General features: G+C 33.5%; 3 protein-coding genes and 3 long non-coding RNA genes across 6 annotated transcripts; 2 read left to right on the top strand and 4 right to left on the bottom strand.

Annotated features, from left to right (window-relative positions):
- Positions 1–1,002: 1,002 nt before the first annotated feature.
- On the bottom strand, positions 1,003–38,859 carry LOC143229449 (heparan-alpha-glucosaminide N-acetyltransferase-like). The gene is given in 17 exon segments (XM_076461785.1): positions 1,003–4,423; positions 6,033–6,110; positions 6,113–6,215; positions 12,833–12,907; positions 13,876–13,962; positions 14,958–15,084; positions 15,596–15,717; positions 17,495–17,607; positions 18,005–18,153; positions 21,108–21,215; positions 23,034–23,119; positions 28,601–28,643; positions 29,760–29,829; positions 30,871–30,986; positions 32,175–32,293; positions 34,800–34,957; positions 38,664–38,859. Coding segments are annotated over 16 exon segments (1,695 nt in total). The 5' UTR covers positions 34,923–34,957; positions 38,664–38,859; the 3' UTR covers positions 1,003–4,247.
- Positions 38,860–43,914: 5,055 nt separating this feature from the next.
- LOC143229451 (uncharacterized) lies at positions 43,915–60,231 on the bottom strand. Its single transcript, XR_013015877.1, has 3 exons — positions 58,907–60,231; positions 46,786–46,943; positions 43,915–44,329 (listed from the first exon to the last, which is right to left on the bottom strand). It is a non-coding gene; the product is annotated as an uncharacterized LOC143229451 (long non-coding RNA).
- A 3,760-nt stretch (positions 60,232–63,991) lies between these two features.
- Positions 63,992–106,895, top strand: LOC143229453 (uncharacterized). The gene is made up of 3 exons (XR_013015878.1): positions 63,992–64,410; positions 104,617–104,747; positions 105,302–106,895. It is a non-coding gene; the product is annotated as an uncharacterized LOC143229453 (long non-coding RNA).
- LOC143228364 (E3 SUMO-protein ligase ZBED1-like) lies at positions 72,511–73,530 on the bottom strand. Its single transcript, XM_076459632.1, has one exon. The coding sequence runs from the start codon at positions 73,528–73,530 to the stop codon at positions 72,511–72,513; it is 1,020 nt and encodes a 339-aa protein (XP_076315747.1).
- Positions 82,644–84,592, bottom strand: LOC143228179 (uncharacterized). Its single transcript, XR_013015243.1, has 3 exons — positions 84,539–84,592; positions 83,364–83,439; positions 82,644–82,729 (listed from the first exon to the last, which is right to left on the bottom strand). It is a non-coding gene; the product is annotated as an uncharacterized LOC143228179 (long non-coding RNA).
- On the top strand, positions 104,770–105,307 carry LOC143229452 (gonadotropin-releasing hormone receptor-like). The gene has a single exon (XM_076461786.1). The coding sequence runs from the start codon at positions 104,772–104,774 to the stop codon at positions 105,198–105,200; it is 429 nt and encodes a 142-aa protein (XP_076317901.1). The 5' UTR covers positions 104,770–104,771; the 3' UTR covers positions 105,201–105,307.
- Positions 106,896–108,701: the final 1,806 nt, after the last annotated feature.

Raw genomic sequence — 108,701 nt, 5'->3', positions numbered from 1 at the left:
ACATACATAGTGCTAAGGGAAGCCTGTATCTGTATACCTGGTGTTTAACCCAATCAGCCATCTGGCCCCATAAATTCATCAACATATTCTTCCAACAAGCCATTGTGTTATACAATCATCAACTAGTTATTTTAAATATGTGGTAACTGTGTATTAACTTTTGAATGCAGCTTAACAGGTGTAACCCAAGCATTACCACTAGCATTGGTTTCTTCCACTTCACTTACTCTCTCAATGACTATCCCAGTAATGGGAGGACCATATGTCTAAAATTGCATAAAAGCATATCTAATGCATGGGCAATGACACTCTAAACTTTATCCATAAAGAATTGTAGAGTGATTATTATGTATGTGAAGGTACTGTATCTTTCTCTCTCTCAAACACTTGAATAACTACCCCAGAATGCAAGTTCAACAGGTGAATCTGACAATATTAAGCTTGATAGTACATCCATCTCAAGGATACCAAGGCTAACAATGACTATTTTCACTCTGTAAGTGTATTCTTTTACCTATAGTCAAAGTATGATTTCTACATTCATGTCTAATTTATTTCCATTTACTAGAATGAAGTGTGTGTGTCAACTGGTTTTTGCTTGGAGCACCTGATACACTGCAAGATCTACCAGTGTTTTGGCTGCTCCTGTATGAACATGGCACTCTATCTCTCACCCTTATATTCTAATAGGCATATATCAAGACCAACCAAATTCAAAGACAGCTGAACTAACCATTACACCTTCTGGTATGAGATATTTGTTGCATTCATCTGCATAAGGAAAAATATGTCAAGTTATTAGTTTAGGAAGGATAACATCATTATATTCATTGTCAACACACTTATCAACTGTAACTATTATAAAACAATTTAACTTTAGTTTCTATCACTATGCTTATTACATTATAAAATATGTCAAGACACAATGATATTGTTTCACATTCTTAAATTAATTTACAAGTTGTTTTATAATTGAAAATGACCCTGTACAAATAAACAGGCTTTAGCAATAAAATCTGTTTTATTGGATAAAGAAAAACTCATTCAGGTTAAATATATATATATATATTAAGATGCAAAATGTAAGGATAGCTATAAATATTCCAAAGAAATGTTTTAAAGCTACAATGTTCTTGCAATATATAATTTTGAAGATATACTTCTCATAAGTGAAATATTCCAGTCAACTCTAATTGCATTATAAAGCCTGCCTGTTAATATCTGTTGCCTATATAGTATGATACAGTAATACATCAAGTGTCATGAACTAGCCTGAGAGAGATTTCCAATTTCAAGAAATACTTCAGGTTCTATAAGGAGGTGGAGGGTATTTTGTTCCTCCTCCCAAACTTTTTATATTGCTTAATTTGGACATCACCCAATCAACCAGTATTCCCTTGTACAAGTCTCAATCTCTATTAACAAATAAGTGTCAAGTGTACTTTTTATATATTTTTTTACATAAAATACAAGTAATAATATACATAATTATGATACTTTTCGTTTAAGAGATATGCACAAAACCAAGATTTAGCTAAGCCAATTTCTAGTTTAAAATCATTTAAAGCCAGGAAATGTTTGGTGAAAATTGACAAAGTGGCATCAAAGAGCTCAAACTAAAGTAACAATATTTAGTCCTGTGTATTTCATTGGGTCAATTTGGTTGTGCACTGTCCAGTATTGTAAATTACAGCTTTCAAATCACAAGTACTGTTTTACTGACATACTGTTCTGATCAATATGTAACAATTTTTAAGTAAATTGTGATTATCAGATGTTTCACAGACAAGTAATTGTGATTGTGGAAAATAAGTTAATTTTCAAACGATTCATAAAATGATTGTCATGTTAGTTCTGGCTAAATGCATCAAAGCAATTTTCTGTTTTCTTTTTTGTTTGTTTACTTTTGTTATTTTCATAAGAAAGTGATATTTTGAGTTCTTTAAACAACAGAGGGCATAACCTAGCAGAAAACATTCCTGGATGTTGGTCAGGGATTGTAACATTTGTTGATCACAACAGGCTTCTGTAATACACTCAGCACTTTAATCAGGTATGGTACGGTTATAAGAAGTGATGTACTCTTAAGTATTATAGTATGGACTTATATGAAATATGCTCTGCTTGGTTATCTTTTCATTGGTCAGCAGTTCTATATTAACAAAGATATTGCATAGAAACCTTGGAAAAGATGCCATTCTGTTTGAATATCAAAATATGAAGGCAGCAAGAGAAATACAGTTTTTATTATAAAATTTTAATTTAAAAAAAATATGGATATGGAGGACATTAAAGTTATGACCTACTTGCCATATAGAATGTCTACAAAGATTAGTAATGCAACATTTAACCTAATATCTTATGAAAATTACAACATATAAACCCAAGTGCCATGAAGTAAGCAATACCTATTAATGGTCAAAGAACAATGTTAACAAAAAAATAAGAATAAATATCAACTATAAATAAAGTTAGAAATAGTACTGAGTCTGCATATTATAAATATAATTTTTAGTTAACTTATTGGACTTTATAAAGTAAATTATGTAAATTAGTGATAAGCATTGAGACACTTGATTTGGTATTGTCTTATATTTTTATTCTTTATCATTTCAGCCTAAAAAATTTATTTCCATTTTATACCTTATTTTTTAAAGTACTCTACAACTCCTTCACACAATTTCCTTAACATATTCTAATTAATAAATTTGTGAATATTATTGCTTGCTAACTGATAAATGAACCAGTATCTATAACACAAAATGCCATTAAACTTGTCTGACTAAGTAAATGTTTCAAATTACTTATATACAAAAAAGTAAAAAATATATATTACTGTGTTTAAGTTTATGTAATTCATTATTTCATATACAAAATACAGCAATGTAATAATAGTGATCTTTTGTCCAATCAAAAGCAAATGAGCAGTAAGTGACTTTTCATGACAGAGAAGAATAATTAATGTTTTTAGTTTACAAAACTACCTGCAATTGATAATGGTTATTATTAATAACTGTGAAAACGTAAAAAATTAACCATATTTACTTTCTGTTGATTGAAGCAATGTATGGAAAATTAAATTAAATTTAGTATTCACATTTTTTCTTTACCCTCAAGAATATTAATCTTATTTGATCTTCTTGTCAATACTATGCTGTTGTTTTGTTGTAACTGATCTAAAAATACACGTTCTAGATGTTGTTTCTCAGATCCAGTAATAATTATCTATATAATAAGATTCAGTGTCTGTGCATCATATAACTCCTTCTTAACTGGTGGTTGCACCAACTTTTAAGTGGTACCAAATGAACTGTCTTTGTCCTGAGGTCCATATAAAAGTAAACTTTTCACTCTACCCCTTGGGGAACTTGGGAATTTCCCTAAAACCACTTCTCCTAAACGTCTAGACTCACCAACTTCTAAGTGATGAGAAATGAATCATACTGACCATGAGGTTTGCCCAAACGTAAAACTTTTCACCTAACCTCTTCCTGACTGAAGCTTTAAATTTATATTATAGTGTCCCTTTAAATATGGGCTTGTACCCCACAGGTGTTTAAATGTTGCAAAATGAATTGTCTCAGCCCTGGGGTTTGTACATAGGTAAAACCTATCACTCAACCCCCTTAAAAACCTAGGTATTTCATGAAAACACTTTTAACAGAATTTCCTGAAAGTGGGCCATAAATTTGGCATTGATTTACATTAGAGCACATAAATAACTAAGTCTACAAATTACTATCCATAACTTGGTTAAAGAAATTAAATTTATGTTATGGCAAAAATGATTATTAAACATAAAAATTGCAAACTAGTAGTTTAAACATTAAATTTACATTATAACATCCCTCTTAATATGGATCATAGTCCTACATGTTCATTAATTATGTACTTTTCTATATAGCAACATTAGTAATCTATTAATATAGTAATCTATATTGGAAAAGAAAGCACATCAGTATTTACTAATAGGTGGAAAATATTTTTTTGTTGATATCATTGTTGAAAAACAGGACTGCTGTTGTAAGTGCTGTAATGATGTAAAAAGTAATTTCTGAGTTATCAGGCAGGCAAAAAGTGGTAAAAAACAAGTCAAAAATAGCTTCAGATAAACCTAGCCTATAATGCTTAAAAAATTCATAATCAACTTAACAAACAATATAAAAGTACCACATTATTATGTTACACATGAAAATATTGGATAAAACAATCTGAAGTCTCTTTTTAGTTACAGTGAAACTGACTGATCACACTGCTAAAAAGAACTTTTCATAGTAAAGCCAGATAGAAATGATCACCCACAATGTTGTTCCCCATAAGTCTACTGCCAAGTGATCCCAATGTGTCTGTCCTACATGCCATGTCCATGGAAATAGTTCACCAGTTAGAGAATGGCCAACATATAATAAGATGGAATTCATTCCTGCATATAAAGAAAGTTTTTTATTCCTAACAGAAGAGTTTCATGTAACAAGAATTCTTTATGTTAAAGAGGAATCTCTACCCAACAGATTAGACAAATTTTGATTATTCTATTTCTAGGTTAAATGATAACTATCTATGTTATACAGGCAGTAAGAATCAACTATAGAATATCAGTCATGCCTATATTTACTTGTACATTACCTAATTCTAATTTGGTAATATGCAGTTATAAAAGTGATTTTTGTATTCAACTAGTAAACTGACCACATCAGTTTTTCATGATAAAGAGTAAAGTAGAAGATACTACAAAAATTTAATTTGTTTAAAAAAGACTGTACTTTACCTTAAATTAATAGGAATTCTATTTTAACACAACTTATATTAGCTAGAAACACAGAGAAAAATAACAGTTACTGACAAAATTTTAAGTACAATTAGAGACTGATTGGCCACATTCCCCAGCTGTGCTATCAAAAACTGAATGAACCATTACCTCTTTTTTTTAAAAGTGATTTTGTTCTAATTATATCATTTCCAGCAGTTAGTTAACTGGTTAATGTTACATTATCTCTACATCAGTAAAGTTGGTGCATAATAAATAACTAATATTCAAAGAAGTCTGAAAAGAGTTGAAGAAGAGAATGTACTGTGAGGACTCTAATGTACCTCATGTTTTTTCGTACATAAATATGAGGCACATTAGAGTGAGGTACGTACTATGAGGACTTTAATGTACCTCATATTTCCTCTCTCATAAATAGCTGTACTTGGACATGCTCACTTTTTCTTCAAGTGTTCTTGTCATTTTAATTACATAAAATTGCATATTGCACAACATTCACTTCAATGCACATTTGTATTATGTTATTAATAATAGTTATCAACATAATATTTTATGTAACTTGTTTAAATTAGGGTTCTGATAGATGATGAAAATTAACATTTTGTTCATATTGAAAGTAGTTTGTATAGCTTGTAGATAAATGGAAACACCAGAAGTAGCTATATTAGTGGAAGATCCAGTTAGTGCCTCTGGTTGGGGAATGCAAAATCTATTATCATATTGTTCTGATATATTTCATGCAACATATGCCAATAGCAGTTTTGTACCCTCAACTGCAAAAAGAAAATGACAATACACAATTTTATAATAGTTTAGAAGAGAAAGAATTCATTGATTTTTAATATTTTAATTTGATGCTTTGAAAGAGCAGAGTGTGATGCATTTTATTTGAGATATAATATGGGCTAGTCCTGACTAATATTGGAAATCAGTAACTGGTGAAAGATTGTCAGAGTATGAAAACAAAACCTATTCTAATTATTGATTTATATATATATATATAAACTTCTTTTATAATGTTTGGTTTCTGTTGTTAATTATTATGTTTAATAAACTTTATAAAATTTTGATAGCTTTTGTGATGTATTTAAAATAAATATATCTTACAATGTATCACAAAAATTTACACAATGCATGAACAATTAAAGAATGGATATACTTCGCATTATTCATTTACATGTATTTATACAAAATTAAATTGAGAACTTATAAATATAAAAAAATATCATTTACAGTCTTTATATCTGCGAGTTATTGTACTTACCAGAGAAGAAAAATGGTGCCCCAGTCCACCATTTCTTTACATCAATTATATAATATAAGATGGACAGAAAAAAAAACACATTGCTCCTGTAGCAAAGATGAATGAAACAGACCAGAGGTTCTTATTTATTGGTATCCAACCATCGTTTTTGTTGGCCTTACTTAATATGATGGCAATCAACCCCTAGTTTGATAAATAGAGAAAAATTAATTAAAGTTATTGTATCTTTATAAGTTACAGACTGGTAAACAAAGTAACAATAGCAAATTCATTAAGACTTTAAAAAAGAAACTTATTTTCAATTGTTCGGCTCTTTTCAAATGAATGCTGCTTCCATACTCTAATAAACTTTTCACATAATTAGTATTGCACTCCTTGAAATGAACTGCAATCTTAAAATAAAAATGCAGTTCTGACAATTTGTGTATTTTCACGTTTCAGTGATTTCCAACACCTGATATTTTGGCACCGTTTCTCTCTTCTTATTTCTCTAATGATGTTATATTAAGAACCATTCAAGGCAAATACAGTTATTTTTTTTATGTAATTTGGTAAAATTAAATTTATATAATTTTCAATTCAACAGTAAACCCTGTAATCACTCTACAACTCATTATGAATTTTTCTTTCCCTAACTAAAACTTGTTATTTCAGCAAAGAAATGAAAGAATCTATGAATAAAGAAGAGGCCTAACCTATCATTCTATTGACTATTCATTTGCAATAAACTAATTTTACTGAGTTATAGCTCTTCATGACCACTTGGAAAAGCAAACCAAAGAGATATAATGGCCCTTCATTAGGGATAGAATGAAAACTGTATGTATAATTTAATGCATAACTCCCATCTTTTGTTTTATTACCAATGCAGGTGTTTATTTCTTTTGAATTCACAAATGTGCACATATATGTGAATGATATAAGTACCAGTGAATACTTTGTGTATTTGGTATTCACAATTTTTGTTTCTAAAGCAATGTTTATGTAAAAATATAATTATTTAACACTGATGCACATTTTATTTGAACCATCTACTAGTTACTTGAACATATTGTGGCTGTTTATACAAAGCAGATAAAAAACAATCAAAATCTAAGCACTATTCTTATGGTACTTAAAAAAGATAAATGCTCGAGGGAAACAATTAAGTTCAGTATTTTTAAGAAGTGTATGTGTGTTTAACAAAACAATTTTTGGCACACATTATAGAATATTTTATTCTATTAGGTTGTAAGCACCCGTCCCAAAAAAAAAACAAACTGTCTCTGTGCTTACCAAAGGACTAAAGTAGGATCATATGAAAAACACTGTGAAGTATGTGAAAAGTAAGTAATGAATACCACAATTTGCATATACTTTCACAAAATAAACCCTTCCTCTTCAGTGCTGCCCTCTACATGGAAATGTTTTCTTTATGCATGCCACAAGCCTTCTTCTCCCACCTATTTGAAATGCTAGATGCCAACATGCTTGTCATCCAGACCATTATGCATCACATCCTCAGCAATATGAGCATGATATGCTCATGTGCAGTATGTGACTCCCTCTACACTTCTTACTTGGCAGTGTTTGAGGTCAGACATGTTCTTTTGTGAGCTTAATACTTCATGTTCAATTTTATTTTCCTCATGAAATGGCCATTTTATGCTTTCATTCAACCCAGTTCCTATATTAGTATTTATAAGTTAATTCTAGTTGCCTTACTTCTGCACTACATTTTAATGAACCTTTTCTGTGAATTCCAAAGTAAATGTTACCACTTCATGGGTTCGACCAATGACAAGTATTTATTTTCTCAAACCTCAAGTGTGGGCGACCCAATAGTGGATTAATCTGCTTTTATCCATCAATAAATCAAATATCACATGAAGCAACCTTTATCCCCAGACATCTCCCAACTCCTACTGAACCAGCTGAGCATGTGCAGGCTGACAAGGACTTTGGTCATATTCTTCTGGCATTCTCTTCCGTTCTCAATTTGAGATCCTCCTTGGCCTAAATTTGGTTTTTATGGATTTTATGACTGATGTTTGTAATGTTTTATCCCTTTCACCTATTTTTAATTTACCTCATACTTCCTTACTGCATGAACAATCTTTCAACCTTTTTGGTTTTCCCCCTCTCCCTCGATATTTGGGTTCATGCTGATCAATTTGTCTTACAATTGAGGGGGTTAGCATACTGTCTCCTCCATGGACTTCAGATTAATTCACTCTTTCTTACCATCATGTACACTACCCATTTAGATCAGCAGTTGTTAGAGTCCTTGTTGTTTATTCAGGGAATAGCTCCCAAATCAAATGTGAGTCTTACCCATGCACAATATTCTTGCCTGCATCTCATCATTACTAACCTTGTACAGTACTTTTCATCTATATACTTTCTATCTTAGGATCTCCATAGAAACCCTGAGGGGTTTCTGCAGATACTCTTGCCTTTCTCTTCTCAACTACTCTGTGTACTTCTTCTTCTTGTCTTCTTTGACAATACACCCCCTGTCGCTAACACTACTAGTGACTACTCAGTGTTTTCAGAGCTGGTGGGGGCTCAACTCTTTGAGTTTCTTCATCACATGCATCCCTTCGTTGATGATCAAAGGGTACTTCATGTTCTGTCAGAAGGATTCATTATCCAGTTTCTTTCTCACCTCCAGTTTCTCCTTTCCCTTCCCTTCCCTTCGAGATCCAATGACCAACCAGTATCAGTCAGAAGTAGTTCATGAACTGTTTTTGCAGTGAGCAATCACACCCATTCCCCATTCATCCAGGGGTTTTTATTCCTACATTTTTGTTGACAACAAGAAAAACGGGAATTAGCAGCCAGTAATTGATTTGTCTTGCCTCAACCTATTCATATCACAACCAAAGTTCACCATGGAGCCTTTTATCACCCTGAGATGGGCACATTCTCTAGGGTTGTGGATGACAAAAATGGATGTCTCCAATGGTTATCTACAAATACCAGTATCATCCTAGTCTAATCCTTATATTCGATATGTCCATCTTGAGTTGGTTTACCAATTTTAGGCTCTTCCCTTTCGACTTGCCTTGGCACCTTATGTGTTTTGTTGAATGATTTGAGTTTTGCATATGTAATGAATTTATTGTTATACATTTATTTTAATATCTACGTTTGTATCAGTTTAATATATGTAACTTGTATTGTTAAATGTATATTGTGCAAGTCCCACCTATTCTCTAAATTTGTAGAAAATTCTTGAAATTAAGAATCAACAATAAATGTTTTATAAAAACGTTGGCATAAATTTGAATATTGTTGCAATGTGAATTTTCAAGAATCTCACCTAATGAGTGTAAAAGGTAGCTATCACAAGACGTGGGGAGACAATAGAATATTGTTGGTCAAGTGTAGTGTATAAGTCCTGGAAGCTATAATTGTGATTAATGCTTATTAATCTGAAAACCACAGAATATGGACCAGGAACATTTATGGATTTTGAGGATTATAAACTGTTCAACTTCACTGAATTAATTTCAGGCATTAGTATTTTTCCAAGGACATTAAACATCTTCATCAGTAAAAAGTCAGCTTGTAAGTGGCATAAGGCCAACCAAGAATAGACAGCTAGCTAGCTTAAGCAAATTGTAACAATATTAACTAAAAATTAATTTGTTCATTATGGACCTGGGCCATCAATAAAATATTTTGTTCCAGACCAGATAGAAGATTGAATACTGTTTGTGAGTTCTTAAAATATTTATATATAGATCATTATTTGTTATAACTATTTGTAATAACTATGATTATTAACTGTATTGTTATTTGTATATTAAAATATGTTTGTCATAAAGAAAATTGTGTGTATCAATCTTGTTGGCAAATATCATAAATTTGATACATATTAACATTCAATTGACTTTCAAATTAAAACTTCCAATTATTTGAAATCACAATTCGTAATGTATGTAACATAATAAATTGGAGGCTCATGTCCTAGATCTGAATCAGAGACAAAATTTAATCTAATTTAAAATACAAATCTTAATTCAATATATATTTATCAGTGCCAACAAGATTTGATCATGTCTGATTATCAAGGTTTTCTTGAATCATGTCTGGCTTTTGTCCAGTCCTTGTTGAGATTATTTAGTTTCACACAGTGATTTCCCTCCATATTAGCTAGCTCCATCTGTCTGTGTTCCCTGGATGTGTACCAATGCAAGTGGAAGGTATTCCACACTTGGTCTACTACCAGAGGGTTTCCCACTGACAAGCCTACTGTGGCTCATGTGGCAGAAATTTTTTCTCTGGATCTTAAACTGAGTCTTTAATCTCCTTGCCATCTGGCTTTATCCAATATTTTTCATTTTTTCTGATACTATAGAGTTTTTATTTTTCCTGCTCATATGTTACTTCCAGATCAGACACCCTCCAAGACATTCTGGGATGTTAATGTGGTCCAACATTCCCTTACAATACACCTTTGTTTGAAACACTTTCCTCATGTTCCATGTTTTCATCTTTCCTTCAAAATATATTTACTTCTTTTCTTAGCCTGTGGACATAAAAGGTCAGATTTGGTTGCCAATGGTATTTCACATACCCTTTATCACCCTATCTATCTTCTCCTTTATCTGAATCATTCCCTTCTCCCAATGTCCTCGGCAACTCAGGAAGGTGATTCTTCCTTTTTTCTTATTCCCCTTCCTTCTACTTCCCATTTTTACCCTTTACTGGATCTAGATTGGCTTCTATGTCCAATTAGGATTTTTCATTGTTATAATGCTCGTACTACTACTTTCTGGTGTACATGTTCTTGATTCTATATCACCTGGCAATCCTTCTTCCTTCATGATCTTTCACCTTCTACCCTTACCAATTGGGTCCACAATTTTGGTTTGACTGGCATATTTTTCCTTACCTTCTTTCTCTCAGACTTTTTCCAGGTGTCCTCCCATCAGATCCAATCATCTCACTTTTTATCCTTGCTTCTTGTCTTCATTGTCCAGCAGAGGAGATTCTGCAATCTGGCATGTGGGCCACTCCCAATACATAGATCACTTACTACCTTCATCATATCACGGCTTCCTCTTTATCAGGGTTTTGCCCACTACTTATGGACCTTCTTCAGACTTTGGTGTTATTCTAACTGGAAAGTTTTTATTCCTACTTTCTTTATTTTGGGGGGCCTTTATTTACTTTTTTATCACACAGATCCAACTCTGCAGCAAGTGGTGTCTAATTAGGTATTATTTAACTCTAAATCCTCACTGCTGAGCCATGTTTACTCGTACCTTATCTTCTGTGGCTTCACACACACTTGACAGTGAATATCCTCCTAATATTTTGTTTCATAAGCATGCACGTCCAATACCATATGACCTATGGACTGTATGGGTAAAGCAAAAGGGGATTGCTGCCTATCCTTGTCATGGCTAGAGTGAATAACTCATTTTTGTCTTGTTTTCAAAATAAGGTTTTATGATCATCCATTGCACTGTCTATAGTGATGATGTTCCTCTAGACTCTCCACTGCAGTGTCACCCTCCTTTCTTCAAGTGGAATATAGGAGTCTTTGCTACTTTCCAGTTCCAAGCCACTGGGGTGGTGAACCATAAAGGTACCCTGTTGAAAGCATTCCACACAATAACCATTCAGTTACAGAGTAGAAGGTGGTATTCTGTAGGTATAGCTGACATAATATCCTCCAATACAATGAAGTGAGATGTCAGAATGCAGTTCACCCCTTTGATTGAGAGCCCTTATCCTACCCTCGTATGTAAGTCTGTATCCATGTGATAGACATCCTTCCAATAACAAATGTCAATTTCCCAGATCAATAGCTCAGAGGTATTCCTCATGTCATACCCTGAAATTGGAGTTGTTCTTAATCTTTAGTTTTTGGGTTTGAGGTAAAGATGGTAATCCTCATTCTATCCTCAAGCAGATGTCAGTACTCTGAGAGAAGGGTTTGGATGTAGTTTACTGAGTGAGTAGTGCAGTTTTCTTCTCCTAATCTTTGGAACTTGAATCTCACATTTTTAAGTATACACTTCAGACACTGGGGAAGGGGGAGTACTTCTGTCGTTCCCTCACACTAATCCCTCTTCCTTCTCAATGTGGGATTCTACCTAATTTTGTGAGAGGGGGTTTTGTCCCAAAAATATATTTCTGATAGGTACTTACCTCACTCACACTTCCTGTATTTGCTCCATCATTCCTCTGGTGCTGATATCTTCAGTCAAACTTTGAAGTGATAGTTTGGTAGAGGAGTGTAGAGGGAGTCAAATGGATCATATGAGCATGTCCTGCTCTTATTCTGAGAATGTGATGCATGAGCAACATGTTTACATCTTGCAATTCCAATAGGTGGGAGCAGAAAGCTTGTGGCATGCATAACGAAAAATCGCACATAGAAGGCAGCATTGAATGAGAATAGCTAATCTTGTGTGAAAGGTAAGTACATATCAGAAATGCATTTTCAGTACAAGAAAGTTATAACTTTTAAACAATCTTGAATAAAAATATAATTTTCCTTCAAATGTCAAGAAAACCAGTTCACAACTTCTGTTACAAATTCAAGTATATATAATTTAGGTAAGGTTTGAATTATTGATTTTAACAGTTATTGCTAATGAAGTATATGTGAATTATTTTTTTAAGAGTACCATAATTACTGCTTTAGTGTATGTGACTTAGGTATCTACGATTACCTACACTAATACTATTTGCTATTATGATATGTTATTTATGTAGCTACAATTATTAAAAAGAATTATATCATTACTAAAACTATATGTAACACCTTCATTACAAATGAAAACAAAAGGTGTACTAACTATAACTGTGCCCCAAATAAACCATCTCACAATTCTTGGCTTCCATTCCTGATATGTCAGCAAAATTTTTCCTGCCTAAATAAAAATAAAATGTAAACTAATTATGAAAACCTTACATAAATAATTAAAATCTTATAGAAGTTCTTCACTTTTAGATTATTACAAATAATGAAAACAAAATTTTGTAGATATGCATTTTATATATACATATGTATATTAGAAGGGTGAGATACATTGTACTGCAGTTATTCGAAATACTAAAAATGAAAATCTTTTTGAACCAAACAACACTAAGAAGAGAATGTAATGATTATTAAAACACTCTGTTGATGATAAAATGATTTATTGCTTGATATTTATCATTTGATGTACCTTACAGTTACATGTTTGTGTAACTGTGTACTTTGGTAATATTTACATCTTTAGCTGTTACTCAACTACACCAAACAAAATGTTTTTTCATTCTTATGGGATTGATGAAGGCTTTAAAAAAAAAAAAAAGGTGGGAACTTGCTCAAGAAGTTCATGTAAATCACCAAAATCATTTATCAAGAACAGAAGAGTCAGCTTAAAAATAATAGTTGTAGAACCACTGTCAATCAACATGTTACAAGGCTTAAATCTAAGCAGAACAGAATGAAGATCATTAAGTTAGTTCTCTTAGGCCCCTACATGAAAGTTCAAAATTTTTATTTTTGTAATGGAAAAGACCTTCAACTATGTTAGTTCTTCATTTGTGTTTATGAAAGTATATAATGATCAGTGGTTGCACAGTTTGTATTCCTTTCATTTAGGTGTTGTAAAGAAAAAGCACAATTTGACATTTTATAAAGGATCGATCAGAAAATAAAAATGTGAAGAGTGAACAATACTGTTTTTGGTTTTATTGGTAGAACTGTAGAAAATATTGCACATTATAGCAGAAAAATGTGCATTATTTCAATTTAGAATAAAAAAAAAAAAGATTACTCTTGATCTATTTTTATACAAAAAATGAAATATAATAAATATAGTATATAGTTTGATTTAAGAAAGAAACTTACTTGCAGACCAAGGAAAACCAAAAAAATAGATGTCAAAAATCCTAAGATTCCTTCTGGGTCATAAGGAAGTTTTGTGAGATATATGACCTATTTGAAAATTCAAGCTTAATTCAATAAAGGGAAATTTGAAATAATTCATGATGATAATTATAAAGCATGAAATGTGTATTTCATCTCAAAGGGAAAAACTGGAGGTGTGTTTGATGAAACTTTAGTTAGAGCTTTTCCCTGTTAGTTTAGAAAATGAGTACAACATAGCATTATGCAAGCTTTAAAATAAAATAATTAATCCAAAACATGTGAACCCAAGTAAAAAGCAGAAACACAATCTACAGCTTAATACATTTGTAATGTCTTCATAAGGTAAAAATTTTATCCTTAAACATTATTTCCTCTGTTGTAAACACTCATAGAAGAAATTTGTAATTTTTGTTGCCATTTCTGGTTACTAAACATAATTTTTTTTAATTCCCTACTTTCCCTTAATAAAAATTATAGTTTACAATTTCTATATTTTAATAATGTGCTTTGCAGTTATAACACCTGAAGATTTCTACTAAGGATGCAATGTATGGTTTCAACTTAATATTCATGAGCTGGTACACACTTTGTTTATAATATCTTCTGCACAACTGACTGAGAAAAGAGATTTTATTACTTAACTATTATGGTTAGTGCTTTTAGAAAAATACAAATTTAAATTCACATGTAAGATGATTATTATTGCTTTTTGAAATGGTGAGTACAGTTTTTGATATATTGCTTGATTTAAAGACAGTAACTTCAATTCACTTGGTTCATTACAATATAAATAAATTATACAGAGTACATATTCTCACAGCTAATTTAAGCAGAGTACTTCTCCATGAACTAACCACTGTACTTCTTTCCAAACTGACTTCATTAAATTTCTCAAAAAATAAACTGAGCAAATTACATTCAAACAAATTGATTTGAGAAGTGCAATTACAAATTATATTTGCATTTTCATACTAAACATACTATGTATCTACAAAGAAAGTAGACTAAGTACAGAAATACATATATGCATACACAAAAAAACATCTTATTTAATAATACACCTTTATGGTAGGATGCTGGTAGATATGTGCTTCTCCCAAAATAATTCTGTCAATGTAACCTGCTGCCCCTCCTGTACAGTTGAAATAATCACCACCATTATGGATACCACCAGGGCCAAGATAGCCTCTAGATTAAAAATACAAGAGTGATGCAAATTTACAGTTTTTCTGCCTTATATACTTGCTCATTTACTGTAGTAGCAAACTTATTGCAGTAAAAATATGATCATATAAGATAAGAACTATACAGTGAAAGGTCAGTTTAGATGTTATAATAATTACAGTTATCTGTGACTGAAGGAGTTTAACAGGCCAACAAAATCTTGAAGAAAAGCTATTTTTATAACTTTACTATTTTTCAAGACTAAAATTTAGTCTATATTATAATATCTGAACACTGTTGTCTAGTGAAATTCATGTATGAGTACACCAACATTTAAAGATTTGCAAAAACTAAAATATAATAGCTTTATTTAAAATTCAACTTTAAAAACTATAAGAACATTTTAACTAAAAATACCAAATAAATATTTTGTAAAAACAAGAATGTTTAAACAGCATTTAATATTATATAAATGTGTGACAGGTACCGCCACATTTACAGCACAAAAAACAAATTAGACTGAACCAATACTTACTTTGGACATCCTGGTACTTCAAGGAAAAATGTCAAGAGAATATGAGTTAACAGGACACAAAGCATAATCAGCCATTCCAACCAATATGGCAGGATGTCTCGAACTGAGGCTAACTTTGTTTTCTGCATGTATTCCACAAATGTTCATATAAATACGCAAGATGTCATTAAAATATGTTAATGTTACGCCTTGACAGAAAAAATAACTTAAAATAATTTTATTTTCCATTTTAAAATACATAATTAAAGATTTATAAATTACTTATATAGGGTGAGACAGACAAGAAAAAAAAATCTTTAAAATATTTCTGACAAGCTGTTTATAAGAACACTTAGTTTAAAGAATGTGCAGATGTGTTTGGATCACATTTATGATATGTGCAAGAAAAACACTAGGATAAATTTCTAATAATTGCATAGAAAATTTCAAAATACATATCTAACATGTGACATTCCTTCATTTAAAAAAATCTAACCAATAACATACACAAACATTTATTATTTCATAAATTATAAAAATACTGTTGTTTCTGAAGACTCAGCACAAATCTTGTATCATCTTCCCAACACAAATAAAAATGATAGAAGATTTCTACAAGAATCTCAACAAAAAAGTAATATTATAGCTGAAATAGCTACTAATTTCTTCTGTATAGAATTTATGCTTATGGAATTATATTTAGTCAATTTTTCTTTCATGCAGCTCTGCATTTAATTATGACATTGATATAAAGTATATTTTGAAAGGTTAAAAAATAGCCCTCATCCTTTTAAGCAGTTAAAGATTACATAATATAACTTGAATCTGAAGCAAGAACTACATGTCTGTAGGAGTTTCTAGGAAGTTCCTCAATTCAAACAGGTAATAGAGACACTTGTACAAACTTGTTTCAGATAATGAGATTAGCAGTTTAAGTATGTATTGACCCTAACATTTTGTGGAATACTGCACTGAACCTTTGGTGCCACTGGTGAACCTGGTTTTCACAAAAGATTAGGTGTCTTTTTTTTTTCTATCTTAATCTTAGTCATAATTCTTGGTGTTCTAAAAAGGATTTTTCTTCACCCACTAGCCAGTTAAATTCACAATCACAACAACAAAAAACCTAAGCCAGCCAATATGTAGAATACTCTACAAATAACAATCATACTAAATAAAGAAACTGCTTATTTGTCCAGTAGAAATGTTTATGGTTTTTGCTGTTCAGGTTCAATTTATTTTTTACATACAATTTCTGAAAGTTCCATCATTTTTTGTGGAAACTTTTAGCTTCCTTTTGTTCATCAGCATATCTGAAAACTACAGTATAAAGGTATTGTTTACATTATATTGCCACCTTTTTATCAATGTAAAAAATTCAAAACTAAAGTATTTCAGTATGAAATCATAAACAATTCATATTTCATACAAGTTATCAGTACTTCAGATAAAAATCAGAAAAAATACCAAAAATCAATGCACACTTCCATTATTTTCTGAAAATTCCTAACAGTTCAATCTGTCTTTTCTATCATGACTTCATCAATTTTAAAGTTGTTGTTTCTCATTTATACAAACATTGTGAAGTAGGGGTTCATGTGCCTCAGAGCTCCTCAGCAGCTCAATGGCAAATCTGCATGTTTCAGGTGCTAAAGTTGGATTTCAATAACCATAATGAGCACAGCACAGATTGTTCATTGTGTAGCTTGTATTTAAGAACAATCAAACCAATCATATACTTTAAAATGTAATTAATAAACTTTGATTGTTGTTGTTGTTTAGAATTAAGCACAAAGCTACACAATGGGCTATCTGTGGTCTGCCCACCACTGGTATCGAAACTCAGATTTTAGTGTTGAAAGTCCACAGACATACCACTGAGCCATTGGGGGGCCAATAAACTTTGAACAATTGTTTTACCTGATGCATATCATTAGGCTTAGCAAAAAGCATATGAACTGAAGCCACAACAAAGTAAGATATTCCAAATCTTTGCAAAACTCCTGGGATTCTGATTTTTTGTAGATTATTATCTGAAAAAAAGTAATTATTTCATAAATAATTTTTATATGAGCATATTTAAACAGTACACAAAAGTTTTATTTGCAATTTTAATTTAGTATGTACAGTTTTCTTGTATTTGTAGAACTAAAAATATTTTAGTTATTAATACACCCAGTCACTTGCAACATCATTCAAAAAATTACAAATCTACTTTTAGCAAAATTGATTCTATAAATTATAGGACAAAAAAATGAAATGTTTATTTAACAATAATTTCCTTTTGATACTTTACGAGGGTTACCAAAACCTATCTCACTCATAATAATGAATGTTATTTTAAAATTATTCCAAACTCCATCTCCATGTAAAGTTTTTTGTACTTGCTCAAGAGAAACAAATTATTCTACTATGTTTTGTAATACCTACATCCCCCATAAGTGTTCAAAATTATTCCCAAAGCAAACAAAATACAGGAACGTTTCAAAACTTTCTTTAAAATTTTCCATCTTGGTACAGATTTTCGTAACAAAGACCTTGTAGAGAAAGCCATGGACACTCCCATTGTCCAAATAAACCTATGAAGTAAACATTAAGTCAAAAATACATTATGAGTGTGCCAAAAGTTTTATCAAAACATTTTATTGATAAAAACTAAGATAAAATATTTAAAATAAAAAAGATTCATATATATATATATAAAATGTAAAATAGTTTACTATTAAAAGTTTTTAATTTTATAATTTTCATTACACATTGAAACAAAGTTTACACGTGTATATTTGCATACTGTTTCCTGATAACAGAATATATCAACAAACTTCGATGAATATTTTATAATGTTATTTATAAATTACATATTGAAAAATTGCAATAAGCAAAATATTTAAAGGCATATTTAAAAACTTAGAGCTTTTCTCAAAACATTGAATTTAAATAGTAATCCAGATACCCAAAAACATATTTTAAAATCTCAAAGCTTTGCTCAAAGATCAGTAGGCTTTAAACTCTTCTACAGGTTTGAAAATACATTTAACATACCTTAGCTTTGTCAAAAAAAATTGTTAAAGTAAATCAAGGGTAAAAATTAAGTTTAAAATCTCCAAGTTTTATTTAAAGATTAATAACATAGAGAAACAGTGGAATGTAAACATAGAGAGTGATAATCATAAGAGAACAAAGAAAAAGTAATAATGATTCGATAATGCCTTAGAGACAGACAAAAAAGTTAATAAATGTCAATTATAATGTTTTTCAAGAAAAAGACCTTATGTTTACCTATAAAATATCATATTAGGCAAGCTATATTTTAAAATGTCATATTTTGGTGTGCAGCTATTGGCTGAAACACCAAGTTAGTGTTTTATTTTGGAATGTTTTAATTTTTTTATAGGCATTTGTTTGTTTTACAAATTTTATGCAAAGCTACACAAGGTCTATTTATACTAGCCTTCCCTAATTTAATAATGTAAGACTAGAGGAAAGGCAGCTAGTTATCACCACACACTACCAACTTTTGAACTGCTCTTTTACCAACAAAAATAGTGGGATTGACCATTACTAATAACACCACCACAGCTGAAAGAGTGAGCATGTTTAGTGTGATGGGGATCTGAACCCATGACCCTCAGATTATGAGTCAAGCATCCTAACAACCTGGCCATGCTGGACCATTTTTTTCTGGATCTTATAATTGCTATATTTTTATCTATTTTCCACTTTTTATTTAAAACTTCAAGCTGGCCTATGCTGATTAATAATAAAATCCATTCATTGCTATTTTAGCTGACAATTTACAGATGTTTTGTCTTGGTTGATAATTACTAATGATGCTAAATGACAGATACTTTTAATAATGATGAATAACTTTAACAATCTGATTCAATTACTGATTACTGGTTATAAGAACTCTTAAACCTTACACTCTATTCAAGAAGTCTTAGTAATATTAATTCAAGTGCTTGTCCTAGAACTCTTTAAAATATACTCAGTGAACAAGAATTCAAACTAAATAGTAATTAACTCAATAATACTAACTGACTAGACTATCATTAAATATTCTTGACTGCATTTCTAACTGTTTTAGAGACCTATCAGTTATTATACCAAGATTCCTTTCCTTCATAACACTATTAAGGTTTTTCCCATCCATATTATACTTATAATTCAAATTATGATAACCCAAATAATTACATAATAAACATGAATAAAAAATATTAAGAAATTTCACACACAGTACTTGCTGCAAGTCTCTCTCAACAATTGCTCAATACTGAAGTAACTAAATGAAAGGGCTAAACCAAAGAGTAGGACTACTTCAAGGTACTGAATACCTGAGAGAGAAATTGGCAAAACTATCTTTTATATATGGTCTTTTGGGGTCTGGTGATTAAGGTGCTTAATGTGTAATGTGTATGAATACCATACAAACTGTGTGGTGTTACAATTATCAATCTTACAAGTCATGAGTATTCTAAGAGTTGACTCTAGGTACTGCAGTTCAAAATTAAGGGCTGTGACAGATCGGCTTAGTAACAATACCATATATTACACTCTTCTTTACTTGCACTCTTAAAGTTCTTTAGAATAAACAAACAAATAACTACTTCACTTTATAATGTTTTTGTCAAAAAGATAATCTGCAATGTCTTAAATTGACATGTTGAATTTCAACATTTTTTCTTCACCAATCGGTTAGTGTTCAAGGTATCAGTGAAAGTCTTCTGTTGTTTAGTAAGTGTTATGTAAAGTATGTTTTCCATTCATTTTTGTTCATGTGATTCTCAGAGGAGAACCATCTAGCATTGCATTTAGAACAATGTAAGCCAAAGAGATAAAAATTTTAGGATTTCAATAAATATAAACAATCAGTATTTTGTGTTTTACCCAAAAGAGCTTATAACTGGCTGACAACAAACTTTCAAACAACTGATAAACTACATTCTTTAAACATGTAAGAAAGTTTTAATATATAATGATGAAGAAAATTATTCAGGGTGATCCAGAATTGATACAACACTGCACAATGACATGCAAAAGAAAAATGTTTATGACAAAAACACTCCTAATCCATCATTTGGCCACTAGAGGGTTGTTCAGGTATAAAGGGGTTAAATGCCTACACTTTTTCAGTACATAAAGTGAAAGAATGTGTTAAGAATGCCAGAGCATACACTTGCAAAGTACACTGAAGTAATTTAGCTTTACGGCAAAAATTCAAAAAGTGCTGCAACAGCTACTGATTTTATTTGCAAATATCCTAAAAGAAATACAATACTGAAATCATCAGTAGTCAGATTAGAGGAATGATTTCTTCAAATAAGAATTTAATATTACTGAATGTTCCTCTTGTAACCATATTATGCATCACAGTGTCTATGTCATAAGATTTTAAATTTTTTTCTTTTGTAAGTTGCCATCTGGTCACTTACCCTTCACTTTTCACAATGGTCTAACAATGTTACATAAATTATGAGTCACCCTGTATTCTGAAAGAAATTCCCACCACCAGTATTAGCATTGACATACAAACCATGGGAAGACGAGATCTGCTATGTAAAGTCCGTTCCATGGAGCATGCTCAAAAAACCAGTATTTGCCTCCTCCATAATTCACAAATATCATCACCACTAATGCAATGCTAAGGAGAAAAAAAGAAAGAGTATATTTATTTTGTGACACTTACAAAATGGTTAACACTAACTATGGAAATACATCAGCCAGTGTTATTCTATTTAAAAAAGAGTCTTAACACATCATTCACAACTGCTAACACTTGAGGTCCATTGTTCTCTGTATCTTTTTTTAAAGATAGTGTTGTAGTGACTGCTGTCATGGATAAATAAATGTATAGAGGTTCTGAACATGGAAAAAAAAGCAAAGTGCATCACAGTGCTCATAAACAGCACATAATTGTTGTTGTTTTTTATGAATAAGAGTTTATAAACCTGTAACATGGCCACTTACATTTTTGCACCATCACAGCAGGTCCTCCTAGCTTGTCAAAATACATATCCATTTTGATTAGTATATTCTCAAAAATATGAAAATGATCTTCAGGTTTAGCATTTGCCGTGTCTTGCTAATGTACTGTTCTCTCAATAATTTCGAAGTAATTTTTCATAAGCTACTACAAAGCAACTGCTACTTGTTCCCTACCCACATTGTTGGGAGTTTCGATAAATATTGCCCCAAAATATCTGACAGTGGCTAAATGATTTCTGGTCTTATTCTGTATAACAACAGCTAAAGCAGATGTCATGTCATTTGGTAAATAAGTGGCACTTTTTTTTAATAAGTCATTCTTTTATACTTAATGGGATGCTAGCAACTTAGATGGTTAGTACGCTTCTAGAAAAGTCCATTATATTCTGAAAAAAAAAAAAAAAGTATGTAATACAATACTGTGGTTCTCATTCTGAATCATTTATTTTCAATGTTGTAATTAAATATTAAAAACATTGTCTCACTTAACACCAAATTCTCGTACATTTTCACACACAACATTGTTGATACAGTGTTTCTGCACTGGCTTGTCTTTGGATATCCTTTAATTTTCTCAGGTTCTTACTTTCAGTTGCAACAGCCAGATGAGATACCAGCTGGATCATTTTGATAGAATTATATTAAAATAACCTACATAAAAAATGAAGCATTATGTGTACATTGTCAGAATATTTCGAGCAGGAGGCAGTTTCTGGTATTTTATACCATGCTGAATTGCCCTATTCAGTGAAAGTTAGTTAAGAATCAAGCTTCTTGATCAGCCATTTCAGCATATGGCTGATCCTCTGATGTTGTTGGCATTATTTTTAAAGAATGTTTTAAACCCATGGTTGTTAATTTTTCATACATTTGTTTTAAAATAAATGATAAGCTTCCCTGAAGAAGTAAAACGTTTTGCTGTTAATTTTCGTACCCCCCACTCTTGTGTAACTTCAGCTGATGTTTATGCTTGATCGACTTTGACATGAATACTCTAAGAGTTGATATATACAGATTAATATTCAAAATGAAATAAGTTTTTTTTATGATTAGTATATGTTTCAACATTTTCTATGAAAACAAAACAACAAAAATGAGATCACATGAACTATAACAAACAGTTTTTAATTAGTATGCATGTTTCCATTACGTAATTCAAGTCTGTAAAATAGTGTGCCATGAGCAACATTAGATATTTTTTACCTTAATCTCTCCTCTTTAGAAAAAAAACAACAACACAAAAACAATCTTTAAATAAACTATAAATTAATGGAGTAGGAAGTATTGTTTTAACATATATTCTGTCTTATTGTTAAGTCTTCATCCATTCTTTAAAAAGCATCAAACTGTAAGCCTAAATGAAATATGTTCCATACTTAACTAATTATTATAAACAACAATTAGAAAAAAAAGATCTTCCATGAAATGAGCTAATTGTTTAAAGTAGAATTAGTTTTTCTTCTTTTTTACGTACCCTCTGAATGTATCCAAAGAGCGAAGTCTTTTGTTTTGTGGAGGTATTGTCTGTTGACTGTTTTCCTTTTCTATGGTGCAAATTTCCTTTCATAAAAGACAGTTATATGTGTTATTAGTTGGTAGAACTGACATTTTTTTTACATAATGAAAAATATAATTCCTCTAAAACTTATTCAAATAAATTATTTACCACCTTAAACAACTACTTGAATGAATGGTAAAATTATCAATCATAGATAAAAATGGCTAATTTACTTGATGGGTTATGTGATTGCCATTCAAAAAGTTTCCATTTGTAATTATTTAACAAAGTTGTTGTCCATAATCTGCAAAAGTGATTAAAAAACAAAAGGGAGATTAAATTAAAGTAGGTTCTGAAAATGTCTTGTATCTGTCACTTCCAATATGAATGTTTTTAAAAATGTTAACATTTGGTACTTAAACCTTTTCAATTATATCAGTATAAATGATCTTCATTGTGAAGTACTACTAAAAGTCTTTGATAAAGAATACCATGCAAGTTATTTTTATTGAGAGAAACAAAAATTGTAGTTATAAGTGCATACATAACTTTTTATATAGTTTTACAAGTGTTTTTGTAGAACAACATTTCTACTAACAACTCAAAATGGTGATGTTTATTAAACTCATAATAAAGAAACAAAATAAGGTAAACTCTCAGTTTATTATTCATGAATACAACAAACTACCCAACCAGGGATGTTTCAGAACAGTTTAGATCATGACTAGATATTAACCTCTTTCAAAACTCTTGGGTAAATATTATCTGGCCCAAGAGTCTTATCATTGTTTTGAACTTCCCAAACATTTTTCTTACAAACTCAGAATGAAATGATTATCTTGTTTGATCTTGATTCCATCTATCAACTCTACAAGTCAAGGAGATTTACTTGAATCTTCATTAGTAAAACTTGGAAAACCCAACCATTGCATAATCATCAGAAATGAGTCTTCCTTTATTATCCCTCAAAGGTCATACACCTGTCTCAACATATTGCTTACCCTTAATGTAACTAAAGAAATCTATACTATTATATCCTTACATTTTGAGCCAACCTTTTCTTAATATACATTTTTTTGCTTTCCATATTTCCTGTTTGACCAACTCTTGATCTTTTATAATCATCAGTATAGGCTTCTTCATTTGATGATGTTTTTATTCAATTTTATCCCTTATACCCTTTGTAGGCTAACCAGTTTTTTTCAATTTGCAGCAATACTATTTTGTTTTACAAAAAAACATGTCTATTTTGACTATTCCAAAACCTATTTAAAACATTTTGACACATTTGATCAGTTTCTCCAATTAAATCAGTTACCTAGTTCACAACAGTTATTTCTTGCATCCCTTCAAAATTCACATTTTGAAATATTTAACCAAAATCTCATTTTTGTAAATTCTAATGCAGTAAACAACAAACTTAATTGACCAATGGTGACTTGTATCCAGATGTTTCCTGACCTCTGCCCTCTCAACCATATTTGTACAAGAAGTCAACATTAATTCTAAAATATATACTCATCTTTATACACAGTTCAGCCATCTTCCTCAGCTCTTCTGCACATTCTGCCAAAGAGATTTGCATGCCACTAGCCTTGTAAAAAATTCTCACCTAATTACATACGACTTTACACAAATTTGCATCACTGCATGATGATGCCATCATGCAGCAAAATCCCTCCATGCATACTAACTTATCCCATGCATTTGCACACATGAATATTCACATTTTTCATTAATACTATATTGGCCATATATGTTTAAATTTCTTGTCTGTGGCTCATTTAATAAGGTATTTGTATTTCTTCTTTAACAAAACTTTGATTTTTGTTTTCTTTAGCTCTTGTTTCAAAAGCTATCATATCTTATTATGATTTCTTGAATGGCAGAGTTTTATATTTAGTTCCCGAGTGTATGACACTGTCCACACACTGGCTTTACTTCTGCTGTTACTTTTGGAAGCCCGTTAACTATCAGGGTAACAATAGCCATTGCTTAATGTGTTGTGAATTTCTACATGTTTTGTGGGCTTATCCTCATTCCTTTTTCCTTTCCAGGATAGGCCCATTAACTCTTCTCTTGACATGTAATCTTGAGATATTAATGTTCACTTTCTAGTCATCATCTTTTTCATTCTCTTTCATCTCTTTTTCTTGTTGGCCATTGGGTAAATTTTTTCCAGGCAGATATATTGACTCTCTTTGCACATCCTTCTCATCTCTATACCTTTCAGCTGTTTTATCTCTTGACAGTTTTTCAGCTTCCATGAATCACCATTCTTCCACTACCTCAACATCTTTAAGTAGAATGGTTATCACTTCTGTTTCAGGGGCTTCCTTTCATTCAAGAGGATCCCATTAAATGGCTAGTGTTGTCTCCCAGGGAATACTTACTCAAAATCTGCTTTAAACCAGGATAATGGAAAGTACTCATATAATCTACTCTTGCTCTACTCATGTTCACTTGGAGATGAAGAGTTCTGGAAGGCCATTTGATGTTTTCTCATGGTGTAAAATATATATATTATTAGCTTTATCACATTTCTTGTCTAATCCAAACTGTATCTTTTCCATGGACGAGAGCAGTGTTTCTGCTCTTGTCTATGGCTCACGTTTGCTGGTTTTAAAATAGGGTTTGTGGTTACCCATTAAATGTTTTCCAGTAAAAAACCTTTCTAGACTGAAGGATTGATGGTGATTGGGGTTTCCTCTGTGCAACTTGATATATATATATATATATATCTGTGATACACCACATATCACAAACTACATGTGAACCAATGATACAACTCACTATACCAATCCATTCAAAGCCTTATTTCACAACTTCTCCTCCTGCAACCAGTGTCTGCTCAGTAGAGTTGAGGTGAACACTACTACTTGCAGAGATGCCAACTATTTCAAATGACTGAGCATAATGATTGTAGACAGAGCCCTTTATCATTTGCGGCTACTAGGCCTGACCAATGTCTCTAAGCTGTTTATTATTATATTATTATTATAATAATTTATTATTTATTACTGCTCTAGATTGCTCATTTATGGCTGTGTTTTGTGTATTTAATAGATAAATTTTAAAAAATTCTTTTGAAATTATGTCTTTTATTTAGTTCAGAGTAAGAAACATACTGGTAAAACAACATTGAACATGCATGTCATTTTCTGCATCGTTTTTGTCTTTGCCTCAGCCTTTTGTTGATGAGATGCTTATTATGTATGTCTAGAACAATCATTTATCCCGCCATGCACCACAGAAAAATCGATGTAACAAACTGTACAAAACGCATGACTATCACTGACTTTTGATGCAATGACTGGATATTTTGCACTATACTCTTTCCTAAATTTTTGATTCACAGTTTTAATCCTTTTAGACTTGCCAGAATCAAGACAATCTGGTGAAGGAGGCCTCTTTTTTTCCATCTTGTGAATGATCGCATTGGTGTTTCTATGCCGCTTAGAAAACAAGAAATACCCATCTACGCGAGCGCTGATTGGCTGACAAGCACTGATGACGTAACTATGGATTCTCCCACGTACCCAGTATGGAGAAGCACCACACTCAAACTATTGGCATATGTCAGAGATACAAATATTTTTTATTATTTCAAGCACAAACATGATTATTGCAAGTAGCCATTTGGACTATGTCTTATATTTATTATCAAAATTTATTTGTATCTCACTAAAAATTTTCTTTTCACCCCTTTCAAGCCCTGGGGGAACAATTTATCACTTTATTGTATAGGCCTATATAAAATATAATAATCTGGGAGTTACAACAAGTCGTAATATCTGTCTGTATGAGCATATAGTTGTAATGTATACACCAAAATCATAATGATTATGCTCAAATCGTAATGGTTGGAATCTCTGTACTTGTCCGTACTACATCTCAAACATACCCTACTCTTGCAGCTTGCAAGTGACCCATAGAAACTAATGGTTGAGAAGAGGTGTATATAAGTATCAGTACTGAAATAAATTTGTGGCATCTTGTGTCCAAGTACATGGATAGTCACCTACTGATTTCTTCTGTACAAATGACAAAAATCTGGTTTATTTGCTTATTTTATTTCTTATGTAGAAAAAGAATATATCTTGGTTAAGATGAGATGTGGTAAACCATGGATGTGACCCTATAGAGTCCCTACCATCAGGTGTCACTCCTCATGGACTTACTTTGCATGCTTTATGAAGAAGGCTCATCTAGGCAATCTTTGCACCATCTCATTGTAGGATTCCAGCTAAACTGTGTGCGAAGGTGAACATTGCTTTTGGAAGTTAATATTTTCTTTACCTGAAAATGTATTTCTCACAGAAACTCATTTCTTTACACATCCTCCCAAATTCCAGTGCACATTTTACTTGCCTTGTCAAGAAATGAAGATTCAAGAGTGCGACTGAATAAGTGGAGGGCTTTTCCTGCATGACAACACTGCATGAGATTAGATGAAGGTTTTCACAAGGCTATTAGTATGCAACCCTCAGGCAGATCAGATAAAAGATAGCTGAACTGTATGAAAAGGTATCTGTCTGAAATATATTTTCAGTAAGAAAAATGTTAAAATAAAATACCATTATTCCCAGCAGAGTTCCTGACAAAGTGGCAAAGAAAACTACCCTGAATGGTTTTGAAAAACCTAACTCTCCCCTATTTTTACTCCAACATTTCCCAGTCCATATGCCTGAATTTAAAATCCCTTTAATTATGACCTCTTCAACAGCTGAGTACTTAATCTCACTGTAGAGTTTCTAATTAATTTCATCTGATGGTTTGTAATAAAATCCAACACGATTCTCTCCTTATATCTGCTATCAGAAACCCTAAAAGATTCAGTTTCTTTTGTATTATCTCTCATACCCTTAACTTGAAGAGAATATAACTCACATTTTTACACACAAGTCCATTCCTCCCCCTCTCTTTAATATTCTGTTTATATTAAATAACTTATAATCCTGTATTTCAAAGAAGTTTTTGCCATTTAAGTTGTGCACACTTACCAAGTTTCAGTTTTTTGCATTATATTAAAATCCTCTCTTCTAACTAGTGTTCTAAAGTCATCTTATTTTATTTTCAATACTTCTAGCTTTACAATAATAACAATTTAGGCTATCATTAGAACTACTACTTCACTTTGTTCAACATTACACTTTTCTCTGTATATTTTTTCTGCATTTAGTTTAACCTGACCTTTACCTATCTCTAGTTTTAGTTCATAGCTACCATAACTACTGAGTTAATAGTCCTTGAAAACAAGCTGTTCCTACCTTATTTAAATGTAAACCATCCATTCCAAAACGTTCTCTTTTTACAATTGAAATTCTCCCATAAGTCCAATCTGCTAATCCTTCCTTGTTAACTTAGGCAAAACATTCATCCTTATTGACTTACTTATAATTTCAACTCCACAATTAGGTCTCCATAAATCTTTTGCTCATATATCAAAGTCTGGCAATCAAATATTATTATTTGTATCTGTTTGAATTGATGACTGATAGAAATAAAAGAAAATCAGAAAACAAAAACATTTTAATACATACCACTACTTTTTTTTTCCCAAGAAGATTCAGACATATTTGCTGCCTGAGAAAAGACATGAAGCCCTTTGTAATCATAAATTTAAAAAGACATAAAAAAACACAAACTGCCTATTTACACAATTAATGTATGTTAGGGTATTAGAACTGTGAATTTATTCGATTATTTGGTGGAAAATTATGTTAAGATGTTGATTTATCAACCTTTTCTCCTTTTGCAATCAAGAATTTTCTATCATGTTGACATACTGATTCTTAGCCAAACCATAGGTTATTTACCAGTAATATAAATACACTACTTTAATTTATTAAAAGGTTATTTGCAATAGTTCAAAATGCCTAACTTCTCTGGTTGCTTCAAGTTTTCATAATCTACATCAAGATATACCACTATATAAAAGGGATAATGTAATTTAACCATGAACTTGTGGTATATGTGATCTAAAATATGTAGGACAAGCAACTAAAAAATTGCATTTAAGGAATAATCTGCATAGTTCTCAAAGTAATAAAGGTTTAACTTATTTCATTGAAATAGACCATTTTAACAAACATTCATTTACTAATGTGAAAATTACTATATTATAAAAAAAATATGTTAATTTACTATTGGAACAAGAAAATTATTTTATTTTGAAAGAAAAAACCTTTTAACCCCCATGGATTAAACCAGGATTTTTAAAACAATAATTCAATATCTGTGTTATTACAATTTCATCCATTCTAGTGTAAAAGAATTAAGATTTATAGATTACAATAACATCAACATCCAAATTAAAATTTTAATATATTATTAATAATAATATAAGAAATATGTTAAATGGTTCATTATTAAAAATTAATGTCACAACTGATAATAAAAACTGTTCAAAGTTCTAAGATAAGGAAATCCCTTCATTATTTGTGAAAATTTCAGATTTTTAACACAAAACATTTTGATATCTTAAATGCTAAGTTAAGATCTGGATTATTGTTTCACATAAAATTAATCACCATAATTTTAATTTAAAAACTTCTTCATTAAAAAAAATTAATTACATACACACATAAAAATATTTTATTATGTTCTTACCTGTGCAGACATTTTCATATAATCCAAATTAGTGCCAACAAATTTAACTACATACAGAAAATCATAAAAATAATTTTTTTTTGTTCCTACCTGTATAGATATTTTCCTACAATCCAAATTAGTGCCAGTCCTAAGTAAACAACTACTGCTGCTATAATAGCTAAATAAATAAAAAAAACATTTTAGTTATGAGCATACAATGGTGTTTATGAACACTGAAAAGTAAGGTAAAATATGAAGGAAAATTTCTTTTTCTTGCATACAGTAATGAACTTTTCCAAGTTTCAAGTTAGAGTATTAATCTATTTATATTTTATCAAATTACACATTTTAAATATATAATCACTTTTATAATATTTCAAAACATATTAATAACATACTCTTGGAAGTTGTATTTTAAGCATATAAAAGATTAAAAATGATTTTTTTTTACAAACAACTTATCAAAATAGTAAAAGTGTTAAGTTTTTCTTAGAAAGTGGAAAAACTAACAGTGCAACTAACATTACTTTTTGAAATATATGTATAAATAACTCACTACAGAATTAATTTTGAATGTTTCATTGTTGATGGATATTCTTCTGTACTGAAAGGATCAATAATTCACTCTGTAACAATTTATGTTATTGCAAAATGGTTTAATACAAGTGTATATAACATAATCTAAAGTGTTTTAACACACACAACTAAAAAAATACAAATTATACATACTTTATGATATAAAAGATTAAACTATAATCATAATTAAAATGCTTCATGTGTACTAACTGCTATATACATGTAAAAAGATTGAAATAATCAGCTATAACAATAATACTTATAATCAATATAAACTGAAAACCTTTAAGTGTATTTTTTCTCTTTTTATCAGATACTGCTATACCATTTTTCTAAAAATGTTTATGCACTGAATTGTATTTCTACATATGTAACTTATTTTATTCAAAGTTAGTGAAAAAGCTGACTTGACATCCACAGAAACAACTTAATTGTTGCCTTCAGCCTACCTAAATCATGCTGTAGATATCTTTAATACATAGTTCTACAAATAGAATCAGTGTGAGACAAGCTCACCTCACAAATGTCCCCCCTAACCTGATGAGACTTGTTTCTGGAAATTGTTTCACCAATAAATGTATGTTAAACAGTTTAACAGGTGACAGTAAAACAGTAATTATTTTACAAAAACACACCAACTTACGAATACAAGAATTGGAAGGTTCCTTTATAGTCATAATTAAACACCTTTCACTTTCTTCCTTGTTTTCTTCAACCACCATTAAGTAATTTCCAAATTCTTCAAAGTTGTACATTTGGCTAAAAAATGTAAACTACATGCTATCACATTCGACATATATGTACACATATTCTGTTAGCATTAAAGTTTACTCATTTCACAATGAAAAACAAATATTAAACCAAATCACCCATTCATACTTTTTCTTAGAAAAAAACCAACAATTTAGTAAAATATGATAGAAATAGACTACTAGGACAAAGTTGACAACATATTTTTGATCAATTATCAATACATTCATGATTTTAATATCTTATTAAAATGTTTTTATTTATTTTCTTTAAAGTTTCAACCAAACTTTAAAAGCACACATAATTTACAACAAACTTTTGCTTGGTTCTTCTACAGTGGGTCTTAATATACAATATAACGCTTCAGGGACAACAAGGGTACTCTAGTCTGATCGTAGTTATCCCCTTTTATCAAATACCTATCTTTATCCAACCAGAACACTTTAAGCTTTTGTTAAACTTTCTGCAATTGTTGTATTCACTATATGTGAATTATATTCCAAATTTTAACCATTCTGTTAAAAAAAATAATTTGTAAATAGTTGACTTCTACCATACCAAACCTTAACTTTGTTCCCTAGTCTTACCACTGTTATATGTGAAAAAAATCAATATCCTATAATTTTTAACAAAACATAAAACTTCAATCAAATCCCCTCTAACTCTTTACCTCTCAAGAAAATAATTTTAAGGACCTCAGCCTGTCCTCATATAACAGACCATCCCAGAAATCATCCTACTAGCCTTCATTTTAACCTATTTCTAGCACTCAACTTCTTCTTAAAGTAGGGAAACCAAGAATAAACCCAATATTATAGGGATGCCTCATCTTGGATCTGTACAAATGCATAGTAACTTATTTTTGACTCATGTTTGATAGTCCTGTAGATACAACTCAAAACCATATTTAGCTTTCCCACTTGTAACAGTATATACACTTTCTAAACAAAAAGATTTAAAATCCATTAACATGGAAATGACTGTTAGTAATATGGAATGAGATATTATAATAACACTGAAATTATTCAAGGTTAAAACCGTTGGAAATTTTATCAACTGATATAATATGTGCAAAATATCCATTACAAAGGGGTATACACAGAGTAACAAGAGTTGTGTATATATGTATATACACATGTATACTAAACATCTGTATATCTGTAATCTGTTATGAAACTATATATATTCATACATTACCTGCAAAACACGTCTGTAGAAGTATCTTCAATAAAAGTTAAATTGGTCTCTGTAGAAGTATTTACTTTTAACGTTAAATTGTTTCTGGGAGAAATTTCTTTCTGGAATAAACCAGGGCACTATAAAAATAAAATTATTTTATGAACGCTGGTAAAACGTTTTCCAATATAAAGACTTAACAACAAATATTAATGTATTCAACACTGTGCAGACAACAGTTCTGAAATATACATTCCCATTGAAAAATACCCTCTATTATTCACAGTCATTTACAAACTAAAAAGTTAATGATGATCACTGTAGGCCTAACTAAACTTTGACATACAAAAGCTTTTAGAACTTGTCTTGATGCTGCTCTAGAATGGTTGCCAAGAAATGTTTCTTATGCTTTGTTGTTAAGCAGATTACATCATTCCCAAATTATGTCAAATTGCTAGTTTCTTTAGTTCAATATTTGAGCTATTCTGAATGTAAATTTTAATTTTAATAATAGAAATAATGATGTATATAATGAAAACACATATTTATATTATCCAAAAATATATATACATGCAAAAATAAATAATATTGACCATCTTATAATGAGCTGGTCTTCTATTACTGCACTTGGCTAAATCTTTCAGGAATGAAAAACATTGCTTGTATTAGAATTTTAAAATAACACTAATTTAGAGCTTAAAAACTATTTCTTAATTAAATTCTACCATTATTTTTGATTCTGTTGTATATTCAGGCAAAACTGCATAAATCTTAGAGCAATGTGATAAATATGCTTAATAATGGGAGGTTCTAGAAGATACTCACTGTGAAATGGTGCTGAATCTCTGAGTAACAGAGTTTATGTGTGTATACTTGTTTTAATGACATGGAATAGTTTCTCCTACTGGATTAGTTGTCTGCAACTGTTTAGACCCATGTATTTTTAAAATGGCTGGTATGAGTATTAGCACTTTAATTAAAATAAAGTACAGATCAACATTTCCACTTTCTTAGGTCAACCTGTAAATGACCTAAGAAGGTCGAAATGTAATTCTGTATTTTAATTAAAGTGCTATAACCTGTACCAACTGTCTTGAGAATACATTTTTACTTTAAGAGGATTTTTTGTCATCATGACTAAGGCACACAAAATGTACCAGACTAAGTTCAGTGCTTCTTTCTTCATAGGTAATGTTTTATTTATCAAGAGTAACTAGTATTACCCATATGAATGGTCATTCTTATTCAAGCATATGAGAAGCCATAACCTTCAGATATTATTTTAACTACCATTGACAGACAGTAGCTGTCAACATTTTTTCTTCATAGTGTGTAGCATTACAGCCATTCTCTTCCATAAGTAGAACAACCTGAATAGAATGGCAAGGATCAAAGAGAGCTAGAACAAACCAACTTCACAACCATGTGTTATAAGAAAACTGCTGACATATAGAATGAATGAAAAATTCAGGACAGTACTATATCTAAATATGAAAGTAGAAATGCATGATATATTCATGTTCAAGTGAAAAGTTGTTAAAACATGCAATATGCATTTACTACTTTACATCAAACTAATAAATCAAATATAGTAGTGAAAAACATATATTCTGCACAAAATAGAGGAACAAAATCTAACCTATACAATACTTTTCACATAATGGCAAATTAATTTTACATTATTAGTAGTACTTCAAGGCTGTAGCCTATAGATTTCTTCTTTTACCTTTAAACTTTTTATTTCAACACATCCAGACACAAAAGTTACATTCTACTGTTAGTGTAAAAATCACCAATGAATTTTGAAGTCTGTACTGTAAATACTCTTTCGTTTAAATATTCTTCATAAAATCTCATACTGTTATGGCTCAGGATTTTAAAAACAACACATCTTTATAAATAACTAGCCATGTACATTCCTATCTAACTATTTAAAAAAAATTTAGTTTCCTAACATATGTATTATTAAAATTAAACCTGACTCAAACAGCTACACTGTTTACCACCATTCAATCAGCCAAATCTATAGAACAAAATAGTTGGTAAATAGCTAAGCAGGGGTTTCTTATAGACATAAATAAGTTGTTATAATCAACAATATTCTCGTAAGACACAGTTTTTAATTAGATTACTAGCACAAAGTATCACACATTTGAAACCAGTTTCTGGTAGCTCTAGGAGCTCTGAAACATTAACTGATGCTTTGCTCTGCATTTTATTTTAATTTTAAAGATTAATTTTCAATTTTTAATTATTCTAAATATTAGGGTGGAAATTTTTATTAATCCACTTATTTTGTAATATTTCCATCTGGTTAGTATGCCTATTTTCTTATTTTGTAAAGTTTTTTATCTGAACTCAACATATTTTTCAGGTAGCTTAAGGTGTGTGTGTATGTATGTGCATTCCTGTTTTAGCCAGTTTTAAGTTTGTTTCACTATAAAACCTAAATTTTATATATTACCTAAGGCCAATCAACAGGCTAAGTAATATTTGCTTCATTAATCCTGAAGTTTACTGTATATGAACATTACAAAATTTGTATTTAAAATTACTCAGTTTAAGATCCACAATAACTAATAAAGTGAAAATATGATATCATGAATAAGCAGTAAATAACTTATTATATTTTTAAATCAGACTTACTCCTTCACATTCTGAGCTTTGAGTCCAAAGTTGTAATGCACGACTAGCTGTTGATTGGATGGTCAAGCATGCTTCATTAAGTTTCAAGTATTTACAAATTTGATCCTCTTGTTCATCCTGCATCCTGATAGCCTTCAGTAATGTTGGCTAGATTCTTGCTAAGATAAAAATATATCATTTTACCTGGTAAAATCTAAGCAATAATTATTGTAGGTGCTTTAAACTAATCATAATAAAAATTACACAGAATAGCATTATGTTTCAGTACAACATTCTCTAAACTAAATTGAAATAAACAAAGAAAAATCTTAAAGCCAGCCCTTATCAATCATATACTTATCAAGCTTTTTCAAAAATTCATTTAAATTTACTGCCTCTACAACATCTGAAGTCAAGATGTGCCAGAGACCAACTACCCTGTTATGAAAATGAAACTGTCTTTGCTGAAAATGACTCCTACTCTGCCAAAATTTATACTTGTGTGCTCTAGTCCTACTATTCTTACTGTTAAATATGAAAAAATATGATGAATCAACATTCTCAATATTCTTTACAATCTTAAACACCTCAATCACATCTCCCCCTAACTCTTCCTTTTTCCAAAATATAGAACTCCCATTTGGTCCTCTAGTCTATAAGTATCTTTTCCCTTTGTCTTGTGCTCAACTTTCTCCTGGACATTGTCTCAGTTTCTGCAGTGAAGGGTCTTTCTTTAGTTCTTGCAAATCTACATTTGGGATGTTGGCTTTTGATAATTGCAGGGGTTTACTATCTTGTTTACTCTTCTTTTCTTGCGCTCTGATGTTGAGAACAGATGCTTCATCAATCTTTTTTCTGTCTAGTTCCTCCAAATTTCTATGACCTGGTTTGTTCCCAGTCATCAAGTTCTACATCTGGCCTCAAAATCTCCTACATAATATAGAGTATCCACCTTTACATTTTTTTATGGGAAACTTTCTCATTGTCCCATCAATTAACACACAAAGCTGTACCTTGTCTGTCATCTGATCATTAGACACTAGACTGGTTCTCACTGTTACATCCAATGTCTCACAGAACCTTCACTTTCTTGTTCCCATTGTAGCCTTCACATATTGAGATATTATGATTTGTTGGTACCTTTTGATATGTCACATGTTCCTTTCCTTATTGGCACTGTTGGCTCATCTGCAAACTTGAGCCAACCATTAATTGTGCACTGGTAAATCATGCTTTCTTGTACTGGCAGCAGCATTCATAGTGTCATTCACTATTTTCTTGTTTCATACCAGCACTGTCTTTGTAAATAGCTCCAGTTGCTTTATATTGAGATTTCTGCTGTTGTTTGCAATGTGTTTCATTTTATAAGAAACATAGCATATTTTCTCCCTTCCATCTTTTAACCTCCTGTTACCCTTGATGGCCTCTTTTTTCTGGTCAGCCATCACTGGTTTCAAACTTAACTGATTATTCTTGGACTTGCCAGTTATATTACCTCCATGGGCTTCCATATATTCTTCTACCAGCTTGATTATCTCCACATCTTTTGGTGCTCCCCCCTTTAAGAACAGTGACATAATCATGAACTGTTCTTGCACTAATAGGTTTGCTAGTCCCTCAGAACTATTTTCACACATGGCCATATCAGTCCATCTGGTGAAATATTAGTGCAGATGTGCCACACACTGAAATAGTTTTTCCAGTATCAAATTTGACTCCTCTAAACTTCCAACTATAATCTTCAGTTAGTTTGTGTCATTTCATTAAAGCCCCATTCTAATTTATCATAGTACACAGCATCTTCTGACATCATGCTCGCATATACTTGTAGGCTTTTTCCAATGAAAAGTGGACTGAGACAGAGTGTCCAGCTTTGTCCCAGTCCTGAATCTTTCATATATCTCCAGAAAAGCATCCATGTTTATCAAAGTTGGGCAGCTTTGGTCGGCCGTCCCTGACTCTACTGTCATTCTTGGATCCTTCTTCGTTCAGTTGGGTTAGTTTTACTATCTCAACTTTGCTCTTATTCTTTCTCTTTCAAGTCTTTCCTTTCTCTCTTTGTGCTCTCATTCTTTCCATTTCTAGTCTCTCCTCTCTCTTTTTCTTCTTTCTAAATTTATTTCTTCTGTTGCCATACTTCTATGTCTAGTTCTTGTTGTTTAACAAACTCTCGTATGTCACCCTCTTCTAACCCATTTATTGAGATCTGTTAGCGTGGTTATATAGCATAATTGTTATCTCGACACTATTTTCATTAGTATCACAATTGTGTTTATATAGGCCTACTTATTTCCGCTGTCGTTCGCGTTTTCTTTTATTGCCCTTTACCACTGTATAATCCTAACCGTAGCTCACCAATTTTCAATTAAAGGCTTTTGCTTGTATTTCTTAATAGTATAAATATTTGTCGTATTGTTGTTGTTGAGCTTAGAATTCTTCTACAGTAGGTACCTGTGTTTGTTGGCGATAAATACAAAGATAAACGAACAGCACGCACTACACCTGTTTACAAAACATACGTGTATATTCGAACTAATTAAACACACGTATAATAAATTCTTTACGCTACAGAAATCATAGGCATATCATGAACACTATATAATTCTCTTCTTGCCAAAAGTCCACTTATGCTTATTCAGTTGCTTTATAATTTAATTTGAGAAGCCGAACTACCTTTCTCTATTTCTATCGCACGTGTATTCCGTGTGTAATTCACTTAAACTTTACCCTAACTTGTAGCGCGAGTTACGGCAGTCGTTTTCTGTTCTTCCAGTAATCGTCTGTCCCTTTTGTCAAGTTCCGGCATGCCGAGGTGATTAAGACACTCGACTGTACTTTCGATTTCTTAGTTTGACCAATATGTATTTTTTGTCACATTTAGTTTTATATATCCCATTCTTCTCATTAATCTAAATTTTTACTTAATATCAGATAAAATCTGATATAATGTTATCATACGTTCGAAAACGAAATAAGATTACGTTGATATTTAAAAATACTGAATACTTGACAACTTAATCTAAGAATGTAACATAACATCGATATAGGAATGAAACCAAGAATTGTAAGGTGGGGAGGTTTGAATATCCAGCCCACCAAATTTCTAAGTAATGTATTACAGTTGGTAAGAAAATTGCATATTTATATCACAAGCTAAAATAGTTAGTTCGAATCCCTGTCACACCAAACATGTTCGCCCTTTTAGCCATGGGGGCGTTACAAAGTGAGTTAAATCCAAATATTCGTTGGTATAAGATAAGCCCAAGAGTTAGCGGTGGGTGGTGATGACTAGCTGCCTTCCCTCTAGTCTTACACTGCTAACTTTGGGACGGCTAGTGCAGATAGACCTCGTGTAGCTTTGCGTGAAATTCAAAACAAATTATTTTATTAAAGTCCGCTTGAGCTGGTTCATTTAGTATAGAACCACACTTCGACGACATAAATTATTCTTACACCCATTTCTACTGTTAGTCTTACTCTAACATATTAAACATTGAGAATTTCTTTCTGTCATAAACAGATTTTGAATAACGACCCAGTAAACAATGGGAAGTTGCTAATATTATACCAAAACAAGTATAAAAGAGTTTGTAACAGCACGTACGTGAATCAGTGTTCAAACTTAGAAGCCAAGTTCCACCATTTTGCGAATAGCTGAAATCATTGTTAAAAAACTTTTCACACAGTTTACTGGAGACAAAATCTGTCTGAAATTTACAAAGTTCATTTTTTTTTTCTGTGATGAACATAACACTGTTTAAAAATTGTAATTCAGAGTTTGTTATAGCTTGAAATATTGAAGTTTAAAATAACAGCACACTGGTATTATTTCCTACCATACCTCATAAAGTGTTATATTTTCAATAATTAAGTAATTTTACATACCTTAAAAATTCCTTGTCAAAATAGAAGGCAAATGTTTTATGCGCTCTCTAACACGCTTAAGTCTTAGCACTTAGTAATAACATATTGCATATTCGCGCGAACCTTTGTCGTAAACAGATTTCCACCCCAACCAGTTAAACGAGTTACGAGTGCTTTAGCTGTATTATCTAGGTCATTTCAGATGCTGTGATTGAGATAAAATTAACAATTATTTGTTCAAGACCTGTACAAACTAATCCAGCATAAAATGATACACTACTAGGTAGGGCAGCTCACGAAACACAAATACTGAAATACACACTACCAAAGTACTTTATGATATTATAGATGAATGCGTTACATTAGAAAATCTACTGGCTTCAACAGTGCTATAAGGGAAAATTATTATCTATTATGACCAGATAACATAAAAGTACATTTTATAGCAAAATGTGTATTGAATAATTTTGTAGGTACACGTACATGTTTCTTCATCAACATAATTGTCATAATCGCAGAGTAAGGAGCTTTGCGTTAACCTATGAATTTTGAACCCCACCTATCGCTTTGCATCAAAAGTTAATTTTATAGTGGCTTATATTTGATGTTTTGTGTGTTTGTGTTTTCTTATAGCAAAGCCACATAGGGCTATCTGCTCAGCCCACCGAGAGGAATCGAACCCCTGATTTTAGCGTTGTAAATCCGGAGACATACAGCTGTACTAGCGGGGGTTATTGATGTTTTGAGGTTACTTAACGGCAAAGAAAGTCGCATAGAAGTCATAACGATTTGTCACATATGTGCTTAATTACTACTTTTTCTTTTGAGTTTCAAGATAATTTAGAAGCAAAGTATGTAAATATATAGAAAAAATCTTATTCACAAAGTAAACATCAAATACCAAATAGGCCTGGCATGGCCAAGCGTGTTAAGGCGTGCGACTGGTAATCTGAGGGTCGCGGGTTCTCATCCCCTTCGCGCCAAATATGCTCGCCCTTTCAGCCGTGGGGGCGTTATAATATGACGGTCAATCCCACTATTCGTTGGTAAAAGAGTAGCCCAAGAATTGGCGGTGGGTGGTGATGACTAGCTGCCTTTCCTCTAGTCTTACACTGCTAAATTAGGGACGGCTAGCACAGATAGCCCTCGAGTAGCTTTGTGCAAAATTCAAAAACAAACAAACAAACAATACCAAATAAGCCTAAATCAGGGGTTCGATTCCCCTCGGTGGACTCAGCGGATAGTCCGATGTAGCTTTGCTATAATAAAAACACACACACCAAAGAAGCCCTTAAAGTATCAACAAAAAGTTTGGTATACAGGCTGGAAGTAGGCACACTGTGATTTACGAGTTACTGTTTAAGGAGAAGGAAATTTTTGTTTGTACGGTCTGTTTTTTAGACCTCAAGAAAAACTATTCGAAATTTTAAGCCAGTTTTGTACTTGATCAATTGAAAGAGCTTTCAGTCTCTATCTCTTTGGCTGACTTTTACCGAAGACCTGGCGCAAGCGATACCATGTGAAATGCACACGCCACCATCTTTAACCGAATCCATCCCTACATGTGAATCGCTAACCGCGCTCCCTAAATAACAATCTGTTTTGCAGAACTGAGTAGTTTAACATACCATTTTACTGAAAGGAATACTGAAACTATCGGTCTTTAAAGTAAGGATAATTCGCTAATGATGCCATTAGAATGTTGACTGAAGGTTCACACTTACTTTTTTAACTTTTCCAACATCTTTACCATCTGCTTATTCATGTAGTGGCCAAATACAGGCAGTTATCACTGTGTAGTAGTGAGTCCTAATTTCCATCTTAGAAGAAACTGGAAACAGATTAGTTTGTGTTGGCACATTAGTAAAATAGGTTTGCGTTGCTATACGTTTATATGTTAAAACTGCTGAATTGTCCTATTCAGTGAAAGTTAGTTAAGAATCAAGATTCTTGATTTGCCATTTCAGCATATGGCTGACCCTCTGATGTTGCTGGCAGTATTTTTAAAGAATGTTTTAAACCCATGGTTGTTAATTTTTATGCTTTTGTTTTAAAATAAATAATAAGCTTCACTTGTATAACTTTAGCTGATGTCTATGCTTGACCTACCTTGACATGAACACTCTAAGAGTTGATATATACAGATTGATATTTCAAACAAAATGGGTTGTTTTTATGATTATTATGTTAACATTTTCTATGAAAACAAAACAACAAAAACAATATCACGTGAACTGTAACAAAGTTTTTAATTAATATGCATGTTTCCATTATGCAATTCAAGTCTTTAAAATAGTGTGCCATTAGCAATATTAGATTTTTTACCTTAATCTCTCCTCTTTAGAAAAAAAAAACAATACAAAAAAAATATTTAAATAAACTCTAAATTAATGTAGCAGGCAGTATTGTTTTACCATTAAGTCTGCCTTATTGTTAAGCTTTCATCCATTTTTTAAAAAGCATGAAACTAAGCCTAAATGAAATAAGTTCCATACTTAACTAATTATTATAAACAACAATTAAAAAAAATATCTTCCACGAAATGAACTAATTGTTTCAAGTAGAATAAATTTTTTTTCCCTTTTACGTACCCTCTGAATGTATCAAAAGAGCAAAGTCTTTTTTTTGTGGAGGTATTGTCTGTTGACTTTTCCTTTCAACGGTGCAAATTTCCTTTCATAAAAGACAGTTATATGTGTTATCAGTTGGTAGAACTAACATTTTTTTATACAATGAAAAAGATATTTCCTCTAAAACTTATTTAAATAAATTATTTAGCACCTTAAACAACTACTTGAATGAATGGTAAATTGATCAATAATTGATAAAAATGGCTAATTTACTTGATGGGTTATGTGATTACCATTCGAAAAGTTTCCATTTGTAATTAATTAACAAAGTTGTTGTCCATAATCTGCAAAAGTGATTCAAACAACAAAAGGGAGATTAAATTAAAGTAGGTTCTGAAAATGTCTTGTATCTGTACGTTTCCAATATGAATGTTTTTAAAAATGTTAACATTTGGTACTTAAACCTTTTCAATTATATCAGTATAAATGATCTTCATTGTGAAGTACTACTAAAAGTCTTTGATAAAGAATACCATGCAAGTTATTTTTATTGAGAGAAACAAAAATTGTAGTTATAAGTGCATACATAACTTTTTATATAGTTTTACAAGTGTTTTTGTAGAACATTTCTACTGACAACTCAAAATGGTGATGTTTATTAAACTCATAATAAAGAAACAAAATAAGGTAAACTCTCAGTTTATTATTTATGAATACAACAAACTACCCAACCAGGGATGTTTCAGAACAGTTTAGATCATGACTAGATATTAACCTCTTTCAAAACTCTTGGGTAAATATTATCTGGCCCAAGAGTCTTATCATTGTTTTGAACTTCCCAAACATTTTTCTTACAAACTCAGAATGAAATGATTATCTTGTTTGATCTTGATTCCATCTATCAACTCTACAAGTCAAGGAGATTTACTTGAATCTTCATTAGTAAAACTTGGAAAACCCAACCATTGCATAATCATCAGAAATGAGTCTTCCTTTATTATCCCTCAAAGGTCATACACCTGTCTCAACATATTGCTTACCCTTAATGTAACTAAAGAAATCTATACTGTTATATCCTTACATTTTGAGCCAACCTTTTCTTAATATACATTTTTTTGCTTTCCATATTTCCTGTTTGACCAACTCTTGATCTTTTATAATCATCAGTATAGGCTTCTTCATTTGATGATGTTTTTATTCAATTTTATCCCTTATACCCTTTGTAGGCTAACCAGTTTTTTTTTCAATTTGCAGCAATACTATTTTGTTTTACAAAAAAACATGTCTATTTTGACTATTCCAAAACCTATTTAAAACATTTTGACACATTTAATCAGTTTCTGAAATTAAATCAGTTACCTAGTTCACAACAGTTATTTCTTGTCATTCCTTCAAAATTCACATTTTGAAGTATTTAACCAAAATCTCATTTTTTAAAAATTCTATATGCAGTAAACAACAAGCTTAATTGACCAATGGCAACTTGTATCCAGATGTTTCCTGATCTCTTCCCTCTCAACCACATTTGTATTAGAAGTCAACATTAATTCTGAAATGAATACTCATCTTTATAAACAGTTCAGTCATCTTCCTCAGCTCTTCTGCACATTCTGCCAAAGAGATTTGAATGCCACTAGCCTTGTGAAGATTCTCACCTAATTATATACTACTTTACATGAATTCACCACTGCATGATGGTGCCATCACAGCAAAATCCCTCAACCAATAGGAGAGCATCACCCCTCTATGCATATTAACTTATCCTATGCATTTGCACTCATGAATCTTCACTTTTTTCATTAATACTATATTGGCCACATATGTTTAATTTTCTTGTCTGTGGCTCATTTAATAAAGTATTTGTATTTCTTCTTTAACAAAACTTTGATTTTTGTTTTCCTTAGCTCTTGTTTCAAAAGATGTCATATCTTATCATGATTTCTTGAATGGCAGTGTTTTATACTTTGTCTTGAGTGTATGACACTGTTCACACACTGGCTTTACTTCTGCTGTTACTTTTGGAGGCCCGTTAACTATTAGGGTAATAGTAGTCATTGCTTAATGTGTTGTGAATTTCCACATGTTTCGTGGGCTTATCCTCATTCCTTTTTCCTTTCCAGGATAGGCCCATTAACTCTTCTCTTGACATATCATCTTGAGATGTTAAGGTTCACTTTCTGGTCATCATCTTTTTCATTCTCTTTCATCTCTTTTTTTGCTGGCCATTGGGTATGTTTTTTCCACGCAGATATATTGACTCTCATTGCACATCCATCCCCATCTCTATACCTTTCAGCTGTTTTATCTCTTGACAGTCTTTCAGCTTCCATGAATCACCATTCTTCTACCACCTCAACATCTTTAAGTAGAATGGTTATCACTTCTGTTTCAGGGGCTTCCTTTCATTCAAGAGGATCCCATTAAATGGCTAGTATTGTCTCCCAGGGAATACTTACTCAAAATCTGCTTTAAACCAGGATAATGGAAAGTACTCATATAATCTACTCTTGCTCTACTCATGTTCACTTGGAGATGAAGAGTTCTGGAAGGCCATTTGATGTTTTCTCATGGTGTAAATATATATATATATATTATTAGCTTTATCACATTTCTTGTCTAATCCAAACTGTACCTTTTCCATGGACGAGAGCAGTGTTTCTGCTCTTGTCTATGGCTCACGTTTGCTGGTTTTAAAATAGGGTTTGTGGTTACCCATTAAATGTTTTCCAGTAAAAAACCTTTCTAGACTGAAGGATTGATGGTGATTGGGGTTTCCTCTGTGCAACTTGATATATATATATATATATATCTGTGATACACCACATATCACAAACTACATGTGAACCAATGACACAACTCACTATACCAATCCATTCAAAGCCTTATTTCACAACTTCTCCTCCTGCAACCAATGTCTGTTCAGTGGAGTTGAGGTGAACATTACTACTTGTCCCTACTACATCTCAAACTTACCCATGGAGACTAATGGTTGAGAAGAGGTGTATATAAGCATCAGTACTGAAATATATTTATGGTTAAATTGGTCTCTGTAGAAGTATTTACTTTTAATGTTAAATTGTTTCTGGGAGAAATTTCTTTCTGGAATAAACCAGGGCACTATAAAAATAAAATTATTTTATGAACGCTGGTAAAAAATTTCCAATATAAAGACTTAACAACAAATATTAATGTATTCAACACTGTGCAGACCACAGTTCTGAAATATACATTCCCATTGAGAAATACCCTCTATTATTCACAGTCCTTTACAAACTAAAAAGTTAATGATGCTCACTGTAGGCCTAACTAAACTTTGACATACAAAAGCTTTTAGAACTTGTCTTGATGCTGCTCTAGAATGGTTGCCAAGAAATGTTTCTTATGCTTTGTTGTTAAGCAGATTATATCATTCCCAAATTATATCAAATTGCTAGTTTCTTTAGTTCAATATTTGAGCTATTCTGAATGTAAATTTTAATTTTAATAATAGAAATAATGATGTATATAATGAAAACACATACTTATATTATCCAAAAATTTATATACATGCAAAAAATAAATAATATTGACCATCTTATAATAAGCTGGTCTTCTATTACTGTGCTTGGCTAAATCTTTCAGGAATGAAAAACATTGCATGCACTAGAATTTAAAAAAACACTAATTTAGACAGCTTAAAAACTATTTCTTAATTAAATTCTACCATTATTTTTTATTCTGTGGTATATTCGGGTAAAACTGAATAAACCTCAGAGCAATGTGATAAGTATGCTTAATAACGGGAGGTTCTAGAAGATACTCACTGTGAAATGGTACTGAATCTCTGAGTAACAGAGTTTGTGTGTGTGTGTATATACTTGTTTAATTGACATGGAATAGTTTCTCCTACTGGATTAGCTGTCTGCAACTTATTAGGCCCATGTATTCTCGAGATGGCTGGTAGGAGTATTAGCATCTTAATTTAAATAAAGTACAGATCAAAATTTTCACTTTCTTAGGTCATCTTAGGTCAACCTGTAAATGTCGAAGGTCGAAATGCCATTTTGTATTTTAATTAAAGTGCTATAACCCATATCAACTGTCTCAACAATACATTTTTCTTTAAGAGGATTTCTTGTCATCATGATCAGGCACACAAAATGTACCAGACTAAGTTCAGTGCTTCTTTCTTCATAGGTAATGTTTTATTTATCAAGAGTAACTAGCATTACCCATATGATTTGTCATTTTTATTCAAGCATATGAGAAGGCATAACCTTCAAATATTAGTTTAACTACCATTGACAGATACTAACTGTCAACATTTTTTCTTCATAGTGTGTAGGATCAAAGACAGCTAGAACAAACCAACTTCAGAACCATGTGTCATAAGAAATGTACTAACATACAGAATGAATGATAAATTCAGGACAGTACTATATCTAAATATGAAAGTAGAAATGCATGATATATTCATGTAAAAGCAAAAAGTTGTTAAAACATGCAATATGCATTTACTACTTTACACCAAACTAATAAATCAAATATAGTAGTGAAAAACATATATTCTGCACAAAATAGAGGGAGAAAATCTAACCTATACAATACTTTTCACATAATGGCAAATTAATTTTACATTATTAGTAGTACTTCAAGGCTGTAGCCTATAGATTTCTTCTTTTACCTTTAAACTTTTTATTTCAACACATCCAGACACAAAAGTTACATTCTACTGTTAGTGTAAAAATCACCAATGAATTTTGAAGTCTGTACTGTAAATACTCTTTCGTTTAAATATTCTTCATAAAATCTCATACTGTTATGGCTCAGGATTTTAAAAACAACACATCTTTATAAATAACTAGCCATGTACATTCCTATCTAAATATTTAAAAAAAATTTAGTTTCCTAACATATGTATTATTAAAATTAAACCTGACTCAAACAGCTACACTGTTTACCACCATTCAATCAGCCAAATCTATAGAACAAAATAGTTGGTAAATAGCTAAGCAGGGGTTTCTTATAGACATAAATAAGTTGTTATAATCAACAATATTCTCGTAAGACACAGTTTTTAATTAGATTACTAGCACAAAGTATCACACATTTGAAACCAGTTTCTGGTAGCTCTAGGAGCTCTGAAACATTAACTGATGCTTTGCTCTGCATTTTATTTTAATTTTAAACATTAATTTTCACTTTTTAATTATTCTAAATATTAGGGTGGAAATTTTTATTAATCCACTTATTTTATAATATTTCCATCTGGTTAGTATGCCTATTTTCTTATTTTGTAAAGTTTTCATCTGAACTCAACATATTTTTCAGGTAGCTTAAGATGTGTGTGCATTCCTGTTTTAGCCAGTTTTAAGTTTGTTTCACTATAAAAACTAAATTTTATATATTACCTAAGACCAATCAACAGGTTATGTAATATTTGCTTCATTAACCCTGAAGTTTACTGTATATGAACATTACAAAATTTGTAATTGAAATTACTCAGTTTATGATCCACAATAACTAATAAAGTGAAAATATGATATCATAAATAAGCAGTAAATAACTTATTATATTTTTTAAATCAGACTTACTCCTTCACATTCTGAGCTTTGAGTCCAAAGTTGTAATGCACGACTAGCTGTTGATTGGATGGTCAAGCATGCTTCATTAAGTTTCAAGTATTTACAAATTTGATCCTCTTGTTCATCCTGCATCCTGATAGCCTTCAGTAATGTTGGCTAGATTCTTGCTAAGATAAAAATATATCATTTTACCTGGTAAAATCTAAGCAATAATTATTGTAGGTGCTTTAAACTAATCATAATAAAAATTACACAGAATAGCATTATGTTTCAGTACAACATTCTCTAAACTAAATTGAAATAAACAAAGAAAAATCTTAAAGCCAGCCCTTATCAATCATATACTTATCAAGCTTTTTCAAAAATTCACTTAAATTTACTGCCTCTACAACATCTGAAGTCAAGTTGTGCCAGAGGCCAACTACCCTGTTATGAAAATGAAACTGTCTTTGCTGAAAATGACTCCTACTCTGCCAAAATTTATACTTGTGTCCTCTAGTCCTACTATTCTTACTGTTAAATATGAAAAAATATGATGAATCAACATTCTCAATATCCTTTACAATCTTAAACACCTCAATCACATCTCCCCTAACTCTTCCTTTTTTCAACAATAAACAATTTGAGAAGTTTCAGTCTCTCCATAAATGACAACCCTTCCATTGCAGGCATCTTTCTGGTAACTCTCTTCTGAACACATTCCAGCAATTCAATGTCTTTGCTAAGATAAGTACTTCAAGACTGAACACAATATTCCAAATGTGGCCTGACCAGTGACCAATACAATGAAATTATAAAAAAAATAGTAGTAAGTGGCTCAAGTACCCAATCCTTAATTTCCTTCAAAACCATTGGGGAAACATTAGCTATTCCAGGAGCTTTATGGATTTTTAAACTTCCCAATATTTTCTTAACCAGCTCAGAATTAATGTAGTAATTTTGTTTGATCTTGTTCCTATTCATTAAATATTCAAGACGTAGAAAACTGCTTAAATCTTCATTGGTAAAAAACCAAAGAAAAAGCAAAATTTAATAACTCAGCTATCTCATAATCATCAGATACTAGCCTTCTTTTATCATCCTTCAAGGATATCACCCCCATTCTAAATTTTTTTTTACTCTTAATATATTTAAAGAAATATTTATTTATCTGCTTTTTACTTGTATAGCTTATTAAAAACAGTCCATCTTCATGTTCCTGTAAGAGTACTGCACCAATTCCAATGCCTGAAGCATCAGCCTAGACAATGAAGAGTTTGATGAAGATTGGTATTCCAAGAATTGGTGAACTTCTTTGTTAGACAAGCCTTTCTTCATCAGGTCAATGGTGCAGTAGTTTCAGTATAATTTGGAATGAGTTTCTTGTAGTGCCCCACTAACCCCAGGAAGGATCTGACTTGCTGCTTGGCCATTGGAGATGGTGTATCTTACATGTGGATTATCTTTTACTTTTCTGTGGCTATCTGTTTGTACCCCTACTGTGTCCAACAAACTACAACACAAAATATCCAAAATAGCAGTTAGATGGTTTGATGGTGAGAAATGCTGCTCTCACTCACTAAAACAGCTCTTGAAGCTTCTTCAGGTGGTTTTCCCATCTGACTTTGTATGTCAGGATGTCATCTACATAATGCTCAAATTTGGCGGTGTTGTGCAGCATTCTCCTCATTATGCAGTTGAATGATGCTGTTAAGTTGACTAACTCACATAGCATTCACTTAAATTGTTAATATCCATTAGGTGTCAGGAATGTTGTCCTCTCTTTTGGTTGTATCTCCATTGAAATTTGCCAATAATATTTACTCAGGTTGATCTTTGAAAAGAACTTGCTCCATCTAGTTTTTCTATAATGGCCTCTGTGTTGCCCATAGATTCGAAGTTGAAGTTCCTCACATGACTCAGCTTCTGGGAGTCATGCAGAAACAGTTTGATCCTTCCCTCTTCTTTGCGATTACAACTGGTGAACAGTAGGCTAAATTTAAAGTCTCGATTCCAGCTACCAACACAGCCTCAACTTGCTTTTCTATTAGGTCTCTCATTGATCTGATAGAGCTTCACTTTGACTGGATCCCTGGTTGTGATTTTGAACTTGTGTAGCACCAGATCTATTTTTCCTAGTTTATCTGTGAAGATAGCTCTGTACTGGCACAGTAGGTCTTATAACTCTTCTTTCTGTTTGCCAGTCACTTCTTCACTAATATTGACATCTTTGTATGTCTCATCACCACATCGTGGCCTTAGGTCCTCATCTAAATAAAATCACTGTCTTCTGGTTCTTCATTTATGATAGCCACACCAGCAATATCCATCTTTATTTCAATACTCTACCCATCAGATCTTATTCTTTTTCATAATACTTCTGAAACAGATTGGCATTGGTAAATCTTAGTCTTCCCATTCCATTCACCTTGTAGCCCTTTCTGTTGAGTACTTCATGCACTTCAAAAAAAGTCCTTTTCATTTTTAGGTGAGTTTGTTATGGTTTGTGAGAAGCAGGATTTTTCATGGAAAACGTACTCTGCAAAATATCTCCAGAAGGGCTTCTGTTACTCTCCATTATCACCAGTGCTGTTGCTTCTTGATATTGTGTTACATAGTCAGCTACTGTCAGACACAAGTGCTGGTGACCCAATCAAGTCAATTGCTACTCTGCTCTTCTACGAGAGGCATCTTTCTTAATGGCACTTTGGCTACCTTCCTTCTAGGTATTGTCCTTTGGCAGATACCACATGACCTGCTGTATCTTTTCACATCTCCAATGACTCTTGGAAGATATTGATGATTCTGTCTGCTATTTTCTTTGTTCCTAAATGTCCTCCAACAATTGATTCATAAACCAACTTCATCACCTGAGTCCAGTGTTCTGTTAGTGCTTTGATCTGTTATACTTTCTCAGTATAACTACCTAAATAAATTCAATATAGAACTCCCATTTGGTCCTCTAGTCTATAAGTATCTTTTCCCTTTGTCTTGTGCTCAACTTTCTCCTGACATTATCTCAAAGTTTCTGCAGTAAAGGGTCTTTCTTTAGTTCCTGCAAATCTACACTTTGGGATGTTGGCTTTTGACAATTGCAGGGGTTTACTATCTTGTTTACTCTTCTTTTCTTGAGCTCTGATGTTGAGAACAGATGCTTCATCAATCTTATTTCTGTCTAGTTCCTCCAAATTTCTATGACCTGGTTTGCTTCCAGTCATCAAGTTCTACATATGGCCTCAAAATATCCTACATAATATAGAGTATCCACCTTTATTTTTGCTATGGGAAACTTTCTTACTGTCCCATCAATTAACACACAAACTGCACCTTGTCTGTCATCTGATCATTGGACACTAGACTGGTTCTCACTGCTACACCCAATGTCTCACAGAACCTTCACTTTCTTGTCTCCATCGTGGCCTTCACATATTGAGATATTTTGATTTGTTGGTATCTTTTGATATTTGTCACATGTTCCTTGCCCTATTGGCACTGTTGGTTCATTTGCAAACTTGAGCCAACCATTAGTCGGATTACGAGTTGAGTGCCTTAACCACCTGGCCATGCCGGGCCAGCTCTTTCTGGAAACGAAAGTAAAATTATTACTAACGTATTAGTAACCTTAGCTGCTAAAAATGAACATAATCAAGCAATAAACGGGTCATCTACAGAGTATAATAAAGGAAAACTGACGCATAAAGAATTACTATAAAGTAAAAAATACACATCATACTAACCTTTAAACTGACTAGAGTAACCTGCATGCATAAATGTACTAATAGAAACGCTGTCATATGAGCGGCTATTTGTGGTAGTTCCTGCGAAAGTGCTGTTGGGTCTTCGGCCCAATTACGTTACTATGTCAATTTCAAACGTTAGAATATGGGTAAATTTTATTACTGACTAAACATCTGACATTGCAAGTTTTCTTATCCGCCTCTTTTGTGAGTATGAACACGTTCTCAGACGCTCCATCTCTTGACAATGTCACACGTGTGATAAAGCCTCATCTTGTAGTAACGATTGTTAGAAACTTTCTTTTATATTGTTGAAAAATCGTGCAAAATTTTATCCAAATCGGACAAACTGTGGGAGGAATGTTACGGACATTAGCTTCTTATATACATAGTGTCTATTAATCCAATTCCTTTAGACGCAATGATTTCCGCTCCACCAATTATAAAATCAATTGTAAATTAACAGAATGATTTAATTTCACAAATACATAACAAATAATAAATAGAACAAATGAGATCACAAAACAAGTAACTGCGTAAACTTATAACTCTTAACAAGAAAAAGATGATGCAATGTGTTGCGTGCAGCGTTGGAATACGGTTTCGGTTTCGGAATGTTCAGGTAAGAAACGTGACTAGGGTTAACGAGTGGTGGGGTGGGTGGAAGTGGTTTACTACTGATACTAATAAAAATAACTATAAATGGCTATTTTAATATATGTGTTCAATTTAATTAATGATTTAAAATTTATTTTTTAAACCAATTTGGAATCTGAGATTGGGTGGGCATTGAATATAAACAGTCATCGGTTCTGACAGGAAAGCAGCTTGTCATCAATATTCACGTCTGCAGCTGGATGCTCATACATGACCTGATACTGAGATTTCACTGTCAGTGTTATAGCTAACTCACGCTTCCAGAAAGCAACCGCGTCCCTGCACTAAGAGTGCGGGGAAAATTAGTTTGTTTGTTTCGAATTTCGCGCAAAGCTACATCAGGGCTATCTGCGCTAGCCGTCCCTAATTTAACAGTGTAATGCTTGAGGGAAAGCAGCTAGTCACCACAACCCACCGCCAACTCTTGGACTACTCTTTTACCAACAAATAGTGGGAGTGACCATCACATTATAACGCACTATCGGCTGAAAGGGCGAGTATGTTTGGTGTGACGGGGATTCGAACCCGCGACCATTAGATCACGAGTCGAGTGACTTAACCACCTGGTTAATGAGGGCCTGAAAATATGGGTAACCAAGATTGAGATCAGTGTGTGTGCGTGTGTGTATATATAAACACGTGCACACCCACACACACATACCGAACCTCACAACCAAAGTAATTTTGAATAAAAACAAAAGCTAAATGGATTTTCCGTACCTACGAGCCAGAATTTTTGTTACTTGTAATTTTCTTCGAGTGCATATTTTCATGCGACACAGAATTGAATAAAAAATTAAACTATTGAACTCTCAGGTTAAAAAGGACGATTCCTGTTCGATTAGTGACGTTTAGATTTTTACTAAGCAACTAAAGCAATTTTTCATCCGATTCCTGTTCGCTTAAGATCGTATGTTTACGCACGTAAATTTCCCCGTCCATTGAAGTACTTTTCGAAAAGCCCCCCAGTGGCTCTGCGGTATGTCTGCGGACTTACTACGCTAAAAACCGGGTTTCGATACCCGTGGTGGGCAGAGCACAGATAGCCCATTGTGTAGCTTTGTGCTTAATTCAAAACAACAACAAGTTTTCGAAAAAATTCTTCCTCCTTGCACGATGTACATGTAACGAACGTCATCAAAAAATGTGTGTGAATCAGAACAGTGCACTAATGTAAAGATGTTTTCGTCTGCGTTAACGCAATACGCAACAAAAGTATATTTAAACATGGTAATTCCTGAAACGAAAGTAAAACTGGTGATGAACTTGAGTTATCCAGTGAAAACTAACTACAAGTTGTGTTCCAAAATGTGTTTAAAATGTCATCTAATGGTTAAAAGTTTGTTTGTTTGTTTGTTTCTTTGGAATTTCGCACAAAGCTTCTCGAGGGCTATCTGTGCTAGCCGTCCCTAATTTAGCAGTGTAAGGCTAGAGGGAAGGCAGATAGTCATCACCACCCACCGCCAATTCTTGGGCTACTCTTTTACCAACGAAAAGTGGGATTGACCGTCACATTATAACGCCCCCACGGCTGGGAGGGCGAGCATGTTTGGCGCGAACCCGCGACGCTCAGATTACAAAGCGCACGCCTTAACGCGCTAGGCCATGCCAGGCCGATGGTTAAAAGAACCGAATGCTGGACTTGGCCATACATAATGATATCTTTGACGAAAATGATCAGTCTGTGGTATTGAAATGCAATGCAAGATATATTAAAGATAGGCTTCTCCGTTAATATTTCAAACCTGTATCTTTTTTTTCAGAAGCTTAACCATTAAAACTCAAATAATTGTTGAAAGAACATATGATAGTCTACAATAACGTGTTGTGTGTGTGTTTCATGTGCTTCAGCCTATAAAAAATGTATATTTACAGAAACATAACTTTTTCTTTTTACATAAAATGCAATAAAATTCACTTCATAATTGTACTTGTCATATGTGTGCCATGAAGAAGATATTCATTGTGGCTTGTGACTATGTGTAGTACAGCCGGAGGTGAAGAACCGAGTCCTGACATTTTGAAAGTTATATATAAATTGCTTAGTTTACACCCTAAATTAAGTTTCTTTCGCAACGAAACTCTTTAGTGTAAGAGACATGGTTTTTTGTGATCCATCGTCTCCGCCGGCAAAATTCTCTGAGATCATTCAACAAACACCGTCACTCTCATCCGAGACCTGGTGTCAGAGATTTAAAACAGTGAAATGGGTTTTATTCTACGTCATGTGGTTCTTAAGACACACGAATATTGCATTAAAACATTTAATAAAATACATTTTACAATTAGATTGTATGCTATAAAAAGGCTTATTATTTAGATAACATAAAACAAAGGTCGCTTTTCCAATTATTCGTGTTTGCAGGACAGGAGGTGCAATTCAGAAACACAGTAAATTAACAATGTATACATCTTTAGAATTTGTTTTAATGTTTGTTTTTTTTTAATTTCGCGCAAAGCTACTCGAGGACTATCTATGCCAGCCGTCCCTAATTTAGCAGTGTAAGACTAGAGAAAAGGGAGGTAGTCATCACCACCCACCGACAACTTTTAGGCTACTCTTTTACCAACGAAGAGTGGAATTGACGTCACATTATAACGCCCTCACGACTAAAAGGGCGAGCATATTTGGTACGACCGGGATTCGAACCCGCGCCCTTCAGATTTCGAGTGAAACGCCTTATCCCACCTGGTTATGCCGGACCTGTTTTTATGTGAGCGGTATCTATATGATATCTCTTGTTTTCGTTTGTTGTTGTTTTTTTTACTTAATATTAAGGAAGTTGAGTTGCGTGTTCTCTGTCTGTAATACCTCCATACTCAATTTAGGACCAACATAAGTGGTCTCAAATAATTAGTTATGCATATATTTTATTTATTTAAAACAGAAATTAGGTTTTGAATATGAGATTTTTACCTTGTTGGCGATTTTACATGTTTTTTAAGTTTAGCAGGATTCCGACACTATGACTTAGCACTACACTAATGCAGTAACACATGAATATTCTCAGTTAAAAGATAAGAAAAATTAATCTCAATTGTAACTTAAGTAAGTGGTAGGAAGTAACTGATTGTTTACCTGCATATTTGGTTCTATAGGGCCTAATCGGTTATAAAAAGCACATCCATAAAAAGCGTAAAAGTAGCCTGTCTCAGGAGTAATAATCTAGCAACTTCTGTACCTCAGAATGTGGATATCCAAACTTCCATATATTTTCAGTAGATATACTTTACTGCACTATTACTACGTGTACCAAAGTTCAAATAATCCATTAAGAAATAACTGAGATAACATCTACAATTTTAATATATTTTCTTCCAAATTTTAATTCGCACCAAAATTACAGAAACTTTACTTAATAGAAAAACATACTTAAATTTTATGGACTTAAAATTTGGTACAGCGATAGATCTTTTTAACCTTCAATTAGGAGTCTCATTTGGTGTAAATATGAGTCACTTCTACAAAGTTACGCAATAATAACAGCTCCAATTAATGTAAATTTTTACGCGCGTCTACGCAAAAAGCCGCATGAGCTATTGACCTAACATCTTTACTATAGCTTTATCTAAGAGTGAAACTGAATTGTTTGTAGTTTTCTGCCATTCATGTTAAAGATGGCTTATCTAGAGGTGCAAAACTCTAAGGTGAAAAAACGCGCAGATACGCTCAAGTATTGGTTGGGCCATGCAGACTAGAGTAGCAGTTTCTAGTTCATGTTTTCAAAAGAATCATACGATTGCACAACGATTCTTGATTATTCATTTCCAGCTTTTCAGCATACATTTAATGAAATTATCCTAATTGAAGAGCGTTTACCGCCAAATGAAATTAGCTTAAGCAATTTGTAGTTAGCATAACTAATGATGCTTGATACGGCTATACCGATTGCATGGGGATTATGATAAAAAACCATTAATCTAGATTCAACAGCGTCATTACAAAGGAAAATATTAACACTGTTGTAGGGAGAAAAATTATCACCATGTACTTTTATTAATAAGTCAATTATTCATTAGTTAGCTAGACCGCGAATTTTGTTTTATCAATATACTGTCAACTTTAGTGAGCATTCTCATCAAATAATTGAAATAGAAACCCTTATAACCCGAGCGCTTTCGAAAGGTGGACCATTCTTCTTCAGAAGCAATCTGGGAATCTAAAGATTGTCCCTGAAGAATAAAGGTCCACGTTTTGAAAACGCTCGGGTTATAAAGTTTCTATTTCAGTTTTATCAAGACCTCTTGGACCTACATGTTTTTAGCACATCATGAATATTCATCAAATGTATAGAGATTACGTGACTTGTTAATCAAAAAATGGATCAACCAGCTCACGTTTCGCAAAGTTACAGACAGAATCAATAATATCTACGAACTGTTTCGTTAAAATTTTGTCTAAGTGTAAATTAAAACAACTGATTCGTGAGTACCACAAAGGTAACAACTGTTTAATTTCAACGGAGATAAAATAAATAATTGTTTTTCGTCCAAGGCCAATTATTTACAAGATAATAGAAATTAGGGCTGTAACGAATGATAGATTTTGATCTTCGAAGGTTCAGAACGCATTGTCAAACGAAGGTTCGAACCAATTGTTTTTAAAAAATTCACATTGTTTATGCACACGTATTTAATGTTACGTGGCACATATAATATAACTATTTACGTTCAGGTATTTGCACTGCAAGAAAACCTTACTTCGGCCTATTGAAAGAACTGCAGCCGACTTAACCAAACATATCTTTACTTAACAGTCACACTATAAAGCAGGTTTACAAACACAATCTTTATAAAATAAAGTTATTAACCGCTTACACATACCCGTTGAGAAGTTTTGTCACGAATACAAGAAGTCCATCAAGGGATATTACACAAAGATAAAGAAAACGTGAAAGTATTACCCGAGTGTTTTCTTTGAACTTTATACTAGTTTCATGGTTACTGTAATTTAGAAGTATAATTGTAGGTTAAACATCTGTATTAGAAGTCAATAATGTGTGGTTTTATCATGATAGTGAATCCAGCCTTGTTTCATAGTCATTACGTTGGTTCTTCTGAAAGATGCATGCAAGTGAAAACGGAAAGAATTTCAGGTATAATTGACTTCAGTAGTTTTGGAGTTGCTCAAACAAGCTCTTGAAAGTCGTCGTCGTGAGCGAATTGATGAATTTTGGAAAACACGTAAAAAGGGAGAAAGACATCGACAATTACATGGATAATCACAGAACGCCATCATTAGTGACACGAGAGACTAAGCGATCAGCCTTGTGTCGTTACCACAAATGGTAAACACATCTTGGAAATTTTAAACTGTTTCATCTTGTAATAAAAAGCTTACTGACGCCATATTAGGACTTTTTAAGAAAAACTAATATAAAATGTTGAAAATTCACTTACTAATAATATGCAATTTGTACTTTTAATTGCTGGTTATACGGAAAGTAACCTTTTCTATAAAAGGTTTTTATTAGCACAGCTATAAATCTGGCTACCTGAGCTCCTTCCATCGCGGGAAATCGAACCACTGATTTTAGCGTGAGAATCAATAAACTTTCCTCTGACCTACCGTGGGTCTTTTATAAATAAAAAGTATTAGTTTCATATTTTTTTGGAAACAATTCCTTTTAATTCAAACAAAATTCCATTTGAATTGTTTCAATTATCAGTACGGCTGCACTACGTTCATATTATAAAAACTATACATCTTGCTTATTTTACATACATGTATTTTTTACGATTTTTTCAAAGCGAGCGTAGCTTTTTTCAAATTTGAAAAATAGTTTGAACAGCAATAATCAGTGGTACTCTGTTTTATTTTATCGTAATAACATTGTAATGTTTTATGTGTATTATACATATATTTAAGTTGTTTAAAGTTCCTGATAAGAAACGGAACAGCATAACACGAATGGGATGTGTAACCAAGAAGACGGACCTATCAAAGACAGCGTACATTGCAAAATTCTTGTTTGACAAGTCCCCGTCTTGGTGGAATTCTGCCATGTTACATGTGAATTGGACGATTTATTGAAAACTAACAATAATATTACAGCCACTAAAAAACGCAAAATGCTCAAAATGACAAAATGAAGCAAACTACAATTAACTTAAACTCAAATAAGCGGAAGTAAAAACAACAAAAAATTTAAGTGTTATATATATACACACCAGTGTGATTAGTCACCACGAGGAAATACAAGCATGATCATATAAGAAACGACGATTATAAAAATACTGACAGCGTATATGTGAAAAATACGACACTTTTTTTTTTTTTTTTTACTTTTACAGGAGATATCGTCATGCTAGTATGTTTATCAAACTTTTCCTGAAGCTGCTAGTAAGTCATATAAAGTAACAAGGTTAGAGGTATACACATGAAATAATTAAAATCTAGAAAGCCTACGCTCTTTTTAAAACAACAAGGATTAGACAATTACTACAGAGATTATGCTTATTCACATTTTAATTGTTGAGCTATTTCTATTGTAAAAACTACAAAAAGTCTGTTATTAGGTTTTCTATACGAATATAACGCATGTGTAAGATTTAAGTGGAAAGCTACTTGTCTTTTTTGCTTCTATTTATAATAAATTACCGATTTCCTTTCGCTGTTGAACACTAGAAATTTAGGCAATTGCTATAATATTTTCCATTATACTTACAATGCATTTTTTAGGAGTTTCCTTAAAGGAACATTATAGCCTGCATTGGTTGGTTCTGCTGAAATCGCTTGACGTTTACTTCGAGTACCGTCTAGTGTTTGCTTCTCAGCTGTCACGATTCTTCCATTCAGACCGTCAATGTTATTTTCTTTTCCATTATGCACATTTTTATTTGAGGGTCCAGCCTCACAGACATGTCTGATGCATTCACTAAGTTGTTGAGTTAAAGGTTTCATCATAACACGAAATTTCTCCAATTCCTGTTTCAAGTCCTGAATGATGGCTTCTTTTCTTCGTAGCTCTGCTTCTTAGTTCATCAATCAAAGCGTCCCTTTGTTGTAGCTCTTCACAGACTTCCTGAAGCGCCTGACAAAGTTCACTGACTGTAGTCACTATAGTTACCTTTATCAAAGAACTTTATCCGCTTTAATACCAATCTCGTATTTGTATTTCCACAACTTCTAAACCATGATGGCCAGTTCAAGTTTCAAACTGATGCACAATCAACTTCTAAACACTTATTTTTCTTTAATGTACACAACAGTTAAGAGCACCATCACCTTAACAATAATCGATTACGATGTAAATAGTTGCGGACCACAATAACTGAGAATAGACGAAACTTCTGAGCTCCAATTCAGTTTTTGTTAGCCCATGAAGAAATATTTGTTTTTGTTTTTTGGACTTTCGCACAAAGCTACTCGAGGGCTATCTGTGCTAGCCATCCCTAATTTAGCAGTGTAAGACTAGAGGGAAGGGAGCTAGTCATCACCACCCACCGCCAACTCTTGGGCTACTCTTTTACCAACGAATAGTGGGATTGACCGTCACATTATAACGCCAACACGGCTGAAAGGGCGAGCACGTTTGGCGCGACTGGGATGCGAACCCGCGACCCTCAGATTACGAGTCGCACGCCTTAACACGCTTGGCCATGCCGGGCCCCCATGAAGAAATAACTAACCACTCAGATTAAAGGTCGAATTTATGGTATAAACATATATAAAAAGACATACTATCTGGTTATAACATAAAATATTTAACATTGTTTTACAGAAGAAAACCTACGTAACTGGTCGAAAGTCTTACTTTTTTTTTATATACTTAAACTGAATATTAATAGCACCATAGCTGAAAAATTGAAGCTACTACTTATATAACATTGACTGAAGCCTAACGTATGGCCTAAAATAACTTTCTTCATCGACTAGGGGGTTCGTACCCCAAGAGAACAAATTAAAATTACCAAATGTAGCCGCGAAACTTTAAAGCTTCAACTCAGTAGTGTTCGACTGTCAACTTTACCGAACACGTATATTCGCCAAGACTGCTTCAATTGCGATCGCATTCTGATTTCACTGTATTATTGATGGCAGACCTTCGTTGAAGGTGTTTACTTCCTTGTATGGTTCTTGGGTACCGTATGTACATCCGACTGGGGAAAATCTAATTCTCAGAATCAATCATTCGAAGCATGTATAAAAACATCTGGACTATAATGTTGAAGTACATAATGGCTTCCTAACTGGCTTATCTTGGTCTGCGATCACAAGCTGCCTTTCTTGTTGCGTCAACAGGTTCACATGGATATTTTTGCTGATTTATTAACCCGCCACAGGGAAACACTTTGTTAACTCAAAAACCTGATTCTCCTTACTTAAAAGATCAAAGGTTGAAGGAGAAAAATTAGACACACATGTAAAAATTTCAATGGTCTGAAGAGAGATTTATAAGAATACAAGCTGTGAATACTCTTCATATTGTCGATACGCTATAATTAAAACAAAGGAGGGCCAAGAACAACAAGTGTTTAGGGCTAAGCTTCCATACCATTTAGTTCAACACAGAATCAAGTTTTTAAACCTTAACAGACGAACGCAATGTGAAAGTACTAACTAAACGATAAGTACTCTCATGGCGGGCGCTCGAGCATTTAGAGACGCATCAATTCCCCATACTTTCACCGTCTCACTCACTAATAACACGAGAACAAACGAGTTAAGCCTTCTTCGTATTTGTTTTACTGGAAAATTTTGTCGCAATACATAAATTCTTTTCATCGATATCTACAAAATTAGAACTCCTCACTCATTTAGTATCTCCACAATCCGGACTGAACAAGCAAGTACACCATTCTTTCTTCATTTGTGTAGCTCGTCGATCTATTTTTACTTCTGGGCGTTTTCCTCCTTCTCCGCAGCTGAGCCAAGATCACGTGACTTGAACGTGCATACAATATAGGGGTACTAATTACGGGGGCTGATTACTTCCTTATCTTTAAGTATTATTCTCAGTTTTTTATATATTGCTTTTTTGAATGATACAAATATATTTTGTCTAGTTCTTTTTTTAAATGATAAAGTACGCATACGCATAACTTAGTCATGCAAACAATAACTTCATATTCGTACCCAATACAGAGCTATAACGACCCAAGCTTTGGGATCCACGTTTAAAATAGCCGACCATATGGTCGGAATGATGGATATAGCTATCCAATGAACACAGTTGATAAAGACGAGCAAGAGGGTGGGGATATCCTGGGTGACTAGACAGAGTGTACAGGTAGAAGTTGTAAGCCCGATCATGAAACGCCTAATTAACCCACTTCTAGTGAGTTATTAGTAGCTACTAAAATAAATCAAGGTGAAGAAAAGTCACGACAAGAAAGATTAGTTCAGAAAAGTTGGTTTAAACAGTTTACACAACTTGAGAGCAGACAAACGTTATTTTGCTTCTACTGTTGAAAGCAATAACAACAAAAACTAATGGCATTCAGCGAAAAAACAAATGTTGCATTTCCAAAAGCAGGTTTCTGTATCTGGAGGAAGGTGTATAAACGACCCACAGTGTACGAATCTATGTATTCTCATTCTGAAGTCTGTATGGAGCTAAACTTTGTTTCAATGTTAGACGAGGCTCAAGTAGAAACAACAGTTTGTAATACAATGAATATCAGCGACCATCAATGATACATCAAAGATAGGCTTGATAATAGTAAAGTAAATCTGATGCAGTCACTTAAAGTTACATTTTAAAAATGATTAGCAATTGCAGGTATGGTTATCAGAGAGTAAATATCTTCATTCAGTTATTGTTTTAAGCGTATGAAAATGAATACTGATCCCTTAATGTATGAACTTCTTTCAGATATTAAATCAGTTCCTGGTTTACTGTTTTAGATGTGGATGTTTATTCTTTATGAACTAAAGGTACTGGCGTTAAGTTCAAAGAACAAATGTCTATTTTCACGAGATGTGTAGGTGAACAGAATGAAATTAAAGAGGAACTAGTTGGTTAAATCCAAGTGAAAAAAACTTACTCTTAGAAACTGGCAAATGGTTTAAAAGGCAGATTTAGACAATGCATAATACTACTTAATCGGTGTAAAAGCCAAGCACGTCATACATGTGCGTTCAAATCTCAGCAGCAAACAGAAATGCACATGGGCTGTCACGCAAATCGTTTTAATTAATCTATGACTTCATGATAATGCTCGAAACTGTTGGTCATGTTCGAGGTGTTCTCGATTTAACAATAGAGTTTCTCCAACCAATGAAATATTGAAAAATACCTTATTTCTGAAACTCTGTACATCACTAATATATCTTAAGACAAATACTTTAGGGTCACTCTGTCCGAAAAGGTGTCTGTTGTATCTGACACAATTAAAGCAGTATTAGCCAATTACAGTACACTATATGCAATACTAGAAATCAATTAATGCCAAGAATTTTGTGATACACTTTAGAACGATACGCATTTTTTTGTGGTCTCAAGCCGCCTTCTTGAAATCATCGTGCACATTGCAAGGCAAAGATACTACAACTGAAGAGGTAAAAGAAGCTGTTGAACTAGCTGACCATTATCTCAGAAGGCAGAGAACAGATTCTTTTTATTATGGGTTTTACGTGGATGTTCGAACCAATTCTTGTGATTTAACTGGTGTTCTAGTGTTACCAGTAGACGGTCCCTAGAAGAGAAATTGATGGACCTGAATAAAGTGAGATGAAAAGGCTAAAGATGACTTTGAAGTTTAGATGTAATTTCTAAAGAAATCGCAAGATGGTCTGTTCAAAAGGATTTTGCCACCATTGTGGACATCGATAGGATAACATTAGCAGCTGGAATTGAGCAGGAGTTAACAATGCCTGAAATTATCCAAACCATGTGCAAAATAGATATAAAAACACTAATATCAAGTCACAAGGTAACTTAACAGAGAAAAACCAGTAAAGAACAAAAACATTAATAATGTCCATGTAGTGTGCGGTTAATGAATGAAATCCCTCGTTCTAAACTGTGTACAGATCTACAACGTTTGTTACAAGTATTTCTCATCATTCCTGTGACAACAGCAATTTCAGAAGAACGTTTTCAGTAATGTGAAGACTTAAAACCCATATTAGATCTTTCATATCACAGGAAGACTTAAAGCCTATATTACATTTTCAATGATTCAGGAAAGACTTAGTATAATATTCTTAATCACTACAATTCTATAACTGATTGAAAAGATGAACACCGGATAACTTTACTTTTATTGCAATTTTTCGGAGTAATTTAATAATCTGTGTAATCATTACTGTTATAATTCTTTTGATTCTTTGTCAATAATTTGGGTGGAGGTAGATAATCTGAGAAATGAATGTTAATAGTAGCTAAGATCACAGTCATCCTCACCCCACAAACAAAATGAAAATGCTCCCTACAACATTATATTAAGCATACCTAACTACATTGCTTTTAAAATAAAATAAGTTGAAATGTTTGTTACCGTAAAAAAATACCTGTTTTTTACTGTAAACATTCGTGTTAATTAGATTAGTATTTAAGATATATAAAGGTTTTTTCTCGAAAAAAATAGAAAAAAAAAGTTAGAGGTGGCCAACAAATCTAAACCTACTCAAATTTCTACATACATGGAATGCTAGATTTGAAAAGGCTATACTCTGAAAACAGTTAAATACACATGTTATGTTGTGTTTGATACTTTTTCACACAAGAGCTCTTATTATTCCTTGAGATTTGAAAAAAACAAACAATGCAAGTTGTACGCATAGAGAAACTCTGAAAAGGTAACAACGTAAAACACACGAACGAAAAACTTTGTTAACGTGTGGTACAAGAACGTGCGTTGTCTGCGTCCAAACATACAGTGAAGAAGCTGGCAGAAACTAAGTAACCGTACGAAAATAGGTTCGGCGAAGGTTTGAGTCGGGTGAACCCACAAAAGTGTGAGAGGACAGGGGAAAAGATCCCCTGAACGCTCTGTAATGTTAGATTTAGGGAAATTATTTATTTGCTAAATAATCAAAGTTATTTCCTTTTATCTTTTTTATATCTATTTTTTGTTATTTTAATTTCGGTACGAATATCTTTTATGGAGAAAAAAACAAAATATTCGTGTGTGTTTCACGTAAAGAACACGTCACCTTTATACAAATTAATTGGGATTTCCTTTATGTCGTTGTTTCATTGTTATAGATTCGCGAATAAAATATTATTGCATCCATTTGAGTCCATCTTTGACAATGTTAATCTATTATATTTGTATATATCACTGAGAATGAAATAAGTCTACTGATTAAAGACAAACTCTTGCAGTCATGATCAAGTTCCAAGTAGATATTGAGATATTTTATGGTGTCATTATTAGAATAACAGTAATACATGACCTAAATATACTTTATATGTGTGGTGGATGGGCATGTATAAAAACTTGGTAAAAAATAAACGCGTTTCTGTTAAAGCTCACCATAAAATTCGATGTGTTTCGTTAATCTTTCTGATACACTATTTCCAGTTTGATATTTTAAATAAAAATGCTTTGGCTGACACCTGAAAAAGGCTTATGTCTTCTACACGTTAAATTTCATTCAACAAATACTTTAGCCGAAGAATATGACAACCTTATATTTTGTGGATGTTCATGGAGTACTTCAGACCAAAGGACTGGCCATGTAAATTTATTAGTTGAAACTGTAGCCTTCACGTACGTTTTCTTCGTACGTTATGAATACTAAGAATTGCAAGGCTCAGGTTAGCCCTAGGGTAAAGCTCTGTATTTCTAAGCAGGCAAGCAGGTTCTAATCCATGCGATACAATAAAATATTACTCGCACCTTTAGCCATTAGTGCATTATGAGAGTGACAGTCAATCCCTTTCATAATGACAAGTGGCAGGATGTCGTTGACTGACTGCCCTCCCTCTCGTTAGTAGTTCAAAATAAGGAATGGTAATTGACAGTTCCATAAAGACACTTTTGGCGAGAGTGTGCTAACAGATAGACGTGTTTTTGGCAAACTCTTTAGAATATAGGCATAGGAAAACTTATATCCATATACCGGCGAGAACCACGTTCACCTACCTGGGCAAAGTTAAGTTACTACACCTACTAGACAAAAAACAAATAATTACAGTAAAAGAGAGAACACCAGTTGATGGAAAAAGGTAAAAGAAAGATCCTACTAAGTCGTGGAAAGTGCGGGTCGCCAAAGAAAAAGCGATGCCGACGAATGAATCTGAAAACTCAACAATGACTCCTGAAAAAGAAGGATCATCAACATCTAGTGGCCAGAAAAATAAACAAGGTAAGTCTTGTTCGTTTGGTGGCACAAAACTAGAACTAACATAGAAAAAAACTCCCCGTTATTGGCTCTGTATAATGTAGCCAAAGCTAAATTAACTTCTCTTGAATATGATAACGAAAGTAATGCAAGTAAAACAAAAAAAAAAAGAAAGAAAAATAATTAAGTAATTCAAGCGAAAATGAAGATGAAGGAGAAGAAACTTTTCATACCGAGGTAAGACAGTTCCTTCCTGAAGGAGAAGAAACTTTTCCTACCGAGGTAGAGACAGTTCCTTCCTGAAGGAGAAGAAACTTCTCATACCGAGGTAGAGACAGTTCCTTCCTGAAGGAGAAGAAACTTTTCATACCGAGGTAGAGACAGTTCCTTCCTGAAGGAGAAGAAACTTCTCATACCGAGGTAGAGACAGTTCCTTCCTGAAGGAGAAGAAACTTCTCATACCGAGGTAGACAGTTTCTTCCTCCATCAAAAATAATTCAAATGTTGTTAAAAACTTAAACAAAGCCTTGGATGTTGTTAACACCGAAATCAATCAAGAAAAAAATTTAGAACAAACAGATGAACAAAATAATGATGACCAAGATTTTACATTAGTAATGTCCAAAAGAAAAAGAAGAAATTCATTACAAAGTAAAGCTACACAACCTGAATCAAAACCACCACAATTTCTTTAATTATTGAAGGAACATATAACCAGCCACACCTAGCAGCGGAAATAAGCAGATGTAAACCAGGTGTCGAAATGGCCAACGTAAAGCGTTTACCTAGGAGCGGTGTTTTTGTCCGAAGTCAAGGAGCTGTTGACCTAAATAAACTACTGAAAGAACGCATTCCCACCTGGGAACATGTGTAAACATACATTTACCAGGAACTAAACCACAGCCTAAGGCAATAGTAATCCGTGGGGTGCACCACTTAATAACCAAACAGGATATTAAGAAGGATTAAACAAACTAAACATACCTTAAAAATTATATCCAAATTCACATATAAAGCAACAAATTTAGTAAAAGTAGACATGGATCAACACTACAATATCTTGGAATTGATAAATAATGGTATCATTTTGTGATACCATAAATTCCAAGTGAAACAATTAAAAACACCAGCAGTAGTAATTACTCAGTGTTTTAATTGCTAATGATATAGACACGGATCAGTGGCATGTCTAGCAACACCGAGGTGTTGCGGATGTGGCGGTGAACACCATATATCTGATTGTAAAAAAGAGCAACCTACACCAAAATGCTGTAATTGTAGAGAAACACATACAGCAAATTATGTATGTGCGACAAATATAAACAGATAAAACAACGCATCTATGAAATAAAAACAATAAAACTAACAGAAAATAGCACACCAAACACAATAACACAACAAACACACACAACTACAGGACCAATTACATATGCACAAAAGTTGAAAGAAAATATTACACAACAAAAACCACTAACAAAAGAATAACAAAATTCAACGAAAACAGTAACCACTTTACAAGAACAAAACAAAATCACAGATACAACAAGCAACCAAGAAAACAATCTTACAGTAAAAGAAAACACAAACGATGAAACAAATCTAATAGTAAACTTAATTAAAAACATTCTCACATAGTTTATTACAGAATTTGATAAACCGAACCAATCGAATAATAGTATCGACCTCTTCATAAGCATAGCTAAAAAAACAGATAAAACCATATATACCAGAACTAATAACAACAATCACAGGATACGTGCTAAAATCTTAAAATTCATAGCTCTAAGCATCAACTTCCAAGGTGCACTTGCTTTTAAGAAACACGAGATCGAAGATTTAATAACAGATATTAACCCTGATATTCTTATCATAAGTGAAATACTAATTTATCCCAAGAATAGATTCAAAATATGTAACTATACGTCAATAAGAAGAAATGGAAGAAGTAATCAAGACATCAACAGAGGAATTATGTTATTATATAAAAACCACCTTTCAGTTACTGAAATCCAAATAAACAGCAGCAATGAAAATATAGTGGTTGATATCCTCTTAGAAAAACACTCGATAATAACAATAGCAGGATTATACTGTTCTCCAACAAAGTGCATTGACATAAATCTCATCTACAACATCTTTTCCTACAACCAAAATACAATAATAATAGGTGATCTGAATTCCAAACATAAGAACTTTGGTTGTAAATCCACAAACTCCAATGGCAGACACCTATTACAATTCACAGATAATAATAACATATCCCTTATTAATGATAATACACCTACCCATACTATCTATGCAACAAATTCTAATGATATCCTAGACATCTGTCTCACCTCTTGCAATATTAGGCAAAAGCTAATAAATTTTAATGTGGGAAAAAATGTTGACAGCGACCATCTCCCAGTATGGTGTGTCTTCGATCTCATCCCCCATAAAGATAAAATCAGTAGACAGGACAAAGTTGATTACAAAAAAGCAAATTGACAAGAATTTCAAAAAGTGTTAGACAGCATAGTACCAGAAAAAATTAAACATACAGCAAACAGCGAACCAGAAATTGATTGTTACAGTCAAATAATCATGGAGTGCCTCCTAAAAGCAGCTTCGGACACAATACCTAAACAACAATACATAACTACAAACAATGCATGGAAACCAACCAAACAACTATTATTAATAATAAAACAGCGAAGACAATTAAGAAGACTATTCATGGCGTCAAAAGAACAAAAAAAGAAACACAAATTAACAACATTAGAAATAAAATTAGAGCAGAAATTAAACAACTAAAACAAGAAAAATGGGACAACTTCTGCTCCCAACTAAACGAACAAACCGACCCTAGTAAGTTCTGGCTACACTTAAAAAGATTCACAAATGAACCCACTACAAGAAAATACCCAACACTGGAATATAGCAACACCTTAGCACAAACCAACAAAGAAAAAGCAAAAGCCTTCAGACATCAATTACAAAGCACATTTAAAACACATAATGACACGGACATGAACAACTATTACTACAATAAAATAAACAACCACGTAACAAATAACATAGAATTATATAAACCACACTTGCCAGTCAACATTATAAACAGCAACACTAACAATACATATGACTACAATACCCAACTACTCACCAAAAAAATCAAACTAAATGAACTTGAAAAAGCAATAAAAAATACAAAAAACAAAGCACCGGAAAATGATGGAATACAAACAATTCTTCTCAAAAAAGGCACTCCAAAATTAGTTGACCACCTATTAGCCATATTTAATTTATCTCTATACTCTGGATACATCCCAGTTTCTTGGAAGCATGCTAATATTTTAATGTTCCACAAAGAAGAAAAACCAGCCAATAAACCAAACAGTTATCGACCGATCAGCCTGACCAGCTGTGTAGGAAAAATTCTTGAAAGAATAATAAGCAATAGAAATCTCCACATTTTTGAGATTAATTCAAAATTACCAAAAGAACAAGACAGATTTAGAAAATATAGACAAACAACAGATCACTTACTTAGGTTAACAGAAACAATAATAAACAGCTTTAATAAAAAAGAATGCACTGTCGCCTGCTTCCTCGATATCAAGAGAGCATTCGACACTGTATGATACAATGATCTTTGGTTCCGTATGTATGAAATGGGACTACCGCGTGGAATTATTCGCTGGTTATCTAACTTTTTGGAAAATAGAAGATGTAAAGTAAACGTAGAGGGAACCTTCTCGGAGTACTTCACTCCAGAAGCTGGAGTCCCTCAAGGAGGGGTGGTTAGCCCTATTCTCTTCATCATGTATGTAAATAATATGCCACTCAAAGACTCAAACCATGGAAACGCGTCTCAGTTCACTGATGATGTAACAATTTGGAAAAGTGCCCCTACACCAGAAATAGCAGTCACTAACTTACAACCACAACAAAATAGATTATGTGAATACTGCCAAAAATATAGAATTAAAATAAATACAGCGTAGACCCATTTAGTAATATTTTCAAAATCTATGAAACATCAAAAAGTTCAGCCCCAAATCTACATCAACTGAGAGCTCCTCCAGACTGCTACATCTGCAACATTTTTAGGATTAACATATGATTCGAAACTTACATGGATAAAACATGTAAACAACATAAAAGCTAAAATCTGGCAAAGAATAAACTATGCTAGGAGTCTAACTGGTAAAAACTACGGAACAACACCAGAAAACATCATTAAAATATACAAGACACACATTAGACCTGTAATAGACTATGCAGCACCTGCATGGATCAATGTAACTGCAAAACAAATACAAACCAAACTCCAAACATTACAGAATACACTAATTACATCAGCATACAGAGTACCTAAGACCACTTCATCAAAGTTCATGCATAATTACTCAAATAGACAAACAATACCAGATAGACTTCTACAGAGTACAATAAAATATTTTGATAAAAATTGGCGAAAGAAATGAGTTGTTATTCGAACTAGACAGATATTGCATATATGATGAAGAGAGACCTGAACATCTCTCCACGTTAAATTTATACATTATATCATTAAGATAAAATCATTTAAAATAATAATAATAATAGTAATAATAGAATAGAGCTAAAATAAAACAGGCCACCTACATTCTAGACTTATTTAAAATAATAATAATAATAAAAATCAAAGAACAATATAAATGGACATTGTCCTGAAAAGGACCTGACTAAACTTATGATATCACTCCAGCCAATCAGTATTTACTCAAAATATATTAATCTGGCCACTCCAACAAAGTCATGGAAGGAGGAAGAGGTCTAGTGTACCCGACCCTCCTGGGTACGAAAAATAAATACACCCAAATACCAGAGAGAGAGAGTTCCGTAAACATCAACAATAGCAGCCAAAAACATAAAACCGCAACTAAATAGAACAAGCGAATACTGTCAAAAATACAGAATAAAAATAAATACAGCAAAAACACAATTCGTCGTCTTTATAAAATTGACAAAATACAAAAACTACAGCCTGAAATATATATGAATGAAACATTACTTCAGACTGACACATCGGCAAAATTTCTTGGTCTAACCTATGACTCAAAATTAACATGGATTAACCATGAAAACGAAGATTAAAGTAAAGCCTGGCAAAGAACCAAGTATGCTAGGAGTCCAATTGGCAAGAATAGTGTAGCATCAGTAGACAACATATTAATATTTACAAAACATACATTAGACCAGTAATCGACTATGTAGCTCCAGCATAGATAACTGTAAATGACAAAACAATTAAAACCAAACTAACAACAATCCAAAACACACTCCTCACAACAGCATATGAAGTTCCCAGAACAACATCATCTCAATTTATACATAAATATTCAAACATACCAACCATACCAGATAGACTCCTACATAATACAATAACGTATTTTGACAAAAATTGGATGAAAAATGAATTATTATGCGAATTAGACAGGTACCTCATACACGATGAAGTTAGTCCTAAACACCTCTCCCCGATCAACATATATTTTAAACATAAAAATAAATAAATGATAAAATAATAATAAAAATATAAATAAAAAGTAATAAATATATATATTTAAAAAAAGGGCCACCATCAAACTAGACATCTTATTGATAGGGCAAAACAATATCTATACATGTATATCAATACATGGACATTGCCCTGAAAAGGGTCGAAGTAATTCAGCCCACTCTGACCCAAAAAGCAGTAACTAATTCCATCAAACACTGCATGACCACACAAGTAAGGAAAGGAGGAAGAGGTAAAAAAGCACCTGAACCTCCAGGTTACATATGATACCCAAATAATAAATAAATAAATCTAATATAAATCTTTGCGCTGGAAAAAATTAACTACTATGTATTACGAAAGTAACTCAACACTTTAAAACAACGTGAACAAATTTCACCGTTTTAAATAAAATACGTCTCTCTTGCCATCTACTGATACAATTTATAACTATTAGCTGCAGTAGAACTTAAATATTACATATACTTGTACGACGATTCAAAAACCACAAGTTTATTTATGTGAAACACGCGTGCGTGCGTGTTTCAAAAGTTTACACTTAAAACCCCATCACTTTTTAATTATTTTTACCCATGGAAATCAGTTATATGAATATTTAAAAGTAAAATCAGGTGTTGTTTGAACTGCTTGCAAACTTACAAATCGTATTTTCTAAAATATATTAACACTGAAATTTATGCATCCAAACTACACTGATCAGTTTTATTATAAGTATCTAATATATCTAAACTTGGTATATTTATTAAAAAAACTTTATGTGATATTTATATAATATGAAAATGTTTGAAGTTTCATTCAGCCAGCAGTTCAGTTTTATGTGTAAAATCGCAAACAAAGAGAATTATACGTATACTATTTTGTACCTCTAGAAGACAATTACATATATCTCACAACTTTGTTATATTATCTAAGATCTCAACTTCTGTCGACATCCACACTGCTAACAGAAAACAATAAACGAAAAATAAACCTAAAATCGTCACCAAACAAAACTGCGAATTCCAAAACGTGAAACTAGTGCGCTGTCTATATATAACTGATAATACGTGCAAAATAACCCATAACAATCAGTTTTTTTTTTAATTTCGCGCAAAGCTGCACGAGGGCTATTTGCGTTAGCCGTCCCTAATTTAGCAGTTTAAGACTAGAAGAAGGTAACTAGTCATTATCACCAACCGTCAGCTCTTGGGTTACTCTTTTGCCAACGAATAGTGGAATTGACCGTCACATTATAACGTCCCAACAGGGATTCGAATTCGTAACCCTTAGATTAGGAGTCGAATGCCTTAACCCACCTGGCCATGCCTGGCCAGCGACTAGTTTTACCATTGATCAATTGATAAAAGAACTTACCTGGTAACAATGTAATTTACCAGACCGTATTATTAATATTTGAATGTATACTGTATACAGGGGCGTAGATTTTTTACACCCGATGGGGGTGATGATTTTTGCAACCACTCATGTGGACTGTTCAATTTGCAAATTGGTAATCTCTGATTACGTGAACCTGAAAGCTGTAAACATGCAGCCACAGAGAAATCTTGTTGCCACGATACTTGCATGTATACTTAGGCCTAGTGACTGATACTTATGAACTATCGCTTAGATCGTAAGCTTAGAAGCACGCCTATATTAAAGATGTACATTTCGGCGACTGAAAAACCCTACATCTAGGCCTAATCGGGCTGCGACGATTACGGACTTTTGTAACCGGTTAATATTTGCCTCGTAACCGGTTAATCGTACTATATTGCCCAGCCCTCAAAAGTTCGCTCCTGTCTTGGAAAAAGAACGATTTTTCTGACACCAACAGAAGAGGAGAGATCCAGATGATCCCCCGCCGGAAGTTTGCTGTGTATTATGCGAAATTGCGAACTGCACATCCATGAACTTTTTGCTGGACTGTCCTCAGTGTCCTGACCAGGTGGCAGACTACCGGCAGGTGGTCATTGAAAGCTGTTATTCATGTTCGAAATGATAATACGACAATTATTCAAAAAACACAACACATTTTATTAAACAAACAACAAACAAACAGGATATTCATTATTGCACCAGCATATCAACCAAACGAACCAATATGAATTCTTTTCAGAAAACTAATGTAGACCTTGTACGGAAGAAATTTTGCTTTTACTTGTTTGTTTGTTTTGTTTTTGAATTTCGCACAAAGCTACTCGAGGGCTATTTGTGTTAGCCGTCCCTAATTTAGCAGTGTAAGACTAGAGGGAAGGCAGCTAGTCATCACCACCCATCGCCAACTCTTGGGCTACTCTTTTACCAACGAATAGTGGGATTGATCTACATTATAACGCCCCCACGGCTGAAATGGCGAGCATGTTTGGCGCGACGGAGATGCGAACCCGCGACTCTCAGATTACGAGTCGCATGCCTTAACACGCTTGGCCATGCCGGGCCTTTGCTTTTACACCAAAAGTTAATATTCTGAATTACCAATATGACTGGCTATTGCAAACCAAGCAAACTCAAACAAGTCCTATGAATATTAATTGAAAACGTTCCTGAAAAAATAAAACAATAAACTCATCAATTGCCATGAACATTTAGAACAAAAAAAATTAATTATGCTCATCACTGGAACTTGAATTATTGTTATGAGAGCTCCGGGCTGTTTTCAGATTTCTTTCTGGTCTTTCTGGGAAAGTGAAGTTCTTGTGCAGAAAAGTTATTTTATCCAGATTTTCTGGGTCCAGACTGCATCTGAGTTTTGACATTGTTAGTCCTTTAGCACAGAATGCTCTCTTGGATGAAACTTCAGTCGCCGGGATACACAAAATATTCTTAGCTAATGCAGCTAACCTCGGAAATTTGTTCTCTTGAAACTTCCACCAGCCTAGTGGATCAGAGGTGGAGATCGGCTCAGATAGATATGCTTCCAATTCGAGCTCAATGGATGCATAGGGGCGATTGGATGGTGATTGGGCTATATCACCTTGGATACAGTCAATCAGGCTCTCTGCCGTTTGTGGCTCCACTGGTTCTTGTGTGAGCGAAATGTTTGGGCTTTCCTGTTCGTGGGTGGCGTCTTGCTCTGATATGCTGTCACGGAGTAGTTGTTCCTTCAGATAATCCTCTATCCTCTCTCTCAGGGCATAGGGAAAGAAACTCAGCCGTTTGTAGCGAGGGTTCAATATTGCAGCGAGGGACCACAATCCTGGTTCAGTGGTCGGAACCCCGGAGTTGTCTACCTGAAATCGAGTAATCATTCCCTGCACGATTCTTGCTTTTAGCATTGTCAGCACATCTGCATCCCTGCCATTCATTTCCTGAAGTCCCTGAGAACCCTGACCTTCATGTAACCTGGTCAGTATATGCTTGAGTATAGTGTAAATGCTGCTTGATGTGGGAATTTTCTCCTTTGTCAGTAGCTCGGTCGCCTGCGCAAGAGGCTTGAGGACCTCTACTGCCCCTTCCATCACACTCCACATGGCATCGTCAAACACCAAGCTGACACGATCTTTTGCTTTTGTCATGTTTTCATCGTAGAGCACTGCCATAACAGACACACAGAGGTGAAGAAGTCGCGTTAACATCTGATATGTGGAATTCCACCTTGTGGCAACTTCTTGTATGAGCATACGAGGTTCAACATCGATTTTTTTTTGGTGGTCATGCAAGGCTTAGGTAGCTACAGTAGACCGGTGAAGTGGCTTACACAACGTCTGGCTGCAGCAAGAACTTTGGCGATGTTGGGTTCCTTAAGAGCATCAGTGATAGCCAGCTGTAAGCTATGTGAGAAACGAAACATATGTTCTAATTTGGCCTCCTTCGCAGCGACTTTCATGTTGGACGCATTGTCCGTGACTAGGGCAGAGATAGCATCAAGCCCAAACTCCGCAGCAATAATTGTGACATGTTGTGCTACGTTCACCCCTGTATGGCGGTCATCTATTGCCCGAGTAGCAACAACTTTGGTCTTGAGTTACCACTCTGCAGTCAAAAAATGGCAAATAAGCGTAATGAACGGCTTCATCTTCAAGTTGGTCCACAGGTCAGTTGCTATAGCAACTGTTTTCCCTGACATTTCTTCCACAACTTCTGCTTTGCACTCTTGATATGCTGAGGCTAAGTAGCTATTTATTGTCTTTCGACTGGGCACGTGGTACTGGCTGTTCATTTTTGAACAAAAATTCCTAAAACCTTCACCTTCTACGATGCTCGTTGGTCTAATATCTATTGCGCACATGAGGGCTAAAGCCCTTGTAATTTCTCCCACCTTCTCCTTGTCCAGAGCTCTCACGGATGTATGCCAGCCTTTTAAAGACGTTTGTCGTTTTTTAGCCACAGGCCCATCTTTTTCACTCAAATCTAGACGTTTGTGCACATGTTTCATATGGTTCCGCATTGCGGATGTGCCACCACTATAGTACAAAGCAGCTTTGCACAACCTGCATACAGATTTTTTTCTTGCCATCTGTCAAGTTAAAATGATCCCAGATAATAGATCTCCGACCACTTTTTTCGCTAGATGATATCGTGCGTTCATTAGCCGTTCAAGTAATCAGATATCAAAACAGGAATTTGCGCGTGACGGCCGCACCGAACGTAAACAAAAACTCTAAAGGCTTTCAACAACAACAACAAAAATTCAACCAAACAAAAAGGCAAGCAGTTTGTAAAATCGCGATAGGCAAACATACCAATGTCAAGGTCAAATAATGGAATATTTACCCGCAAATGTCGATAATTGTATTGTTTTCCCTCGTTTATTTTTTTCGGAAAAAATCTTAGATTAACCGGTTAGGAAATCCGTAACCGGTTAAGAGCAGTAACCGAACCGTAACCAGTTAATCGTGTAATCCTCACAGCCCTACCTTTCAGCCGTGGAGGCGTTATAATGCGACGGTCAATTCCACTATTCGTTGGTAAAAGAGTAGCCCAATAGTTGGCTGTGGGTGGTGATGACCAGCTGCCTTCCCTCTAGTCTTACACTGCTAAATCAGGGACGGCTAGCGCAGATAGCCCTCGAGTAGCTTTGTGCGAAATTCAAAAAACAAACAAACAAACTTGATTATTTTTAGTTATTAATAAGGTCATTTAAACAACTTCGACCTACTTTTATGCGGATGAACACACTGTCACCTACAAATACTTGTTTAGTGTGTGTTTTTCTTATAGCAAAATTACATCAGGCTATTTGCTAAGCTCACCGAGGAGAAACAAACCGCTGATTTTAACCTTGTAAGTGCACAGACTTACCGCTGTACCAGCGGTGACGCTCCATTATAGTATGAAAATTGATAGTTACAGTAGATGGAAGCCCGGCATGGCAAGTGTGCTGAGGCGTTCGACTCGTAATCCGAGGGTCGGGGGTTCGAATCCCAGTCGCACCAAACATGCTCGCCCTCCCAGAGGTGGGGGCGTTATATTGTGACGGTCAATCCCACTATTCGTTGGTAAAAAGAGTAGCCCAAGAGTTGGCGGTGGATGGTGATGACGAGCTGCCTTCCCTCTAGTCTTACACTGCTAAATTACGGACGGCTAGCACAGAGAGCCCTCGAGTTGCTTTGTGCAAAATCCAAAACAAACAAACAATACAGTGGATGGTGCTTCAGAGTTATATTGGTTATTTTGAATAACTGGTTGGGTCCCTTCACTTTAGTATTACTTGTCTGCTAGGCTACTACTTAGTTCTTTACCTTCATATTTGGGGCTGGAATGCCAATTTCAGGAGGTAAGTTTATCTTACTTACCCCCAAGTGGTGATATGTTATTATTTTGATTTCTTCTTCTTTATTTTGGAGAGCAGTCACTTTCCCACAATTATTTGCTGGTAGTAAAGGGTGATATAGATGTGGGACGTTATGGGCTCGAACACCCACATCTCGCTCTCCTAATTTCAACTGATTTTGATTATTTTATTGCTCTTGAATTTCTTCATGTGAGACTGGCGAGTGGAGGTTAAAACTGACAGTCAGTGTTTCCAACCACAATGTGGTTTCTACGTCATCAGTCAGTGTTTCCAACCACAATGTAGGTTCTACGTCATCAGTCACCTTCAAAATCTAGAGTACAGTTTACATATCACATTATAGCCTGTATCAGGGGGATCCTTTTAATTGGTGCAGCGTCTTTGATTTTTTTCGGATTTATTTTGTGTTTATTACAAATATATGTTATACAATATATTAATTATAGAAATGTAAACTAATTTGTTATCGATAAGTGCTATACCTATGAAACGTTATAAATGCAAAACTATGCCATGCAAATTAAATGTCGAACTGTTTGTTTATTTTTGTTTAAAGTTAGCTACACAAATACACAATGGGCTATCTGTGGCTGCCCATCACGTTCACCTAAACTTATTTTCTAGCATTATAAGTCCACAGAAATATAGAAGTGAAAGCCATTGAGTCATTGTTTAAGTAATACATGTTAACATATACCTACATAAAACATAGTGGAGTTTTATATAAGTAATAAAAATAACGTATTTAAAAATGTAAAATATGCCATATATCTGAAGTCTTATTTTACAATAGAGTAAAACTACATTTACTAAAATCATAGAGTGTTGTTGTTTTCAATCAGAAGATACTTTTAAAATGACTCTAAAAGCGAAAACTATAAATCTAGTGTTATAATATGAAAATATCAATGTTGACACTTCGTCTTGTGGTGATGACATCACTTCTAGCAGCTCGTCCTCTGACATTAGTGACATGATCATATTATGCAGCCTGATAACATCCTCGTTTTTGGAAAAACATGGGTTTTCATATTAAGTATTTGAAAAATAATTGATATTAAATTTGGTTATTACTCCAACTTGTATATTAATTAATTTCAATTTTGCATATCACATACATATCCATCGCCTAATTAATTTATTAATATTTAATTAAATAAAGTATTACTTAGATATTAATTAAGAATTTGCACTTCACCATACATTAATCACATTATTAATTAATCTGTAATCAATAAATCTCCCCGAGTAACACCTCAACCACCCTCCCCCCCCTGGCATTGTCCTTTGGCAGATAGTACATGGCCAGCAAGATCTGCTCACATCTCTGATGATTCCTGGGCAATGGACATAATTAGTGGATCTATCTGCTATCTTTTTTGCTCTTAGGTGCCCTTGCTCAATCAACTTGTGAATTTGTTTTATCAGTTGAGTCCTGTATTCTGTTGTTATGATTTGCTACACTTCCCCAATATAATTTCTCTGTTTGAGTTGGTACAGCAATTCCTTCTAATACTCTGCTCTATAAGTGCTTTACCCCTTTGTCTTCTGCTCGATTTTTCCCCATATATTGTCACAAAGATTGTGCAGTGAAAAGTGTTTCTTTTACGCTTCCTTCAATTCCTGCAAACCTACATTCGTGATATCACCTTTTGACCTTTGTAAGATCTTCGTGTTATGTTTGCTCTTATTTTCTTGAGTTCTATTGGTGACTGCCAATGCTTCTTCGTTTATATATATATGTTTTTCATACATATATTCTTTGATAGGTCTGATGTAGCACTCCCTTTTGTTTCTCTATTCTGTTGGTACCATCTCCTTTGTCTTCTGTTAAATTTTCTCCCAGGTATTGTCCCAAAGTTTCTGCAATGGAGGGACTTTTTTTTATGATTCCTTCAGTTCCTACAAACCTACATTCGGGATGTCCCCTTTTTTGACACTTGTGAGGTCTTGATGTCTTGCTTGCTCAATTTTTCTTGACCACTAGTGGTGACCACCAATTGTTCATCAATCTTCTTTCGGTGTGGTATCTGAGTTTCTACTAGCTGGTATGTTTTAAACAATTTGGTCAAATATGGATGTTTTATACTGTTGTCTCCAGGTCTCCCACATAATATAATGCATTTATCTTTATTTTTTTATGGGACACTTTCTCATTGTCCCATCAATAAGTACACACACACACTCACATGTGTAGTTTGCCTCTCATTTGGCCATAATATAGTAGACTGGTTCTCACTACTGCAAACAATTTCTTGTAGGCACTTCACTCACTGGCATGTTGTGATTTGCTGGTACTTCTGAATATCTGTAACATGCTCCAATTACTATTGGCACTGTTGATCCATTTGTTAACTTAAGTCGATTGTTAGTCGTGTCCTGATTAACCATGGAAATGGAACTTCCTTCTCATAGTAAATCTGGCGTCTTTTATTGATTCTGTTCCTTTTGGCAGCAGCATCTATGCTGACAGTCAAACTTTTCTAGTTTCTTAACAACACCATCTATAGAAGTTGCTATAGCAGCTTTATACTGAGATTTCTGCTGTTGCTTGTTAGTAATGGACTTCCATTCCTTTGCAACGTTACATATTTTATAAATAACATTTCTTTACCCGTTTGTCTGTTAACCCCATGTAACCTTTGGTAGACTCCTGTTTCTAGTCAACTACCAGTTTTTGTTTTAAATAATAATCTCTTCAAAATAAGACAAACGTATGTACAAAAAATTATTTACACCATGAAATATCACAGTTGTATCCAAAACTCTAAATAATTAATCTTTATTTTCAAATACCCACTTGGGCTGATTCAACTACTTAAGAATATAATTGACAATATGAACTATTTTTCTCACAGTACTATTAGTAAATTATTCACTCAGTAAGTACCCCATGGGTTACAACAGTTGTATCATAACTTTAAAAAATTGTCTACTTCTCATCAAAATCCACAGAGAATGGTTCATTCATTCTCACATCCACAGAGAATCCCCCTTTTACAATACAAAGTATTATATTTATTAAACTTTGAAACTAACTTTATCATATCGCTCGATATGGTTAATTATTCTCACACCAGCTAGCTTCACGTTTTCTCTCATTGACTAATTTTCTGAGAAAAGAACATTTTTTCTCAATCTCGCTCACAGTTGGTTGGTAGCCCATATATTTATAAATTGTTCATTGAGGCCTCAAACTTTCTGTAAACTACGCAGTGACGTTAGAGTGTAACAATACAAACTTGAGGAAACATCAAAAATACAGTAACTTGGCGTCAATAGTTGACTCACACACTGTATGACTCTTATGACCCAACAGTTGGCGGTGGGTGGTGATGACTAGTTGCCTTCCCTCTCGTCTTACACTACTAAATTAGGGACGGCTGGCACAAAGCTACTCGAGGGCTATCAACGTGGTAAGTTTGTTTGTTTGCCACGTCATACAACCAAACTTAAATAATCACTTTCAACACTCTTGCTATTATTATTTTTAAAATCATTAAATATTAACTCACCAAAGAAATTGAATAATAACTCTTAAACTAAACAGTTTTGTATGTCCAAAAAATATTAATTACTAATTTGAAATCATTCTTTCCCCAACTTGTGTGTCTACAGTGAAGTTATTATTTATAAAGCTTCTGTAATAAATAATCATTTTCTTTGAAAAAATTTTCTTTGGATTTTTAAAGCGATAAAACAGACAATTTTTAAATACTCTATAACTTTTTATTTTCTACTTACATAGATTTTATTTTAATTTTTTTATCGATGTGAAAATTCGGGACAAGAAAACATAAATCGAGTTCCACTCTCTCTTATTAGTGAAGAAAATCGTCCGATCATAGAAGTTCTTCTATTGTTGTCTTGCATCTGGCTTTCTAATTCAGTTAAACACTAGTCAAAAAATTCTTGTGGATCTAAATATGTTCCAGGAGCTTACGTTTCTCAATTTTTCTATCTACTCCAGTCCTCGAAACACTCTGATTCTGATGATTTTCTTTCGTGAAACAAATCCCGCAGTTTTTTGAAGTAAGGTGGTCTCAATGATTTATATTTCTTAAATTTGCTGTGACGTCTACAATGTGAAGGTACCTTCTTCTTTTCAGTTAACAGAGTTTCTGATATATATGAGATTATTGGTTGATATTTATGAGGCTGTGTTGGTATAAAATATTTTGTATGTGATCCTTCAAGACTCGTAATAATGTTTGTTATTTTATTTGAGGCATTACTATTTTGAATGTCCTTCCTGTTGGTAAAAACATTCGCCTTTGTTTCTTTCTAAAAATAAAAAGAAACGGGATAGGTTGGTATTAGTTATCATTATATAGAAATTACCTCTTGAAATTAATACAATGAAACTACCGATAACTGGGCTATATCAATTTGGTGGATATCAATTCAAATGCGTTTTCGAACAACACTTTTATTGAAATATCCAAATTTTGAGCAAACTAATTGACTCTATAAATTGATTTCTAATAAGTAAAAAGGTAGGAAATGTTTATCTTATGCATATCGAAATATTTACAACTTTACTTTGGAGAAAAACTCTGTAAAAAGTATCATATTTCTCTAGTAATAAACAGAACAAAATGTAAACAATTACTAACAAGGGTTATTAGAAATTTGAGAATTTCAAAAATAATCAAACTAAAAAAGAAATTGAAGTAAAAAAACGTTGGTACTAACAACTATATTTTTGAGAATGATAAATTGCGTGATGTATATTTTAATTTAGTTGCTGCAATTATCGAGAATTTTACTCTAAGTTGTTTTTGTTGGTTTTTTTTTATCAGAAAACTTCAAAACAGACTATCTGCGTCTGCTCACCAAGGGCATTAATACCAGACTTTTAGAGTTAGAAGTCTTCGGTCGTATTACTGGGCTCCACCAGATGTCCTTAATCTATGGGTGCCTTTGTATTTAAAATTCGAATATTTTAATATTTGTTTGGAAACAGTTTAGCATCGAGATGGCGCTGCGAAATTCATCAATATCGATTTGAACTAAAGCGCAAGAAGAATACAAACACGATAATAATGATGCTTCATAAAAACTAAAATAAAATACATTTTAACTCTATGTGGTGCGTAAATGAGTCCAGTGTTTTTAATTAGAAAGTTTCTATCTGGCATAAATGTAAACTTGTTAGAGAATTTCTGCTGTTTAAAATTTTGGCATGACGAAAGAGGTGTTTGAACATCAGATAAGATACATAAGTTCTACAGTTATCCAAGCAAAGAAAATTTGGCTAATGCCGGTTTGTTAAACAGCAAAAGAAAATAAGCAAATATAAATGTCGTGGCCAGGTGGTTAAGGCGCTCGGCTCGTAATCCGAAGGTCGTGGGTTCGAATCCCCGTCACACCGAACATGCTCGCCCTTTCAGCCGTGGGAGCATTATAATGTGACGGTCAATCCCACTATTCGTTGGCAAAAGAATAGCTCAAGAGTTGGCGGTGGGTGGTGATGACTAGCTGCCTTCCCTCTAGTCTTACACTACTAAATCAGCAGTTGTAGTATATGAAGGATGGAAGTCCTCACATTAAACATCATACGTATATATGTCTCTCTACTACTAAATGGAATGAGTACAACCCAACTTTACAAGGTAATCACTCATAAACAGAGTCATGCAGTACAAATCTATAGAATAAACATTTATTAAAGGTTTGGAGACGGCTTGAATGGTAATGAAGAAACTATTATTATATACTAGCGCAAGTACTAGTCCCCTGGACGGAATTTACGTAAATTCATAATTAATGAAAAGTTATCTAACGACATGAAGAATTGTCTCCCTTATATGTGACCAGATCAATGAAAACCATGAGATAAAATACTGATAAAACGCCTTCCTTTCCCCGTAGCGGGCTTAGAACCATAATTTGAAGCAGCTTCTATCCAAGTGGAACCGTTTTAAAATGGCCATATTAGAAGCATCTTTCATATATCTTTCCAAATGTTAATAAGGTAAAAAATATGTAATTTTTACAATTTTGTTGTTCATAAATTTCACTTTATACTTTGAGTACATAGATTAACAAGAATATCAGGTTATACTTTTGTTGTTAGGCGACATGGCATAAAATTGTTGTTTTATACCTATATCAAGTTAAGATTCATCCGTAACTGTGTCAATAACGCAATAACTGTGAAAACACATGACTCATAAACAGAGTCAATAGAGTACAACAATTTCGAAAATGTTTTGAGATGGTTGCAATGATAAAGAAGAAACCTGTATTATATGTATATATATTTACACACAACACCTCTAGAAGCTAGTTATCAAGTATCCATTGAAACCGACTACAATTTCCTTCTAAAAATCGATACCGCACCATGTAATTGAAACGTTTCTTATAAGGTGGAAGATTAGAGTGTAAAGTTTATAGCCTTAATACATTATATTTAAAATGGTGTCTAAACTTCACGCAGAACACCAGCATAAAAATGTATAGAAAGTAAGTTAACATATGTGACTGAAGGTATATTACATTCTTGTTATGTTCGTCTATTTGTGCTCTACCCACCACAGCTATCGATAGCCGGTTTCTAGCGTTGTAAGTCCCAGACACTCGGTATGAAATATGATGACATTTCCCGTTATCACAATACTTACTTTAGGAAGATGAAAATTCCGAACTTTTTTTGGCCCTCTTCTCTTTTACACTTTTACATTTTCCCTTCTCGTTTCTATTAACAGACTGATCTTCATCTTTTTGTGCTACAAGTGAATATTTATTTTTTTTCTGTCATCTTTATTTGTATGGTCTTCTGTGTTCACTGATTTTACTGTTTTACATCCACAACAATTGCACTTCCAAATAATGACACTACAAAAGAAAAGCGCTGATAAATAACATGGATGATTTAATTTGACTCTTATTTGTACATCAGTGTTATGTCAATTAAAAATGGAATATAATTATAATCTAGAAATAATAATATTTAACAACAACAGCCACAGGGACGTTCTCTCCCAGTGGAACGTCAGTAAGTATATGAACATATAACACTAAAATAGGCGGGTTCAGTTCCCCACGGTGGACATGGCAAGTTGACTCCTGTTGCATCTCTTTAAAATAAAGTTAACAAATGTAAACAGGAATAAAATGTTATAGCTTAAGAGGGATAATTTAATAATTATTATTCTCGCTGATAAATTTCAATTTTAAGACCATATTGAAATAAACTGGAAATCATTAATTAGTTAAAGAACTTTTTAGAATGAAAATGCCTTTTATATTTATCTCAAGTACTCGAATTGTAATAGTTTAGGTTACCCATATTTTACACGTTTCAATTTCGAGTATTTCTACTGACACGCACAGTACCTTATTGTATTTACATATAAAAAACAGGTTGAACAATAACATACTTACAAGGAATGTTTTTCATCAGAAGAACTTGTAATATTGTAAAAAGTGATCCACAATTTAAGCTTTAAGTGAATCTCCACACTTAAAATACACTTTATTGTAAACTAATGATGCCAATTTCCCCTTATATATTTCTTATTAATGCAAGCGTTTGTAACCATTAGATTATTTATCATTCTAATTAAAAGAAAGTAACTAATATTTTTTTTTATTTCTCAGCCCCTTTAAATTCATTATTAAGTATATACACCCATGGCTCAACTATTAATAACATAGAAATTATATTAAGATCTATTCAACAAAACATCAAAAATACTGTTTTGTTCTTACCTTAAAGAAATTAACAAAAGTGGTATTCCTACTGCAGCAATTACCAATGGAATCGGATGTTCTAACATGGATGGTGCTGAAATGGAAAAATACAAGTTAAAAAGAAAGTTAGTTAAGTGCAATTTGTTTTTGTTATATGATAGTATTGGAGGAGGCTACGTTTCATTTGGTATACCTACAGTGAAAATAACAAGATAACCACAGCGTTCTGAGTTACTGGAATCGAAGAAGTTCCACTCTTTATTCAAACACGTATAAGTTTAATGCACATGGATAAAACAGTACGGGAAACGAAGTGTAAAGTATCACTTTAGATTTACTTTCTTCCTTGATAATCCAAGTAAAGATATTTACTTATCATATCTTATGACAACCAAATACACTGACTCTGTTTTCGTATCAAATCAGGATGATCATTTGATGCGTCACGTGACTGACCACCATTACAGCAGATATATATATTCGTAACAAGACAAAAGGCAAAAGTAACGAGTTGTCAGACTTCCAAGGATGTATGATTGTCGACGCTAACTTACTAGCAATTTGTAAACTGAATACTGTTTATATGTTTCACTATTCAAAGAAATCTGTAATTAGTGTCTAAATGAACTACAAACGAAAGAGAATATATTGGAGAACTATCGGTAACAATTCAAAGGGAAAGTGCATGGACGGTCTTTTTGTTGTAAACAAATCTAAAACTCTGCTCTAGTCAACCAGTTTTTATAAAATAGTCAAGGTTTAAATAATACAACAATACAAGGAGGAGGAAAATACTTATGGCATGCAGTTACTGGTCTAAAAACTTACTTCAGACAACAGAAAAGCTCAAACAGTGAATTAGTGGGAATGATAGACGTGGTTTGGTGAATCATGCTTTACCTAAGTTGCTATGAGTGGTGAAATGGTAAGAGATTTATTATTTAGAATAGAAAATAATGTCCACAATGTTGTGGAATATTATAAGAGATCGGGTCTTCACACATTACTACATTTTTTTACCTTCATGAATAAGGGATTGAAGAAATTTAATGGGAAGAAAGAACGACACGCGTCAACACAAACATCGTCACAGTAATATTTTTCCATCACGACATTTTGTCACCAACCTTTCCACACATATTGTCTCACGTTAAAGGTACGTTTTACGTAATCTTATATGTAGCATAACTTACTTTTTCTCTGAGAAGGAACGTATGTTTCTTCCCTCGTTCCTGGTTGACTTGGATCTAAGAAAAAAGCTTGAAATGTAAACAATGTTAACTTTGGCAATTAAAAATAAAATCATGGATGAAGTATATAACAACTAATTTACTGCTTAGTTTGTTCAAAACAGTTTTTCCTTTTTCGATTTATTTAAAAATTAGAATTTACAAATACTGATCACACATATAAACGCTTTGAAGGAAAGCACAACTTACAACACAGGTTATTTCTCGGTATGAGTCCTTCAGGACATTGGTAGTTTTCACTAGGTTGTACGCATGCTAAAATAAAGTATAAGATGGTTCGTAGTTCAAGTATTGTTGAAATACTGTTTTGCACTGTTTGTTTGGAATTTAGCATAACACTACATCATGGGCAATCTATGCTCTGCCCATCATGGATATCGAAACCCGGTTTCTAGCATTGGAAGCACGCAGACATTTTGCTGGGCCACTAGGGGAATTTTTGACCTGATATGACACTTTAGGCTCATAACAAATTATTAACTACTTTTCTTCGTGAAAGCTCATACATTGGAAATCCTGTAAGGTATAAACAAAATCTAACAAATATAGTCGATGGCTTATCTTGCTCTTTATCTATTGTATCGTAAGTCACAGGAGGTTTCAACTCAATGTATTTTCATAATTAATAATAAATAAGGATTTACAATGCTAAAGTTAAGGGTTCGATTTCCCCTCGGTTGGTACAGTGAATATCCCTTTGTAGCTTTGCTATATGAAAAACGCAAATTTTGGTAATTAAAGGCCCGGCATGGCCAGATGTGTTAAGGCATTCGACTCGTAATCTGAGGGTCGCAGGTTCGAATCCCCATCACACCAAACACGCTCACCCTTTCAGCCGTGGGGGCATAATAACGTGACGGTCAATCTTACTATTCGTTGGTAAAAGAGTAGCCCAAGAGTTGGCGGTGGGTGGTGATGACTAGCTGCCTTCCCTCTAGTCTCACACTGCTAACTTAGGGACGGCTAGCGCAGATAGCCCTCGTGTAGTTTTGCGCGGAATTCAAAAAACAAACAAACTAACAAACAATCGTAATTAAAAATATATATAATATGACTGGACGGAAAATAAAGTGAAGCGTGAGAAAAAACACAAACCAAAAAAATTAAAATTATTTTCGAAATCATTTGTTTTTTCTGCTTTACGGAATAGCGAGTAAACAACACGCAGTGCTGTATTTATTCTAGAAGTTTGTCTTTTTCATTAATATGTGACGTGTTTAATATTAACTTCCAACAAATGAAAATGTCTACCCAGATCAGAATTAAAGATATGCTCAGTAACAGATACAATTAATCAAATAAGCTCTTCAAACTTTCTCATTTCAAATGATAAGAATGTATTGTTTCATCGCTTGGATGTGAAAAGTGGCTAAACAATGTCTCTGAATACCAGAACTTGGCTGTGTGTTTGTAACAAAAGAAACATTTTTCTGCTATAACACTGTAGCATTTTGTAATTTCAATATTTTCACAGACGATTAAAGAAATCATTCAACACTTTTGATTTTTTTAAAATTATTTGTTCTGTGACTTGTAAAGAAAACAACAAAATCTTTCTAATTTCTAACATAAGGTTATCTCGTTTTCTGACTCCACGGAATGTCTAATTTCATTAATTGTGTAATGCTATTGATTAAATTTATTCATATCTATGTATGTATTTAGTTGTTGTACATAATAATAATAAACCAAAAATTATTTCGTAATGATAAATTTATATCTGCAGATAAGTTTGATTTTCAACATTTTAACACCTCAGGCTTAACGCGGAAACAATGGCGGTGAGCTGAATGTAGGTAGTTGGAAAGGTGATTTCATGGAGTTTGGAAAATTAATGTACAATCATTAAATATATATCGAACTTATAACACTTTACGTAAATTGTAGTAAAATGGATGGAATCCGATTCATAATTTAAAGTTTTTTTTTAACTTCTAAACACTACCAAAATCGATTCTCATAAGCATTTACCTTCCAAGAAATGAGTGATGAAAATTGGTTTGTGTGCTGTTATCTCCCAATTTCTTGAGTATTCAATAACGCACTTATACACGCCGGTATCAGAAAAATCAAATTTATAAATCATTAAATCACCCGTGGCTTTGTTTACCCGAATTTTATCATCGTCTGTTGCTATTCCACCGTATGGGCCAAACCAATAATACTGGAAAACATCAAAGGTATAACTTTTGATCCCATAGCTGTCAGGGACACACGGAATCACCTGTGGGGCGCCAAGTACAATACTTTCAGGTTTAAGTTTTATGTGTCCAGGCATTGCAATTATTACAGCATATAATGCTATAAAAATCAATGTTTTCAAAAAGAACTTCACCATCTCTATATCTTAAAGTTTGCTTGCAGTAGTAACTTGAACGTTTTACAAAATGTCTCCTAATATTCTGTGTTGCAAAGATACTGTTTCATTGTTAATATTATAAATATTGTAAGCATGTAAGAACCACAAACAATATGTTATAAATGTTACGGAGTTACGGATTAAATGCTAAAAGCTGACAAAGTACAGAAACTAAAAGGTGTAAAATTTATGATGAGGCTACAGAAACCGCAATTCCATTTTTAAACAGCTTTGATTTGAATTTAAAATATACAAATTCAAAATGTGTGAAAAAACATCTAATGTTTACGTTATTTTTATTACAAAATAAGGTGTTGTTGTTTCACAATAATACTTGCTAAATAATCACAATTATTGTTGTGAAAATAGTTCAAACAACTCGCCTGGCAGGTAAATTACATATACGGAATTTAAAAAGTTTCTATTCTTCCCTTATGTTTCCCCAATGTGAGTTAAAATATTAAAAAGTAAAAGCATCATAAACAAACTGTTTACATACTGGTTGGAACAGAATTACAAGAAAAAGAAATTTATTTATTTTCACCCATGGAGATACCTAGGGGGCTGAATATAAAAATCGTAGAGTTAATAACATCACAGGCCTAATATCAATGTGTTCTCACAAGTATAATTAATTGTGATGACACTCTATCAGTTTAGAAAACGTCTTTACCGTAAGATTCGTTGCTGTGACAAACTGCTTATATAAATATTGTGCTTATTGTGTCTGGTCATCGGCAATGGATAGGTCAAAGTATAGTTGATATAATATTGTACATGTTTGTTTTTGGAAAATTCGTGAGTGCTTATGAAGCACATGAGGTAGATAGAGCTCAGAGTGCCGGTTTTGTAACTATGGCTGGAGGTGCAAGCAACCCTGTTAATGGAATTATCTGCAATTATTCAATGAGAGACTGATCGTTCTGTGAGTCAGCCACTTTCTCTTGAAGTTATTCACCTCATGAACAATTTGAACCTGTTCATTCCGAGAAAGATTTTTATAGCTTTTTTCCACCACAGGATTTTCTCATGTTTCCTGTACACCTCCTGCAGAGTCAGCTTGGTCTAATATTGCGTATTTAGGTATGATTTCTCAGGTATGTGATGTTTTATGTTGGGGACGAAAGAGTGAAGTGCCTACAAGAAATTGTTTGCAGTAGTGAGAATCAGTCTACTATATTATGACCAAATGAGAGGCAAACTACACATGTGAGTGTGTGTGTGTACTTATTGATGGGACAATGAGAAAGTGTCCCATAAGGAAATAAAGATAAATGCATTATATTATGTGGGAGACCTGGAGACAACAGTATAAAACATCCATATTTGACCAAATTGTTTAAAACATACCAGCTAGTAGAAACTCAGGTACCAGACCGAAAGAAGATTGATGAACCATTGGTGGTCACCACTAGTGGTCAAGAAAAGAAGAGCAAGCAAGACATCAAGACCTTACAAGTGTCGAAAAGGGGACATCCCGAATGTAGGTTTGTAGGAACTGAAGGAATCATAAAAGAAAGTCCCTCCATTGCAGAAACTTTGGGGCAATACCTGGGAGAAAAGTTAACAGAAGACAAAGAAAATGGTATCAACAGAATAGAGAATCAGAAGGGAGTGCGAAATCAGACCTATCAAAGAATATATTTATGAAAAACATATATATATAAACGAAGAAGCACTGGCAGTCACCAATAGAACTCAAGAAAATAAGAGCAAACATAACACGAAGATCTTACAAAGGTCAAAAGGTGATATCACGAATGTAGGTTTGCAAAAAATTGAAGGTAGCGAAAAAGAAACACTTTTTACTGCACAATCTTTGTGACAAAATATGGGGAAAAATCGAGCAGAAGACAAAGGGGTAAAGCACTTATAGAGCAGAGTATTAGAAGGAATTGCTGCACCAAATCAAACAGAGAAATTATACTGGGGAAGTGTATCAAATCATAACAACAGAATACAGGACTCAACTGATGAAACAAATTCACAAGTTGATTGAGCAAGGACACCTAAGAGCAAAGAAGATAGCAGATAGATCCACTAGTTATGTCCATTGCCCAGGAATCATCAGAGATGTGAGCAGATCTTGCTGGCCATGTACTATCTGCCAAAGGACAATACCAAGGAGGAGGGTGGTAGAGGTGTTACTAGGGAAGATTTATTGATTAAAGATTAATTAATAATGTGATTATTATATGGTGAAGTGCAAATTCGTAATTAATATCTAAGTAATACTTTATTTAATTAAATATTAATAAATTAATTAAATGATGGATATGCATGTGATATGCAAAATTGAAATTAATTAATATACAAGTTGGAGTAATAACCAAATTTAATATCATTTTTTTTCTTCAAATACTTAATATGAAAAACCCATGTTTTTCCAAAAAACGAGGATGTTATCAGGCAGCATAATATGATCATGTCACTAATGTCAGAGGGCGAGCTGCCAGAAGTGATGCCACCACCACAAGACAAAGTGTCAACATTGATCTTTTCATATTATAACACTAGATTTATAGTTTTCGCTTTTAGAGTCATTTTAAAAGTATCTTATGATTGAAAACAACAACACACTATGATTTTAGTAAATGTAGTTTTACTCCATTGTAAAATAAGACTTCAGATATATGGCATATTTAAATTTTTAAATACGTTATTATTTTTTACTTATATAAAACTCCACTATGTTTTATACAGGTATATGTTAATATGTGTTACTTAAACAATGACTCAATGGCTTTCACTTCTATATTTCTGTGGACTTATAATGCTAGAAAATAAGTTTAGGTGAGCGTGATGGGCAGCCACAGATAGCCCATTGTGTATTTAACTTTAAACAAAAATAAACAAACAGTTCGACATTTAATTTGCATGGCATAGTTTTGCATTTATAACGTTTCATAGGTATAGCATTTATCGATAACAAATTAGTTTACATTTCTGTAATTAATATATTGTATAACATATATTTGTAATAAACACAAAAATAAATCCGAACAAAAATCAAAGACGCTGCACTAATTAAAAGGATCCCCAGTGTACAGGCTATAATGTGATATGTAAACTGTACCCTAGATTTTGAAGGTGACTGATGACGTAGAACCTACATTGTGGTTGGAACCACTGACTGTCAGTTTTAACCTCCACTCGCCAGTCTCACATGAAGAAATTCAAGAGCAATTAAATAATCAAAATCAGTTGAAATTAGGAGAGCGAGATGTGGGTGTTCGAGCCCATAACGTCCCACATCTATATCACCATTTACTACCAGCAAACAATTGTGGAAAAGTGACTGCTCTCCAAAGTAAAGAAGAAGAAATCAAAATAATAACATATCACCACTTGGGGGTAAGTAAGATAAACTTACCTTCTGAAATTGGCATTCCAGCCCCAAATATGAAGGTAAGAAACTAATTAGTAGCATAGCGGACAAGTGATACTAGAGTGAAGGGACTCAACCAGTTATTCGAAATAACCAATATAACTCTGAACCACCATCCACTGTATTGTTTGTTTGTTTTGGATTTCGCACAAAGCTACTCGAGGGCTGTCTGTGCTAGTCGTCCGTAATTTAGCAATGTAAGACTAGAGGGAAGGCAGCTAGTCATGACCATCCACCGCCAACTCTTGGGCTACTCTTTTTACCAACGAATAGTGGGATTGACCGTCACAATATAACGCCCCCACGGCTGGGAGGGCGAGCATCTTTGGTGCGACTGGGATTCGAACCCCCGACCCTCGGATTACGAGTCGAACGCCTCAGCACACTTGCCATGCCGGGCTTCCATCTACTGTAACTATCAATTTTAATACTATAATGGAGCGCCACCGCTAGTACAGCGGTAAGTCTCTGTGCATTTACAAGGTTAAAATCAGCGGTTTGTTTCTCCTCGGTGAGCTTAGCAAATAGCCTGATGTAATTTTGCTATAAGAAAAACACACACTAAACAAGTATTTGTAGGTGACAGTGTGTTCATCCGCATAAAAGTAGGTCGAAGTTGTTTAAATGACCTTATTAATAACTAAAAATAATCAAGTTTGTTTGTTTGTTTTTTGAATTTCGCACAAAGCTACTCGAGGGCTATCTGTGCTAGCCGTCCCTGATTTAGCAGTGTAAGACTAGAGGGAAGGCAGCTGGTCATCACCACCCACAGCCAACTATTGGGCTACTCTTTTACCAACGAATAGTGGAATTGACCGTCGCATTATAACGCCTCCACGGTTGAAAGCCGGACCAGGTGCGTTATGATGAATTAACGATTACAATTTCACAAAAACGTGAACGCTAGCTTGACAATGAATATGTTTTCAAAATCATTAAATTTAAAGCCATTCTAGCATGATTGTGAAATAGTATGAAAAACAGCCTTTATTAGCGCTCCATAGACACGCTATATGTTTGAAGTTAAGCACAAAGCTACAGATGATCTGACCACTACGGGTATCGAAATATAGATTATAACGTTGTAAGTCTACAGACATATCGCTGTGCCGCTGGGGGAGGGGGCTCTATGCACCAAGTAACAAAATTAATAATTTTATCAACAAGTACAAGGGTGTACAAAATAATTTTCTAGATCAAACTAAACTATGTATCAGTGTGAATCAGATAAAATATTTCAATGAGCTTCCATTGACACAATGATTATTTGCAATCCAGAAAGTTTGTTTTCTACTTATAAAATCTACAAAATAACTAGTTTTGTCACTGGACTAAAATTAAAGTTATTTATTAAATCATATATATATTTATATATTCTGTTCAATGATGTAATAAAGTTACTGAGTACAGGGCCTAAACTTGTGCGCAAAGCTACACGAGGGCTATCTGCGCTAGCCGTCTTTAATTTAGCAATGTAAGACTAGAAGAAAGGTAGTTAATCATTACCACCCGCCACCAACTCTTGAGCTACTCTTTTACCAAAAAATTGTGGGATTGATTGCAGGTTTATACGTCCCCATAGCAGAAAGAGCGAACATATTTGGCGAACTTCACGTTATCAGTAGAGCGACATGATGAACCTGAAATTCTGGTTAGCTTTATAACCTGACCTACATAATATTCGATAACAAAATACTGAACCTAAAACAAAAACTCTTCCGCTTTGTAATCTCTATAAATGAGTTTATAAGTTCTATTCTATGAAATATACTGAACCTAACAAAATGTAAAAAATCAAACAAATAATAACAATAATAGTTATATTATCTGTGGATATAACCAACGTTACTAACCTCATAAATTTATAATCTTCCTTTAGAAACAACATATTTGTGTATATTTGTAAAGTTATGAGATTTTGTTGGCTTTTGATCTCAGAAATAGCGCCAGTTTTTCACCGGTAAGTTTTCAGGCTTATAACGCTGAAATTTGGGTTTCGATACCTGTGATTGGCATAATACAGACAGTCTATTGTGTAGTTTTGACCTTAACAACAATCAAATCACACCTCAAAGAAATTTAGGTTAGTTTCAGTTTATACATGTGGCAAATCATTTCTTGGGGTCTATAACGTTAGTGTCCATTTCATTTTTATCAGTTGCTTTCCTCGCTTACGTTTTCTTATGAACATTGAAAATGTGTGATATTACGTATTACAATTTCAAATAGGCCTAAGCCTAAATTAATTTATAATTTATATTTAAAAGTTAAATAAATGTCGATACGTATCCAATTTTCGGTATTTGCTAACAAGATTGATACACACAATTTTCTTTCTTAAAACACATATATTTTAATATTCAGTCAATAATACAATTTACAATAACGGTTATTACAAATAATGACTTATATACAAAAGTTTTACAAACTTACAAAGAACAGTAAATCTTCTATCTCATTTGGAACTGGATATTTTTTCGAAGGTTCACGATGAGGGAATTAATTTTGAGTTACTTCAAAACACCTAATTTAAATATGAATCAACTATATCAAATTATCGTAAATCAAGAAATTTAATCAATATTGAGCAAAACGTAGAGGGCCAATTTAAAATAAGATAAAATAATTTTTTATGTTCTGTCTATAATAACGTTATTAGGCAATCACACACATAATGAATTATAGTATTTTTGTTCTAGTTGTGTTTACCTCATCTATTATCCTTTCTATCGTTTAGTGTAGCTACAAATAGTTAGTTACAATAAAACACTAATTCATCTTCTAGGTGATCACGTCTATTTTGAGTAAATATGTAGGAATTATGAAGCTGATACCAGCTTCTCCAGCAACGACGTACAAATATTATTAATATTGCGGAAGATTATGTAAATTTATGATCTCCTCAGATGTATTCTCGTGGTCTAACGGAATAAATAAATATCCTGCCATCAGCTTCATAAACGGAGACACGGGATAGTGAGTGAAAAATACTTATGTGTGTGTGTTTTCTTATGGCAAAGCCACATCGGGCTATCTGCTGAGTCCACCGAGGGAAATCGAACCCTTGATTTTAGCGTTGTAAATCCGTAGACTTACTGCTGTACCAGCGAAGGACAAAATAATTATTGATGTTTGACACCCAGTATTGTTATTAATAGAGAAAGATGACTTTGAAATGTTGTATTTTTTATCGAATTAACTTTTATTTCTTCTGGTTCTTTTTCCTGACTCCATTATTTGAAACGATTGATACTGATATTTATGTTTTAGTGCTATTTAACATCAGTATCAAGTTCTAAACACGCGCGTATTTATTTAGGTGTTGATGATTGGTTGAGTACAAAGACAAATTAATGACATCAGAATTAGATTGGATTAATTAATACGATCAAAATACTTGAACCGTGTGGCCCGGCATGACTATGTGGTTAAGATATTCCGACTCGCAATCCGAGGGTTGCGGGTTCCAATCCCCGTCACACCAAATATGTTTAGCCATTGGAGCGTTATAATGTGACTGTAAGTTTCACTATTCGTTGGGAAAAGAGTAGCTGAAGAGTTGGCGGCGGGTGGTGATGACTAGCTGCCTTCCCTCTGGTCTTACACTGCTAAATTAGGGAGGCTAGCTCAGATAGCCCTCGTGTAGCTTTGCGCGAAATTCAAAACAAACTAAATTCGAACTGTGAACGATATTTTATCCACCATGTGTTATTTTTATGTTATTATAAATAAAGATTCTTGTGAACTCACGAAATCATTTTTCTCACCAGTTATTTACTCGTGAAACTTTCTATGACTCATTTCACGTTTCTTTATCAGGAGGAAATAAATATAGATCATCCTTGACAAATTCTATTGGTGAATAAAACAAGCCATATTCCACTTAAATGTTCATTAAATTCACACACACTCACACAAAAGGCAATTGCTTCTGTGACACATGTTCCCAGTTTCTGCAGTTATTGCTTTACAATACACGTGTTTTACTTAAGTTCATGGGTCCAGCTTGGCCCTGAGATTAATGTGCTAGATTGAAGAGCTGAGTTTCCGTGGCTCACGTTCAGTTATCATCAAAATCAAAATAAAATACACGCTCCACACTTTCGAACTTTAGGTGTATTATAAGAGTGACGGTCAGATCCTGCTATACGATCTCAAAGGTTTTGTTTGTTATGAATTTCACGCAAAGCTATACGAGGGCTATCTGCGAAAATATTCAATAAAATAATTCCATGATATACAAGAATTATACAGATTCATGAGATGTTCTAAATATTTCTTTGAGTTTATGAATACAAGTATAATTATGACCATCATTCTACTGAAGACTCGATCACACGAGTGACAGATTTAGTACAATTTGATACCATGATGTGTAGAGTCACAAGATGCCTCGTTTCAGGATTCCCACCTTCCTTCTTTGTGAAATATAAGATCGAATTTGAAATATATATGCAAAAACGGCTCGTTTGGGTTGAGAAAATATTTTACATAGAAGAGCGAACAACGTTTCGACCTTCTTTGGTCATCGTATGTAAAATATTTTCTCAATCCAAACGAGCCGTTTTTGCATATATATTTCTCTACAAGTGGGATTTCTCGACATCACTGAGATCGAATTTGAGTTTCTGAGCAGTTCCTCGCGGTCACGAGTCTCGTAACGTTGTTTCTCGTTTCCATCCTTATAAGGTAAGTTGTTTTTTAATATAAAAATACAATGGTAAAAAAAACTTAAAGGTTTTATTCAACGTTAGGAAAATTATGGTGTCTACAACAAAGGTACATACGAGAAAATTATTAACCTTTTGTATCAGTCTAAGCATCTTGTATTTTTAACTTAGTATATATTCTCCTAAGACAGCAAGTATATATATGCATAAAACTATGTTTATACACTTCGTAGACTGAGAAATGCGTTATGTTTTCAATGAATTTACATGTTTTAAGTTCCAACGACATTATATATTATATTTTTAACAAATTTGTATATTATATTTTCACAAATACGACATTACACATTGTACTTTTATATATATCTTGCTTATCTATAGGAAATGTTTGAACAATTTTTTTCGACACATGTCTTATGTAAGCAGCCGGCATTAGGGCTTATTACACAATATGAAGTATTATATATAACTTTAAATGTTACATAAAAGATAACATCACTTATCTACGACATAACTTTGGATGTTACATAAGAGATGACATCACTTATCTACGATATAACTTTGAATGTTACATAACAGATGACATCACTTATCTACGACATAACTTTGGATGTTACATAACAGATGACATCACTTATCTACGACATAACTTTAAATGTTACATAAGAGATGACATCACTTATCTACAACTACGACATAACTTTGGATGTTACATAAGAGATGACATCACTTATCTACGACACAACTTTAAATGTTACATAAGAGATGACAACACTTATCTACGACAAAACTTTGGATGTTACATAAGAGATGATATCACTTATCTACGATATAACTTTAAACATTAGCTAACAGGTTACGTCACCTATCTAACGCAAAGAAGTTTTTCAAGTGCCAAACCACTCAAGTATTCGTCTGTGCTGTAGCCACCGCGAGTTTGGAAGCCTAGTTTATAGTGTTAGGATTCCTTAAGTTTACTACTTTGAAATTTGTCCTTGTTTATATTGTTAGGATTCTCAAGTTTACTACTTTGAAATTTGTCCTAGTTTATAGTGTTAGGATTCCTCAAGTTTACTACTTTGAAATTTGTCCTAGTTTATAGTGTTAGGATTCCTCAAGTTTACTACTTTGAAATTTGTATTCACGTATGTAAACGAAACAGAAATGACAAACGTTTTGTGTTTTCTCTTGCAAATAAATTCGTTTTTTTTTTTTTTTCAGCGGTAGAACGTGATTCTGAATCAATCAAATAATGTTGAAACATGTTTGTTAATTTTACTTAGGTAAGAAGTTACGGACATTTTGAAACACAAGACCTAAAGCTGTATAAACAACCACACTACGCTCCAAATGAAGAGCTTAATAAGGTTTTAATTAGTAATTTTAATATTTTACTAAAATTTCACTGCTAATTTGGAAGCTTTAAAATAATTTTTAAGTCTTTTCTTAATTCAATATTAATGAAGGGAGAATATCAAATGTAGTTAAACAAGAATGAAAAGCATTGTTATACAGTAGTTTTCATTGCTAAAGGCTGTCATGTCCAAAGCACATCACTCTTCTCCGAGTACTTTCCATCTAGTGTACGAGAACGATTGCTTTTCCACATGCATTTCAATATTATGTTAAAGAGTATTTTATTTCTAAAATTGTGCTATTTGTTTGAACATTTTATTTACTATTCTACGAGGACAAGGTTTCTGAAATCATTCTGTTTTTTTGTTTTTAACATGATTTTTATATTACAGTAACTTATTGTTTCTGAGATTATTCTGTTTTATATTTAATACGATATTTAACAATGTGTCAGTAAATGCTTTATGAAATTATTTTCCATTTTAGGTTCGAACGTGATTTTTAACTCACTGCTAGAGACATTTCTGAATTTTCTCACTAACATAATTTCTTTTTTTCTAATTTCGCGAAAATTACAAGAGGGTTGTCTTTGCTAACCGTTCCTAATTTGATAGTGTAAGAATAGAGCGAGTGCATTAGTCATTACCACCCACCGCCAAACTCTTGGGCTCCTCCTTTACTAACGAATAGTGGGATTAATCATCACATTATATTGCCTCCATGGCTGAAAAGGCGAGCGTGTTTGAAGTGACGGGGATTCGAATTCGCCGCCCTCAGATTACGAGGACATGATTTAAACGTAATAATAAAAAAGATTAATGGAGTCAGGAATATACAACATGTTTAACATCACAGATTCACTTGTTCGACATTGTTCGTACTTTTACCTTTTTTCAGTGACGTAGAACTAAATAGTGTAATAGAGAATAAATTTGTTGAAAAAAAAATCATTCTAGTATACCAGAGTCACGACTCGATGGCTAAGGATCTTCAGACACTGTTGTGATAATAATGTTTTAAAAGCGCCCTCTAGCGGTAGTAATTGGGCATAATTACAACCTCATGAACTATAGGTTTTACACGCTTTAACGCAAATCAGAATACCCACAAGCTTTCTTTTTCGATTTTTTTGGGATAAAACTGACTGAATTTCTAAACTCTCCACTAACGAATGATTGAAACGAAAACGCTAATGATTTATGTGATTTTAAACATCAATTGTTAGAGCGTCTAATGACGAATTATTTAAAGGAAAACGCTACATTTACCAACTCCAGATTAAGTTGTTAAAGCTTCTATTGTAGGTTGGTATACTGCCAACCTCAAGCCCTAAAAATATCAGAAAAATATAAATGGTATATGTTGTCCCTTATGACAGCATTCCAGAACAAACTAGACCGAGTTATAAATCATCAGTTGATTTTGTTTGATTTGTTTTGAATTTCGCGAAAAGCTACACGAGGGATATCTGCGCTAGCCGTCCCTAATTTAGACGTGTAAGGCTAGAGGGAAGGCAGCTAGTCATCACTACCCACCGCCAACTCATGTGCTACTCTTTTACCAACGAAAAGTGGGATTGACCATCATATTATAATGCACCCACGGCTGAAAGGGCGAGCATGTTTGGTGCGACGGGGATTCGAAATCGCGACCCTCAAATGACGAGTCGAACGCCTTAACCTACTTGACCATGCCGGGCCGATCATCTGCTGATAACTGGATGGTATGAAACCAACAATTTTCATCTTTGTTAACCGTAATCCCTAAAATCATCAAAAATATATAACTCGAAACTTTTCGTATCAGCATGACAGATAAGAGGAGTGCTAATACAATTAATACGAATCCCAATATTATTCTGACCTCAATTATTATATTAAAGATCCACCACGATGTTACAGTCCATATTGGTATGACAACCCTTCGTCGTGTTAATAGCCAGCAGTGTAGCTTTCATTACTAACGACTGTCATGTCCAAAGTACATCACTAATCTCTTAATGCTTTCCATCTATTTGAAGAGGGTGACTGTTTCCCAGCGTCAGTTTCAACAGTTCGATAGTACAGAAAACAGATGTTGCATCCGGCTAATTAGCTGGTATGTCTTATTAAAGAATATCCTGAATATCCTACTCATTTTTCCACTGCTTCAGTTATGCGACGGTTTGTCGAAACACATGATTCTAAGCCTTTTCTTGGTAAGCTCGTGCCCTATTGGTCACGTTTCCGAAAGGAAGTCCTTCTTCATTATGCTGCACACTGTTGTCTGGAACATATGGACGGCTTTTGCCAATGACCTTTGTATTCGTCGATTCACAACTGTTACCAGACTTCAGACTTGGATGCCCAAGGTGTCTCCTGTTGGTCATTATTCTTTTGTTTTCCAATGACATTGGTTACAAGGTGTGTTCCCGCCTTGGAAAATCTAACTCTCAATCTGTACATATGTTTATGTTCTAAATATATAAATATTTTGATTCTAAAAGGACTGTTATATGTTCTTCCCGAAAGAGATCAAATTTTTGGCGATGCTACACTATCTACGTAATATTAGATATATCAAAATATAGTTTTGATACATCCCGTTCCACAGCGATTTTATATTGACTATGATTGTCGGGTGGCTTGCTTGTTGAAATATCCAAAATCATTTTCATAAAACTTATTTGACCCCGTAGTTTGAAACACTAAATTATATGGAAGTAACTATTAAACTCCACACCAAGGACAACATTTCTATCAAATGTATTAAAACACTAGTAGTAATACAAGGAAAAGAAGCTTAGAGCTTTAGCATGACAGGCCTAAGTTGCCGAAGCAATAAAGTTCATTAGGGTTAGCGAATATAATGACATTCACGTTTGACTACCGTTGTTTTTCACCTTATTTATTTTAATTGTTCCATAATGAATTTGAAATTAGATTTTAAACAGACATAAAATAAAGCTTACGTTGTCTGTCTACATCAATTTGATCTGAATCGTAACAAACCAATGAAGTTTATCACACTGGTTAGGCTTACCAGGCGTTAATTTATTAAACTGACAATGTTTTTTATGATGGCTGTTATGACTCATGAGTGATTGAAAGTTTACCCTTGTTCATCGTGTTTCTTATTGTAATCCTCCAGTTCCGTCATCCATCATCACCTTTTGTGTAGATGAGAGTCAGAATCTTGCTAGTGTTTGTAAAGGAAGAAAGTTGGGTCGCTTTGACTGCTAAGTCCGCTCAATAAAACAGGCTGGCTAACAAATGGTTAGAAGACGTCAATCACAGACGAGGGAAAATAAAACTGAGAAAGATAACTGGGACATGTAACTCTTCCTAGAAGTTTATCGTAAATAAAGCTTTTGTTCTGTTCCCCTTATATAACGATAAAAAAATACTTTGCTAAATATAAAAAATCACATACGTTAACAGTTTTTGATTATTATTTCTTACCGAACGTTTTGTTAAAATCAAAATTGTTTGTTATTGTTTAAAGCATACTCGTCAAGAAATACTGATTGGTCATAAAAATATCCATTTCTTGCTTGGTATATAAGAACACATATTTTAATTTTTAGAATACAAAGATACGGTACTTCTGGCTGTAACTTAGTTTGTAAATTTGTTTAGAATAAAAAGATACGGTACTTCCTGCTGTAACCTAGTTTCTAAGTTTGTTTAGAATACAAAGATACGATACTTCTGGCTGTAACCTAGTTTTAAAAAGATAAATTTGCTGTAAATTTGTTTAGAATACAAAGATACGGTACTTCTGGCTGTAACCTAGTTTGTAAGTTTGTTTAGAATACAAAGATACGGTACTTCTTGCTGTAACCTAGTTTCTAATTTTGTTTAGAAAAGGAAGATACGGTGCTTCCGGCTGTAACCTAGTTTGTAAATTTGTTTAGAATAAAAAAAATACGGTACGGTATTTCTGCTGTAACCTAGTTTGTAAAGTTTTGAAAAAGTCCATCTGTAACCTAGTTTCTAAGTTTGTTTAGAAAAGGAAGATACGGTGCTTCCGGCTGTAACCTAGTTCATAAGTTTGTTTTTTTGGAATAGAATAATACGGTACGTTCAGCTGTAACCTTGTTTGTTAGTTTGTTTAGAATAGAAAGATACGGTACTTCAACTACCAGTTGAATGCCCTAACCACAAGGAAATGACAAGCCAATAATATGTAATAATATATTTTTTAAATTAATGTAGCTTGGTTTCAAAGACCGTACATCTTTAATTAGTGAGGTTTGATATCAAAGACCGCACTGCCTTAGTTTGCTATCAAAAACCGTACCTCTTTAATTAATGGAGTTTGATATCAAAGACAATACTGCCTTAGTTAGTGTAATTTTAACAAATAATACCAATTTTGAAACTGTAGGTTACTTTGAAGAAAAATTAACATAATTGACATTAAAACAAAGTACTTTTAAACTTTAAGTTGAAAGTTGACATAAAAACATAGCAGTGTTAAACTTTGAGTTGAAAGTTAACATTAAAACACAGCACTTTTAAACTTTAAGTTGAAAGTTGACACTAAAACATGGTACTTTTAATTTTGTGGCTGATATAAAGAACCAACTTGTTACCCTTATATTACGAACGTATAACGTTGGTCTTAAAAACTTGTTATACCTTGTTGGCCAAAATCATAAGGCCAATGGACATGAAGAAAAAATATCCATTTTGCGTTGTTAGACTCAACCACTTATTTGAGTAGAGCTTCGAAAGATGAAAACAAGAAAAGGGAAAATAAAAAACAAACAAACTATTTAATAGAGAAAATGTGAACACTATGAAATTAGCCTAAATACTAGCTGGTCAAAAGTTTAAGACCATACCAAAAAGAAGTCCTAAACAGGGTAGGAAATGCCCAACAAGAGGTCTCGGTAGTGAGTTGCACGGCCTTCATTGCGAATAACTGCAAACATTCGCTTTGGCATGATCGATATAAGCGTTTGCAGAAGGCTGGCTGGAATGTTATTCCAAGTGGTGAAGATGGCTTCACGAAGATCATGCACTGTTTGGAGTTGACGTCCATTTCTATAGACTTCCCTTGCCATCCACTCCCAAACATTGTCGTTTGGTCCAAAAGAATCGCGTTATTCGCCATGAAAAAGTCCTTTGTCCTGTGGGCATTGTGGATTGCAGCGTTGTCCTGCTAAAAGATCCAGTCATTTCCACACAAGCGAGAGTCTTCAGTCAATAAGGATGCTCTCTCCAACATGCCAATGTAGCCAACTGCTGTTTGACGCCCCTGTGTAATCTGAAGCTCCATTATTCCATGGAAGGAGAAAGCACCCCAGATCATGATGGAACCTTTTCCACTGTGTCGTGTAGAAAATGTCTCCGGTGGGATATCCTTATCGTGCCAGTAATGCTGGAAGCCATCTGAACCATCCAGGTTAATTTTTTTTTCTCGTCAGAGAACAAAACTTTGTTCCACTTTTTTACGTCCCATGTTTGGTGCTTCTCAGCAAAGTTTAACCGATCTGTTTCGTGGTGTGGAAGGAGGCGTGGCCTTTGAAGACGTTTACGGTTTTAAAGCCTTTCTCTCGTAGATGCCGTCTTATTGTTCTTGAGCTGCATTCTACGTCCGTAAGGGCCTTAATCTGGTTCGACGATCGGCTGGTGTTTTGCCGGACAACCGTCGAATCCTCCTGCTCAACGCCCGCGAAATCTTCTTGGGCCGACCATTTTAAATTCTCGTTCCGTATCTCTCAGGGTCGTTTAAGGAATTTGCAACAGCAGTTTTACTACGCCCAATCTCACCAGCGATGGTACGTTGAGAGAGATCTTGCATTTGCAGCTCGACAATTCTACCACGTTCAAACTCTGTCAACTTTTTAGCCTTTGCCATGTTTTTACCCAATGTAACACAGGAGATGTCAGTTGGAGATGTTGACAACGCTAATGCTTGAACACAAATGACTAAATTTCGTTACGTGTTTACCGATTAACGCTTCATTTCAGTATGGTCTTAAACTTTTGGCCAGCTAGCATTTAGGCTTATTTCACAGTGTTCACATTTTTACTATTAAATACTAAAAAAAGGTTTTTATTTTCCCTTTTTTATTTTCATCTTTCGAAGCTCTGCTCAAATAAGTGGTTGAGTCTAACAACACAAAATGCATATTTTTCTTTATGTTCATTGGCCTTAAGATTTTGGCCAGCAGTGTATTGCAAGTTGTATTAAGAACATACTAAGTAGGAGATTGATATTAAAGACACACTTTTTCTTTAGAATCAAAGTCATTAAAATAATAATGAAAGTACCAACATATGGATAGTTTAATATTTATAAATCTTACTTATCGCTGTTCTTAATATCTCAAATGTCTACCACAACGTCACTACACCCGTATTACTGGAAGATCATACCGCCTGAGCTTAAAAACGATTAGTAAGACGCGCACTTGAATTTGAAACTTATTTATTTCGTGAACAATTTGAACCTGGTCTCTTTAGTTCTTACTGGATAATACAAAATCACATCAAATGTTGATAAGTTAAATACACAAAGTGTTTGTCCAATTAGATAGCTTATTTATTTATTTATATTTTTATTCATTTATGGACATTTACGTAAACATTTACAAGTATTGATGTTAACATTTACAAGTATTGATATTGGTGTTAACATTTACAAGTATTGATATTGGTGTTAACATTTACAAGTATTAATATTGATGTTAACATTTACAAGTATTGATATTGATGTTAACATTTACAAGTATTGATATTGGTGTTAACATTTACAAGTATTGATATTGATGTTAACATTTACAAGTGTTGATATTGATGTTAACATTTACAAGTATTGATATTCATGTTAACATTTACGAGTATTGGTATTGATGTAAACGTTTAGAATATTAGGAATTAAACTTTTCATCACAGCATGCTAACCATTTTTGGTGGTAAATTTTCAGATTTGTGAATTACACAAAATTACACAATGATTTTCCACTGCGGGTATCGAAACGTGATTTTAGAGTTATAAGCTCACTGACTTACCGCTGAACAACTGTGTGAGTGTTGGTGGTGGCTTCGCATGGCCGGATGGTGAGGGCGCTCGACTCACACTCTGTTTGTTGCAGGTTCGAGTCTCCATCACTGATAATGTAATGGTCAATCCCACTATTCTTTGGTACAAGTATAGATCAAGAGTTGGTGGTGAGTAGCGTCAATAAGTTGCCTTCTCTCTATCTGTATTTGCTAAGTTAGAAAATACTGACACAGGTAATCTTTCATCAGTTTTGCGCCAAATATAAAACAGAAAAACAAAAAAAAATTCCCCCTGGGGAGGAGTGGGGGCTCTCTTTGGGTGATAATTTTCTTTTTTTTTAAGTTGGAGATTGGCAAAAGAGCTAACGATCAAACGATCCTTATGTATGGACGAACTAGTAGCGTACTTACCCGAGCTATCAGTATCACATAGACCACGAGGCTCAATGACTATATATGGATGTTCCAATTATGGTCTTTCTTTCTGTCCGTTTCGAAGCGACATTTCTTCCGCTTGACAAGCGAGGTTTGACAGAAACAACGACGAAGCTTCAGAGGATAACATGACACATTTCTTGTTGTTTTGAAAGCAAACAAACAAAACAAGATACTCTAGAACAAGAAACAACAACACCTGAATAACAACTTACGTTTTATGTTCCCGAGGAACCAACCAATCATAATAGTGTAATGACGTAACATGTCATGTTCGGTTTCTTCACACAGTGAATAAATATCGTTGTTTGTTTTGTTTGTTTTTGAATTTCGCACAAAGCTACACGAGGACTATCTGCGCTAGCCGTCCCTAATTTAGCAGTGTAAGACTAGAGGGAAGGCAGCTAGTCATCACCACCCACCGCCAACTCTTGGGCTACTCTTTTACCAACGAATAGTGGGATTGACCGTCACATTATAACGCCCCCACGGCTGAAAGGGCGAGCATGTTTGGTGCGAGCGGGATACGAACACTTTGCCTTCTCAGTAACGTTTGTTGATAGTTATGATTTAATTGATTCATATAACGAATAGAATAATTTCAACATTTCTTTAAAGTTTTAAAATCATTTTCATTTGAGCAGTCGGTTATCAAGACCAATCTTTTTTTTACAATGGCTTATTTATTTATATTTAAATTATTATTTTAAATGTTGTTATATTACAAGAATATTTTGTCAAATATAAGAATTTCTGTAAAAATGAAGATCGAACGTAAGATAATTCGAATTTAATATCATTTTTCTTCTTCTTTCAAGAAACTAAGTAAAGAGATTCGAAGAGTTTCTGAGACAGAATGGAGTTCAATGGCACCATATGTAGTTTGAACATTACTCGTGAGGACTGTGGCCAGAAACGAGCAGTTCTTGGTCCGAAATACCATCATCAGGTGAGAGTCTATACTCTCGTTACCATGATCGTATTCTCTTTACTAGGTAACTCAGCCATGTGTCTGCACATCAAACAGAAGTGGCATCATAGGAGCGCCATCCACGTGCTGTTTCTCAATCTTGCTGTTGCCGATATTTTGGTCACTCTTGTCACCATGTGTTCTCAACTGGTCTGGGAGTTCATGGACCGAGAATGGATTGCTGGTGATCTTTTCGGTCGGACATTTAAGGTCTGCCAAACTTTCACCATGGTTTCTTCGAATTACATGCTGTTAGCGATTGCATTAGATCGTCACTCGGCCATAGTAATTCCGTTCTTTCGTAATGCTCGCACCAAAGCTTTGATTACCAGTGCATGGGTTCTATCTCGGTTGCCATCCTTACCAAATGCCTACGTTTTCCAGACTTTTACCATGTCTGATGGTAAAACATTCTGTGTTGCCAAGTTTTAAACTTCCTCTCTGTCCGTCCTTCACAGACAAGTACACATGGCTCTGATTCTTCTAGTGGTGTTTATCCTTCCTATATTGATAATCATTATCTTGTATTCCAGGATAATCTACACTATGTGGACAAGATCTGGAAGTCTGAACCGGTTTCGATCCAGAAAAGAACATTTTATAGATCCGAAACGGAAGGAAAGGAAAACGAAACGTGAATGCCTGAACTCGTCAAACTCGCATATTTCAAGGGCGAAAGTGAAAACGTTAAAAATGACTTTGACTGTTGTGTCAACATTTTTAACCGCGAGCACGCCTTATTTAGTTCAAGAAATCGTTATTGCTTTTGGGTATCCTTCTCTTCTGAACCAGAACCTTGTAGCTTTTTTTTGGAATTTTCTCAGCCAGTAACAGTGCTTTGAACCCGTACATATACTTTTTGTTTAATTGCAACACTCCATTTGCTAAAAAGATAGCTCGTAGTACTTGTAACTGTTGTCTGCCTGTTTCAACAAAGACAGTGAATGAAAACGAGAAGACGAATCACGTTTAGCTAGGACATACCACAAACACAGGTGTCAAGGTAATACCACAAACACTGATGTCAGGACAACACCACAAACACAGGTGTCAGGGTAATACCACAAACACTGATGTCAGGACAACACCACAAACACAGGTGTCAGGGTAATACCACAAACACAGGTGTTAGGGTAATACCACAAACACTGATGTCAGGACAATACCACAAACACTGATGTCAGGACAATACCACAAACACAGATGTCAGGACAATACCACAAACACAGATGTCAGGGCAATACCACAAACACAGATGTCAGGAAAATACCACAAACACAGGTGTCAGGGTAATACCACAAACACTGATGTCAGGACAATACCACAAACACTGATGTAAGGGTAATACCAAAAACACAGGTGTCAGGAAAATACCACAAACACAGATGTCAGGGCAATACCACAAACACTGATGTCAGGACAATACCACAAACACAGATGTCAGGATAATACCACAAACACAGATGCCAAGACAATACCACAAATTTGATGTCAGGACAATACCACAAACACAGGTGTCAGGGCAATACCACAAACACAGATGTCAGGGCAATACCACAAACACAGATGTCAGGGCAATACCACAAACACAGGTGTCAGGACAATACCACAAACACAGGTGTCAGGACAATACCACAAACACAGATGTCAGGACAATACCACAAACACAGATGTCAGGACAATACCACAAACACAGATGTCAGGGCAATACCACAAACACAGAATTCGTGTGCAAAACATTACGTTTGTTTGTTAGAAATTCCTCTAAGTTCATTATGATATTTAATGAACGTCATTCATCAACAGGTAGCGCAGCAGTAGTTTAATATATAAACAATGAGCTGATAGGTTCATACTCTATATAACAGCTTGTGCACCATTTGAAATATCTCAAGACTTCAAATGTTACAATAGTGGTGTAATGAACAATGCACTGCTGTGGTACCACTCTACACAATCCGTTTACAGTTACTTGAATATCTTTCAGTTTATTTGAACTTCATTAAAGTGAACTCAAGGTGCAATTAACATATATAAACAAGACAATAATCAAATTCTTCATTAAAAATAAGGTTAGAGGTAATATGTCAGTTAAAAAGGTCGTTGCTATAGATCATTTAATTTATATTTTAGGGAACTGAGTTCCCATATTGAATTGTTTATGTAATTGTTGCTTTTGTTCTAAATAAACCTTTATTTTACTTGCAACAACAACAGTTCAGTAGTTGTTAATTTGTAGACTAGTTTAGGTATAACTTCCATCTTCTTTGAGATGAGAGTAAAGGACACCTATTGTCGAAATGAAGAATATAATAAGAGAACCTCTTAGCTCCACACGTGCACCGATTCTAGTGTTACCGTACAATTTATTTGTTCATATGAACCAGAATGCTTGTCATCAGGTACTTCCAACATTCCTATTATTTACACGGATCTCTGGAAGTGATAAAACTTTATCTTAAGCCCACATTCTTCTGTTCTTCTCTCAATAGAACTCATTAACGTACAGCTGTTAATTTGAAAGAGCAGACATCTGAGTATACTTCTATTGGCTTTTGTGTAGAGAGAGACCGTTAATATATGTTTGTTTCACCAGAACAGCTTGATGTTGATGTTTTCCTATTGTATCACTTTTATGTTATAGATTGTTATTATTGTTACTTTACGAGACTTGAGCTCTTGTTCGTCAATAATTGTATAAAAAAGTAACTTCGACAATATTTACTATTCGTGTCAGAGCGATAACACTGTGTAACACAATGTTTATTATAACACAATGTAACACAATGTTTATTATAACACTATGTTACAAATTTTTACTTTTTCCTGTTTCTGGACAGAATGTGTTATTTCCCAATTGCTTATGCCTAAAGTAAATGGAAAAGACCTATTTTTCTCTTTAAACTTTGCTTTTGTGACCTGGGAGCGTATGACAAAAACATGATGGGAAATTATATTTGGGGTCTGATACGTGAAAGTAATTTACATTACAGTCACAAATCTCGAAAAACTTCTCACTTCTAAACATTTTTGTATAACTTTAGTATAAATACATGTAAATCTTGATTCATATGTTGTTTTATTCAGACCTTATGTAAATGAAAATCTGCAAATTTGTCCGTTTTTACATATAAAATAGGTTAATTTATAAATTTCATTATCCAGGTCACAAAAGCAAAGTTTGAAGGGAATAATGGCCATTTTCTGTACTTTTACAACATAAGCAATTAAGAAATAACACGTACTATCCAGGAATAAAATTTGTGTCACATAGTGTTATTATTATCTTCCAAACAAAAGAGGATTTTAAGGACGAACACAATAAACACCAGGGGCTTGTTTTTATGGGTTTTCTATGCTTCTAGATATTATAATAATGCAACCACTCCAATATAGGAGATATAAGTTAACCACTAAAGTCTGTTTCATTCTACTAATTTACTACATTTTTTAAATATATGATATTTGTTGCTGTTATGAAAATTTTACAAGTTTCTGTTTCTTAAGTTTTAACAATTGTAAACAATTAGTGTTAATATAAGCGCTCGGCTTGTAGGACTTTTTTGATCTACGTGTTTTTGGAACATCAGGAATATATATATATATATTTGTGTTTACAATTAATGTTATACATAGTCTATTTTAAATCAATTTGCATGAAATCTTATTTTGGATGAAATACTGTCTGCTGTGTCTACTGTGGGGATTAGCAGTCCGGATTTTAGCGTTGTAGTCCAAAATCTTACCACTATTCTACCAGCACAAATAGTGTGCTGAATGTTGTGCTTGTTAACAAAATACTCGAAGAAACATTTGTATAATTTATATTATTAGGAATTTTCCTTGTTCTCTTTACTTAAATTAAAATTTTAGGTTTTGAAAATGATTTCATAGTGAAGTTAGTACATAGCGTTGACACTAGAGCATGTCTTT

The sequence above is a fragment of the Tachypleus tridentatus genome, chromosome 10, assembly GCF_004210375.1.
Source record: "Tachypleus tridentatus isolate NWPU-2018 chromosome 10, ASM421037v1, whole genome shotgun sequence".
Taxonomy (NCBI): Eukaryota; Metazoa; Arthropoda; class Merostomata; order Xiphosura; family Limulidae; genus Tachypleus; species Tachypleus tridentatus.
This window is presented reverse-complemented; position numbering and strand designations above follow the sequence as displayed.

What these genes read in the sequence shown, in the direction of transcription:
- LOC143228364 (XM_076459632.1), bottom strand. Translation starts at nt 73,530, where the DNA reads ATGCTCATACAAGAAGTTGCCACAAGGTGGAATTCCACATATCAGATG.
- LOC143229452 (XM_076461786.1), top strand. Translation starts at nt 104,772, where the DNA reads ATGATCGTATTCTCTTTACTAGGTAACTCAGCCATGTGTCTGCACATC.